Source organism: Trachurus trachurus, assembly GCF_905171665.1.
Source record: "Trachurus trachurus genome assembly, chromosome: 14".
NCBI classification, from domain to species: domain Eukaryota; kingdom Metazoa; phylum Chordata; class Actinopteri; order Carangiformes; family Carangidae; genus Trachurus; species Trachurus trachurus.
In genome coordinates, this window is record NC_139903.1 from 16,104,087 (window position 1) to 16,224,258 (window position 120,172).

The 120,172-nt window shown below is 40.9% G+C and overlaps 1 protein-coding gene across 1 annotated transcript; it reads left to right on the forward strand.

Annotated features, from left to right (window-relative positions):
* Nucleotides 1-31,114: 31,114 nt before the first annotated feature.
* Nucleotides 31,115-117,920, forward strand: nrxn2a (neurexin 2a; the record flags this gene model as incomplete). The annotated part of the gene is made up of 21 exons (XM_083987395.1): nucleotides 31,115-31,817; nucleotides 33,101-33,121; nucleotides 38,628-38,657; nucleotides 38,899-38,910; nucleotides 43,863-44,164; nucleotides 48,402-48,563; nucleotides 52,654-53,083; nucleotides 53,849-54,232; nucleotides 55,103-55,306; nucleotides 58,618-58,644; nucleotides 63,209-63,328; nucleotides 63,449-63,830; nucleotides 64,885-65,075; nucleotides 65,547-65,720; nucleotides 66,831-66,950; nucleotides 103,202-103,383; nucleotides 109,350-109,521; nucleotides 112,318-112,407; nucleotides 113,737-114,065; nucleotides 115,863-115,947; nucleotides 117,115-117,920. 21 exons carry the CDS (start codon nucleotides 31,115-31,117, stop codon nucleotides 117,918-117,920), a joined length of 4,926 nt encoding a protein of 1,641 aa, XP_083843521.1.
* Between the last annotated feature and the right edge of the window lie 2,252 nt (nucleotides 117,921-120,172).

The window sequence follows — 120,172 nt, forward strand, 5'->3', positions numbered from 1 at the left end:
AGTGGCACTGTAAATACCCGGTGATCCAGGGTCTGTGCTTAGATCACATTTGTTCAGGAGCCTGGAGCAACAACAGACACAAAATCAGCTGCAGCACAGCAATGTAAACCTACTCTATTTTCAGTTATCACTCTAGCGAGCCAAACTATCATGAAGTCTTGACCTTCTATAAATAGTAACGCTGACCCAGTCCCAAAGGCCATGATATTTGAAAGGCATATCTTGTTAATGTCAGCAAGAGCCGGCAGACAACACCAGTATTACTATGAATCGGACCACAGCATAAGGAGGGAGGCAGTGTTTGCTGAGTTGTTCTCAGTGGGAAGCGATCCTGCACTATTATTATTGTCTTGTTAAAACAAGACTTCTGCCTTCGGACTGAAATTGGTTAAAAGCTGGATGAGAGAGTGGATAGTGCTTTAGTGTCAAGATGGACTGGTTTGCAGTACACTTTGAATAAATGTTGACAGGGAAGCATTAGGAGTAAAATTAGCATGTCTTTATAACCATTTGCCACTCAACAGCATGATTGGATGAGATGCAAAAAGGAAAAAAAAAAAAAAAAGCAAAACAAAAGATGCTGCTGTCAAACGCCACAACAGTTGGACGGCAGCTTAATAAGATTCAAATTGCAGGTGGTAGCTGAAGTGGTTGGCAGTGCTTCAAGGCCATTTCTGCATCACTGGAAGAATTTTTAGAACTTACACGGTATATAAATGATGTCTACGCCATTTCCTGTTATGCTCCTTTTAATGCTCCTGCATGCTAAATGACCCCCAGAACAGAGGAACCATCACACAACAGATGACAGAGATTGAAGCTGGCATGCCCCTGATTTGTCCATTATGATGAGCAAATTATGTTCTTACATGTCTACTGGCTGTTCTGTCAAATGGTACATCAAGCATTTCAAGACCACAGCGAACCAACGGACCGCCCGATGGAATCTGTAGACCAAGCAAAAAAAAGGAAAAGAAAATCATTATTTGTGAAGGCAAATTTTCAACAACAAATGAAATTGTTACGACAGCCAATCCGCTGAACCAATGAGTTCAATGTGAGCAGGTTGTTTTTTTCTTATTATTGTTATGTAACCTCTTCATCTTCCGTCGACAGCAGCTGCCAGTTTGACTGACTGACTGTCTTTTCACCTAACATAGTTAACGTATGATCTCTCTATCATGCAATCAGGAAGACGCATAAAAGTTTAATTAATTTTTATTTTAATTCAACTCCCAGGAGAAGATTAAGTCAATTAACTCTGATGTTAATGAAGGACCTGATTGGCCAACAGCAACTGCAGTTATTAAAGGGTCTGTGTTGTCTGGCTGGTGCAACTGGCAATACAAATTTCACAGTTTTTCCCTTGTCTTTATGCACGCTGCTGTTTCATCAGGCTCCTTATTCTGTCAAACTACAATGAATAAATGGAAAAGATGGGAAGCAAATTAGGGACTTGATCAACAGTATATATGCAGAGCAGACAGAAAATGGGAAAGGAAAAACACATTTTATGTTGATAACTCTGTGAGTTCGCAAATACTAATATTCCATATATATTCCAAATATCATTTCAGGCATTTTAAAATAAAAAAAACAGAATATAAATACAGACATTAAAGACACGTCTTTGGTAAAGTTATTTCACTATCCTGATTTTGTTGGTAATATATATACTGTAAATGCCTGTTTAAAAAACATTTTTTAATAGTTTTTTGGGTATATATGATCTATTGCTGAAGTCAGTGTTTTTGCTTTTACTTGGTCAGAGCTCCAGTAGTCAGCAACAGAAGAAACCCCTTGAAGATTTCCGTTATTTTTCATCCTTCACTCTTCAAAATACGAAGCTGACATTACAATGAAACCTCCCTTCCCCCAAGTCCTAAATGTATCTGAAAGCTGTCACACAGAATAATGTGTTACATCTGCAGGTGCAAGCTATGTCTCACACCTCCATATCCTAAACACCACGTTGCTCTGCATCATTTTCATACGCATTCGATTTTTTTTCTTTTTTCCCATTGCTTCTTTTTTTTCCCTTTTAGTTTCTTGGTGTTCTTGCCTTTGGCGAGCCGCTGGATTCAGCTCTTTCCAGGTGAAGGAGAGAATTAATTTTTTATTTCCATCATGTCAGGATGCAGGAGTCATGGGATTGGATCCAGAGGAAGCAAAGCATGAAAAAACAGAAATGAGACTTGTCAGAATTTGAAAGGAGAAAAAAAAAAGAAGTCGACATGGGTGAGTTCTCCAAGGTTTCATTAGTTGAGTACAATCAGATGTAGTAATAACCAAATATGTGGCACAGGGCAATTGATTTAACCTGCTGGTAACATACTGAATAAGAGATGAATAATATTCAACCTAAAGTAGTACTGTAAATGTAACATTTATGACCTGCAGCTGACCAAACACATTCCCTATAGCAGCTTAGCAGCCACATATTCACGCTCTATCCCAAAACCTTAAGTTGATCAGGCTGCAATTGTCTTTTACTCGCTCTCTTGCATCACACATGCACATTAAAAGTTGAGGTATTACACCTGCACATTAATTTCTGCACGACGCTGCAGCGAGCAATGCCAACTAGGCGTTAGTGTTTTCTGATTGTTAATGGATTCAATTAAGATACACATTTTAAAATATGTTTAATCTAGACTGTAAAATCTGTGCTCGTTCAATTAATCTTCATGCACCGTGAAATAATTTACCTCCAGCTTCACTGCAATGTTTTATTGTGTTTTTTTTTTCTTCTCAATCTCTAAAGGTGGAAACAGGACGTTCAATTGCAGCCAGACTCTATGTTTCTGTTGTGGGGAGTTAAAGTAGTGTTTTCAGAAAAGTAGTCATCTGATCCGCAGCATTGCAATGAATCACAAGAGAGTGGCTTCATGAGGGAGCTGTTCAGTCGCAGTGCTCCCCCCAGGTCAAATGATTTCTTTTGTCTGTCTGTGGATCTGTCAACATGGGGCCAACGCAGGAGGAATACTGGCACCTGGTGGTAAATCTGGTGTTGTCACATTGAAAAACAAGCAGGTTTGTTTTATGGTAAGGAGGAGACGGCATGAGAGAGAACAATCAGTACTAGCGCCTGCACCTATGAGTCATGAGCATTATCCAATTCACTCAAGGAGATAAATCAGCTGATTAAAGGGACACTCCACCAATTTCACACATGACATTCGGTTTACTCATCACAAGGAGCACTTCTAAGTGTGTGAGAACAGGTCTCTCCTGTTTTCTTCGGCAGTGCCTCTGGAGGATCTGAAGGATCTTGATCATATCTTATGAAAGACAACTGAACTGTAATATGGGAATTGTAGGAGCCAGTGTTTTTTTCTGGACTAAAAGTCAGTATGTCTCAGACTCTGCTGCTTTGATTTAAACTGTCTTTTCTTTAATCTTTCTCTTGCGAATCCTCCGATGTTCCGATGTTGCAATATAGCACAGAATCAGTCATTTCTGGTCTATGTCTTCAATAGGAAAAAGAAAGCCTATTTATCTTCTGTTATCATGGAAGGTTTTAGACACTTTAGATGCGTAGAATCTCATCCATGCAGCGCACTGGAGAGGCGTCTGATTGTTTCCATATTAATTCTGCGGCATGAAAATGACTCCAAACATACAGCCAGAGTCATAAAGAACTATCTTCAGCAACAAGGAAAAAAAAGAAGTCCTGCAACAGATGGTCTGGCTCCACAGAGTCCTGATCTCAACATCACTGAGTCAGTCTGGAATTGAAAAGACAGAACAGTGAGACAATGAGGCAGCCTCAATCCACAGAAGAACTGAGGCGAGCTCTCAAAAACACTGAAAACAACCTGCCTGCTTACTGCTGCTGCTGCTGTGAAGACACCAAATAAATGACTGAATGATAACAATTATTCAGGGAATTATTTTTTCTCCTTTCACCTAGCTTCACTTTGCATTATGTGTAACTTTTGCAAAAATCTTTGGACCTAATGCAATGCCAGTATTGTGGTTTAAAACAAACCACAACTACTGCAACAATAAGCAGATATTATACAGCCTACTGTAGATAGATATATCCCAGCAATTTACATCTATTTAAAACTTTATCTGCTAAACAAAATCCAACACTGACACGAGTGACTGTTGACTCATCAGCATTTCATCCATGTTCACCCATTAATCAAATTACACACAACTGCAAAGCAATTTAGATAGTTTAGCTTTTAGTCAGTTGGCTACTCTCAGGCTTGTTTATTTGCACAGCACTTATGCTGAATAGCTTGTTTTGAATGTGAACTGCTTAATTGTACTGAACAAACTGCTTGAGCTGCATAACCGAGTGTATCACAAAAAGAAGAGCTGCACTAGCCACGGAAATGTTGTTGGCTTGTGGACTTGTTTATCAGATAAAAAGAGAAATAACCTGCCGTTTGCTACAAAATCCCACAAAGCAGATCCAGTGACATGCATGCTTTACTTAAGTCCTGAGGGCTTTCTCATAATACGGATGTTGCTCAATATTTTATTGCAATTCTGGATATCTATCTCTCTGCACAACAGGCGACCGCCTCTATTTCTTCATCCAGGCCACAGAGCTTCTCTCTGCTCTCGACCAGAACAAAAATCAATAATTGCCTTAGACAGGTCACTAAAACACACATACAGTCTTTGGTATGGTGTTTGGGGGGCAGGAGTACCGCAGATGTTCACAATAAAAGCATGGGTCAGGGTATGATTGTGCCCCAGAGGTAGAGACAAAAAGATAACAGATGGGTGACTTAACATAATTCAGATTTAGTGCATTGCGATACTGTAAAACACACTTTTCTTTCTATTTGTATTCACTTTACATTTGTTGATGCTTCGTTGAACATTTCTGCTTGGGAGGGTTTAGTTAAAAACAAATCACAAATTTCCTAGTGCAAAAGACCTTATGACACAACAAGATTAAGTCTACAACCACGTTACGCTCCGTGAGGCTGCATTTCAGTGGTGCTTTGAGCTGAATGCTAACACCAGGAAGCTAACTATCATGCAGTGACATGCTGAGATTTATGTTGAGCCTCTTCAATCCCTCAGTTTAGCTTGTTACCTTGATTTGTGAGAAAATAAACATATTTGCCACATTTCATGGAAATCCTCCAATAGATGCTGAGATGCTTTGCTGTAGAAAAAAAAGTGAGCTTGCTGGTGACGTTAGAGGAAAATGCCAGGGGAGCATCAAAGTCAGGCAGGTTCATCCTCTGGGAACCACAAATGTCTAGTACAAAACATCATGGTTACAAAATCAACAGTGCACCAACCTGTGCTAAGACACAAGCGCTACCAAGGAGCTCTGTTTCCACAGCGACTGGTTTCATCATGTCAACTTTCTGTTTACTTGCAGTGCCAGCCTGGATGCTTCGTTTCTCGCCATTGGAAATAATGGGTTTCGGGGCACAGCGGTGCCATTACAGCTTTCTTTCTAGAAGTCGCGTGAGATTGCCTCACTTTTAAATGAAAAGAATTCTTCGCAAAGACATTTTACTGTTCCCAGACCTTCTGTGCGATTTGAATTAGCCTACAATTTGCTTAACAAATTAACAAAACGAAGCAGAGACAATAGGTGTATGATGTATGCAAAGTCACATTTGCTTCTGAAATACACGCAACACAGGATGTCTGTCTGCTTCTTGCTCAATGCCTTGACCACAATTGTATTTGGCATTTGATGATTAAAATGTTATTGCCACAAAATCACTGACAGATTAACACTGTTTGGAAATTCATACAGTTAGGCACAAAATATTCATTCATCTTAAAAATGAAATATATTCTGTGTAAATATATACAGTACAGTGAGATAATGACGTCCTGGGTGGAGACACACCCTGTATTAAAAAAAAAAATCGGAGCTGCTCTCTGCAGGGCGCGTGCGTGTTGGGGCACGTGAGCCCCTCCCCACATTAGAAACACAGTCGGTTACAGGTGAGATTGCTGAGAAAAAAACAACCTTTTACAGTTGAGACAAGGAGTTAACAGCAGGGCATGGGTGGACTTACTGCACTGTGCACGATGACTGCTGCAGTCCTGGCTCCATCCATGAGTGGCGGACGTCGTTAAAACATCCGTAAAGTTTTGACCAGCTCGATCTTTGAATTTACCGGCGGCTCCTCCATTCATGCTACAAAATCCAGCGGATAAACCCGGAGGTTGAATCTCTCTCCCAGTCAGATGGTGGAGGCATCAGGCTACTGGTCTGGCTTTCCCTGTGAGCAGCTGAAGGGCTTTTCGGGCTTTTCTTCACCTCCATTTGTAAGTAACTTGATAACTACATAATGTTACAAGTGTTAGGTTTGATAAGCGAACCTGCATATAACACAAAAAGATGCTGTGCTAACTATTAGCATTGGTGTGGCGCAGTAATCGCGGCAATGACTTGTGTAGGCGAGTTGTGTTTATATCGTCTCTTGTTGTTGGCTGGTGGTCGCTTTTACCGGGCTTTTCTATGAGCCCAGGTGGAGGTGACGTACGTACGTATGGCTGGCCGCTCTACGTCAAAATCGCCGCCATATTGGTACCGGAAGAGACTGCAGTTATGAGATTTTCTGGTAGTCTGGATAAAAAACATGATAGCCTAATACATCCATGATAAAAACAAACTATGCTCATGTTCTGCAAACGATTTCAACAAGTCCTTTAATAGATAGGCTACATTAACTTACCTTTGTGGCAGGCTAGGGAATAGTTCAGTGATAAGGAATGACAGAAATAAAATTTGATTAACAATTAAAACACTAGGCTAATTAAAAAAGTAGCCTAGTGTGCAAAATTAACATAGCTCTAAATGCATTTATATACGGCTTAATTGATCCAAACGTGTCAGTCAGATGTCACAGGAGGCAAAAAATTACATTGTAGGCTTTGGTTGAATAAATGAATTAAATCAAATGTAATATAAAGCAAGAACCCTGCAGCAAAAAACAACAGTGCAGTAGCCTACCACAGAATATCATATTTTTTATATTCCATGCATACAGCAAGGTTCAACATGAATTTTTAATTTTTCTGGTAGGCCTATCTGCATAATATTGGCATAGTAGCTAATAGCAAACAGTACAAATAAGGGTTTTATGTAGCCTAAATACAAAAATACGAGCGTTTCTTATGATAGAGAATTGAATTCACAATCTAAGTTACTGAGTTTATTTTAAACCTTCACATCCCCCTATCTGGAAAATGGTGATTATAAGTAATTGGAGCCAATGCTTCTTCTTTTTCGTCAAGTAAAACTGTTGCTTCCCCACTGACTTGCATTTATTTACAGTTTTTGCATTTTTCAATATGGTGGTAATGTTGATGTAAGAAGCAGCGAACAGGTGGCATCTGTCTATGTCTGTGAAGACAGAGGCTGTGAGAAGACAAAATATCTGTTTGTTTGGTCTGAGGTGCTGGTGTCCTTGTACAACATCCAGTGGCAGGGTTGATAGTTTAGAGAAAACATTTGAGATAGCTACTAAAGTTATAGACGTAGAACTTAAGAGTCTATACATTAACCTCAACAAAGTCTCTTTTAGTCCAGTCTTGCACTCTGCACTGACAAATAGCAATACCAAGCCAATAGTCACAGCTGACCCATCGCACCGATATTGAAATTCAAATGGCCGAAGAGGGAGGCAGAAGGTAAGATTAAATGATGGCAAGACAGGAAATTCATAACCACTTGACCCCTCTTATAAGTAGCAGCAGAAAACCATCAACCAACATTTAACCTCTAAAATGTGTGTGAACTTTGTTCTTGAGAGAAGGGTTTAAAATCAATCAGCTCTCCAATGAGGACATTGTTTGGATTACAGTGTACTGTCCCTGCTATGTGACTAGCGAGCAAAGGAAATCTCATTATTTGTGGACATTTCTTTACTTAAGAAACTGTTTTTGGATTTATTTCATTGTTTAGCATGCAAATAAGCTACTGTTTATTTCTGTTTTTGGATGACCATAAAAGCTTGTACTGTATTAACCTTCTGGTATTCTCAGACACAAACTGCAAAATATTGCTGAAATACTAGTACACGTTGACAAAAATCTACACAAAGCTTAATTTTCTATCATATAGAGATGAAAATATATTTCTAAATTCCCATAAGTGTTAATTTATAAACACTAGTGTTGAATTTTAGCAGTGAGGATTTTGATATGTAGCTGCAAAAGTATTCAACCCCATTTACTCACTCAGGCTGAATTGTTTCGCAGGCAAAAACATTTCTGAACATTCATTATTCATACGTCATCCTCAGATTCAAGATTACTTTGATTTTATCTGCCTTGCAAGGAAGGCTTAGGCCCGTACAGTCTGAGGCTTTTAGAGATTCATGGGTGAGTCAACTGTCTCTGATAAGTGAAATTTTCTACACTGACATCACTGCATACCCTGCACACCAGAATACCTTTAACGCATATAGGAGAGTGAGTGTAAAATATGAGTTTTCAAAAGAAGTAATGTAATACATCTCCGGGTGGTCTGAGGACATCTGGTAACAGCTATAATACACACAGCTGGCAGAATCATCCAGAAAAGTACAATTTTCTTCAACATGGCAGGGTTAAAATGTTCATGCTCGTAAGCACTAGACTTAATCCAACTTGTGTTTACATTCTGATCTTCCTTCTGCTTGTTTTTCAATGTTTTCATCGTTCATTTACAAACCTGTTTCTCTTTCCCTTTTTTGTGTGTTTTGACTGAATGAATGACTTATTTTATCATTTTGCCCATTATGTAAAGCCTTACAGTATGAATTGCTTTTTTGAGTGACTTTTTCTACATTGAGTGAATCAATGTTTCTAAAGCCCACACTAGTTTATATTCATATAATAATTTCTGATCTCTGAAAACTCCTGGTTCCTAAATTTACATTTTCACTCCACTTGATAAACTGCTTTTCATATAATTTCAAAACAAAACTTCAGGATATAAATAAAATCTAACTCTAAATCCCATTATTACTTTAACATCACCTGAGAGGATGGGATTTCTAAAGGTCTGGCTCTAGTAGCCATTACAAATAGCAGATTTGACAACTGCATTTTATGTGTTGGAACTGAAGAAAGAAATTCACTTTGCACCAGTTTCACCTGGTGATCTAGTTTCACTGCTGGAACAAAATATAAATCGTTGCCCCACAGCAAAGAGAGTTTTCCATGATAAAACTGTTAATGGACAAACTGGATATGGTAAACCGTTGTTACTGTGGGAACGTTGCACTGTTGAGTTTAATAGAAATGAAAAGAAGCTCTGCATCATGGAGACACACCTACTGGAACAGGTGCATGCAGGATAAAAACAAGCAGGTCAATTTTTAATTTTAACCTGTTTCAGCTCAGTTAAAATGTCACAGTAGATTAAGCCATTAAAGAATAGAATAATATATTTGATTAAGCTTTTAAACAGCATCCCTGCAGCTGGTGAACCTTTCCCTGTGTGCCTTGCTCAAGGACACGTGGGCAGCATAAAGAGGTGGGGATGGGATGGGGGGAGGGCAGCCGCACTGCATGCTTGCTGCTTTTAAATGAGATGCTACTCACATGTTAAGATGCAGTTTGTAGGAGAGAAAAAAAAATCCATACATGGGATGGAAATTAAAAACTGTACCTGCTTGACCGGCCCTACCACAGGTTAGTGGTTAAGCGCCATTTAATCCTCCATGGCAACGCTGCTGTAAGTTTGATGGGGAGCAGGATTGGTCAACAGCAGCTGACCGCGCCCTCAACCCATATAAGCTACCTACCAAACTATTACCATCAAGTGTCGGGGGAATGACGGCTCTGCTGCTGCCGCTGCTGCTGCTGCTGCTGCTGCTTTCTGTGCGGCGGGGGAGAGAGAGCATCTTTGTCTGTTCAGAGGAGCTGTGGGCTTCCCTGCCAGCCTGCCTCCATCGACACAGCAACATCTAAAGATAAGAAGACTATTCTCTCTGAAGGCAAAGGTCGCGCAATCATCTACCGCATTCATCTCTGCTCGGTTTTTTAGGATTTTTTTTTCTCTTCTCCTCCCTCCCTCTCTCTCTCTTTTGCGGTTGTGTTTGCCTGGCTGGAATAATCAAACCTCGCTGTAGCTATCCATGTGTCGGATCGCTGGATGATGCACAGGTAAATGACACCGCACACCTCCTACACGCAAACGACCTTATGGAAGGCGGTAATTAGCTTTACAGCGTGCTGCGGTAAGAAAAGCAAGATAAGCCGTTGCTCTATCAGTGTCTATGTGTGTTTTTCAATGTCAGTGGTCCGGAATTGTTTGTTTTTCCCATTCGGGGATATTGAGCCGCTGCTGCTCACCAATTATTGACACTTCTCTTGAGGTGTGTTTTGGAGATGTCACTTAATGTGGCCGTAGACGGTCAGTTTTCAAAGCAACCTTCTTTGTTACCAGTGTTTACAGTCAGTTGAGGTGGGTGGAGGAGAGGTATGCTTTCCAAATTCAACACGGTTGCGGATGAGGTCGCTTAATTGCGTGCCGGAAGACATGCCCTGTGGTTGGGCTACAGCAGTGGTGGCTTTTCCTTTGAATAAAGGCTGCAGCCCCGGCGGAAATATGGAAACGAGCTACATAACCTATTGTTAGTGTTATTTGATTCACCAGATGGCACATGTCGGGTTGGCTTTGTATTAATTATATAGGATATAGATACATTCTATAGGCTATGTTTGTGTGTGTGTGTGTGTGTGAATGTGAATATGAATACAGTAACATACTACTAGATATGTCTGTTTTTTGTGTGCATGTATGTACACTGTGTATGTCTTTCTATATATATGTATATAGGCAGCACACACTAACATATATATACGCATATATTTATTTATAGATCATATAAAGTGTAGTTAAGGTGTTTTTTGAGTCATGCAGCATTCAGGACCCTTGTCTGTGAGATGCTTGAGGTAGCATATTCATTATTGAGAGGGATTTCATGTTCTGTGCCAAAGGACTGGCCGGTTTAAAGATGGGAAGGAGAGAGGCAGACAGGGAAGGAAGCTGTAGTTGAGTCAAGAATCTGCCACATCATCTGCAACAAAAGCAACTTCCACCACCATCGTCTCTTAATATCACCCATTAAATCAGAGGAAAGTTGTGAGCATAAAGGAAAAGGTTTTCTCACCTGTGTGATGAGATGTTTCTTAAAACCTGCAGCTTCAATCCCCACGCCCCCATAGGAGGCTGCTGCTGCTGCCTCCATACTGGCAGCAGTTCAGGAGGGTCGACCACTGAGGAGGTGGTGTAGTTCAAATTAAACCAAAGCTTTGGGCTCCAAAATGTAAAATTTACAAAAAAGAAAAGAACAAATTTCAGTCAATCCTCCACACTAATTTACTGCACTGCATATTACAGACTAAGTGGATGAATATGAATGAACAGAGAGGCAGTTTACTTAATCATTGTCTATTGTTCATTGGATTGCATGAATTGGTACAGTGTGGAATTTTAATATAATTTTATTCCACACAGTGTGTTTATTTCATTTTATGACTGACTCCAGTGTTATTGCTTCAAATGGCAAGGTCTAGGAGCCCACAAACCATGATGATTTGATTAATTTATCACACAAAAAGGCAGAGGTGAGGTGGCCAAGATACAGAGCACAGCTTGCATACGTGCTGCTGCAAACCTATTTGCTTTGCAAATTATACCCACAACAGTAACGCAACACCATTTGTTGCTGAGTTTTCAGACTGGAGAATCTGAAATCTATTACCTTCACAGACTAGCTCAGATTACCAGTTGAGCTGAATTGGGTGACCACCTCTGCTTGGCTGCTGCACGCATATCTTTTCAGCACCTCACTTGTGGACAGCACACAAGTGTTGCGTCTCAGATCCGTTGCACATTCTCTCATTAACACTTGCTGTTTGGCTGCACTCTTAAATCCCTGCTGGTTGAGCTGACAGTCTCATTTAAATGCTATTGCTTTCTTCGGTAAGCCACTTGGTTTCCTAAATGAGAGTCACGCTGACAACATGGAAGTCTTGGTTTGCAGCGCTCCAAACGTGAACGATGAACTTGGGCAATGCTGAGTATGACTTTTTGTGCATATAGTGCTGTTGTTATGGAGATATTTTTAGACGGAAATACAACAACAGGGTGTGTCACAGTCACAGGATTTTTTGCTTTCTATTTGTTATCCTGCGTTTTATTTTCCCTCGGTCATGCTTCATTTATATTTGCAGCTCGGTACAATTTTCATGTTTATTTTTGTTTCTTATCAGCTCTATTTTGAAACAGGATGTGCTGTTGCCAAGATTTTACTCACCACACAGTATTCCTTGTGCCTTCAGTGCCATCTTTGCCACACTTGTGTTGCTATGATCTGACTCATAAGACATCGTCGTCTCCAATGAGATTTAAGGGTTTGGGTAGCGCTTGCAATTTAAAAAAAGAAAATGGTGTCACAGCTGCTACAACAACTAACTCAATACTACTAGTAGTAGTAGTGAAATGAATATTATGGCCTTTAATAGAATTAAACTGCATGGCACATCATGCTACTTAATATTTAAACTTCTTTAAGTTATTAGCTCTTAAAGCTGCACTTATATGACTTTTACATTAGCATGGCAGCTGCTGAGTATGAAAGGGAGCTAATGTTTGGAATTAAGATATTTCTCACAAAGCTCCACCCAATATGCAAAGAGAGATGGATGACTGGATGACATGAAGGAGGAGACTGCCTGAAACAACGACAGGGCAGAGTTGACATGGTGTGTGTGTGTGTGCGCGCGTGTAGCCTATGTGTGTCACAGCTCAATAGCTTCAGTATGCGTACTGGGGAAGTGGAAGGTTACAGATATTGTGTGGCATTGCGAATTGTGTCGCTTCCTCTCTATCATACCCCATCAAGGTCATATCCACAGACTGAAAGTGGTGGCCCTGGCCTTTTCCACTCCTGGCTCTGGCAGAGGAATGGGGCCCGCGGACCACTGCTGCTTCTAATCAGGGCTGACGCGTGACTCAGTTGCATGCCAGCTGCACAGCCAAACAGGGATTATGTCCCTGGATGGTGAAGACAAAAAAAAAAAAAGGTCACTGTTGAGATCTTTGTCTCTCTACACCTTTGGCAAGTTTGCGATATTGTATTATTTTTTGCGTTATTTTGAATAAACTTTGCTCAAGTGACAGAGACAGAATACTTTAATAAAATAAAGCGCTCCACACGAGGACGTATGTATAGCTGGGAGCTTATAGTTGGAGCCATCACAGCTGCACTGCACTGTTGGTTAAGTTACAATTTGGGTCATTGTGCCACTTGTTTTCAGGAGCAGCTATGTGTTAAAACAGTAATCAGACCATGATATGGACACTGAAATATAGAAATATATGTTCAGATGCTGGCCGCTGATTTTGAAAGCTTGATTGTTGATTTATCCATGAAATAATAGTCGGTGGAATTGCCAGTTATTTTCACCACAGGTGGTACAGTAGGTGGAAAGGACTGGATGGTGAGCTATGATTTTCTGTAAGCAGAATGCTAATATTCTTTTTTTCCTTTTTTTAAAAGCTCTGCTGTGGTTGACAAAATATGTGCACGACAAAAACCTACTAGATCAAATTTTTAGTTTAAGACACTGCAGCCATTTTGAAGAATGAATGATATTTCTTTTGTATTCAGTTCATGCTGTGAGCAGCTATGCATTATTAAGGAACAGTACAGTATCACTCAATTTGAAATATCCTGTGTGTTATTTCAGGACAGGAACTGCTCAGGAGGTAGTACGAGGAAAACGCAAACCTTTGAGATGATCAATTATGTAGTAAAAACCTGACTCGCATACAGTATAATGACATTGAGACCACCAACTGATAGTGTTGCTATAAAAGTACATTCACTGTAGGTACAGTAGAGGTACACTGTAGAGCTGACACAGCTTTTGTAACTGGTGGCCTTCCTAAAGTTAGTTTTGATGAAAAGGCTAATGTAAACCAGTAAGAACAACAAGGAATTGCACAGTTCTATTAATTCAACCAAAATAGCTCACAGAATAATGAGCTCTTAGAGTGCAGATAAAAGCCCCTGAAGGTGATATTTATAATAAGCACTCACTATTTAACTTAAGAGACATGGCCCAGTACGGTAGCTGCAGGAAGCGGCTCTCACTGCCTGTCCCATTCAGGTGTCTCTTGCACATTCAGAAGTGTTGCATTACGTTGCAAATGTAAGTATTTCAGCTCATCTGTCGTTGTTACCGTGTGACAGCACGAGAAAAGGAAGCTGAAACTGCACCGTTAACCAAAATGTGCCCAGGCAGCATAATGAGTGCCCTTAGAGATATAAAACACAATATCACCCTGTCAGGATATACATTATGCAGTTACAGTGCTCAGAAGACGGCAACGCAACAAGGCCCAAATCTGCTACACAGCACTGATATGGAGAGTCTAGAGGTGGTAAAGAATAACAACTACTCTGCGTGCTCTAGTTACTGTATCATTCTGAATCTGCATTATAGCTTCAATATTAGTAGAGCTTGGTTGCCCATAGATACTGTCTGTCATTTTGGTCCTAAACATGATAAACTTAGTGTCTTTTCCACAGCTGAAAAGCTAAATTGCAGATAAGTTGCCCAAATTGTTGAGCTTAGCTGACTGTGAAGGCATCAGTCTTTCCTTCCGTATCATCACGTTACTGTCTATTGATGTACTGCTCCACAATATGATGGTGTTGGATTAAGAATGCTGTGATATTTGGGTTTGTCGAGTTTCATATTGGTTTTGCAATCCAGAAAATGCAAATTACACTTCAGTAATAAATGTCAGCGACGACAGACTGGATCAATATTACACTATTGATGACAGGAGTACAGTTAGCTTCCTTTACGGTACATTGTTGTCACCTTTTAACAAATCGTGGGCACAAGCCAATTTTTTCTTTCTGCTAAAAACCCCCACGACACGAGGAAGGTCAAACATCCAACCTTGGCCGACTGTCTGTCTGATAATGCGCTTTATCTACATCGCCTCTTCAGAGATGAGCATCTAGACGGTGAACGTGATAATGTAACATTGTAAAATGAGTAAAGAAATAAATAAAAGATGCCGATGACATTTTCGGCCGGTGAAATGTTTTGATTGAACTTGCATCAGATCTGTTACCAGAGAGTTCTGACGGGGCTGCCGAGGTCTTACACTATCTTAGCTGCTGATCGCTCAATGAATCTTTCTCTTTCATTCCAGACGTCGCTCTCGACGGCGCAGGCATTCATCTTTTTTGAAGAAATATCCACATGACTCTCGCATGGGAGCCGTGTGAGAGTGCACGATGAAAGGTATAGCTTGTGTGCAGAGGGAAAATAGGAATAGAAAGAAAATCACCTGGTCAGCTATTGTAGATTGGATTATAAGAGTCGAGGTGAAAAGGTTTTTTTTTTTTTTGCTCTCTCTCCTTCCTTATCATGTCACATTACAACGCATGGCAGATTTACGTGGATGCAATTGATCAGTGAGTGGCATATCGGGCTGGGCGTGAATCAAGAGATTTTTAGCAGCTGCCTGGCCGTCGATCCATCACCCTGATCTGTGCTGTGCCTGAACCGGGCCTGTCACACTTAGATGGCCAACTGACTGCAGCATGGGGGGATGGTGTGGTAAACATTGAGACAGTCATTTATTTCAATTCACTCTGTGTCTGCAAGCATCTCTCATGGGGAACAGATTCATGCTAATTCGTTACAGTGTGCATAGGAAATCTCATCTAATGCTGCATTGCAAAATCAATCTTATCCTTGCCCGAGGCGGCTTCATCTATAAAGGCGTTTGTCTCGTGTGTCCTACCTGTGTGAGGAGGCTCCATGCCGTATCAATGTCAGCATTCATTGGGTCTTAGTGGAGCTGTCTGATCCTGGCCAAGAAGCTGTTACCCAAGATTAACCCAGGCTGTTCTGTTGCATAGCCGCTGAAGAGCAGATGTGTATGTGTGTAGTTGTGTGCCTGTGCGTGTGCGAAAAGAAAAGAATCAGAGAGTAGGATGCTTGCTCGCTTGCTTTCTCCCACTCTCCCGTTTTGTCTGGTGGCATCCTCCTCAGGATGAAATGTGACAGCGCTGGATGATCTAATCATGGATGTCATGGCATAGCTGCTTATTAACTGAGATTTCAAGGGCAAACATTTCCATCATTAGTAAGATACTGTATAAATGGGCGCGCTATATGAGGAGGTGAAGTGGTGAATGATGGCTCCTGGTACCGTCACTGAAGCGCAGGAGGGACCGGTTGTCTTCATTTTTTTTTTTTTTTGTCTTTATGAGGAAGCAATTTATAGAGCACACAATGATAAATAATGTTCTACTAGAGGACGAAATCTCAGTGGCAATTTAAGACTTCCTTGAGAGTTGAGAGGGAAGGAACTGTCATTTATAGTAAAAATCACTTGGGTTACTTTCATGATGGTTATGTTATGTTCTGGGGTATTTGCATATCCAGAGTCCTGAAGAGAGACTCTGAAAGATGTGCAAATTTATGAAGTTTCACAGTACCAGAAGATTTCATTGATCTTCGATATCTGCACTGTAAATGTTAAGTCCCTGACAGTGTATTTTCTCTTCATTGCTTTGGGATCAGTGTATGTTTTGACAGTTTGGGTTTAAGAAAAAAAAAAAAAAAAAACATCTTAGCCATACGGCTTTTAGACTCTCTCTCTGTGTGTGTGAGAGTGTGTGGTGTGTTTTGTGTGTGGGTCTAGATGCCCAAGTTATTTTAGAAGTTTCAGGGATTTCCCCACAGTGAGCTACAGCACACAGGTGTTAATAAACACTGTCAATATTTAGATTTCATTTTCTGATATTTCTGGTTGTTTACTGTCTTGTAACAATTAGAAACCATCTATGAAACAGAATAGACCATAATTATTTTTATAATGATGATTAATAGACACTCAGTAGCTGTCCTTTTTCACCCATGCTGATGTGGTGGCTTTATAGAAATGAGAATTGGTTAATAAATCATTATGGAATATGATCTTGAATAATAATGAATTGTTTAATTCATTAATTGATTTTTTTTAAACAGTGGCCAAAAGTGCTTTGAATTTCTGGATCGTTTGTCGGTCGGGGCTGCTGGCTTTTTTTCATTAAGATAGTTTTCACAAAGTGGACCAACCATGAACATTAGGCTGTGTTTAGACCCACTTTGGCTCTGTGTGAAAGAAAATGTAGCCATCTCATTCATTTCAATGAGATCCGTCTGGTAGCATTCCTGTAAAGCAGAGCTGATTTCAGTCTGAACACCCACTTAGGCAGGAGGCGTTTTCATACAATATCAGCACAGCGAGATATGACTGTATCATTAGAATATCAAATGCATTCATGAGGCTAAAGGATTTTCCCACTCCTTCCTACTTTGGCTTACCTGTGTGAGATTGACAGTGTCTCACTAAATGGCGCTCCACACCATCCTCTGCTTGTCCACACACATCACTCATGTCATTATATGCCGAAACAGGGTAGAGTGGGCGGCGAACAGAACAGTCTTTTCATTCAATGTTTTCAAAAATATAGCTGAGACTGTTCAGTGACAATCATGGTCTGCATGTCATCTTTTTTCCTCAAGCTCTAAGATATGAGAGAATAAATGTTAGGAGAAGATAGGCCACGGCTAAATTCTGACTAATGATGTTAAACTTTCTATATCAGCTGAGCCCCCGATAGCCACGACCCAACCTGCAGCCCTGAGTATGATAAGGGCGGTTCTCTGATCGTGCAGGATTGGATGGAGATGGTAATTATAGAAGGTTCATTTTGCAGCATGCAAACATATGAGCTGGATGTTGCCTGCTGTCTTCTCATTTAAATATTTTTTTTATGTTGTTGTTTTGGGAACACAACCAAATTGCATCTCTGAGGAAAGCATTTCAAATGGCATTACACTTATAGCTATATAGCAAGCAGATGTGCATGCATTTTATCCTTTCTTACGCCTACAGTACATTTACATTTACTTAATGAGGGTACTGTGCACAGTACTATGTTTATGCTTGTAGCTAGTATTACGTAGTTAGCTACCTAATTACCTGGCTTGCTGGTTTGTGAAAATGTCAGCTGCTACAGCCTCCTGTGCTGCTGAGAAAATGGAAACTCCTGTTCTGTTGACATGCACTCACTATATGGCCTGTATATTGTATCAGCGACTAGACAGACACTTTAAATTGGTTGTTCGGGGGTTCAGCCTGAGCGTAGTTCACACCAGAGCACCATATTGGCTCATATTTATCACACTTAAATGAACGGGAGCAGTAAGAACACAGTTTTTCTTTGTGTGCCTGTATCTGTAACAGCTCTCCCAGCAAGACAAATTGGCAGTTTAAGAAGAAAAATAATACAGACACACACACCAGCAGCATGACCATCTCAATTAACAGTCTAGTGGCATGTGCAGTTGTTGACAATTGACAATTAAAATCCATGTTTTCAAAATGACTACTTTCATGTCATTGACAAAAAACAAAAACAAAAAGTGCAGTGATGTTAGAAGAGAGCGCAGGTACAAACGTCTCATTTTCAGCACTACAGATGTTGGAGGGGTTGTACGTCGCTGTGTAAATTATGCGATGTATAAATCATCAGGATAACAGTCGACTCAGAGATGTGAGTCAAGAAGAGGGTCAAGTGGATGATGAGGATGAGGATAATGATGGCTGCGTTGATGATGAAGACTACATATACGCCTGATGGCGAGGATGGGGGGGGGGGGGGGGGGTCATGATTCTGCTGATGCAGATGTTGATGAGAGACAGTGATTATATCTCCTGAGCTTGCAGCTGAGGCAAGAAGCCCCACACATCTGTGAAAATAATATGCAGAGAAAATCCCATCTGAAAGCAAATCTTTATAGCTGGATATGGTTTGAACTTTATAGTATTTCTGCGACACATTTATGTATCAACTTGATACCAAAACCTTAAGATACAGCAGAGCACGGTTTTAAAAACAGCCCCATACCTTCAGCCATCACAGCACTAAATCAGTAGGGATTCAGCACTATGTGAATTGACATCTGATTGCCATGTTTTTTAATCTGTAATTGTTAATGTGAATACTATGTGTTTATGAATGCACTTCATAGTAATGTTCTCCTGTGGTGTGTCTTGTTTTCAAATGTCTAGCAGCTGCTGCAACAACATTTGCCCGTTTCGGGACAATAAAGAAATTTACTTCCTTACTTAGAGAACCTGTGACGATGAATTTCCCAAAAGGGACAATAAACTAACTTAACTAAAATGATATACATTTGTCAATATAAGTTTTTTTGTTTTCATTTACAAAATTCTATTTCATTGAATGTGATGTAATCAACAAAAATCTTATAAATTATATTTAACAGTGGATATTTGTTTGGATATTTACAGTAGTTGTCTGGCAGCCAGTAGAGTTTCCAGGTCCTCACCATGAAATAGTCAATTTCCTCTCATCTCCAGTTTATACTTTACACCAACTTAGCCGCCTACGAGCTGTAGTTTCATATTTACCATACAGACCTGAGAGGCATCTCCTCTAAATCCCAGCAAGAACAGGAAACCTCTGACTCCTCCTGTAAACGTTATACGGCTGTACAAGAGCTTTCCATCAATAAAATACCCTCTAAAATGAAACATTGATCAAGAGACAGGCAAGAATGTCAGCCAACTATCAATACTTGACAGTTTTAAGGTTCAATATCAAGCCTTGAAATTCTCAATGTCTGAAAAATATTAGACTATGTTTTTCTCCTGTGAAAAATGATTGAATGAATCCTGGTCATGAGGCAGGATCTCATCAGGGGGGCATCATTTTTATCGTCTCTCTTTTATTAATCAATTTTTTTCTTCTTTCAATGTTATAAAAATCTTTGTGGCGTGTGTTCTCAAACCAAACAACATAGTAACTCTTCCAATCCCTTCTTTCCCCAATATTCTCTAACCAAAATAGTCCAAAGAATATATTTAGTCCTGTGGATTCCTCTTATGATACTCCGCTACAAAGCAAATTAAATACATTGCTGTTGTGCTGATAATGATAGAGAAGAACTGTCCGTCAATAATACAATCTAGAGTAAGACAGCAGGGTATTAAGATATCAAATGACAGGTGGAAGTTATTCGTCTAAAATTGAAATCCATGAAATGTTTGATTCTCTAGTCTGTGGCCAGGTGCTGAAACTCACACTGGACCACTGACACACAAGAGTAACACACAAAATGACAAATCCATCACCTCTGATGGGAGAGCGACTAAGCTTAAGGCTCTCTCACACCAAAGGAGACACATCCTCAGCAAAAAGAATAAATACTTAAATGTCATCTATGAGTAAAGTTTCTGGTCTCACTTCAGCCTGTATAGATGAGAGCATGCCCATCATAAAAGATTGAGGCATTGCAATGAAGTCGCCTCCATAAAAAGACCGAGGACTGAAGAAGAAGAAGAAATCAAATGTAAGATTCATAGAGCAGAAGAGAAGAAGAGAGAGTGTTGTTTGCAACATGACACACATTTGAAGTTAGGACATTGTCATGCACTGTGGAAAATATGGAGTGTCGCTGCATGCACCGAGAGCCGGGAAGCACAACACAGATGCCCACAGGAAGCATGAAACAACATCAGTATGTTCCAATTATGACTTCTGCCAAATAATCATGCTTTCCGACATGTCAGGGGAAAGGCGCGGAGCGAAGTGTTTACTAACTGCATCACAGCAGACAACAGAAGCTAGGAAGACAACAGGCGCAGCGACACACGTGAAGAGAAAAAGCATCACCTTTGTGTTGCTTGCGTGAGCCGGTGGGAGGAAAACTGAATCCTCACAGCCCCAAATTAAAAGCTGGTTTTTACACTTGTAGGAAAAATGAGTTCCCCTCGAGCATGTGACCATTTAAATGCCTATATAAATATGCTTATTAGCTCTCTGGGCGATAGTTAGGTGAAAGGATTGATACCACTCAAATACGTGCATGAAATATAAATCCATAAGTTGTTACATGAAGACCGAGAGAAGGTAAAACCGCTAAGGTTGCCCTGTCCACTATCAAAGGAGGACAATGCAAATAATGTCCCGCAACTGAGGAGGATGAAAGGAGTGAAGACGATAGACAAATCTTTGAATTTAAACCACACGACAAGACTAAAATAGAAGTGACAGGATGCGGTGGATGCTGTTATCTCATATTACATTTAACTGCAATTTAGTATTATCACGCTCCTCTTCTTCAGCCTTAAAAACACACAGTATTTTGGATGTTTAGCATTCAAGCTGTGCTTCAAACAAACCGCCAAATCGTCATACAGATACTTTCAGACAGCTGACTTTTACAGTAAGAAAAGATGTAGACATCTCAACAGATCTCGGAACGTGTAACTGCGAGGGAGAAGAAAAGGAAAGAAATGGGTCAGCAAACAACACCCTGTCAAAGGACTGCTCGGCATAAACCGCAAATAACCTGGACTGACTTTTTGAAAACAAAATCACGCAAATAGCTTTAAACTGTCCTTAAACTGACGGTTCGTTTCTCTACACAACAGTGATGTTTCCCTCCTTAGACCCACTTTCAGTGCAAACCTGTTCGATTTCTAGTATCACACAGGGAAAATAGTTCAACAAAATTACTTAGAGAGTAGCTTGCGCTGGATGTTGTGTCCTCCAAATTCAGCCAAAAAAAAAAAAAAAAAAAGGCCACATATTTTTTTTTGGCCCCATTTGGAGAAATCTTGAGAATGAGACAGCCTGGTGGATGTGTTGTGACGTATTCTGCCTTTGATATCCAGGCTCTAAAAGAGGAGATGGGACACAGCTTGTAATACTGTAACAGACAGCTCAGTCAAATGAATTTTATCGGTATTGTGTGGATGAGACTAGATGCTAGATTTAATTAACACAAAACAAATCACAGCTCCTTACACATGTGCGGAGACGACAGTACACCGCATTAGACACAAGAACCCATTATAAAACTAAGAATAATGTGTGAAGAGATTTGCCGGATGTGATGCCTAATAGTGAAAAGCAGTACATTTCATTTTATCTTGCGCATTTCTGTCATTTTGTGACACACATTCATGGCGGAAAACATAATTTTCTCTACTAGAGATAGAGATTTGGGCCATATCGCCCGTCTCAATTTTTAAATAACAGAGCTTCAGCTGTAATTCCAGTATTTTTTTTACTTTTCTGTCCTTCACAGGCTATATTTTTATTTTAGCCAAATGAGTGGTTGAAGCAGGTCTTCAATATCCTGTCTTACGTTCAAGAAAACCCTCCTTCCAGAGCGGTACAGATTCACAGAGGGGGATTGCTGGCATGGCGAACACAGACAGAATTTATTCCAACCCAAAACCCGGCAACAACGGCTCACTGAGGCCGCTTTTATAGGCGCCTAGTAAACAGTGTAAGAAGCTTCAGCTGGGCCAGACTGAGGTAGCAGCTTGTTAGAGTGATCCCACACAGCTGAGCAGCCTTCTGTGGCTTCGTCCTGCGTGCTGCAGGGTGGAGGGCGGGTTCTGTCCTTGTAACTGTGCTCCAGGTCCCCAAGGCGGTATCGGCGCATGAGTGACAACCCCCTGCTGCCTTTTGCTTGCTTATATTTGCATGCATATCCTATTTATATGCTGTACTTTCAATGCAGCAGAATTCAGGCTTCAATTTTTTTTTTCAACTGACCAGAACCCCCTTGAGCTTATATATAATGTTAAATAGATTCATTATTGTTCCCCCAAAAAAGTCATTACAGTCTTATATTTGTTTTATAAATACTTTCAGCTTAACTATGGCATTTTCATTGTACAGGCACACTTCTGTGTGTATCCGCATAAATTTGTATTTCCAAATTTTGTATTTCTCTGAGGATAAGTAGTGTTGTGATAATAATTTCTATAATTATAATTCAGCAGATGATTATTTTCTCATTTTGTCTATAAAATGCCAGAAGCAAAAACAACCATCACTGTCTCCTATTGCCGATGTTTTCAAAATAATGTGTTTATATGTTAAGTTTAATACCACATAAGACAGTGACCTGCCTTTAAAATGACTTTATAGATTATCAAACAAGTTGCAGAGATCAACTTTCTATTAGTTTAATTGATTAATTGTCTTGCACCTACTTACACTTACAACATTATTTTTAACTCGGCTCCTTCATATTCTCATCATTGTGTCAAATGCAGACTCCTGCTGGCTGTGTGACTTGGTGTGATGGCTGATTATGGTGTAACAGAATGACAGTGAGGTGGAGAGGAGTGAATCCCAGGGCCTGTTCAGTGCTATCTCTATCTTCATCTGTCTGTCTGTACTCTGGGTGTGAACCAGTGGCCCAGAGGAGACCTGATTTAGTGATGAGGTTGTACTTTTGATTAGTAAAATTATATATTCACAAGATGAACACATACAATAAAAGATGATGAAAAATAATGCTCTGTCACTCTGTTAGAGGTGGCTGTAAAAAAATATATAAGTTATTAGCATTCTTGGAAAGTCTGAGCTATGCAAATCTTTAATAAAAACGGACAGTTTTTCTTTCGGAAGCCAAAACGCTGACATGCAGTGGACTCGGCGGAGCATTGAAAATCTCCTGGTCATTCTCTTTGTCTGCTATGCATCAGTAGTTCATGGTGTGCTGACCCCAGCTGTCTCCTGTTGTCCCTCTGGACGAGAACAACCTGAAGACACCCAAGCGATTACAGAGTTACTCCACTCAATTCATGAAAATGACATTAGGTCTGTTTTTTTTTTTAAAGATTCATGACTAACATGTCTTTGTACTTGATGTCCATTAAGCAAAATGGGTAACCAACTATTTATGTCTTTTAAATATAAATATGGTCTTCTGCAGAACCCCGATTAAAAATGAAAAGGTACATTAATTAACAGCTTCAGTTTTTGGATAACAGGATCCAGAAGTAATAGCGAACCTGTCGACTCTCAGTTATCAGCAAACTCTGAATTATACATGTCCCCACACTTTATCCTCTGGAAAAAAAAGCATGTATGTTTGTGCCTCAGATTCATTTGAAGAAATCAATTCCCAGTTACTCTCTGTAATTACTAATACATGCAGATGCGTCAATGATTCATTATGAGACAGCAAACAAAGCATAACATTTCTTTTGTCTCTCGTCAGCCCTACCATTCAGGAAAGCTAATGCTAAAGAAAAAAAGATGTAGAAGTAAAAAACAACAACAACTGTAATTAGCAAAAACAATCTGACGTGTTCCAGGGCAGCATCTTTTTTGGATCACGTCTTTATCTCTAATCCAGAAGAAGAATGACCCATTGTATTTAGGTCAAACCAGGCTTTGTTCCCTAACAGGCCAAATTAGATTTGATTTTCAAATTGCTTAATAATAATAATAATAATTATTATTATTATTGCAGTCATTGTTTCTGCCTGTGATTAATAGTAATAATTCTCGCAGCTCGATTCTTGTTTGACATGAAATGCTTTACAACAGACTGCTCCATTTGTCTGTGATGTCTCATTTGGAAGACACTTGTGCTCTGTATCTTAATTTAAATCATTCAAAGAGCTGTGAACTTGAGAAGCTTAGAGGAGAAACAGAATAATGTGAGCGCAAGTATTTCTCCAAACATTTATTAATTTAATATTTCCAGACACTTGGCGGATGTTTGCCGCTAACTTAGACATGCAACCAAGATCGCTGATGGGTGTATTCAACTAAACTGGGCCTAAATAAATAATCCAATAATCTCCTGCATCTATCATTATTTACTTACATGGGAAACAAATGACTTTTGATTGGTTCAACAGAAACAACCAACTACGGCAACTACCCAGTTTATTGAGCGATTCTACTAATATACAGTAGCTTCACTGATGATAATACACAGATTGTACCCTGACATGACATTGACAGTCATGCCGTGCCTTCTTTGGTTTTGGGAGAACTAGATGAAGTTCACAATGTAAACTTGAGGGAAATGATGAGATCATTCATAACAAGAGCAGAGCTGGGATTCCTCCGCCTCAGCCTGTGATAAAATCTCAGCAGACTCGTGGTTACAGCTGATGTAGTCCTAAAAGAAACACAAGCCTGGCTGAGAGTTACTCATGAGTTGTTGTGTCTCACCCCGCCAGAGAATAGAGGTTATTTCTCCGACGGCCTTGGCACAGGCAAAGGGAAGCATATGCACACACAAGTGCTTTGCCAAAATGCTATGGATAATTCATTAGATATTTGTATTTTGCCTTGTCAAGTAATGTCCCTAGACATATCTCAGTTTGCTCTAAGCATCACTCAGACTGGAAGGCTTCAGGTGGAGGGGGGTAACAGATTACAGACGTCATTACTCGCCGCGCAACTTATTCGATGCACAAACCCATGACGGACTCATGCTCCTCGAAGATTGGACGTGCATATTGAGCGTTGTTTTCCTTGCATTCACTCCTATAGGCCTACTGCAATTCAACCTCTGCGAGTCCTCTAATACGAAACCTGACCATAAAAAGAATAGAGCTAAACAGCTGGAGAATAATAACCATGTGGTGCATTGGGGACAAATACTGCATTTCCTCCAAACTTCGTAGTGCAGACAGGATGGAGAAGGCTCTGCTATTCGTTTAAACATTAAACATGGAGTGGAAACATACAGCATACTGTCTTATCATGCTTGTCTGCCTTTTTCAAACAGTGACCCCCACATATGGGTAAATCCAACACACCCAGACACCACTACTTAAACAGTGGTGTCTCAGCACACGGCACATTAACTGCCGCATCTCTGATGTGGAAATAGTTACAATTGTCAGATTTGTTAAGCATACTTGTGGCGATTATGTGAGTTTGTCTCGCTACAAGCACACCCCCTGTCGTACTCCCCCCCCTGTTTGAGCAATTGGTTCTTCAGAGGAACACTTTAGGATCAGCCATGTGTTCACTGAAATGGTGTATCAGACAACAAACCCTGTTGTTCAGCGTCAGCCATGGAGCCAGAGAAAAATGTTTTAGTCCCATTCCCTGTGGCACTGAGTCTGTGTGATATCTGCACATGCACAGCCAGTAACTGTTGAATCTCCTGCCACCTTTGTCCTCTTCCCGGTGTGGCTGGCTCACTCTTAGTAGCAGAATCTCTTCACCACTGTATTGCCACTCCTAACGGACCGATCCTGAAGATGTCCCACTGATGGTATTATATTGATTGAGCAAAGAAAGTTGTATAGATGAAATTGTATTATGTGGAGAGCACTCCACTCTCGATTTTTTTTCAGAGGCCAGCCTTGAAAGTTTCACATATTTGACTGTTAGTGCTCTGCTTCCCCTTGGGGAGCTGTATGAGAAGCCACTGTATCTTGTAGAAGAGCAGTATCTCTTCAATCATCTCAATCAGTTCCTTAGCTGTACAGTGAGGACGGATCGCATAGCAAAGGTATTGAAAGTTCATTCATCAGGGTTAATGTAACAAGTACAACTTCCACATTGCCATTTTCAATAATATTTCAATTTGTATGGACGTGACTTGGTAGCAAACCTGTTTAGAGGGTTGGATATTAATACCGGCAAAATACGTGTATGTCAATGTTTAGAAACTTTGGAAAACCAAACACTGTTGTAGACGGCAGAAACACACACACAAACACACTGCATCACATTTATATTAGGTTACTTTGGCCTGCACTGTGTCTACAGTATAGCAGGCAGGTTGTCAGGTGGGCTTTGCACTGAGGGTCATTTGGGCACTCATTGTTTGATTGATGAGATCAAGTGTTTTATTTGGAAATATAGAAGATGGCTGAAAGATTTGTACATTTGCAAATATATTGTTTACGGGTGAAAATGTTTTGAAGTGGTTATATTCCTCTAGTAGGTGAATCAATGTGTGCACATCCAGTGACGTAGCAGAGTAAAGTGAAACAGTACTGTCATTTGTACAATATGTACTGTATAGTGGCCTTGCAGTGTATCAGAAAGTTGAATTAATATGCCTTTCTTGGGTTATGCGATATGTTTAATAGGAGGTGTGTGTATATTACTGCTATGAACTTGAACTGAGAGGAATATGATATTTGAAATGTATGAATATTGTATTTTGAGTTAGATGCAGATTGGACGACAGATCACTTGTCTTCATTGCTGCTGCATTTGATCGGTTTCTACAGAATGATTCATACTTTGTCACATTGCATACCAAAGTCTGGGACCCAGAACAAACAGACTAAGTTAAGCTGTGTGTTTGGCCAAGTGTGACACGTCGTGTATTGACCAACATGTCTGATCAACTTGCACCTCTCTCAAGATGTAAAGGGACATGTTTGGTACAACAGCCAACAATGATCACATCATCCATCATCAATCAATTCACACTGAATTCCCAGTCGCAACATCTGCCCATACATCACAGCACGATGCTTTTTGCATAGTGTGTAGCTATATACTAGCTATATGGTATAAGAAGAAACCACCACTATTGCATTGTACCACTACCAACATGGATTATATGAAGCAATCCTGTGATTCTATGGGGATGGTATTTTCTGTTGTGCGTGCAATTTTACAATATAAGTGTAGTTCCTGATTTACTAGTATCTTTGCTACTTTAAAAGATACACAGGGACACCGGCTGTTATAATTATATATGATGGTAAGAAAATGCACTGTGGTGCAGCTGTGTCCATAAGCATGTTTGCAGTGGCTTTAGTAATTGGATGAATCAGAGACTCCACAGACTGTAGGCCCCCAAAATTGCTATAATAGGTTAAGTACTCTATCTGTGCAATTTATATGCTATTAACATGGCACTTGGTGTTGTTTGTTGTGGTATCTATAACAAAAGAATGACCTGAAAAAAAGGCAGAATGAAAACAGCTCTGAATTCTGCAGTATATGTGGGACAGGTGAAAAAATGAGCCGCTGTATTTTGCAGAGTGAAGACCAACAGACCAGATGAAATACGTAATTCTAGGTATCAGTCTTTCTCAGTAGTGGGGAATGGACACAGAATTGTGTATCTGGGTGGCCTATCGGAGTTGGCACCAGCCTTCACTGAAATGAGATTAATTGGCCACCTCTGGTGTCCCTGCACCAGATCATGATGGGAAATTGGCCTGTTGTTGCCCCGTGAGAAAATCCATTAAATGTAGAGGAGGCAATGTTACTTACAAGCTTAACTGTGAACGCTTTACTTACAAGTTGATGTATTGTTACTGTGTGATCCGATGGGTCCTATACGTGAACAGGGGAGCAGTTGACACTCAGCCATTTATTTCATTAGTTTGTTGTTGTTGCCTTTTTTAGGGCTATACCATGGTCATCAGTACGACTAGTTAACATCCCCGTTACAGCCAGCAAACATCAAAAATGTTGTAGACCGAGCAACTTTTTTTTTTTTAAAGAACCCATTTTCTTACAAAAATCCCATGATAAGAATTCAGATGTGCTGAATCATCCTGAAAGTTTTTTTTTTATTATTATTGCAGGTGCAGAGAAATGATATTGCCAGACTAGCGTCACAAAGCCCCACTGAGAAATAGGCCTTTGTATGTTTCCGCTGCCCCGTGTGTTATATTTTGAGCGTTGGTGAAATTGATGTGAGCAAAGGGAGTGGGTGATCACTAAAGGAAAAATACGGGATGTCAAAGGTACAGATGCAGAAGGATATAAAAGATACAAACAAAACACTTCCATTGGAGTTATTGTCAGCACGGCCCGTGGTTATATAAATGTTTTTAATCTTTCCTTTAGAATAATTCTCTCTTTCCCTCTGCTTCCGTATCATGATGCATTTATACAAATTTCAATGGCTTCGCCTTCTTGAAACACAATTTGCTCTTAATCAGCGTGATTGAGAGTTTCTGAAACACAATTATCTCGGGGCAAGACCATAAAGCTAAAATGTCTCCTCTTTTTTCTATGTGCAAAAGTACTAATGTGTTTTTCCAAATGAGAGCCAGCTGAAGTTGACTACGTACTATATCCAGGTGCAACAGGCTCTAGGAAGCATTTCACACACTATGCCTGACCCAGGCAAATTGCAATTCATCCTGCGAGGAGGGTGTCAGTTTTTATGACCTTCCAGGATACAGCTATTACCATGATAAACCCGTCTATCGGAGGGGTTTTCTCCGAGCCAGGAGCCTTCTGATACTTTGGGTTGAAACAGCGACCAGAGCTGTGAATTTGCTCTGATGCATTCTCTGTTATGACGTGTACCTTTAGCAAAATAAACTCAGTGGCACTCCCTCATCAGCAAGAGACCCAATGGAGGCTGTAATTCCCTGCAGACCTGAACACATATTATATTTCTCTCTGTGGCAGAGATGAAATTGGGCCATACTTACATGAAATGCTTCTGCTCCTGCTGAGAAACGTCTGTAAACGAGACTTCTATTCTCAATTTTTCTTGCTCTCAGACAAATAAGCTCATTCTGTGCTATGACTTGAATATTTTTTCCCTCTGTAGTCGGTATTTATTGTAGACTAATCAATTGAATCAACACCTTGTGTATAAACGGCTCCAGTGTCTGCATGCCTTTCTCTTCCTGGGGAGACAGTGTGATCTTGGAGCATTTTTGTGCATGTTGAGATCAGACGGCTCAACAGTCACTGTATAAGCTTCTTTCTAAATCAAGCATATTCTCAGTTTGATCTTATGCATGATGCTTTGCATGCAATACATACTGTACCACAGATATCCTTGAAGTCTGCAATGTTGTTCCACTCTGTTGTGCAGACTGCTTGTAATAGATTGTAGTATCTGATTTTGGTTTTAATCACTTAATTAGATCACACAACGGTATTGCTCTTTTTATGTGTTTTTAATAGGTTTTGTACAGCAGTGAGTTCTTTGGCACAGAGGCGTAAGCTAAATTTGTGACTACACAGACAATACTTGTCTGTAGGATACATTTATTATTGGCTTTGTTCTCTGTAGGGACATTGTTGTTAATAATAAAAAGGCAAATAAACGCTACCCTCATCCGTTAAATACAAATTTTCATCCTGCAGAATGTGTGCAGCTTCCCCAGACGCAGGATGATTGGACACCAGCCGTAGCTCTCAGCCTGAATGGTTCCCACTTCAGCCAGAGACTGGTGCCCAACTTTGTTTGTGTCCCTAGGCCTGGGAGGCAGACCTCCTTTTGTTATCACAAAATATTGATTTTTTTTTTGTTTGTTTGTTTGTTTGTTTTCTAAGACGGACCTCTCTTCCTTTTGCATCCCTCCAAGCCTTTGGCCGGCATGTGTTGTTTAGCTGTAGCGTCTTAGCTGGAGCACGGGGAGCGCAGACGGCTTAGGGGGCTCAACATCGCTGAAGTTATTGCACCTAAACTCTGTGGGAGCGTTTACCAAACAGACATTTCCCACCGCCTTGATGCAAATCAACACAGGTCCTACTGTAATAAGCTAATGATGAGACCCTCTATTTCCCCCCGCTGCCTCCCTCGTTTAAGGTATGAGGTGGGTCGCCACCGAAAGCATCGTGAAATCTCTAGGCCGTTCATGATAACCACAACAAGTTGTTGGAAATGGCTTGAAAAATGTGAACCACAGCTGAATGCCAAATTCCTCCGAACAATCAAGCCTTCCTATCACTTTCATCTCCATGTTTACCTCTCTGCAATTTTTAATGATTTGTTAGACTTTGTAGTTAATTTGCCATGCCGCTCGTAATGACTGCAGATTATTTATCTTTTTCTTGTACAATAGATTGTTAGGAATCTTTCCAGCTATTCATTACATGTTCTTCTTTTATGTCTTAGGATGTTGAGAGGCTGAGGAGAATGGAGGCTGTACCTAGGCTGCGTGCCTAGCTAACCCATGGAGAACTGACAGGAACAGCGCTGGATGGAGGCCAAGACACTGGATGGCGAAGAAGAGGAAGCACGCAGTATTGTGGATCGCTTGTGTTGTTTGTTCTCTTTCTCAACTGATCCAAAGTAGATGCAAAGTGTTCTGCAATGAGCCTCATTTGTTCGCTCCGTCACGTGTTACGCATGGAGAGATGGCAAAAAGAATCAGGATAGACACTGAAGGCTAAAGAAACTCGTCTACTGCATGTGGGAGTTGCGGTGATAGTTCAGCAAATTCTAGGGTGTTAACAAAAGACGTGTAGACGGTAGATAACATTTCCTCCTCACAGCTGTGTGCTCGATACATAGGAATTAGAGACCACAAGGGAGGCGGTAGTTGTAGATAGTAATCATCATGGGCAGGTGTGAGGGCAAGGCTTCCTTCTTACTGTTGTTAGCTGCGTTGGTGCTAACAGGAATAGCTTTGGAGTACGAGGGCGTTCCTGGTCAGTGGACGCGCTATGGCCAGTGGGACGCCAAGACAACGGGTGAGCTCAGCTTCATCCTGAAAACCAACAGCAGCAAAGCCCTGGTGCTTTATCTGGACGACGGCGGGAACTGCGACTTCCTGGAGCTTCTAATCGCAGAAGGGAGGCTCCAGATGCGTTTCACCATCCACTGCGCCGAGCCGGCGACCCTGCACACGGAGACGCGCATCGACGACCAGCGCTGGCACAGAGTCCTCCTCTCCCGAAACTACAGAGAGACCCGGCTGGTGGTGGACAACGAGGAGAAAGTGGCCGAGGTGAAGTCCAAGAGGAAAGAGATGGTGGTGGTCAGCGACCTCTACGTGGGCGGGATCTCGCCCGACGTGCGTCTCTCCGCCCTGACGTCCAGCACGGTCAAATACGAGCCGCCGTTCGAGGGCTTTATCGCCAACTTGAAACTGGGGGAGGCGCTACCGGTGCTGCTGGACGGTCAAGCCGTTCATAGCGATTTGGAGTACATATGTGCCACACACTCTCCCTGCAGCAACACGGGCCTGTGCTCCGTCAGCCAAGGAGAAGTCCTCTGTGATTGTATAAATACCAGCTACAGGGGAAGGTACTGCCACGAAGGTAAGAAAAATGCCATCCCTTTGTTTGTAGTTTCAACATTAGTGTTCCAGTTATTTGGGTGTTTGTTTTGATTTTTTTTCATGAGCTGGGCACAAACAGGCTTTATTTTTTACTGTAAAGGGTCACAGGCAACAGAAAAACAATGCATTCATATTACCAGTATATGTGATTAAAACATTCTTTTTTAATGCCATTGTTGGCTACATAAATGATTCAGCGTATACATAGTTAAAATATCTTATCAGTATCTCATGTCTACATCCTCACTGAGCTTCAGAGAATAATAGATAATGGCCATGTAAAAGCAATTCAGGTAAAATGATGCTATAGCAGCCAGCAACACAAAAGCTGATTGTGGTGTGTGAGTCCAGATCTGCTAGTAATTATCCGCAGAAGTCGTGGAGGATAACAGCTTCCTAATGTGACAGCTGTTTGCATGTTTTCAACACGGGGACATTTTAACAGGCTTCCAAATGGATGAATTCTTTTCTTGTTTTGGTAAGTCAACAAAGCAGGAAGAAAAGAACTTCTCATTTCAAAGCAAGCTGATGTTTTGATTTTACACAGTAAATTGTAGTCCGCCATTAATACATGTCTGGCTTTGAAGCTCTGCAGTCTTCTTGGCCGAGGTCAGGGGTCACGGGTGGAGATCCTCCCGGTTAGAGAGATGAAGCAGAATCCTGGCAGGGGTCTCTTCATTTAAACAGTGGACTCACAAAGCTGCTGCTGGCCAAAAGTTATTTTCACTGCATTCATTTTAACAGCTTATTGATCCGTCCTCCATTATGTCAGCCACTGATTCAGGCTTTAATGACAACCTGCATTTTTTTTCAGTCTGTCTCATTTAACTGACCCGATAATACTGCAGTGAATAGCGAAGTAAATAGAGGATATAGCTTTTAAATATCACAATACCTGAGATTGTTCTGCCAAATGTGCAGTTCTTATAAAAGCCTATTCATTAACAAGCTCCTGAAAGACTTCACATTCACACTGCACTGTGACCCTGCCTGTGATTATACATCACAGATAAGACTATTTATGGCATCCAAAGCCACTTTTTTGTCAGTATTGTTCATTCTACAACTATACTCAGAGAGGAAATGGCCAGACTCTGTTGATAACATGTGTCAGTCAGGTAACATTTTGCAGGAAGTGTGAACAAGACACAAGTTGCTCATTATCTGTGTTAGTTTTGATGTAGACTGTGGGTTTGTGGTGTTTATACTAAAATATCCTTCTGTGAACATTAAATACTTCTGGTTTTCTTTATTCTCCTGCAGCTGTCCAGAGAGAAGTAGAAGGTAAGACAATGCATTATATAATGAGCGCAATGATGAGCATAATTTGTTTTCCCTGGTGTTCTTACTTGCAAAGGCTGTTACCACAGCCAAAGTGTGTGAGCGTGTGTTTGGTTATTATCAGGTTGTTATTGTCAGTTTGGACTGCAGTTCTGACATCCAACAAATTAAGCTAAAAGGAGATATACTATCAATGGTCACAAGGTCACTAAGGAAAAAACGCTTAATGCGCTGAATATATTGTGTGTATATAATCAGTGTGCTCAAGGTGACTGGGGAGGTCTGCAGAGTATGTGGGTGTCTGAGTATGGGGAGCATTCATGTACAAAGTAAGTGACGGTACAGAGATACTTTGTTTTATTATTTATAACTTCTGTATTTTTCTTCTCTCTTCAGTGCATATTTTCCTTACGTCAATTACTGTTTACTGCTAGGATTTACTCAGTCTTATGCTCCAAGGTCAGGATGTGGATTAAACCCGTAGATCCTCTGGTATACCAGCTGAACTCTGAGGCCTTGACATTCATAAAATTGCAATAATATTTGCGTGTAGAATTATTTTCCTAAGGAGAAAGAATCTTCCTTGGCAGGAAAAGAGACATTTCTCTAACCATTGGCAACACCTTAACTGACCACAATTAAACAGGGCTGTTTTTTCCCGATGAGCTGCGTATACCAACACGAAATGAAGATTGAAAGTGAGGAGGGAGATTTGTTTAGCTGGCATCGGAGCGAGACATCCATCTCCCCAGTAAGGACTGCTGGTTGTGGTGAAAGGGCAGCCAACAGGCTCAGGAGACCGGCACAAGGTGCACTGAACCACTGCACATTATAAATCACTGTTACTGACTCAAAATGCACAGAGCTGTGCACACCTGCTCTCCGAAATCTTCCTTCAGACACTTATTTGCTGTGTAGTAGCAAAAATCTTTCTGTCTTTCTGTAGCAGAGTACAGGTTCATAAGTGTAGAATGGATTTAATGACAACACATAGCCTACTTATTGGTGTACAAAATATTAGATGCAATCAATGTGTTAAAGATGATGCTCCTTTTGGGACAGATTCTACATGCTGATGCTGCATCAGAGACGCCACATAACCAACACTTAGTGACTGTGGTATATGGTCGTATGCTTCACTAACAGTTAATAGGTCTCATCCTTGCACTATTTCCAAAAACAAGCATTAATCATTCTTAATTATGCACAAAGATGGTATGGCTCTGCTCACAGCAGAAAGGCAGGCATTATTAAATGACATGCTGCAAAGAGAGCACATCAGAATGTTTATTGGATTAAAGCTTGACACGGAGACAATTCCCAATGCCGAATGCATGAAAACAACAATGACAACAGCAAAATCACACTCGCCAGTTTCCACCAGTTTTTTTTTGCTATCCTTCAAACCACTCCATGAGCCATTCGGCAGCAAGTCTTTGTTGTCCTTGCTTTTGACTGAAATAGACGAAATGTATGCATTAGCTAAACCGCCCCCCCCCCCCCTCTGAGATGGCTAAGATGGTAACCCATATGCTATATTTGGTGCTTGGCTGTGGGTTTTAAGTGGTGCAGGAATTATCTGTATTTGTCTGAGGAACTGCTTTAACGCATTGAAAACCTTTTGGCACAGCAGGTGAGTCTTCTAAGTTGTTCATCTACAGCGTGCAGCACGTGGGTTCCCGTCGATCTGTGCGGACAAAGGCCATGGTGGGGGCATGCTCTAATGCTACCAGAGTGCAGCCTCCTCTGATGTTTTGTGAGAAAGGAAAAAAAAAAACAGGTCTGTGAATGAGAGATAAGGGCAGCCACCTCACATGGCAGACACACAAAACAGCAAAATCTCTCAAATGTATAGGAGAACCTCACACGACACAGACACACCAAGTGCAACCACATGTCCATTGTTTTATATGAAAGCACCAAGTAAGGACACAGTAAGACTAAGAACTACACAAGCATAGAAATCTTCGAAAGAAAGGAAAAAAGAACGATGGTCCTGGTGGGCTGGCATCTTTCAGCAGCAGTGACCTTGGTCTAATCCCTCATTACAACGGGCTCAATAATACGGCACTTTTCTTGCAAAAGCAAATATGGCAAATCTTAATCCTCGTGCAATGGCTCTTTCTTCTCAGATGCTCGCTAATTAATGTCACAATAATGACTGAGAGGTCCTTCAACATCTGCATTTGTATTTTCACGATATTTATTAATTACTGTAAACCCACTAAAATAGCAGTTGTTGTTTTTTTACTTTATTAGCCACACTGACATGACTTTAATCCCTACCTTATTTTATTCATGAAAAATGTCAAACTTGTCTATCTGTTGTAGATAATTGTAAAAGGTTTACTGTATAACACAAAAAACACAAAGAAAAACTTTCACCTGAGAATAAAAATCTGTCAAATCAAAAAAGGGGGAGTCTAGGAGCTTGAGAGGTTAACAACATAACACAAAGAAACCTTGATACTTGAAACGTTACAGCTATAGCAAATTTAATACATTTTATACCAACGTGGCAGCAGATTATTGTCATTCCACCCATTGTATCTGTCCTTCCCCTCTCTAACGTAAAACCCACACTGAATCACAACGATGGACAGAAAACACCATATGCGTTCAAACCTCCATCGTTCAGTTTTCAAACCAGCTCTAAGTGAGATGTGGCCAGAGGTGCAAACTTACCCGTCAGTGTGAAAACGCAAAGCATCAATAAGCAGCAGCGTGTGGAATTCATGTATTTATTTATTAGTGATTTATTATGGATTTTCTCAAGGTCAGCAGATGTAGATGAGTAAGTGAAAGCATAGCTATGAAATGGTTGCTGTTCACAATCCCTTATGGGGTTCCATGATGAAATTGTCAATAACATCGTATTTGCTAAATAAATCAGCCACATATTCAAGCTGAGGAGGGCAGTCAGTGTTTTATTATAAAAAAAAACTGAAATATTTTTAAATCATGAGGCCACGTTAAAAGGATCCCCCCCAAAAAACGTACAAAATTTTAATAAAAAGGTAATTATGTTTACCCAGAAACTCGTCTTACACCGTTAAAAATAGAAAACTAGTAGATTACTGGCAGGAGAGGTGGTGTATTTTCATGCAGGATTGCCTCGCTAATAGGATTCTACAGGTATCCCTTGCGCTTTCATACGGACTCAATCATGTAGGTTGAGCACATTGAATGGATCACTGCTCCAATACAAAGACACCACTCCTCATCCACTTCTCTGTAACTACACAGTCAAAGTCAAAGATGAGTTTGTTGGCTGAGACACTTGCTAAGTGCTGCCCTGCCCTGTCCCGACCTGCTGTGGTCACCAGCATCAGTGTCCATTAGTCAGAGACGCATTAGTCAGGGGGTTGCAGGACAGTCGCCCTCGCCCCAGCGCTCCACTCAAATCTGAAGAGTGTGGAGTCGTCATAGCTGCGGGATCTTTGGGTCACAGCTCCCACACAGAACCAGCAGGGTGAAGGTTTGGCCCGGAGCATTGCCCACTCGACTAAGCAGAGGCTTCTGTGTTTTCTGACTGGCTCTGGTTTTTTCGTTGGACGGTGGTGGACAACCCGCTCCTCTGTCCAGCCACCTGTGTAGAAGACAAATGGAATGAGATGTTATCTGACATCCCTCTTGCCACCTCGGCCTTTCATAGCATAAGGTTGAGTAGAGTATACACACAGCATGAGCAGAGGGTGCTTGAGCTCGAGTGCAGGCAGATGTTAGTATATCTGAGATCACCTGAACGGCGAAGAGGGCGAAGAGGAGGAGGCATAATTTATGCTTTCTATAAAAATAAGTTGGCTTGTCGTGTTGAAGGCACAGACACAGTGGGGGTACACACAGCGGCTCTTTGTTTGCTGTGTCGAGGGTTGTGGGTGAATCCTGTCTGAGCAGAGGCTCAGTCAATGGCTTTGCAATGGTACAACTATAACAACAGCCTACATGTTGGCAGGTGAGGATTGTCCCAGGGGTAATCATGTCCATCCCACACCTCCAGATGCATCCTGACCAGCCTTGTTTAAGGCAACGTGCGGAGGAGATTTGTGCAACAGCGAAATGCCCCCACAAGTTTTCTTTTTTTACCTAATGACTGAACAGAGATGCAAACTGTGGGAGAGGGACTCACTGCATGCGAATCTTCGAGTGCTGATACACTAATGAGAGCTGTTTGTGTTGGCTGGCACAGTGGGACTCATGTGCTCGGCAGAGGTGTTGCATTGTGTCATCCTCATCTCGTTCCTTGGCAAGAGGAGCAGGTGAGGTTTGTCTGTATTTATCTGTGTTTGTGCCTCGTACAGAACATAGGTGTGACAGACTTAGGCCGGTGGTGCACACACACATCTAAATCAAATTGGGCTTTTTTTTTATCAGCGCAGTGGGTGCAGGCTCGGACCAGCTTGGCTTTTATACGCTGTCACCTTCAGCTGCTCAGGAATATCGTGATGAATAGGTTACACCATGTTTTCAATTTACCTCCATAGATTTGTGGTAGCTTTACTGTAGCTTTATAGAGTGCCATGTTACATTTAGTCTGGAGTATACTGTCTCTCTTAAGGCTTACTACATTGAGTCCTGTATATGCTGACCTATGCTTGTGTCCAGCACAGCGGCCTCCTCTGTGTTCTGCTTGACAGAATATACAGGTTGAATGTGGATGTTTTGTTTTTTGTTTTTCATTTCTTGGCTGGCCTGATGTGTGATGATTCACAGTCAGTGAGGCTTTAACACAGTGCTGTGTTACATTTCAGCTGCCTGAAATGCTTTCTTCTTTCTAACATTACAGGGTTCAGGTGTGGCGGGTCATTGCAGGCTGACCTGTTGGTTTTTATGTATTATTGTATAGCAGGGGCGTTGGCCTCGCATCCCTACCCCTCCAGAAACCAAGCTCTATTAGGTGGTAAATCCTCTGTGAAAAAACTGTGATAGCTGCTAAAGATTTAGTGGATAAGGAATGGTGTCGCTTATGCCCTTTCATAAAATGCCGCCACGTAGAAGCTTAAATTGGCTCATCGTGATCGGTCGAGCTCTTACATACAAAAATACCTGTGTGTAGAGAAGCAGAGACTAAGAACTGAGCCTGTAGAGCGCCGTTAAAGATCAGAGATCGTAGAACTACCGTCACCATGTGTAACTTTTTTTTTTTTTTGAAACATTAAGGGTAAGCAGGTTTTATGTATATCTGATACATCTCAAACACTGTCTGCATCAAGTAAACATATAGTATGTGTTCCATTTAGAAAAAAGCATCTGTGTGAGCAACTACCTATGAGGGTTGCACCTATCAAGATGTTTTTTTCTTTCCTTGCCTTCCCTCTCCTCCCTTGAGATGTTTGTCTGTTTTTGGTTTGATTTCCCCTTTATCTTTTAGTTTGAACTTTGACATCCGTACCTACCCCAGGATGTCTGTCACAAACTGCAGTCCAACATTGTGACAATGCTTTTGTTCTCCCGAACCTCTTTATGAACTTCCTGTTTTCGTATCCTTTTTTCTGTTCTTTCCCTCAAGGTCTGGCGCACCTGATGTTAAACCGCCAAGGTATGGGGTCTATTGGTTTGCTTTTCCTTCCCAGCCACCTGATCACAACATTTCCCTTCCCCTGAAATCATTTTAGTTAACTGTGCTGCACTAATATTTCCTCTCCTCTTTTCTCATATACTTGCCTATTCGTTTTTTGCTTCCTGTCATGTTATGATCACTACTCACTCAATTTTTGTCCGTCAAACCCTTGTCCTGACCACTGACTGAGCTACTGGAACATCACCTTTGACCTCTGCAGTTTTTCGCCAAGGTAATGCATCTATGCACATAGCATCTCTTCGGTGTGGTTTCATGGTGTTTTCAAAGGAAATAAACAGGTGTCAGTAATAAAAAACACAGGGGGTTTCATGCCAAAGATGTCTCGCACGTCCGCTCAAAAAAAATCCTGTTAAAACAATCAGAAGTATACACAAACATATCATCAGGAGAGTTTTTTTTAATTTTTTTTATTTTTTTGCATTTATGAGGCTGTTGTAGATAATTTTAATACAGTTAGTGCTGATTTCTCAGATGTGTGATCATTGGTTTGTTTATGATTGTTGATAAGTGGGTTGTAAATAATTCATTTCTTTCAAATGATTTCTTCATTGCAGTAGTCGTCCTAATGTGCTGAATATCCGTATAATCACAGACTGAAGAAGAGTGCTGTTAAATGACTTGGTGGAAGAGATATTTGCACATAACAGGGGATTTGCCAGTAAACAGTCAAGAAATACACCATTGTGAAAGCAAGGCTAAAGTATTTTGTTTTAACTCAAGTGTCAAAAAACATCTGAATTACTGTAGAGATAAAGCGCTGCAGTTTTAAAACAGTCATCCAGTGCTTTGTAGGCAATATATTTGGACATTTGCAGAAAAAAGGGTATTTTAACTGCATTATATATGGCCCTGGTCTGCATGAAGTCGACTGTATTTATGTTTTATGTTTCCTGCCACATGTCGGGGAACTGAGATAAAAGTCACCGTCTGTCTCCATGGCAATCAGCGTTGTCCTTAAACAGAGAATTGGCTCGAATAGCTTTTCTACAAATCTCATATTTCCTTTGATTAACGTTACTCCTCCTCTGTGTGTGTGTGACTTTTCTTTAACAGGTTCAACTGAAACTAGATTCATTCATGGGCAGATTCTGTTTTTATTTTGTAAACTGGCCGTCCCCACTCTCATTTAAACACAAACATGTGAAGATGAGGGAAAAAAGAAAACGGTGTGTGGCAGTACCCTGGGTGTTCTCGTGTATATTTTCTGTTGAGGAGCTGATTAATACTAATACTGAGGTCATTTACAGTAGATGAAAAGGCGAATACTTCACAGTAGGGTATGATTACACCAGTTTTTCACTCACTATAAATGGTGTAGCTTTAGGCTGTACATGACTGTGACGTTATAGATTAAGGTCTCGATTCTTCGGTTACCCGCTTTGGGACAAATTCGTTCGTGTTCAGAAAAAGTAATCAGTCTTTCCAGGGCCAAAAGATAATGTTTGATTTAAGCTCCTGCCTTAATTGATGGGGATGCTGACAGAGCAATGCAGTCAAATGCACTGGATCCTTCCACTGCCTCAACTGCACAATGATTAACATTTCTGTCTTAGAATAACACTGCTATATAAAATATTTAGTAAGTCATACGGCAGCTGTGTCCTAAAGGCCAACCACATTGTGATTTGTCGTGAAATGAGGCCTAAATGTAATTGCTCCATTTCATGCATCAATAATAATAAGAGGTTAGTAATTGATTGTGGAATGACGATTTACAGAAATAACCCTTCAAGCCATACCCATAGCATAGCATAGCTTTAGTACATCTGACTTCATGGCGTATACATGAGACATCACCCATTTAATGTTGTAACAGACGCTACTTATGAATTTTGACAATCTTCCTTTAGCCCGAGGAGATACTCAAGAGCGTATTCTGGTTTGATCTGTATTTGGCCACAAATAATTTCAAATTAAATATGCAACAGACTTGTGCCGCTCTGGAAAGAGTCCTACAGTTTATAAATGAATTAAAAAGCTTTTTGCAGACTCCAGGAAAGTCAGAAGTGGCTGCTCGTGTATGTCCCAGAATACTTTGCCCGTGTGAGACATACAGACACACTGATCCTTCAGACACAGACTACTTTGCTCGTGGGCCACACAGTGGTGTCTGCAAACCAGAAAGAAAAAGTATCTGCCCCACCGCTTCCATGTGCCTCCACTGCCTGACTTAGGTTTCGATGTAACTGGGGGGAAAAAAAGGCTCCCCGCCCCTGTCACCAACAGCCACCTGAACGCAGACTGACACAGGTGGGAAACTAGCAAGCAGGAGCAGATAACGTATTCCCTCCTCATGGCAAAACACTTTATTTTACAGTGTTTGATGTGCCCCACTCTGTGACAGCAGCTAATGTATGGCTCTGGGCTCTACCTTCACAGATAATCCTTTTTGAACATGACCATAGCAGCAGCATCGACTGCCATTAACTATTTGAAATTTAACTTGTCCGATACACAATCTTGACACCCAAGATGCTTTAGCTCCCCTCGTGTTTTGTAGCTGTGCATTTAATTGAATTGGCCCAGAGCAACTCCCTGCTATAGGGGCTCGCTAGTATTTGTCTTCTGAATTTTGAAGGGGCCGCGGGGTGCGAGGAGATAAAAGATTGGACGATGTAACACAGAGACAAGCTGCTGGAACTGCCATCATATTCTGCTGAGCCGTCTTTTTCTGCACATATAGGCATCCATTTGCATGTAGCGATGGTTCAGTGCAATGATCTTAAACCGTAGCTGCAGCCGAGGTAGAAGGTTGATGCCTCTGCCCCCACAGTCTGCTGCAGCATGCATAAAGTGCTAAACTGCTCCAGCAGCAGCTCTCGGCTCAAAACTCACTGCAGCCGGTGTCTGTGACTGCATTTCCTTGGAGTAAGTGCCAAAGTCTGTCTGGTGTCAGAGCAAACACACTCAGAATTGCCTTCTTTTTTTTTTTAATGCAAGCCGGTAAACATTGTTGCTGCAGTAATGAGCGACCTCCCAGGTAAACAGAAAAATTAGATATACGACTTGCTGCCTTCCCAGGCTCTGAAAGCATTTTCAGAGATCCCTTGAAGACCTTCAAGAGGACTTCAGGGTCATCTTTTTGTGATGTCTTCACTATATGAAGCTGGGAATGAGTCCACAGGATGTACGCAGGTTATAATAAAAATCCTCTACTTATATGAAGTAAATCCTTAAGATATTAGGTCAAGTTATGAATGTTCCTCCGAGGTTGAGATAATAAGGCCCTCTGGTGTCCCATAAGCATTTTTTCTCAACCACTTCTGGCTGCCTTCGCTGTACTGACTCCGCACCTACTTAGGTTTTTCCTACAGAATCAGACAAATGTGCAGCGTCACTTTTAGGATGAACAACAATGGCTTAGCAAGTTGCTGTCTGCTTAAAAGTTGTGTAACTACGCTGCCCAAACAATAGAGACTAATGGGACCACTGATCCTGCTGGCTTAAATTGGCCCCTGAGTTCAGAAGCCGACATTTACTGTACAAACAAACATTGGCTTAACAGACAGCTTATCCCTCTAACAACTTGCTCAGTAGCTTGGAGGCTGCATCGCAATAAACAAGCGAAGGAGAGGTGAACAAAGAAGGGGCGTCTATACTGACTTGAAACAGCCCACTCATGAGTTCAAGAACTGTGTTATACAATCGTTAACATTATTCATGTGGTTCAATGTAAAATAATAGTTTAATGTCAAAAGTAATGCAGCTGGAAGTGAGAGTTTTACTGTGGATTTCAATATTGTGAGGATTAAGAGTGGGTGTCAGAATGTGTTAATGTACTGTATGCGTGTGCAAGGCCTTAGTGAATTACAAAGCTGAATAAAGAGCAGTGTGTTTCATCCTTTACAATAGGACAGAGGCAAAGCCCACAGGGCTGGTTGGCACAATCACAGTAAAACATTGTCATAGTTGTATGACCACTTGATACTGTGGTGTCAAGTCCAGCATCTTTATCTATCTATCTATCTATCTATCTATCTATCTATCTATCTATCTATCTATCTATCTATCTATCTATCTATCTATCTATCTATCTATCTATCTATCTATCTATCTATCTATCTATCTATCTATCTATCTATCTATCTATCTATCTATCTATCTATCTATCTACTGTATCTATCTATCTCAAAAAGCATTAACTTATTTAGGGTGTAGTCATAAGACATACTGTACATGTACTGTAATATATAATGAAAGATGATTTCATATGTTGTGAAAGGATGTCTGATTGGGTTGTTAGTGCAGTTTGTGAAAAGCTGGATACTAAGAAACATTGAGGCAGACAAGCTCAACGTCAAACTGTTTTCAGTAGAACTGCTGGGGAAATGGTTCTAGCCATCAGATTTTACTGGACATTTAACATATGCTATTTGAGTTTTATTTGTAATATTGGCCTGAATTAGAATATTTTCTGAAGCCAAACACATTTATATTGCTGTTTTTAAAATGCCACTCTTGATAAAAGGATGAGGCTGGTATTATTTTATATTTTCTGTGTTGTTCACAAAACACCAGAGCCAGTAAAGTGTTAGCTGATGTTAGGCCTTTACTTCTGCCACATTTTTGGCACTCAACTCTAATTCCATCTGTCCAGGAAGTCTTTTCATGTTTTTAAAAAGGCCATGTGATTTCTTCAAACAGCTGTGCACCTGAAGGTTTTAGCTAACTCGACTCAAGTCGGAGTAAATAAAGTGAGATTTACTTCACCGGGACAGTGCATGTGGGATTGATTCAAAGTAAACTTCACTGCCTATGTTCACTGTAATAAAACCCAGAGGGAAACTGGGATGGAGGTCTAAGACGCAGTGGAATAAGATACATTTGGCCTTATCAGTATTTGTTGGTTTTGGTCTCTTCGTTGCTTTGTTGACAATAAGAAAATATAGTATTAGTCAACAACAGTTAAACATACAGACTGTTGCCTCCCCGTAGTAGTGTGTTGGTCCATCACAATCTACACTGTAACATATGTGAGTAGCTCCACAAATACATCTGTTCAAATTATTATTATTATTGGACAAATATTTCACTCTCAACAACACAATGCTGTTGCTTTCCTGTTCATTATAGCCTTGTTTACCTGTCTCTGCTGTGCAGTAGATCAAGCTTAAGCCCGATGTCTTCAAGAGTTACCTAAGATGTTTCTCCTCCCCCCCTCAGGGCAGGAGGAGTCAGTGGCCACCTTCAAAGGCAATGAGTTCTTCAGCTACAACCTGTCCCAGACCCCCATTCAGAGCAGTTTGGATGAGATCACGCTGTCCTTCCGCACCCTGCAGAGGAACGGCCTGCTGCTTCACACAGGGAAGTCGGCCGACTATGTCAATCTGTCCCTGAGGAACGGAGCTCTGTGGCTGGTCATCAACCTCGGCTCCGGCGCGTTCGAGGCCCTGGTGGAGCCTGCCAGTGGGAAGTTTAATGACAACGTCTGGCATGATGTTCGAGTGACACGCAACCTTCGCCAGGTGTGTACACATCCATTTCCTCTGACATCTGTGCTTGTTACCTGTAAGAATGAGAAACTCAGACTTTTTGTGAACAATACAAAATGACAGATGGATTTTGTTGGACCCTGGCAGAAAGGATCTAAAATCATGTTCATCAGAAAATAGTCACAGTATACTGTGAATGAGCACTTGATAATGTGTACAGTAATTATCTTTAATATTTGGCTCAAACCCAAGGTAATACAGGTCCTTTCCTACACTATCAGTGTAAATACTAACAAATACTGAGTTGGTTTCTTTTCAGTGTTTAATATTTCTGCTCTGCTGGACTCCCAGCCTCCTATTTTCCACGTTGTGATAGATATTACAAGCTCATATTAGGTCATTGCCCTCTTTCTCGTGAAGTAGATTGCTTTGGTGGGTCCTTTTATAATCAGAAACTTGTTTTTTTCTCTATAACCACAAGATTGCTGTGAAGGTCTTTTTACCTTATTAAAAGAAAAAAACTCTCAACTCTCACAGCAATAGCCATCATTTTCATGCGTCCTGCATTAGCGTTGGGATCTCAGGAGCCTGGTCATTTTCTTATATTTACAGAGCAATGATTGTCAGAAAGATAGTTTTCAGACGTTCAACAAACTCGACTGAAACAACAAGCCAAAAACACTTTTTTTTGTGGTCGTAGGCAGCTGTGTCACAGAGGTCATGCAAGAAAAAGTGAAGCTTATATAATGACTACAGCCATTGCATGTATGTCTGACATTGCACCGCTGTACCTACTGTACTCAGCCAAGTACAACTCGGCCCTAAGGTTTCATATTCATTATCGTTGTCCAGTGGACAGGACACAGACCTGAATTCCTAAACTAATTGACTCCCGAGATGTGTGTGTGTGTGTCATATTAAATGTTACCCTGCTGGCACTCTACAATTAGTCCCATCACACCGTACCTTAAAGCTCCACTGATCAATGCTTTTTTTTCTTTATATTAACACAGTTTTAATGACGCGGTTGCAGTAACAAACCCACGGACAATTACCCATTTCTGTAGGTCTACGGAGCGCGTGAGCTTGCAAATTTACGGCACGGTTCAGCACTCTCATCAGTCGTGTTTCTGGTAACAGTGGTCGACAAGCAGCAAACGAGTTTTGACACATGGAGTTATTTGCCCAGCACCAAAGTGCAGACAGACGGTACGAAGAAAAGCTGAAGACCTGGATGTTTTTCTGGTGAAGACCACACAGGAAAAAAAATGACAGAGGACTGACACAAGTCTGAATGTTAAAGTTGCTCTTTTTTTAATATACAGTATTAAATAGAAGTGAAGCTCCAGCAGCCACAGAGTCTCATTTGCGGTCACCTGGTGAATATTCACTCTCCTTGAGCTTGTTGTTGGTTTCTGCAAACACCTGAGGGAAATATCTGGCACTGTAGCAGCTCCACTCTGCTGTGTGAGCAGGAAGTACAGAGTGTGTTTTAAACAGGATTTTGACCACTGATGTCAGCTCCGGAAAAATGTGCAGCCACTCATAGTCAGTTCTGTCTTTTTAAGCTCAGCTAATGTATTCTAACGTATTCTCTTAGCTTATTCGTCAGACTCTCCTGGTGACACAGATGTCAAAACGCCATAGCTGGGATTAATAAATGTTTTTGGAGCATTAACTCAGTGTGGACATTTTTTTTTGGAACCACTTAATATGCCTCAGTCTGCCAATGCACTTGGCACAAATTGGTAAATGTGTACAATATGTTGAGGCACACAAATTATATCAGCACAAGCAGAGCCCCTTTGAGCTGAAGTGTGATGCAATGCTCTTACCTTAAAACTGTATTTAAAAATTTGGCTTCCGATCACTTACTGTTGTAAATTTCCATGAACCACGACTAAACCAACCACATCTCTCTACAATGAGCTCTGCCATGCGCAATGCATTTAAATGTTGGATTTTCTTTGCAGAAGAAGAGCTCGTTCTGTATCTAACTATCTCATCATTACCAATATATTCTGCACTTGTCATATTAACCTGCATATAAACTTGCATCTTCCCCCACATCTATTTCCTTACCATGGCTTCCAGAAGAGCGGCAATCCAATGCTTACAACCTCACTTATGCTTTCAGCCATGCATTTGATCCCTGTGTAAATTGCTTTCCCCTCAGATAAGTTACCTCACTGACATGTAGATAGGGGGAACTGTAACTCCCAAGAGAGTGCTGGTGGAAACATTTTATTAGATCCGGTGCTGCTTTTCAGGCTAGAATTCCTCCCATTACTATCTCTCCTTCCATCTGTTTTTTTTTTCTTTCACTGTCATGGCTGAACTGATGTGTTCATTCTCTCTTTTTCTGATCCTTATTAATGATGCATCCACCTATTCATGGGCGGGTGCTGTAACGCATGCGCTCCACTAACAGTCACTATGTTACCCTTTAATCAGCTCTCTCTAACTGGATGCATATAAATACTGTAAAAATTGCAGATAAAAGGTCAGTTTTAAAGTGTTACAGCCTGGACTGGAGTCTGAATATTATCCTAATGCCTGCGTCTAATTAATGACACTTTTGCCTAATTCAGTAATTACCTTCGAACGCATTCATCCCTCACTTTTGATTTTCAAATGCCAGGAAATTAACTGTCTGGAGTGCCAGGATATGGTTTAATACCCACTATTAGACATTGGTCATGCTTTTCTAGGCATTGTAGAGTGAAAGAAAAAGCAACATCAATCAGTTTTAAGACACTTTTTTACTTTCTGAAGTTTCTGTGCAGTATCATCCACCCACATTCGAGCCATGCCAGTGTCCAATGCCCAAGCCAAAGATACTCAAGTCTTCAGCACTAGATGGACAGAAATCAATATCTGCCAGTCCCAGAGAATGGTCGGGCAGGACCTCATTTTAGAGACCTGACACCTGAAGGTACCTTGTCGGGTCATTCTTTCGTCTCTTATCCTCTTTGCTTTTAACAAACCGGTGATTTTCACAGAATGGACACCACAGATTTTTACAAAGTTAAGCCATTCTCCAGACACACTTTTAGGACTTTTACTGCTCACGGCGCTCGATAGCGAGTCCCAACATTTTCAATGTGTTTTTGTCTGCTTATTGAAGCCTGACTAGGTGATAATGAGCAATCTCTTCTGAGCGACTGCACCACTTTGCTATTAATGTACACTCAAGTTCTGTGCTCATGTGTAGAAATGTAGCTTACGGCCTCCGTTGTTCTTCGGCCTTCATTGTTGCAATCATTCTCTTTTAATGGAAATAAACTCAGTTCTTAACTTTAATGATTATTGTTCCATAAACATGTTATATTGAAATCTAATTTTAGCAAAATTACATACTAAATTAAAAACAAGGAATTCAAATCAGACTCTAAAAATAATTAAACATGTGTACACTGTGTTCAGTGAAGGGGCTCAGGCTGTTTACCTGACAGTTTTTGGAGCTTTTTTCTCTTTCTTCCATATGTACTGGCCTGATTTTAACAAAGAGTTTTATGAATGACATCTTTCCACTCCAGCCCTGCTTTTCTAAAAGATGATTGTGAATGGCCTGAGACCAATTAACTGAATATTTGAACAGCTCTGTTGGAGCTGTCATTTTTCCATCTCTTCACCTGAAATGCAATTTACCGAAGGCAGTACAATGTGGAAAAGGACCATTGGCTTGTAACACAGTTTTTAACGCTTTCTGAAAACCTAAATCACCGTTCCCCACGCCCCAAAAACGACGAACATAATTGTTTTCACTCATCATCTCAAACTGGGAGCTGTTATATTTGTTCAGTAATACATGCTAACTGTAGGCTTATTGTCATGACAACAGGCATATCATTTTTTTCCCCGCACAGCCCTATTGAGTCATTCATTTCCATTGTCTCAATGTTCTGATGAGACAGATATGAGAATAATCTTGTTTTGTTGCAGCAAATATTGCCGTCTCTTTAATCTCGAATTAATTGAGTATACTGTGGCATGCATATTGCTTTGGAGCAAAATATCATTGGAAAGAAAATTTATGGTATATTGACTCCACTGCAATCCTCCTAATATATCAGAAACAGGGATCAGCAGAGATTAGTGAACCCTTCAAAGCTGTTCTTGTAATTGCCTTCTAGATCCGACCAGCTCAACCAGAATCAAGAAAACGAAGCATGAAATAATTAGGCCAGTTCTTTCTGTTTGACTTAAAATCTCTCTGTGTCTTGTCGTTTATTTTCCTCACGCTCTCCACATGGATCCTTCTACGTAGGTGACGATACTCGTGGACGGGATACTCACCACCACTGGCTACACTCAGGAGGACTACACCATGCTGGGCTCTGATGATCTCTTCTACATAGGGGGCAGCCTAAACACAGCTGACCTGCCCGGCTCCCCGGTTAGCAACAACTTCCTGGGCTGTCTGAAAGATGTGAGTACAGCCTGACCTCGGTCTCGGCAGAGGACTGGAAATACTATCCTACCCTCTCTGTACGGTAGATAGCACTAACCCTCCTATATGCAGAGCATGTTCTGCGTATAGAAAATCACCCCTCACATTTATATTGATTTTCCCGTTGTAGGGTGTTTGAAGGAGGAACATTTAGCTGAGAGGCTGCACAGTGCAGAGCGTATGCATTTATAGATCCCTGTGGGAATCCCTTTGAGAATGTTGCACCTAATATACAGAAGAAACAGATGCATTTGCCCATGTTCGTTCCTGAAACACACCTTTTTGAAGCCTTTTAACTCTGGCCTGTACCTGTCACATTGATTATCTTGAGCAAGCAAGTTCAGATCGTGTACTTAGCATTAAAATGAGTATAGGCAAAGCAGTGAATTATGGGTTAATGTCCAATTTCAGCCCCGGTCTCACAAATTTTTAATGAAGTGAGCAATCTCATAAAAAGCAAGTGATGTGCTCTGTGCATTAAAAGTAAAAGGAATGCTTTCCCCTGGCAAGGAGGGATTAGGAGGAGACATGACTAAAACAGGCAGTAGTTTGATGTTTTAGCGAGGTGGGAGGTAATAGCATTGCCGTCATGGTGGCATGTAGGTGTATACGTATTTTTTTGGCATCAATATGCATCTCAGATAAATGAGTTTTCTTCTCCTAGAGACAGTTGCGTCAAAGGACATAAGACTGTTTATTCCATAAATGCTTATAAACTGTTATTAGGCTGTGCTCTTGATCCCCATTAAATCCAGCTGCATGGGATTCAACAGGGAGTACAAAGCACCAAGGACAGAACAGACACATCACTTAGAAATGGGATACACAAAATGCACAAGGCGAGAAGAGAAGAAATAACAAGACGAAGCTGGTAACAGCTTGAGCAGGTTGGAGCAAAGCAAACAAGCAGCAGCTTCATAATGTGCAGGAGTGAGAACCTGGCAGACAGTATTGTCTTGTTAAAAGGAGATTGATGGCTTATTTAAACACTGTTGGAGACTCTGCACTATCATAAAAATTATTTATCTCTCAGTTTTAAATGTTTCCTATTGGTGGTTATCCACAACGTCTATTCTGTGTTTCCACGCTCAGCCCCATGGCACTTTAACAGATACATTACTGACAGACAGATGCTCTGCATTTATGATTTTTACTTTTGCAGTGTCGGTCAGTTTGTTGGTCTGTGGTCCTGATCTTTAGCTCAGACTGAAATTTCTCAGCAACTGCTGGACGAATTGCCATAAAATGTGTTACTGATATTATTCTAATAACTTTTTTCCCACCTTAACCATATCATATTAAAATTTCAGTTTGCCTAGTGCTGAGGTTCACAACCAAATACCTGGAAAATGGTGTGTTAAGTGCTTATTATTAATGTATATAAGCATGCATTGCTTATAGGTGAAACTAAGATGGTGGAACTGGCGAATATTACCTGCTGAACATGAGCAAATGAGCATTACCATTATGCAGCTCTGTAATTGTGTCCATTAAACTCTCCAGCACAGACACATTTAAAATGAATGTGTATACGTTATAATATTAGCAGTATTTGTTAATCAAGCACATAACATCAACATCTGAGTGCACTCAGGCGTTTGCTGAATGATTTTAAATGGAGAGTCTGCATAATTACTCTGCAGTGTGAATACACTGAAATGAAAATGAGATGTTATTTATGGACAGGTTTGTCCCAGCAACGCTGCCAATGCTGCAACCTCCGCTCTGTGGGCGGTGTGACTGGTGGTGCAGTTGAGACCTACTACAACTGTGCGTAGATGCACAGATGTGCTGTAGGCATGCAGGGAAGAGTATGACGGGATAAAGAGTCATGACTATGGGATGACAAACCTGAGAAGTCCTGGTGAGCAGTGGCAGTGGCAGAGGCAGAGCTGATCAGATGGTATCAGCCCCGCCAAAAAAAAAATCCCAGAAGCCGGGTTCAAAGACGGGTCACTCTGAGCCGGAGCGCTGGATTTGATGATGACCTAGAGGAGCAAAACTCTCACACATACATATTCATTTTGGGAAAGAGAAGTGAGAAGAGTCTAAAATATTTATTGCATGTGCAGTGGATCTATTCAGGGGGATATCCGTCTTATTATATTGAATGTAGAGAGCTTGGGCCATGACTAATCTCTCCAGACATTACAGGATAATAGATGCGAATGCTGCTGTGTAGAGGCCATCAGGTTCATCAGGTACACAGAGAATAATGGCCACTTTCAGATTAATGTCACGACCATAACAACGAGCAGGTAGAGACAAAGTTGTCTTTGAAGTCCCCGTCTTATTGTTCTGCAGTATGAGGACACACATGTTATCCCATACCACATCATTAGGTTCTTCTACTTATATTCCTCAAAGATCGTATCCAATTTGGTTATGAGGAGTGTGTTAACACAGCAGAGAAGATCCTCATCCTCTGCTTGTTGTTTTTCTCTGCTACTTGGGCATAAAAGATATGAGGACTTTGTCATCTGCCCTGTGTTGTCCTTTGGCTTACATAATAGCCTTGCAGAGGTCGCAGCTTGTGTTTTTTTTTGTAGCCATCTATGGGTTTTTAGATGCTGCGTTCCCAGTGGAAAACAATCTCTGTACATAATTGCTAATGTGCTGTTCGCACTTTGTTTAAGTGACGGTCTCTCCATTTAAAAATTGCCTGTTACACTAATTTCTCGATGGTCAGTTTCACCATCTGATTTCACTGCTTAATTAGTCACACCGAGGCAGTGTGAAGTGTGATATTGGCTCAAATTGCCTCTCAGCTCTGCTGTTAGTCCTCTGTGCAGTGTGGTGTGTCACCTCGGGCAGCGACTGGTCACAGAGTGATGTGGCCGATAACAATGGGCTGGGGGTGACTTACCATCGATAGAAAATGAGACAAGGGTTGTCGTCTCCCGCTGTGCATATTGATGAACCCCTGAATCAAAGCAGAAAATAATACAACAGCAGCCCAGAGAAGCCCACACAGGCACCCTATTGACGTATGCTCTCAGTTTAAACAAGGTATTGTGTATCTTTTTATTGTAAGTACCTACCCTTTTAAAAAAACGGCTTGTGTTTCACTTTGTTTCCTGTGATTGATCTAAAATATCAAATCAATAGCCAGATACTGCTCAAAGGCAGAGAGCGGTCTTGCACGTTCACTGCTGTTTTATTTGTCTCTGTTGCTGCCTCTGCATTTAGAGCCTAGAAATAAAAAGGGGCACATCAAAATGAAAGTTAATCCCTTTTTTTCATTCACTCAATTTACCTCTTTAAATAATAAAGTGTGTGTGTGTGTTGAGCTTGTAATGGATGGAGTCCACCTCTCTGCCACCCACCTCTCCTGTTTGGACTTGATCGGTTCCAGTTTACTTGGTGCAAACACAGATAACCGTTTGTCATTGTGTGGGTGCTACGTCTGTGATTCCTCTGCTCCGAATTTAAGATTTTTTTCCATTGTCAGGCTCATTGCGCGCGTTCCTAAGTGATTCAGCTAAATGTTTAAAATGTAAATGTTTGGATTTGCATCTAAATCTAAATGCACTCCCGAATTTCAGCAGCTTTTCAGCTCCGGCTTCCCTCTTGTTTTTCTTGTGACAGTTGTTGTAGTTAATGAATAAATTGTGGGGTAAACCTGAAAACATCCACGTTCAGACAAGCAGACGGGTTCTTAGTGCAGTGAAGAAGAAGGGCGTCTGGTTGAAGCTTTTGACTTTGACTGCTTTGTGAAATAGTTCTGTATGATTCCTCTGACTAGTCTACACAGTATGACACAGGAATGAGCTCAGTGAGATGAAATGCGGCTGATTTCTTTCTTATTAATGCATCAAGCGCGTCTGCATCCGTATAATTAAAGGCACCAGTTTATTTGACACAAGGCTGGAAATGAAACCATCAGGACATTTTCTATCTCAGCTCCGAGTTCAGGGATGATTCACCGCATCTTCTGCCGCGTGTCCTCGCGTGTTGCTGTGTCATATCGATTCTAGTGCTTATTAATGAGTAATATTCAACCTTTGCACCGAATGTATTGCTCTCTCCGTCTTGACACCTTCGCCATGACATCTCTCTCATTTATTAGGTGGTCTACAAGAACAATGAGTTTAGACTGGAGCTGTCACGGCTGGCTGAACAGCGAGACCCTAAGATCAGTATCCATGGTGACCTGATATTCAGCTGCGAGAATGTGGAAGCCCTGGAGCCGGTCACCTTCGACACGCCATCTGCCTACTTGACATTGCCCCGGTGGAACACAAAGAAGACAGGCGCCATATCTTTCGACTTCCGCACCACGGAGCCCAGCGGCCTGTTGCTGTACAGCCACGGCAGCCTGCAGGGAGCGCAGCCCGACAGGAAGCCCAGGGCCGACTTCTTCGCCATAGAGCTGCTGGATGGGTTTCTCTACCTGGTCATGGACATGGGCTCCGGCAGCATCAAGATGAAAGCGAGTAACGTGAGGCTCAACGACGGCGAGTGGTGCCACGTGGACTTCCAGAGGAACGGACGCAGTGGTAAGATAATATAAGTCGGTGTGTTTGTGAAGGCAGGAGGGGGGAGGGGCTACCGTCTGCTCGTGTTACTCTGCCTCTGCCGGGGTTTTAGCTGCAGAGTGGAAAAGGTTGCAAGCTGTGAAACTGCAATATGCCAGCATGGATACAGTCACATCAGCACAAAATGTTTGTTTTTTTAAATTTCTTTTTGCCTTTTTATTCACAGCAGTGAAACATGCATGGATGTTAGGTTTTAATTACAACAATATTTTAGTTGCTATAATATATGTATGACATTTTGAAATCTGTGTTAACCTATTTCACAAGTGGCCAATTATACAGTCATCCACTTCAAATTAGGAAATGTCTGCCTTATTAGTACAATCCAAATGTCTGCCCTATTAGCAGCCAAAAAAACACATTCACACATTCACACATACACACACTGCTTTCTACTCCTTCCGTCTCATTTCTATAAATAATTTTTCATCCGTTCCTAAACAGGGTAAAATCACGATGTGGATTTGTCATTCGTATTTCTTCACTTTTCCCGAGCAAGTTTAAGTTTCTGCTTTTGTTCACAAAATCAGTGCCTAAGAGCTGGCAGTGCAGTTTCTTTATCCACACTTTACAACAAGCCCAGACTGCTGCCCATTTCTTCCTCAATCTCACACCTTTTTCTCACTTTCACTCGGCACAACCCACACACACCTGTCTTCATTTTCTGCAACACAAAAAAACACTGTATAAGTCCAAGTTGACTCACTGCTACTGTCTTCCCTCCAGGCTTTATCTCTGTGAACAGCCAGAGCGTCCCCTTCTCTGCTAATGAAGGCAGCGAGATCCTCGACCTAGATGGCGACATGTATCTCGGGGGTTTACCCGAGGACCGCCTGGCCCTCATGCTCCCCCCCGAGGTGTGGACGGCCTCCCTCGGCCTCGGCTACGTCGGCTGCGTGAGGGACCTCTTCATCGACGGGCAGAGCCGCAACCTGTGGAGGCTGGCGGAGGATCAGGGCGTCACAGGTGTCAGCAGCCTCTGCACCAGAGAGACTCACGTCAGGTGTACCAGAGACACATGCGCCAACGGCGGACACTGCAAAGAGGGCTGGAACCGCCACATTTGTGACTGCAACGGCACCGGCTACCTCGGTCGCAGCTGTGAGAAGGGTGAGAGTTTCTGAGAGGGGATGGTGGTGGATGGTGGAGGATAAGTGATTTCAAATTGCTGCTGCAAAGCTTTTAACACACTTTGGCCAGTATTTTATTTATCAACCTGGCTCTATGGTAGCTTTAAAGTGCCTGTGTCGATGAAGGGGGGAAAAAAACAGTCGATACAAAGAAAATTCATTAGCATGCCTTAATGTTGAAGCCTCCAAACAATAATAACTTCATTTGGAAGCGCGGCGTGATCATCTACATACTGTATAATATCGATTTGTAGAGAATCAGCTCAGGATAACCTGCCATGTCCACCAAAGCAGCCGAGGTGCTGACGAAGGGACAATAGAAAATTCACTTGTTTTTCATTTAAGCCATTCAAAAGTAAATTACAGTATTTTCCCGCAGGATAGTGATTCATTAATGAAGTGTCAGTATCATGAGGTTGCCAGTGCTATGTGTGTGTCATTAGAGATGCTGTGCTGCTTCGGCAGAGTGATTCGGCCTGAATCACTCTGCATTTACCATGCAGATGGTTTTCTCACAGAGAGGCCAAATTACGCAGATCCATTGGCAGCTAATAGTATGAGGGATATATGAAAATCCCTCTTGTATTGCCCCATGATGGGTATAAATCCTTCAGAAATTTGATTGCCGCTGCAGTCTCACCGCTGCCTTCATATGCTCCAGGCTGTTTCTGCCATCTGCTGCGACTGATGGAAACTGCAATCTAAAATAATATCATGGTGTACCTGAATTAAGCTCAAACAGGATCCAGGTCTCATTCCGTGAATGCACACTTTTGCGTTTTTAATTTAGTGTTGTGATTCCCTGCGGGATTCATTGTCTGATAAGCCTTCGTGTTCCTGAAATCCACAGAGGCTACGATGGTGAGCTACGACGGCAGCATGTATCTCAAGGTGCTGCTGCCAAGGACGCTGCACACAGAGGCCGAGGATGTGTCCCTGCGCTTCATGTCCCAGAGGGCCTTTGGGCTGCTGATGGCCACCACCTCTCAGCAGTCAGCCGACACCCTTCGCTTGGAGCTGGACGGAGGCAGAGTGAAACTCACTGTGAACCTGGGTAATGCTGCTGCAGCAAATGCGAGCAGATAATACCACTTGACCTTTCAGGACATGTCACCCAGCCAGACTACTCATAATATCAGTTAGTCTCAGTCTCTCCCATACCCATCCACATATACAATAACTGCAGTTGCTTAAAAAAAAAGAAAAAAAAGTTCAAGCCTCTTCTCTTTTGCATGAGGCTGTAATTATTTTATTTATCTAATGCAGACATGCAGTGGTTGTGCCAAATTTATCCTATTGAGATCTTTGCAATTGGAAATAAACAAATTAAATAATGAATGGCCGATTTAAAATGAAAGGGATAAGTCATTGATTAATGATGCATTTTAACAGTTGTTTTCCACCTACACTTAAGTTTGTTCATGTCAGAAATTAAAAACCATTACATGTTTTTTAGCAAACTTATATTCTGCCCTGAATTTGTGCTCTAACACCAACCTTTAATGTGTTTCCCATTCCCAACATTAACGCAGCATCAATGTTAATTTCATTTCATATCAATTCAGATATTAATTTCACCAAAAAAAATCAACTCAAAAAAAAATTTGACCTTTAAAGTGACTGTTTCATTCATCATATCAGATGGATTTCAGAGAAATGTCACTTTGAGTTTAATAATGGTTTATAGATGTGATTTAAAGAAATAGTTTGACCTACAGTACACTTATCAGCTGTCTGGCAGAGAGATAGAAAAGAAGACTCATATCTGTGGCCGATATGTGAAACAGCCAGTCAGTATACGAGTCAGTATTTAAAATCTGTTACTGATCTATTTTGCGCTTAAGGGACAGATAACCGTTTTAGACCATAGACAGTGACTTTCTGGATTCTCCACTGGTTGCCTTGCAGAGAAATGGTCCAATATACAACACTGTTGAATTGTTGAAGTGTATATGTTATAACATGCCCACTGCGGGGGGTACCAAGTTATTGATCTGAAAATAAATAATAGTGTAGAACCATTTAATCCAAATCCAAATGAATATGCCCCTTGCATATCAAATTACAGGCCTCCTGTGGAGAACATGTTTCTGTTACTCACCAAAGCGTGTTAAAGCCTAACAAACATGCTAAATGCGTTCCCCTTTAACATTATTCAACAAGACAGAAATATTGATATAGTATTTTTGACAATATTACCCAACTCTGTGTGTTGTCTTCGTCTGACAGCCAATGCATCGTAACCACTAAACCACCAGGACGACACCTGACAGCACAGTTTTATTTTAGGTTGGACAGAAAAGCTGAAGGAAGAAGAGATCAAATGTTTTTTTAGCTTTTGTCTTTGTGCTGTCACATTTCCAAACACAACAAAACATGTCAAAACAGAGGCAGACAGCAGATATACATGGACAGGACAGGAGTACAGTATGACATGCAGCAAAGGTCTCAGAAGCCACAATTCAATCATAAACCTTGATGATTATACAGTAACCTCGTGTGTATTTTTACACACCAGTGAGAGAAATATCACCTGTTCCCATGGAAAAACATAATGTATTGTAAAAAAAAAAAAAAAAAACTCATCCACTGGTAAAAGACATCAAGAGTGCTCTATCGAAAATAGAAAATCAAAAATCTATCTCCAAGACCCATTTGAGTACATTTTTTTCAAGCAACTGTAGGTGTGTGTATATTCTCTCTCTCTCTCTCCCTCTCCCTCCCTTGCTCTCTCTCTCTCTCTCTCTCTCTCTCTCTCTCTCTCAGTTCATCCAGTGGTCAGGTCCCATCTGACCGTCTCGGCTCTTTCAGCCCTTCAATGGCTTGTCTGCAGTTCAAGGAGAAGGCAGTCAGAGACCAGAACCGTCATTATGCTGAGATATTACCACTCAGGCTGCTCACGCCACAGACGTGACCATTGTCGTTCCCGCCCCGCACATTTAGTGGCCTGTCCAGTTTAGAGTTGCTTCGCTGAGCACAGGGTGCCAGGGATAAACGGACACACACATCCACACACACACTCACACACATGCACATGCACACATACTTGCAGCACAAAAGTTACTCTGGTCTCTGGCTGTCTGTATCCACTGCTCTGTGATGGTTGACAGCTTGAGAGCACCCCTCAGCCACATGACTTACACCAGTACGTTCATGTCCAGTTGGCTAAATTGGTTTCATTATTCGGGACATGGAAGCGATGAGCAGGTGAATCCCATTTCTTTAGCCCAGACATTTAAATGCTGCAGGTGGACTTTGGAGATATTAGCTGTTGTAGACATGAGAAAATGTTAGCAGTGCATCACATTTGTGCTGTTGTCATTTCTTTCCTGGTGTAAGCTTTCATTGTGGCTGCAGGTTGTGCAAATCGCCCTTTTCCTCTGTATTTAACATGGAAAATATATCACTGTCAGGCCTGCAGAACAAGCAGCAGACTGCATCGCTTCACTTAACAGCTGCCGAGGTTTAAGAGTGAAGATCAAGGTTTGGACGTTTGAGTAGAGGTTCATTGGTGCACTGGTGTCAAATTTTCCAAACAGTTAAAATTTCCTAAATCACACGTTCATAAACTTCAATATAGATTTCTGTTAAATTCATGAGTTTTATAATGTCTGTATGACTAATGAATGCAACGAGGCTACTCTCATAAATAGAATATGAAAAGCCACAAAACACCTGAAATGATTAGATCCATTAGGAAACTGGCCATTCATTGCAAATTGTATATAATTCTAGTAATTGCTTAATTGCAGTTGTTCAGACACATGAATCATTGTGCTGCTTTGGTTGATTAGCTTTAAGATTTTTTGTTTTTTATTTTCCCACTTACAATGTTAAAAGTTTTATCATGAGCGACAGTCAGATGTAGAACAAGTTACATTTTTCATTTAGCTTCAGTCACGTTTCCTCGCCACAGCAGAGCGTGCTCGCTACTGTAAATCACCCCCGAGCGCATTGTCAGTAAAACAAAATCAGCGGTGACATCTGTAACAGTCAAATTTGTTTGTCGATGCTGAATGTTAGTGGCCCGATACCCTCTGCTAAAAATAATACCAATGCACCTCTACTTTTATGGTCAATAAAACTCTTATTGATCCCCAACTTTGATCTGGTCTATTGTCCCTCCAGCAGAGCCAGACACACGCTGAGGTTTCCCTTTCACTCGGCGCTCATTTCTTTTCTAATGTTATGTTCACTACAGGGAGGAAAGTGGCGGTTTAGACTCTCAAGGCTGTCCCCGGATGGTGGGCTCTGAAAAGCACTGAACTGTCTGCAGAATGTACCTTGAAGGATGTGAAATATTCTCCTCTTTTGTGCTGTTCTTTTTTTCTTTTAATCTCACCATCTCACTCTCTCTCTCACCAGATTGTATCAGGATAGACTGTAATCTCAGTAAGTGTCTCCTATGATTATTTACTGTAACATGATTTAGAGTACGTACATGCACTGTGGTATGATCATGTGCCTCTCCCTCTATTCCCTCATGAAACACACAGCGTAATTCATTTATTCTGCCACACAATTCTCCTTGTTTACTGTCGCTGCTCACGAGCACCATTACAAAGATAAGAACGTGACTGAGACTCCACGGTGGCAAACAGTTGTACGCTTCAATAGAGTTGCATCCTTTTGCTGTGCAGCACTCATGAAATTCACACTTTAGTAACAGTTTAAATGACACGTTGTCCCATTAGGGCAAATTAATAGTGCTCCATTTAAAAGCAGCTAAATCTGACATGCAACAGTCTGCTGTTGTGCTGCCAATAATTCTGCCATTAATTTGCCTGTGACTGATTAACAGAGCTTGTTAATTGGTTAGAGTTCAATCAGCAATTATCTATAGGGAGAAGCGCAGTGCTCGGTCTCAGTTTGGAGAAAATGCTGATTTTGTTACTGGGTAATCACACTGCAGCTGCAAGACTGAGAGGAAACTTAATCAATAGATGAAGATGAGGCAAGGCTGTCAGCTATCAGAGAGACTGTTTGCTTAAATGATGAAAGGTGTGTGAGATAGTACAGTCTGTTGCAGCCAATTCTTCCTATTTTAGGAGAGAAACTGAGGTAGAATATATCCTCTTAAAGAAAATTTAATCACCAGACATCAGTTTTTCAGCTTCTATTTGCACACCACATATTCCCGCTATTTAAGGCATCCTAGAGCAGACTAGAATATAAAATGCCAATTGGATAAGTTGTATGAATGTATAAAATGTCTTAAATCCCCTGAAAGGAGTTCATCCAAACACTCTGACTGGTAACTCCTAAACTCCTCTGAAGTGGAGTGGTACTTTACATTGTGGTGTGATGATGTTGGAAGTTATGATGTAGATTATTGCTCTCGCCTGATAGTGAGAGACAGGCAATTTAAGTTTGGGTCAGAGTAGAGTGAGAAATAGATAAACGCTGTTCGCCAGTGGAGAGGTGAACGTCTCTCTGATACTGATCATCCAATACAGAGGAGGCTTATGAATGCTCCTAAGCGTTATCACTGCAGTCGAGTGCTGCCTGAAAGCTCATTTCAACCCCTCACGTATGAATTATTCCTGGCTCCTGTAAAATAAATCATCAAACAGTTAATTTTCAATTTTTCAGTGATTTAGAAAGATGCCTGAACATTAGTCATTACATAGTATTTATAATAACCTGACATGAAGGGAACCATGGCAACATCAGTTTATGTACTGTACTTTCAAACACATTTTGATATTACGCATGCATAATAGAAAAATCAATACCTCAGTCCGTTATGTCATTTTGTCTCATGTTAATCTATTGATCGGAGCGCCAGATATAAAGGCTGCAGAGTAAAAAGGGACAGTTTAACTGTCACAACTGATTTACGACACACGTTTGAGCCTAAGCAACAGTTCATTATACTTGGAGGGGGGAGGTGGAGGGCAGTGGCACAACGGTACAGTGGGTTGTCCACCGAGTGCAAAGTTGGTGGTTTTATCTCTTTCTGAGCAAACGCTGAGGTGAAACAACTACTTCACTTGACTAAAATGAAATAAGTAAACTGAAAATGCAGTGTAAATTAATAGATGACAATGTTTTAATGAAGGTGAGTAGCATGTGTGTGTTTGTGTGCGTGTGTGTGGACAGTACCGTCTCTGTAAACCAGAATATCCCAACAGCAGGAGAGCAAGAGCAGCTATTTTTAGAAGGTCCATTTAAAAGTAAAATAGACAGATACATCATGATGCAGATCACAATAAGAGGGAAATAAACTGAACATCGATTAACAAAGAAAGCCTGTACTCTTATGTTCTATATGTACTCGTATATCTGCTCAACACATTGCCTTGTCTGCCACTAGATGGCATTGTACCATCATGCACAGTTCCCAGAAAGCTGTGTACAGTCGTGTCTGTGTCAAAATTAATCATCCTCCCGATCAATTATATTATATATGTATGCTACACCAGTGACCTCTGAAGAGCTTTGTGCTGCAGATGTGATGATGAATGGCTTCTAAATAGATTTTGCGCTTGATAATAGAAAATGGAGCCAAATTTTAAATTGCACAATTATCTGCCTAAATGATTTAGGCAACCACAGTTCAGTGGATGCCATCAGTGGGGAGAATCGCAGTCCGCACCACAGACTGATTGTGAATTTTAGGATTAGCCAGAAAAACCCGATAATGAGACCGAGAATTGAGATTTCTTAGGTGAGGCGTTCATGTGAGTGTAGTTGTTTTCTGAAGGAATCAAAGAGACAGCCCGTCTGCAGCAGCTGCTTGGAAGCTGTCCACAACTGGATCCACTGTGGGAGGGTAATAGCTAGTAAGAACAAATGTTGCTGCAGTGCTCTTGAGTAATTCTCTCCGATGGGGGAATAATGCTACACTGCACACTTTTGAAATGAGGCATTTGTTCTGCAAAATTACAGAATTACCATAACATGCTTTGATTAATGCGCACATCCTGCATTCAAAAGCCTCAGCTCACCCATAATGCTGACCTGTATAACCGCACCGTGCCTTTGAAGTTATCCTTGTTTGAAAATATTAATCGAATTCAATTTTAACTGAGGATCAAACTGGAGAAAATAGACTCTTTACATGTGCGCCTCGCTCTCGAGCCTCTGGAAGCTGAGCCCGTGAAGCAAAGGTACTTAGGATGGAGCACACATTTCAAAGGGTTTACAGTCAGATGTCTGTGTGAATACATATTATATTCCACCATTTTACCAGCCTCTGCAGTGTTAGAGATAGATCACAATGTAGTGTCATGTTTACCTCGGGTGCTTTATTTGTATTTACTCTCCAGAGAATAATACTAATTATACTATGTCTGCTACAGCTGTTAGATTCTACAAATAACTATTAAGCGTCTCGATTAAAGGAATGCAGCCTGCGCTGTTACTGTAGGACATTGTTTTATAATGATTCAAATCAGTGCAGCTGTATCAGCTATCTGTCATTTTTAATTCCACACATTCTTCCTACATTACCCACAATGCTTTGTGAGAGCTGGTGGTGAATTTACTGTAGAGACATACTACTAGCAGCTAGCGTAGCCTGGAGCCACCGTCTACAGAGGTTCAGTGGCTTACTTCTTTTTAATGCCACACCCGCTGAGTTTCTCTTTTCATTTCAAGACTCGTAGTCTTCACCCCCAGCTGAGGCCGACTCAAGTGACATCACTCGAAGCAATTTACCAAATTCTGCTGCTCAGCTCCCACAGGAGTCGCAAAAAAGCCTTGAAACAACTTTGTTTTGTTTTTGTTTTTTTCCACATATGCGGTAGTGTAGCTCCACAAGACCTGTAAACAGAGTTTGATGTGTAAAATTGCTGGAATTCCCTTTTAATGAGTATACGAGTATCAAAGAGATACATGTTTATATATAATTCATACAACAAAAACAAGAACATCCCTCACTTTCCTCACAAGAGCTCTCACAGCTTTTCTACATCAGTGGGTTATTATAAAGTTTGGGTTTAGTCCATGACATGAGGCAGGGATTCCTCCCTACAGATAAGATGAACTGCAGCATCCCAACATCTCCTGTTTCATTAGAGTAAACCTTGTCCACGCCTCTTTTTCTGATGGACATTTACAAGGCAAACACTTTTTTTTTTTTCTGGACATTATACCAGCGAGTGGCTTGTTTTCCATTATCCAAGTAAATCCATCAGATACAGAGGGAGCAGGATTTGATGGGATTGATCTGTCTGGCGCGCGCAGTCAATATTCAGCAGGTGGATGGTGGTATCATGCGGTGCTCAGAAAAGACACTTGATATGCAGACCTGGACAAAGTCTCCAGTCGCAGTATTATTTCCCCGAGGATGAAACAGTGATGTGCTCGGAAACCCGTTGATGTTTTCCATTTATTGCCCTCTGTACGTCCCCTGTAATTCTCCTGCACCCTGAGCTCAATTAGACAGACAAACCCCTAAAGGCGCAGTCAGCTTAGGCATGGCCAATTAGTTTCCCAAGCGATGTCAGAACTCCTTTGAACTGCCGTGTCGGCCTGTTGCATAGGCACTGATTCAGGATGACGGTGCTGCAGTGGCAAGCTTCTGCACTGTGACCTATTTTGAAACCAGCGAAAAGGCAGAGGGATAGTGAAGAAATGCTGAAACTTAAAGCTGTGTGTTTGAGCCAAGCCTTTAGATAATACCTAACATAATTCCCAGGCAGACATCAATCAAACGCCACTATAAAGAGCAGTATGCGTCATGCTATCTCAGTAGAGAATTCATTTTACATAGTCAGTCTCTCAGAACAGGAGCTCCTATTGTCACTTATTTCTCTCATTTCTCCTTTTAGCAAATGCAAATGATCAGTAGCAGGTAAGCGTTGAGGGCCGTATGTGTGTGAGTGAGTCTGAAAGGGAATTAGCGTATGCACCCTGAGGAGAGAGTGCTTCTCATGTTGAGAGCCTCGTGTGGAAAAAGTGTACCGAGCTGATTTGGTGTGATTATCACTTGATGCGTTTCTCCTCTTAGGCAAGGGACCAGAGATACTCCTGGTAGGCGAGAAGATGAATGACAATGAGTGGCACACGGTGAAGGTGGTGCGACGGGGGAAGAACCTGCAGCTCTCTGTGGACAATGTGACTGTGGAAGGTACATGAGGACTGAAGGAGCTGCAGTGTCACAGCCACAGATATTCTGAGATATTTGCATTTCAAACTGCATTGCTGTTTTTTTTTTCCTTTTTTTGTTTGTGTTTTTTTTGCTCTACAGGCCACATGACGGGCGCCCACACCCGGCTGGAATTCAACAACATTGAGACAGGGATCATGACAGAGCGACGTTTCATCTCCGTGATGCCCTCCAACTTCATCGGCCACTTGCAAGCTCTCTCCTTCAATGGGATGCTGTATCTAGACCAGTGCAAGAACGGAGACATCTCCTACTGCGAGCTGAATGCTCGGTTTGGCATGAGGCACATCGTGGCCAATCCTGTAACTTTTATAACTCAAGCCAGCTACTTGGCCTTCTCTACTTTACAGGCCTACGCCTCCATGCACCTTTTCTTCCAGTTCAAGACCACCAGTCCCGACGGCCTGATACTTTACAACTCAGGGGATGGTAGTGACTTCATCGTAGTGGAGCTGGTGAAAGGGTAAGTGCTTGGGTGTTTATATAATGCATTCGGGCCTGAGCTGTGGGAAGATAGCAGGGGGTCTTTGGAAGAAGAACAACTTGTTCAGTCTACAGCCAGTGCAAAGAATATTTCTGTTGTGAATCTCAGACCATGTGAATAGGAGCGTTTGTTATCTTTTGGCCCAAAATCACCTTATCATAATTCACATCTTAAATCCATCAGGCTGCAGCGCCGAGGAGAGACACAAATAGCTTTAAAAACATTTGCTCATCATGACTTATTTTTGTTAAAGGGAGAAACACAGTGAGTGGAAACAGAGTGCAAAAACAATAGCTGCTGTTACCAGTGAACAAGTGTCATTCTCATGCTCAGACCTGCTCAAGCACATTTAGCAGCTTGACTCAGTCACAAATGTTTTATTCATGTAAAAACACATTTTTTTTACAGAGAGAATTGCAGAAAAAATTTGTCAAAACAGAGCAAGCAAAGCAAGAATTGCAGCGCCCCACTGTCAAACTGTGCACAGGCTTTCTCCCAGTAATTAGGCAGCAGCAGCAGCAGCAGCAGCATGCCTTGTTCAGCTCCGCAGCCTGCAGCAGAAGCTCTCACAGACAACACAGGCACAAAAAAATGGCTTCCAACACTCCTGTCAAAGTTTTTCTGGCTGCTCAGTTTTATCTGTGAAGTGAAGCAGCTTTGTCATGGATGCTGCTTAACTTTGATTCAGAGAAGATTTAGTTTTTGACAGTGCACTCTGAGATTTAATATCATGATGCTACGCCTAAGGCCTAGCTGTGGGTATTTACTTTGATTCACTGTTTATTTATTTGAACAACAACAAAGCACTTAAAAATCTCTGCCTTTGGTAAAGAACAGTTCACAACTGTCACCAGAATCAGGTGAAAGATCATGTAAACACGTAACAACGCAACACATCTAACTCGTGATTTTTTTGAGTTTTTTTTTAAATAAATCTGAAGCTTGTAAATGTCTTGTGTGTAAAAAACAAACAAACAAAAAAACCAAGATAAGACAAAGTGAGTGTGTGCATCTGCATTGTCCTGTCCTGTAGGTACATTCACTATGTTTTTGACCTGGGAAACGGGCCGTCGCTCATGAAGGGAAACTCTGACAAACCGCTCAACGACAACCTGTGGCACAACGTGGTGATCTCCCGTGACAACAACAACATGCACATCCTCAAGATCGATACCCGCACCGTCACCCAACACACCAATGGAGCCCGCAACCTGGATTTAAAAGGTAACTGGTATTAGATTACAATTACATTTATTCTGTAATTGAACTTTATAATTATAATGAAGAGTACATCAGCTTAGAAACATCCTGCAGTCAGTCCCTTGAATAAGAGGCGAAACATCTTCCTAGACAAATACAAGTCCAGTTGCCTTCGATTCAATTGTTGCCCAGAGATAACAATGACCTGGTTGAATGAAAATATCCACAGACATACAGTATAATTAAAATAACACATCTATGAAATAAAAGGCAGAACAGTTGCATTAATTTGTACAATTGTATCTAATAAAGTGGCTACTCAGGGATTATTCTTGGATTTTCACAATACTCGCATACACCTTCAGTTTAGTCACTTGCTAATTTCTATCTTTTCCTGTGAGCATTAGCTGCACATTCAGTCTGTGTTTTAGGGCATGCACCAACGTAGTTTTGCAAAAGAGATCCTTCTTCTGAACCGACTCCTGTTCCTTACAGGGGAGCTGTACATTGGTGGTCTTGGGAAAAGCATGTACGGCAGCCTGCCCAGATTAATAGCATCCCGGGAAGGATACAAGGGCTGTCTAGCATCTATGGACTTGAATGGAAGACTCCCTGAACTGCTGGCAGACGCCCTCTACAAGGTGGGGGAGGTGGAGCGAGGCTGCGGAGGTGAGGGAGCATGAATCACTCTGTGTATCATCCCTACAGTCAGATTTCCTCATGACAGGTTGGAGATAAATCAGAGTCTAAAACAACCGACTCTCTCAACACCACATTTGTCAGGCTAACAGGTTGGTCAGATACTCCATTGTGACCGGCTTAGCAAACACAGTTTCAGGTTTCAATAGTTCTGATTACACACACTAACAATTAGTACTAATATCACTGCAGTCAAGAAATCCAGCTGCTTTTGTCAAGCTCTAATCAAACAAGAAAGCTCTCGGTGGAGCATGGCGTTCTGTCGAGGCTTAATCATCTCCCCAGGTAGCCATTACCTTAACAGGAAACATTGCACTGATTATGGCAGAATTGTTACATAAGTGAACCCAAATTTTTTGCCTGAGGGTGACACTTTGGTAAAGGTCATGGAGTCTCAGAAATCAAAAGGCGTCTTCCCCTTTGTAACATGAGTGAGCAAATTTGCTTTTACGGCGGCACGACGAATCGGTGAGGAGATTTGATGGTTAGTGATTGTGGCTCCATAGTGGCATCTCCAGCATGAACTGGAAATTCATAATGACTGTGATTGTTTTTTTTTAAAGACCATTTATTTATTTAACCTTTATTCTAGCAGGCAAGACTTAAAGGGATAGTAGCATTTTTTTAAGTGGGGTTGTATGATCTACAAATAGCCCCTAAGTACTTTAATTGCAGTAGAAGACTCTCTGCACTCCTCCCGTTAGCAACGCCAGCCCATAGCCCTGCCCAGAGATTTACAACATACAGTGTTGTGAACAGACCGAAAGAAACTTTTCGCAGCCTAAAAGAGGTTTTACCTGAAAAAAGAATGGGCTGATGTTGCTACCGGGAGGAGTGCAGAGAGTCTTCTACTGCAATTAAAGTACTTCGGGGCTATTTGTAGATCATACAACCCCACTTAAAAAAAATACTACTATCCCTTTAACAACAAGCTTAATCTGAAAGGTTTATTTTGAGACTAAAATGTATTATAGTTATAAGATACAATTGTAGTAGTAATAATCATAATATAGTGGTGAAGATGAATAATTATGGCACAGAGAGAAGGCAGCTGATAAATCTGCTGTCACTGCCCTGCAGGTCCCAGCACCACCTGCACAGAGGACTCCTGCCACCACCAGGGTGTGTGTCTGCAGCTGTGGGAGGGTTTCTCCTGTGACTGCACCATGACCACCTATGGGGGGCCGTTCTGCAGTGACCGTAAGTACAGATGTTTTACTCCTGAGTGGGTGCAACTGTGGGGGGGTTTTTCAATCAAAAACTAGATACAATAGCGATAATGATCAGACCCCAACACTGAATAAATAATCACCAGTTTAAAAAAAAAAAAGTCAATTGCCTTTAGAAAAAACAATTGGAGAGACACACTGTTGGTTTTAAGGTTGTAACAATGCATCGTGACAGATGTCTTCACAGATTAGATTAAAGTGTGGCCTTTCAGAGCCACTAACAGTGGGCGTCAGGGCGGCCTGGTGTTAACTGGTTGGCCAGTTTGTCACGACTGTTGAGGAAAACACTGTAACCAAAACTTGAGCTGTTCAGGAGATACTGTAAGACAAAAGGTTTGGCTTTATCTTAGACCCCTTAACCCATTTTTGGCTTGTGGAGCCTTAAAGTTAATAATGATAATAATTATGATAATAATAATGAAATATCTACCTGTGTTCTCGCTTGTCAGTAAAAAAAAAAAAAATAGATGTTTGTCCTCTTGGATTGTTTCCTTTGAAGGATTTCAGAGCTCCAAAGAGGTAACAGTATGTGGTATTACACAAACAAAAGGAGAAAAACACAAAGACGGTTTTGTATATCTGAAATATTTTGTTTTCTTTCTCATTCCTTTAATCCTCTGTTGGCCTAAAGTGTTTGATTGCTTTTGCTTGAACAAGCCGCAAACCTTCAAGATCAATCTGCTCTCACGACTGCACAACCACACAAAAAGTGACATAACTGAGACACCATTCAGGGGAGACTTGATCTCCGCTGTGATTGATCGCTCGTTGTTTGCAAATGAATTGAAACCAGTTGCTGCCTCAAAGGTAGAAAATCAATCAATCTGAAGACTCTTTGGATAATAATCCAAATCATTCAATAGTGGCCACTGGATAAAGCTTTTAAAAGCTTTTAAAGTATTTCAAACATTACACAGTCCTTGGTGAAAATGAGGCTTTTCTTTTTCCAACAATAACTTACACAGCTTAAGTGATACTGTTGCTCTCTGTTTTTTTTTTCTTTCCTTTTACATGGTCTCACACTCACAAGGAAAAGTAATGTGACGGGAAACATGTCTCCATGTCGTGGTCTTACACTCTCAACCACCAACATTAACTATTTAACAGATGCATTTGAGTACATGTTTGTTAACTGTATTCCTCGCTGAAGGAAGGGGGGTTCACACTAATTGCACATGACACTTTGATAGCTCCGTTTTTGAAAAACCTCTTGTCTGATTGCTTATAAAGAGGCCTCAGTGTCCAAAATAATAGAGCCAGACTTTTACCAGAAGCTTTTCATACTTATAATGGCAAGAGATTAAGCTCATTGGTCCGGTGGTCATGGCAAGTTAAGCTTCATTTGCTGCAGAATCGTTTAGAATAACTGCATTAATTGTGTCTTAGTGGTAATCATTATCGAAACGTGCTGTTCTGTGGTATTGCTTTAAAAGAGGAAAGGAACATTACACACAGACACGTTACTGTGATAACCACGGTGACAGAGCCAAATTTACAGGAAGTGGATATGCTGTACAACAGCAGAGCCATTTCCAACACCGTTGACGACTCCTGGAGAAGCTAAGGCACTAAATAATGTACCTGCTGGAGCAGATGCACAGCACAGTCATCTGCTTGGCCTCATCAACAACCTGCTCTCCTCCTCCATCTGCTTGCGTTTCATTGTTACAGGCCTAACCTGCAGCCAAATCAGCTTTCTGCTCTAATTTATCGATTCAACGTGCAAATCAATAGTTTGTCCTCAATACTGTACATCCTGCCCTTGTCAAGGCTGTCGTGCTGCTGTCTGCGTGACCGAGAGGGCAACATGGCGGATGGACAGCAGAGCTGCCTGAGCTCACACCTCTTGTCTTTCTCCGCTCTGTTAAAACCTTTAGAGCTGCACCTCAGATAGGAACTAATACAGTTCAGTCTGTGAAAAATAACTCAGCACTGGGGCAATAAAAGACCTCAACATGCTGCTGTTTACTATTATTCCTGTATAACACATTGGATCATCATAGAAAATAATAGTTTGTCAAGGCAAGTAGAGTAAAAGACTCTTCTTTTTCAGCATTTTCCTATGACCGCATGACTTCACTCTGTTGACCTTTTTTCTTTTTACTAACAATTATCGATACTAAGCTTTTTTGATACCTTTCATGTCTATTTCACTGTTGTTGGCAGCTGTGAAAGCAAAATAAATATAAAAAACATGTTCACCTTAATTTAACTTGATAAAGATTCCCATTGAGACAGATTACATGTTGATTTCCAGTTGATCAACATTCAGTCATACACTCGAAGGCCACTTCGTATTTACAGTTCCCAGCATTTTGTGAAAACCATCTTGATATTTCCCTTTGGATTTTTATATTTTGTGTAACTGTAGACAGATTCATGCACATCACATCATCTTAGAGAGAATTTCAAATGGCTGCCTGAGGCTAAACCTTCACAACACAAGTGATTCAGACGTAAATGCATTTACAGCAGTGTTTGTTACCAGAGATGGAGGCGATATCTGACTTTCTGAAGGATATTGAATACAGACCTTGTCAATTTTAAGTGACATACTATATGAACACAGCTCCGTCAATATGTTTATGCCTTGTAGATCCCAACTTTTTGCAGTTTTCTTACTGCAAACAGTAAATATTTTAAATCTTTGATTTTTATATCCCTAAAATTTCCATGTTCAGTCTCTATTTCCTCCTGACATGTTTTTCTTTCTGCAAAAGAGACACAGACTTTCACATCAGGGGCCTGAGGCGCAACCTGAGAACAATTGATCTCAAAGTCCAGTTGGTTTGATTATTGAACACTTTGCACTGCACAGTTCATTGATCCACATACAAATCCACATGAAAAGCTGATCTCAGGTACAGTTTGTGTCAGGTGCGATTATTACTGTCAGCAATACTCTTCTTTGCATTTCTTGGAAGTATATTAGCCGACAGGGTGCGTACTGCCACCTGCTGTATCAGAGAGTGCACAAATACAGTGCTACTCGACTATGGAACAAAAGCGGAGTAGCGGGGCGGTGGAGAGGGGCGGTACGGCGACTGGACTTGATGTGAAAACGCTCTCAGATTACGGGCTTAAAAACAGCATGAACTCCACCGGTGCATTTACAGCAGGAACTCAAAGGAAATACTCCTGCATTTGCAAGATTATTATTGAGCAATTGAGGGTAAATATTTGATTATCAGGAAAAATACAGGTCATTGCAGCATTTTGAGTTTTCAGCTAGAGACTCTCAATCACGGTAAATGGCATGGCTGCCCAGTATCAAAGGTCAAACCAATGCATCAGTCCAACGCAGAGGAAATAACAGGTCTCATGCTTCATATTGAGCCATCACTCAAGTCATTAAAGCAGATGGAAAATTTCACAATAATGTGAAAACACAAACAAATATCCAGGCAGGACAAGGGTTTTATAACCATCAGTATTCACTATAAAGCCTGTCTCATCCTTGCCACAATTCGCTGCTTTGTTTATCTCGCCAGCGTAAGAGCCTCGAAAATAATCCACCCCTCCCACCTTAGTTTTCTTTCACGTCTGTGTAACACTCAAGAAGGTGCATCCCCACAGAAAACAGCATTAAAACGGAAAACAGCATTAAAAAGAAAGAAGGAGGTTTTTTTTTTTTCATTTTTTCTTTTAAACTAAGATTCACCTGTCAGACGATCGCCAGAATTATATCATGCTAAAGAACAAAGCAGAAAAACGCTACTCAGCTGGTTTGTGCTTCATTACATCTATATTCATATAGAGAAAGCAATTTAACAACTATGCCATACAGACATCTGTGCTAATTTCCTCTAGGTCATCGTTTCATCACTAAAGTCACCAACATATATAATGATGTTCAATTTTCAGCGCTTCTTCTAGTAAACATATGGAGAGTGTAATTACTGGTTAACCTCTGCAGTTATAGATGATTGTTTTGGCATATTCATTACCAGCCTTTGTGTGTGTGTGTGTGTGTGTGTGTGTGTGTGTGTGTGTGTGTGTGTGTGTGTGTGTGTGTGTGTGTGTGTGTGTGTGCGTGCAAATGTGCATAATAGTGTATCTATTCATGCATATACTTTTTTGAATGAGTCGCAATCTGCTCCCACCAACTCAAATGCAGAATTATTATTTAACTTAAATGCCATTGGCTAGTACATTTAAAAAACAAAACAGCTATTGTATGTAATATTTAATTTCCCATGAGGTTAAAAGGGCAACCAGTGACTTTAGCCAAATTAAACTGTTCTTCCGTCTTCTCGTCTAATCATGACATGTGCTGTGTCCTCCCACGCCCATCGCAACCAAGTGAGCCCACATTCAATATGCACCCCACACATTTGATAAACACATGACGTTCCACCTGACATGGCTTTACGTAACCGCAGCGCCAGCACCCGTCAGCTATCCGCAGAGTGGAACCCACCTTCACTATTCATTTGTAAGTCTACATTTCCTTTGAATTGTTTAATTCCCATGGAAGAAAGGCAGACTTGAGCCTGTAGCCTCCAGGCACGCAGGCAAGGTACAGTAACGTGGCACAGACAGCAGCTGTCTTCCTTTTCTATTTCATGTGCCAGTTAGCAAGCACAGCATCTAGCCTTAATTTTATTTGTGTCAGAGCTATAATGGTTTTCCATTTCCTCAAAAGAGCTGGCTGAGGTTTGAATTATCCTGCAGAAGTTGTAATTATCAAAGGATTCTCACTGTGGGACATAAGACAGGGTTTATGTGAATCTGTGTAGAGAGTATGTTAGCTGAGAGAAACTGTCATTCAGGTCTCTACACTTTATTACAATTTTTTTTGTTGACAATTTAAAACGTGTGGTTACAGTGAGTAAAAATGAGCATGCACTGCATTGAAACCTACTGTAAAGTACGACAAAAGTACGTAATATGAGGGGTGTAAGTGCTCCATCCAATCCCATTTTGGCTTTGACCTTCATGTCAGGTGGAGTCATTCATGATTAGGACTGTGTCCCAAAGGCCACAAGGATAATCCAGGATAGAGGTTCAGGCTTAATCTCGTGCCCCGGGACCGAGGCTCAAGAAAACATATTGCTGCTCATAACATGGTGACCTACCCGAAATAGACTTGGGAGACACTTGTGAGTCTGAGCCATATAGAGTAAATGGTCTGGACTGGAGAAGCTGGGATCAGACAGATGTGTATTAAAGAGCCTTTGCATATTGAACCATTTGTAATAAAGCCGATAATCACTATATGATAGTGATACAGTATAACCCTCTGTCATATTTGGTATATCAATATAAGTATTTTTTAAATTGCGTTTGTATAATTATATTTGCTAAAAAATGTAACTCCTCCTGTGGATTATCACAGAGAGGCAGTTGTAAAAAATAAATAATTAATGACATTTAAGTTACGCACAGTTGTAATGATGAGAGAGGAGAAGTTAGAGGAGTTAAAAATACATTACCGCTACAATATAGCCAGTTAAAAACATTTTGTTGCATATTTAAATACTTATTTTAAATGATACATGGCAGGACTTGTAATAAAATGATACAGTGTGGCAATATGGCACCAAAAAACCAACATTGCCCTCTTTGTGTGAGACTCAACTTATTCAACAGACTGTAGTTTAAACCAACACAGCTCATATGCTTGTTGTGTCACACACCTTCATTTATTCGTAGTTTTAAAACTGACACTGCAGACTTGCTGTTAACAGAAAAAAGATAAATAAAGGGATATATTCCACATTTTTGAAGAATTTCTGATAATTGATGTGATCAACGGTGCAATGTGTACGTTTTCTTTGGCACCCAGTGTAGCTTGGGTGGGTGGCGGTGGTGGTGACGGTGATGGTCACTTGCCAAGAGCTTCAGCGATTGTTGCATTTGCAAGACAAGAAGTTAGTATACACTCATCCATCCAATAATTGACGTTGGTGTTGCTTTTCACCACTGGGGACTTGTTTTGTTGAGTGAAGACTGGAAGACACTTACATAAGGCACCCTTAAGAGATATTACATTTACTACTAATTCTAAATAAACACACTGAACAAAAATATAACTTTTTTTGCTCCCATTTTTCATGAGCTGAACTCAAAGATCTAAAACTTTTTCTATGTACGCAAAAGGTCTGTTTCTCTTAAATATTCTTCATGAACCTGGCTAAATCTGTGTTAGTGAGCACTTCTCCTTTGCTGAGATAATCCATCCACCTCACAGGTATGTCATATCAAGATGCTGATTAGACAGCATGAATATTGCACAGGTGTTCCTTAGAAAACCAGTCGGTATCTGGTGTGACCACCATTTGCCTCACGCAGTGCAACACATCTTCGCATAGAGTTGATCAGGCTGTTGATTGAGGCCTGTGGCGTGTTGGTCCACTCCTCTTCAATGGCTGTGCGAAGTTGCTGGATATTGGCAGGAACTGGAACACGTTGTCGTATACGCCGAACCAGGGCATCCCAAAGATGCTCAGTGGGTGACGTGTCCGGTGAGTATGCTGTCCATGCAAACCTGGAATGTTTTCAGCTTCCAGGAATTGTTTACAGATCCTTGCGACGTGGAGCCGTGCAATATCATGCTGCAACATGAGGTGATGGTCGTGGATGAATCTGGCACAACAATGGGCCTCAGGATCTCGTCACGGTATCTACTGTAATTCAAAGTGCCATCAATAAAACGCACCTGTGTTCGTTGTCCATAGCATACGCCTGCCCATACCGTAACCCCACTGCCACTATGGGCCACTCGATCCACAACGTTGACATCAGCAAACCGCTCACCCACACAACGCCATACTGTACACTGCCATCTGCCCTGTACAGTGAAAACCGTGATTCATCTGTGAAGAGAACACCTCTCCAAAGTGCCAGAAGCCACCGAATGTGAGCATTTTGCCCACTCAAGTCAGTTACGACGACAAGCTGCAGTCAGGTCGAGACCCAGACACCAAGATGAGCTTCCCTGAGACGGTTTCTGACAGTTTGTGCATAAATTCTTTGGTTATGCAAACCGGTTGTTGCAGCAGCTGTCCGGGTGGCCTCATGTTGGATGAGGAGGTCCTGGGCTGGTGCGGTGGCTACACGTGGTCTGCGGTTGTGAGGCCGGTTGGATGTACTGCCAAATTCTCTGAAATGCCTTTGAAGACGGCTAATGGTAGAGAAATGAACATTCAATTCACAGGCAACAGCTCTGGTGGACATTCCTGCAGTCAGCATGCCAATCGCATGCTCCCTCAAAACTTGCAACATCTGTGGCATTGTGCTGTGTGATAAGAGTGGCCTTTTATTGTGGTCACACCTGTGCAATATTCATGCTGTCTAATCAGCATCTTGATATGCCACACCTGTGAGGTGGATGGATTATCTCAGCAAAGGAGAAGTGCTCACTAACACAGATCTAGACAGATTTGTGAACAATATTTGAGAGAAATAGACCTTTTGTGTACATAGAAAACATGTTAGATCTTTGAGTTCTGCTCATAAAAAATGAGAGCAAAAACGAAAGTTTTGCATTTATATTTTTGTTCAGTGTAGTTAGGACTGAGTTTCTTGGGTATATTGCCCCTGCAGGTCAGACCTTATATAGACCGTTTCAGAGAGTATAAACAAATACAGGTGTTACCAAGGATACTAATTAAGGCTCCATTCCATTTAGTGTACCAGAGCGTTTTCTAATGAGCCACACCTGTCTTTGTTTATACTCTCTGAAAGGGTCTATATTTACTCCATGAATGGTCGCTCTTATCATGAAATAGGGTTCAACTCTCCATTGATTTTCTACAGCTACCTTGAGACGGTCAAGGCCTGGCTGAACGCTGCCTTCTGCTTTGTTAATAACACATGATACTGAAACATTATCCCAGTGTGCAGATACTTTCCCTTTTTTTTTTACACTTAATATCACATAATGAAATCCCACCCACCATTAAACAAGACCCTACATTTACCTGCTGTGTGTGGACTAGAATTGAATCATCAGCCACATAAGGAAGTCTATGTTAAATTATTATTAACGGGTCCTAACTTCCACTTCCATGGTCCAGTTCACACTATTAACACTCGCTCTGAGGTGACTACACCTTCTGCATCATGTACCGTGTCTGTGTCTGAACGCCATAACACCATAACACCATCCAAATACGTATGTTGTGTCCACCAGCTGCAGATCTGCACCAGTTGGTCCTTTTTGTTTCATGTAACTTCATGTAAGACACAACTTTCCTCCTAGGGAAGCAAATAGCAAGTTAAGCTCAGAGTTATCTTTTGTTCACAGTGCTGGTATTGTGATATATCAGTATTGTCAATAACCATACAATTAACAGCAGATAATTGTGTTAATAATAATATTGTGGAAGCAGATGTCTGGTTGCGTTGTTTATCAGTTCATCTTGTTGCCTTTTCACTTTCCATTAAGTGAAACTGTTGTTTGTGCTCTTTTGTACAGTTGTGGTTACAGACTCTCTCTACACTTTCCTATACTAGTATGCATTATTTAAATGTAATGCATTTGCTTAAAAAAGAGACAAAACACACCAGAATTTAACATGAATTTGAGCGCTGGCATTAGTGATACATCATTGCTCTTTAATTCGTCTACAGATATACCACTGTTGTCTCTAATTCATCTGTGTGATTTAGGTGAACATGGTTGCACCTCTAACTGTAAATGAATTTGCCCACATATTTAATTTGATTGATTAGCTTGGAATTCAAACACTGAACAACCTTCATCCAACGTCTTTTTCTATTGCCAGTTTTTTGGCAGCTTATCTGACTTAATGAGCTTGGTGAGATTTCTATATTTTACGGGCATACAAATCCATGTAACTCGTGGCAGCTGATCGCTGTGTGCTGGGGTATGCTTTAGCCGTATGGATGGATAACTCGTGATAACAAGCTGATTTTCTATTCAAGTAAACACACACGATTAATTATCCATACAGAAATTTAACAAGCACAAGCACAATTTTCCACTCACAAAGTAAGATCTTTGGATTTTTCTATCATCGTCGTCTTAGCAGCCTGGATTTGTCAGCTTTGTTCAACACAGAGACAGTGTGTCCCCATAAATGATCATCTCTGCCAAATCTCTGTCCTGTGTGAGTAATATGGATACCCTGAGTCCAAGGCTGCTGGCACAGCTCCCCACAGCTACATTACGGAGGCAGGGTAGCTTGAGCATTGTGAAACTGACTGGCAGCTCTCAGGGTTATAAAGGTGAACCTGTGACTTAGAGGTAGCTTTAATGCCTTATTTTTTCTAGTTCTTTGTGGAAATAAAAATCAAGCAAATTTGTCCTACGGTAAATTCCACCACAGGTCAATGTCTAACCACTCAGAGCATTATTACAGCTTTTTAGCATTTCAGGCATGAGTGAAAATCTTTTGACACTAACACAAATGTGAGGGGAAGTCAAGCACCTTGAGGGGATAATGCCACATTTGGCTCATTTGTGTTTCTCTGTCCTTGCAGTTTCTCACATTAAAAACATCTTTGTTGTCTTATGTGTTGTATTTCAAGAGTTTATCCTCTAAAGGGCATCGCTGTGTCCTAAAAGTTACTGTTCAGACGCCCCCAAAAAACACAAACTCAAACACTATTCTCAAAATGTTCTGTTGCAATTTATCAAGATGTTATGGGTTTTCAGAGAGGGGCCGGCAACTCAGATAAGTTTTTCAATCCATTCAGCAATGTTTGACAGGACAAGGACACGATGTTGGGAGCCTCATAGTGACACTAACACATTGACTCATACTGTTTATTAAGCTGTTAAGGAAATAATGTGGTTGCATGTGTGAAGAAGAAAAACTGAGGACAGTGATGATTCCATCGTAGATTTAAGGCCAACTGACCCAATTATATTTGATAAATCGCCAAAGTAATGTGAAATAAAAAATAAAAAAACAGAGCAAGGGATAAAAGAGATGGCTTTCTCCACCAATTTACTCAACTGCAATCATCAGTTTTGCTGCTATTTGATATTTAACAGAGCACAAATTAGCTAATTGTCTCAAGACAGGAGAGGTACAAAAGGCGGTAAATGAGATCTCACACTTTGGAGAATTCCTGACATTTAAAAGTCAGAGGATGGCAATAAAAGAAATGAAATATGACTAAATTAAACAATCATTACACGATTAAATAAAACACAGAGGAACTTCAAACCAAGAAAAGTAATTTGGCAGAACTAGTTTTCTATTTAGACCATGTAACCTGACGTCTGTTAATTTGCCATACAGGTAAGCAGCCAGGGAAATTTGTCTTTTTCTGCAGATATAATTTGTCTCCTTCCTTCCTCTGCGTAATTTCATTTAATGAGTTTTACTTCGTCAGAGCAAAATCAGTGATTCGGTAATCTCGGCCAGTCAAAGTTTTACAGTTTGGGAATAAATAAAAAATAAATAAATAGCATCTAATTAAATCAATCCTACTCCAAATTCTTGTGTTTATTTTTTTCAGTTCACATTCATCACAGTCTACATCACGTTGCATCACAGAGACTGACATTTTGTGAAATATTTGACTTAGGCCACACTTTCTTCAAATTTGATCTCAAAGCCTGCCGCTCAGTCAGGTCACAGTTGAGTAGTATTAGCAGTCGTGGGAGTAGTACTTTTTTTGTGAGCAGGTCTTTTTAAGACTTTGACATGTCAGACTTCAAACTTTCTTAATGTGCTGCTGAGGTGCAGTTATCTCCAGCAGCCTGCTCAGTGGGATGTGTGTACTTTTCCCTCTGCTGAAGCACTCGTCACAAACGGTGGTGAGATTCAAAACACTAACAGATTCGACGGGACGCCAAAGTCATCACGTTTCAGCCGCTACTTTTAGCACCGCTGACATAACGCAATGCTACAACAGAAAACCTCGGGGTACATGAAATACGTGATTTGCCTGTTTAAAAACCTGCGTGAGACGACTACAGAGATGCAATTACAGCCTTTCACACCACGTATTACTAACAGAGCACTTATGAAGTTACTCACAGTGTGAGCGCTGCAGTATAATCATCTTCTGTCTCCCCACTGATGTGTTTTGTCTTGATAGTAATAATCTTGGTTATTGCTGCACCTAAGGCATTCAAAATGGACGACTGTGACTGAATGGATTTAACATTCCTCCTGGTTGGGATAATATTCAGATACATGTTTGCACATGTTACTTAAACATATTATTTTAATGTTATGTAACACACGATACACTGTTTGGACCAGTTTAGCATCAATGCAATAGAGAGTAATGTTACATCACATCCTGTAGTGTGCAGCAAGTTATCTTGTATCCAAGATAAGAGCAGAGGAAAGATCTTCACTCTCTATTGTAAGTGTTTTTTTTAAAAAACCTCTCTGGGGGGTTAAAGTAGTGCAGCACTTTTCGTCAGAGTGCTGATCTGTGAAGAGTGTGCGACGGCTGCAAACAGGGGTGTTAATTCACAGTGGTGTCAACAGTGTTAGTAATCCTCTGACATTACTGTAAGTGATTTGATTCAGCTGTACTGCGTGTACAAAAGTGTTTCAAGATGGAGCCTTAGGTACGACAGAGATACACAGATTTATCTATTTACCAGTGGATTCGTAGCCAGTTAAGCAGCTACGAAGATCCACTTTTAATATTTCACAACATATTTAAATAAAGTCAAAATAAGAATCCTTTCACTAGAGTTATTTGCATTTCTTTCTTTCTTAATTAAGAGTCATCTTATTCCTGTTGTGTTTCACTTTTTAGTAATTTTGTTTTCTCTGTCTGCTACTAGCCATTAGCAAACATCATGCTGTGCATTTGTTTTTTAGTGTTTCTTTTCAATTTCTATTTTTAGCAATATTTGTCAGTCCACCACTTTGGTACATCTTGGACTATCTTATCTGCAGAAACTATATAACTTTTATATTACAGAGGTTACTGTTTACAGACAGCCATGCCTGTTTGTCCAGTACATCTTGGTAACAATTCAGTTTTCATTACAAGGAACATTACACAGCAGCTAGTTTGTCTGTGGGATTATTTTCAGGGTTCAGATTGAAGTAGTGTTTCTCAGTGTAAGTACCCAGAGCCTTGATGCTCTCATTAGCCTCAAGAATTTACATTATCGGCAATCAGTAATTCGCACTTCGCAAATAAACCTGTTCATTATTTAAAGCCACTAGACAGTGCTTCCCCTGACCTCTCGCAACCTTTGGGTAAAGTGTCACGTAGCAGGATAATTTAATGCGTGCTGATAGCTCATTAGGATGCAAACAGACACGGGTTGTGCTAAGCTATGTTTAACAGATTGGAAAATACAAGCACACAGTGCCAGTTTCACTCAGATATGCGACAGGTTATTTCATGATTAGTCATGGTCTCTTATGACTCACACTGCAAACACTGACTGCTGGAGAGGGAGTTCAATCTCCTGCCAATGTCACACCGACTAACTAAGTTAGAAGAAATATCCAAACCTCCATGATACACACTCCGCTCGCTCCGTCCACCACTGTCACATTGTCTAAGACGGGAAGTTACCGGATGCAATTGAACATCACACTGCAGCCATTTTGTGAGTTCCACATCAGGCAGGCTGATCTTCTTTATGTTACACAGTCGAGTGAATAGATGTGTCAGGTGTCTGTTTAGGGCAAAATAGATTATGACGTGAAATATTATTACAAGTATTGCAGAACAACAACCATAGCTTTTTGTGTCTGAGCTGATTTGGGCTTTCTGTGTATTTATCTAACACATCCTCCTTCTTTATAGCAAAGATTATGTTAGGATGAGGAACAACGCACAATGTAATTTTAGAGGTGCTGGCGATGGATAAAGTTAAGAAAAAGAAGAACGCCGCACACTCAGCTCCAGTTATGAGACTTTGAGATTTATTTGACAAATAAATCTCTAAGTCTCGTAACTGGAGCTGAGTGTGCGACGTTCTTCTTTTTTTCATAGCGAAAATTATGAACAACTGAACAACTGAAAGACAATATTTCAATGTCCAATTTCCACTCAAAGTCATTCAAGAATAACCTGATAACGTATTGAATTATCCAATCAAAAGAATTGGAAACGGGTAGTTTCTGTTTTTCATTTCCCTGTTTCTAAATGTTTTTCTGATTTTTAAAATGAAAATTCACCAGCTGCCACCTACACTGAACTGAACTGAAGTCCATCAATGAATAGTCATTGATTTTTATCATTATTATCGACATCCAGATTCATAAATAATGTGATAAATACAGAAGATTTCACTTCCTGACTCACTGGAATGACTGCATCAGTATTCATGCACAGATACATGTGTTTGTTGAAATAATTCAGTCCTCGTCCTTGTCCAGTTGTGCCTCGTATGCAGTTGACTCATTGAGGAGAACTCGGTTTTCTATGTTTTATGGCCATGAATACACACTGAGTGAGAACACTCTGTCATATACACACACAGTGTCTTTAAACGTCTGTATTGTTAAAGCTCACTCCATTCTGCTTTGAAAACTGTGTTATTCTCAACAGAAAGACCCACTTTCTCATAGAGAAGTGCCAGTTACTGCAAGAACTGGTGCATTTAAATCCATCTTCCTGAGAAGGATTAACACATGTAAAACCATCAGTATTGTGCTTTAAATGGGTTACTGGGAGAGCAGCTCCATAGTCGCCAAGGGAACAATACTCATCAATTATAATGTAACACTGAATTTGATGCGTGCTGTCTTCTCTGAGCACCTCCAGATAAATTTATGATACTCCTAAGTAATTGTAATTATATGTTAAAATATGAATGTTAAAAGTAACAGTGTTGGGTTTGAAGAGACATCAAGTGCATCACCATGGGTGCGAATCACTTAAGAAGAAGAAGTGAAAAAGCTCTGTCTAAATTAATTTTGTAATTTGAGAAGAAAAAAAATGCAAGCAACAGCAAGTTCATAACAAGGCTCGATAATTTAGGCTACCGGCTCCGAGATGCCCCAGAAAAGATGTGCGTCTGGTTGGAAAGCAATTTCCACTATTTCCTAGCTGAGATTATGTGAATTAATAATGTAGAACTTGATTACTGTTTTATGACACAGTTACATCAAGTCTTTGTTAGCATAGCCTATACAGTTATGTATACCATATTTATTTATTCCATATTTGTACTTTAGGTGTTTGTAATATCTCATCTCTCTATCTTTTGGTCTATTAATCCATTGGTGCATCCATTCAAGTAATTCATTTGACTTGTTGGAACATATATCTGAAAGCAACTTTAGTTTTTTCCTTTAGAAATAGAAAAGCGTACGTCAATATATTGTCTCAGCTTTATCTGGCTGTGTGTGTGTGTCAGTGTTGGACTGAGGATGACGTCTTCCGGCGCCATGAGCAAACAATAAAACTGAGAGATTCTCCTAAAAGACCAACCAGGACGGCTGTATATCAGCCTCCGACGGCCTTGGTGTGATGAACGATTTAAACATAGGAAGTTTCAGACTCCATAATAACAAAGATAAGAGCCAGTCAGGAGGCTGCACCTGCAGCTGGAACAGAGCGTTGTATCATAGCGGAGCCATTTGTATCACACAGAAGAGTTTATTTTTATAATAGGAGGCAATTTGTTAAAGAGGGTATTTTAAAATAATAATCACACAAAGGCTATTTATTGAAAGGCTGCTTTTTCAAAATTGCTTTGTTACTAGCCAATGAAGTAACAGCGATCATAATATACCTGCAGGTGAAGTAACCAAGAGCACATATAATTACAGCAATAAATGTTGTAGAAGTGGGGTCAGAGGCTCGCCAAGAGTCTCGCTGCTGCTGCTGCTGCTGCTGCTGCTCACAATAGTGCTGTGGGTGTGTAGAGATACAAGATAAAATGTCTCACAGTGGCAGTTAGCGCCTCTGTTCATTCTCCAGTTTTCCAGGGTGTCAATCTCCAAAGCTGCTCCGCTGTCTGTCCAGCTTTTGGCAGTAACATCGTGCAAGGTTTGATTAGCAAGTGGACAGTCCCGGTCCCACTCTGACTGTCCCTCTGTGCCTCGCTCTGCATGGGAACATGGTGGGTTTCACTTGACACCCAGACCACGCAGCAGCTGAGGCTCAGATGAATACAAGTCTCTGCTGGCTCCCGGGTGGGGGCGGCAGAGGGGTGGGGGCGGAGGGGGGGGGGCTCCCAGTCCCTACTGCAGGGGCTGTGTGAGAGGAGAAAGGTTACATTCAGTTTACATCATAAAGGCTACAGACACAGAGGCCCTCAGATTCAGAGTCTGCCTCTCTCCAGCTTCGTTTAATTCTCTCTGTCACTCTCCCTAACCCTCCCAACACAGTGACACACTCACTAATACATCATTCACTCGCTGCTCCGCTCACAGAGTCGGAGCTCTCACTCCGTTTGGTCGGCAGTGAAATTATAAACCATTGTAATGAAGAATTTAGGACGGGGGAGTGGCTGCAGAGCGGCCATCACATCAGCAACTTGTAAATATTTAAGTACATTCATTGACATCTTTACTGTTTAGATTGAGTGAGGACTTCACCTGCAAAATGGAACAGAGGCGGGTCGTATCAAATGAAATGTGGTTTTGAACATCTGTCACTCAACTTTTCCAGGTTGTCAAAGCAACACTACAGGACTTACAGCTCCTTAAATCCAGAGCATATGTGCTATGTGTTTGCAGTTGCATTAAAACTGCAATTGTTTTAAGGTATCGCCAAGAAAATGTGGTGGCGCCGCGTCACAAACATAGATCATGTTGAATGTCCAGCACATATGACGGACGGATATTCAGCCCTCTGTGGCTGTGTTTGTATGATGATTAAAGTCCCTCTATTATGTTGTCATGTAATTAAGGAAGATCGTAATGGGAATTGCACAGTGTGTGATGATACATGGTGCATTGAGTGCCATAATGTTTTTTTTTTCTGGTGCATCCAAAGAGACGTCACCTTGGATTATCACCCCACATACTGACTCTAATGGTGCTAGAAAACACTCAGCTGCAGACTATACATCCCTCTTTATATACTTCTCAACATAAGATGGATTTCTACACTTGAGGTCACAACTGTCGACTTTTCTCTTCAGCCACGGCAACTGGCGGCTGTCTTCAGCTGCCGGAGCTGTCTCTGTGGCCTGATAAAAAGCCCATGTACTAATCCTTCACTTTCCCCAGCCCTCTTCTGTAACCTATTAAAACTCACGATCCATATAAAATTGGCATTCAGCAGATTAGTTTATGGAAACAGCTCATAACAAGGCAGTCGTACTGTACAGCTGCAATGATCTGTGTAGCAGTAATAGGCAAAGCCATTGTAAGTAACCCATGTAATTAGAAGACTTGTAGATAAACAGAGGGTTTGACATGCATGTCAAATTTTTGTGGCGACGCGAGGAGCCCACCTTAAGGAACAAGTCATTTGGTTTTCCTCGCCACAGGCACTGATCTTCACCGAGTCCTTCACATTGCCAGAGTTGTAAATATAATGTTGTTTGTTGATGAGATACTTTACACGCTATTTAATTATCTGCTAATTCATTCGAAAGATCAAGTGTTGAGCTTAAACTCACAAGAGACACAGTTCTATTTATGTCAACAAATTCAATAAATTCATTTCAAGTGTACACAAATGCCTCATACTACCATTTATTTGTAACTATTACTTATTATTGCAACACAAGTCTAAAAAAAAAAGACAGAAATGCAAGATTCAGTAGAGTTACTGTGGACTATTTTCATTACCCTGCAGTTTGTACATGTTGAAACATGCAGTGCCCACGAGGGCTCCGTCATCGAGGACTCGCACCCCCACTAAAAGAAACGTATCTGCACGTCCTTAAGCTGGATTTATATATGTGCGCTGCATCATATTCAGTGGCAGGTCACATAAACCAGGCTTTGCATTTGATACATATGTCCTGCAAATGCACTGGTGATCTCTCTCCCTCTGCGCTCAAACAAACAAACCCTCCACTCTGAGCCTTTTTATTTCTCTCTATCTCCTCCTTCTCTTTGTCACCTCGTCTTTATTCCTGGCTCACTCTTCGGTCATTGTACAACAAATCGCCAGTCTCTGCATGCTCAGCAAAAGAAAACCTTTGCGTTTTCTTCTTTGCTCCCAATTCATTTTGATAGATTGTTCACTCACTTTCCACTATGTTCAATGAATAATAAAAAGATTTCCTGCGCCTCCTTCCTATGGCGGTGTAAAGAAACTGTCCCTTATATATTTTACCTCAGATTCAACTCTAATGCAGGTGATGATATATTCATGACACACATGAATTTCTCATCTAACTCCATTCTCTTTACAGTCTTCGGTCCACAGTGGGAACTATACTGTTGTTTAGGCACTGATGTGGTACAATACAACCTCTCCCAAGGCCATTTGGGTCAATAAAACATATTGATTGCAGCCTTTATTTGGCGCTATCTTCAGCCCCATCCAACAAACACTTTACAGCAAGATGTAAAATTATTTTTGCGTTTTCCCTCATGTTGAACTGCATACTTCTCTATTGAATCTCTATTCAATAACTAGGCTGGATGCCCACATGGCACACTTTATATAGGCCACAGGATTGAGCTGTTTTGATGACTATATAATGGTTTTCGACCGCTTGCTATGAGAATCATTAGGAACTGCTGCTGTTGGACACCTGAAGCACTAACATGCATCGTTCACACTCCTAACACGGCAGCACAACAGTATGCTTATCTGTGCCCTTTGCAATGAGAGGCAACTCACACCAGGCTGTCTCTCATCTTTATAGCTGTCAAACGACACACTTGTTTGTAATTTTACATTAGTCTGAGTTGCTGACTCGCTATTACTCATACATATATATAAACATATAAAATATATATAGCCATGCATGATTCACCCCTCAAAGAGTCAATTATATGATCTCGACTGATCCTTCTGAGTTCTGAACACGTGCAGGGCATCCTAACTGTGTGATAGAAAACCAGTGGAAGTGTGATTATGACATGTGATAAATAATGATTGACAGACTTTCACATCCCAACTTGAAGACTGCGTCCACGCCAGCAGGTTAAATGTGCAGCACACATCTGTCATCAGTCAAAATCATTTAATGATATTAAAAACGGTATAATTCTCACTGTGCATCTGGATCCAGGTCGGCATCAGAACATTGTTTCAAGGTGGTCGCTCTGGTGTTGTGAGATTTATAGTTGGGAGTCTTTACAGGTGTAGGTTTGGAGCCGCTCTTCATTGAAACAAACACACATACAAACATATCGGTGAGTGAATCGGTTGAGGGATGAGACTGAGTCAGACAAGACACTGAAAGTTTCAGCACCACTGAGGAGAGAGACAACAGTGACAGAGCATCATTTATCTTCCCCCTTTGCACTTAAAAAAACATATCATTTTATATATACCATTATTGAAGACACTTGAATTAACCTGGTGATCACACATTGCTATCATTGACTCACAGTAACTGCAGTGCAGACAGTGATTTTCTTGAGTCATTGCTGCAAAGTGAATTTTGTCTAGTCTGCAGATAATGTTGCTCTCACATCATATTGTTGACAATGAGCCGTCAAGTGGGAAGAACCACTCACATCATGATCGTTCACCAACGATACCGCCCTACTGATGTAAAGAACTACAGACATATCAACAAGCGGCCTCCAAATGCACCACCATTGGTAGTAACATCCAGATAAAGTCCAGTATTAACACTAATGCAACTGATTCAGCATTTTATTGGAGCCATACACTGTTTGTTGGTTATACCTAGTAATGAACAACTAAAAATACGTCATAGAGGGAAAACAGTTACAACAAACCTGTTTTCCTCCTACATGGAAAGACTTTTATTGGTCACATATGAAATAAACTGAAAGAGGATACATAAGTCATCATCATTATCATTATCATCATCATCATCATCATCATCATCATCATTATTATTATCACCCACCTTTACCACCACCTTGAAATGAATCACAATGAATAAATGATTTTCCCCCCCCCATTCTGCCAATATCACCTGAACGCAGCACAAAGGCAGGTTTGCTCCATTTTAAATCCACCCTGTGCCCCATCGTGTTCATTAAGTGGACGTTCACATGACGTATGGTGTTAAATAATATCAAATAGAAGGGCATGGCAGATGAATGGATATGTCACATATCCCCCCATATTTCCTTCCTATATGGCAACATTTTCACCCTCTATGATTTTATTTTTGGTCCAATATGTTTTTGTTTTGTTTTTTTTGTTCAGTGCAGCACATTTAATGGATAGAAATATATATAATTATTTGTTATTTTGTGGATAATGTAAGAAGGAACAAAGGACTCATTACAGACACGTTTTAGTTTAAATGTTATCGTAAGAAACAAGGAGACTTAAGATGTTTCCTGTGCTCCTTCGTAGATTTAATACAATAATTACAGACATAATCACCCAAGGCTGCATTTTCCAAGTGCTGTCTATTCTAAAGTCTTGAGATCTTGAGTTAAATTTAATTAGACCAGCAAAACACAAGCAAGGTCATTACAGAAATACACCAACAACACTCCATAAACTCTGTACCATATTTCAATTACATCTTTTCAGTAATTTTTCTGATATTCTGGTGGAAAGAAAAAATGTAACCTTGACAGAAATTATTATAATAAAATAATAAAAAAAGAAATATATTATATTTAAAGGGACAACAAGGAGTTTTGGAAAGTGAAGTGTTTTCACACTACATTTACCATGAGCCTCTGCGCGCACGGTGAAATTCTTGGACCGGCGCAAGGCGGATGTCGTGCCAAGAATGCTTTCATTCATCAAGAATGAAAGTCAGAGGTTCAAAGACGATCAGATGACGTCGTAGTTCGGACCATAAACGGCGATTCGGCGGCGTTATTCCCATGAACCACCGGACAGCATCCGAAAGTAAGGAAACGCTGGTTGGCTCGCCCAGCGTTTCCACCACTAATAATTAGACAAAACAATATAATTATCGAAAATGGAGCCATTAACAAGTGTGGGTAACGTAGATTCATCCACATTAATGTGAGACTTTTTTTTATAACCAAATACAAACTCCTCATTGTCCCTTTAACAAACACTAAATATCCATTCGGATGGTCATGATATGAGACTCAATAAGTTATGTATCTTATCGAAGAATAATACAAAGCAGGAGATCTGATCTTAGATACAAGTCTGATTAGTTTTTAACAAGAAATAGATTTTCTAATTATGACTGTGTGAAGGTAATACAGGTATAAATTAGTTCAGCCGACTCCTGCAATAACAAGTCGGTTCTTATCTTTGCCGTATTAATGGGAGGAGAGACATTTTGCAGTGATGGAAACAAACCTTTTCTCACACTTTTTCAACCGCCGGCTTCTCAGAACCACAGCTGACCCACTGATTTCTGGAATCTCTACTCTTAGAATATCACACAACTATTATTAATGAAGAGAATCATTCATGTTGGAGATACCATTGCATAGTAACTTGCAAGGAAACTAGATAGACATGAAAAAGGCGAGCGCTCGTTGCACAATATTCCACCAAATGGAACAGAAATGAAGCCAAGGTTTCCGCTCATGGAGAGGATGGTGGTGAACAAAGACACAAAAGTCCCTTTAGGAATTACTAAACCTACTTCTTAACTCAAAAAATCTACTCACATTAAATTACAAGGCTGGAAAAACTACAACACAAAGTATAGATGTAAAATCTAGGCCCTGAAAATGAGACAATTGCAGCCCATCTGTCATTTTCAATAACATAAAAGTGGTTGGACACTTCGCAAGCCTCCATCACACTTCGCAATCATGGCAACAGTAAAAAAAAAAATCCTTCATGCTGGTGCTTCTTTTTAATGTTTATATAATGAGCGATTCAAGTAGATAGACGCAGGCCAGTAACAGAGGCAACACTACCTCGATGACCAACTATCCTGCTGATGCTTTTTCAGGCTCATCATCAAAATTAGGCTCTAGAGTGAAGAGGACAAACAACTCAGCCAAGCAATAATTGTATCTTCCTCCATGGTGACAGCCGACTGCCTTCTCCCTGGCACTGTTTTTTTTTTTTTTTACTTCTGAAGGGCAAAGCTGAACCACGGATGGGGGAAGGGAGGTGGTTCAAGCAGCTCCTCTTGCACAACAATTAGCAGTCGTCAAGACATTTTATTTTATCCCTATGTTTTTTGGGGGGACTTTCTCTGTGTTACAGTGGCGGCGGCGGTGGCGGCTGCTCCTCCTCCTCTCCAGGAGACTTTGGTGAGGCCAGTAAGCTGAGCTAAACGAGTAAATGGAGTCTATTTTTGACAGCGCAATGTGCAGCCAACAACGTGCAAGCCACTGTCGTATGCGGTGTCATTTCGGTGGAGAGCGCACACAGTCTGCCAGGAAATCAAAGTGTGTTTAAAAAGAAAAAAAAATGCGGAAAAATCAAGTTAAATCGAGGTGATGTGTATCTAGAGGAGAAAATGTGTGAGTAAAAGCTTAATTTTCCAACTGCACAACTGAGAGCTCCATGAGTTTTTATAATCGTTATCAGCTATTAATTATAGAAACAAAAGAGCATCAGCGAGCGGTTCTGGTTCTGTTTTGTTCCTCCTGGTGTTGTTTGTGACTTATCTGATTATTTCTTTTATTTTCTTAAAGAAATTGCCCGACCACCTCCGTCCTCCCAGCTGCACAGTTTATACTATACTTGTGCATTTCAGTGCCCTACTATTTTTCCTCTTGCACCATCTACGCCAGGCTTATTTTAGGTGTTGTCGCTTTGAGCCTAATGAAATCAACCAAACATCACAACTGCAGGCCATGCCTTTCAGGGGATGCTCGCATTATGAGTAATTAATCTGAAAGTGCTATGATTAATCCTGCTACTTTACCCCTTGGGGCGAGACTGGATGTCTGTGAAAAATCTTCTCGCACAAATCCTCCTGAGAACAAACAGTGCACATTTAGGTTTCTTAAGTATTTAAAACGCTGTACACGTCCTCTCGCATCATGTCATTTGCAAGTTTGCAAAAACCTCCTGACTTGCCACGAAGAAATCTAAACATTATCTGTTTGTAGCTCATATGCTATGTATAATGACATATATGCAACAATAATGTGATTATGTAAATTCATAGAGATCTGCCAAAGTGGGCAAAAGGTTGTAAATAGCCTGTAGGAGAATAGAAAAATGCAAATCAAAGGTTTATAGCACTTGGAGCTGCAGGAAGAGCAGATGTAGGACAGTTGTTCCATTTTTAAAATCCAAATGAAGTCTATTGGAATCAATTAAAGCTCATCATAAGATATATCATCACACATCAAATACGTGTTTGATGTATATCCTGTGAAGTGCATCTAGGTGTGCGTTCCAAGGAAGAGCAGCGTGGTATGCTCATCTTATTAAATAACCAAGGACAACGCAAGGTTACAATCACCCAGCCTCCCTCCCTCTTGTTGTCCAGATAGCAACGGCTTTCATCAGGTAGAGCAAACCCTCGAGCACGTAAACTGATTAATACAAGTCTCTCATTTGTAGACGGCCCTCAACCAACACGTCAAGATATCCACCGCCGAGAAAAGATGCTCATACGCAGGAGGGCCTGACAGAGCAAGTCACTGGCTATAAATCATCCTGCTGCAACTTTCTCACACCCCGTCCTCACGGTTAATGCAAATGGAATAGACAGCTGGTGTCATTTGGACATGATTGTGTGCAATTTAGAGAAAGAATCTAATTAAAATTAGTCGTCATGTTTGTCTCTATTTTAGCTCGGACGCTGTGAGTAAAACAGGAAGCCATTGTGTGTCCCACACCAATTAGTCATTACTGTAAATGTGTGAAGACGACGCATGTGAAGGATTTAAATCTCTCCAGGACTCAGACTGAACAGATGTGGAGGCAAAAAAAATCTCGGTTCAGTTTATTTATGTCCGTAATAACAGCTGATTAATGCCTATACGTGTTGTTGGGGCACTCGCCGTTCCACAGTGTTGTGCACTCACACCTCCTCTTCTGTTCTTTTTGTTCAATCAGCCTCAACCCCCCACCACCATCACACACACACACACACACACACACGCCCCGCTCCCCCTCCCGCTTGAGTAATGGCCTGCGTCGACTTCTTGTCACTATGAGAGGTGGTGCTGCATGGCTCGCCTCTGTCCTCCTGTTTCCATGCGTGTCCTTTCAACCGACTAGGCAATCCCAGCTGATATCTCTATCGACCGTGATGTAGCTGATATAGCTGCAGTCTCTCTTCCTTCTTCTCCCTCTCCTTCTCTACGGCAACCTCTCTCTCTCTCTCTCTCCCCCTCTTCTCTCTCTCTTCTCTCTCTCTTCTCTCTCTGTCTCTGTTTCCCTCTGTATTTGGCTCCATCTCCTCTACCTCCGGTCCCTCCCCACTTTGTCTCTCCACAACATGCTCATCCGCTCATATGTCAATATATTCCAATTCATTTTATCATCACAACCCACCCACCCACCCCTTTCCCCAGAAAAACCCCACAACAGCTCTGAAACTGTCAGAATACCTCTGAACTGAGATCAGTCATAACTAGGAATAAGTTCTGCATGGTTAAGCAGCAGGAGAGCAGTGATCTGCAGGGCTCTCTTAACACAGGGGTGACTTGTTGTGCACAGATATAAGGTGAACACATCAGGCGAGGGGTGGGAGGCGGGAGGGGGGAGGTGAGAGCAAATTGATTTGGAGACTTAAAACAGCGAAGGTATGACAATGCAGAGTTCTGAGCCAGAGATGCTTCAGGATGAATCCTGATGCCAGTCCTTGATTTCCTCAAAATGGATTACACACCACAGCCTGTAGCTTCCCCAGCCTAAGGTAGTGAGCTGTATTATATTATTGTGACAGGTATTTGTGTTTCTGTCATTCATGCCTATTGTAGCTCTCGAGCCTTTATGTGAGCAGCACATCCATACCAATACCCCTGTGTTCGTTCTGTTACGGCTCTGACAGCTCACCTAAATCAGGCTCCTCCTCTGCAGTATGATTCCTACGTGTTACTGCCAGGACCTGCAACAAGCCAGTGCGCTGTGCATCTGTAGCATGTATTTATTCACACAACCCATTTTCTTGCCTCACTATTTCCCTGTGTGTTTGCGCCGTGGCTGCCTGTTTTCTCTCTCGCTGTCTCTTTTCTGTCTCTCCCGCCCTCCTGCTATCGCTCACCCACCCTTTCTCCTTTCTCTCTCCCCTCCTCCTTCCTCCACCTCCTCCTCCTCCTCCTCCTCCCCTCGCTCATTTGCTCACAGACTCTCCTTCTCAGACGCACACACACGCACACAAACACACACACACACACAGAGAGAGACAGAGGCACATGCTGTGCCTCGCTGGATCAGAGCCTCTGACTACAGTATGCATTTAGAGGAGCTCCTTAATCTCGCGTTCATTAGAGCACAACTCCAAGGCGAGGTTATTTCTGCTCCGGCTCCGGACTGTCCTGGAATTTCACTCATCCAGGATTCATTATGATACGACGGTGCTTTTTTTAATTAGCATAATCTTTGCTGCAGCAGTCCAAGCCAAGGCAACATCTCAAGTCTCTGGCATCCGAGCCGCCGTGTGTAGGCTATCATCTGCGGAGGATCACCTGCCCTCCACCTCCAGAGACAAAACACGCGCAGCTGTCACGTTAACCGTCCTCATTTTGTGGCAGTACAGCAGCTCTGGACGAGAGGATACAGGGGAGAAAGGAGCAGCAGCAGCAGCAGCAGCAGCAGCAGTGGAGGGGGATGCAGCAGCAGCAGCATCGGTCTTTTACTGTGCGAGACTCAACAGAGAAGGATCATACGTCCACTTGAAATAGAAACACTCGTGTTAAAGCTGCATTGTGGCGGATCCCCGCCTCGCCAGAGGTTACCGTCCGCTGGATTTGCTGCGCCTGCGAGAGAGTGAATGAGGAGCTGCTGAAGAAATTATTTATTTATTTTCTGGATTTTCTCCTTTACCGCGCTGCTGCAGATACTGCTCCCTCTCTCCCCCTTTTCCCTCTTTCTATCTCTCTCTCTCTCTCTGCCTCTCTCCCCCTCCTATCTCTGTTCTCTGGCTAAAGGGAAACAAAAGCGCTGGTTCCTGCATCACCTCCATCGCTGCATCTCTAACGGTGCTTTTTTTTTTTAATCTCCTCGTTCTTTTTTTCTTTTTTTTTCTTCTGCTTAATGAAATGATCCCGTTTCCCACAGAAGCGTGTGATGTCTTGTGCTGCGGTGGAGGGGCACTCTTCTTAGTGGGCAGGCTCAGCTGCCCTCCAGCTCTACCTGTGGGCGATGGAGACTCTTATCAGAATTCCTGTCACATGAAGCTCCGTCCTGCCACTTTTCACGCCTAAATATCATGGTTGAGCAGCATGCCTGTTTGAAATTGCGGGTGGATTTTTTCCCCAGTCTCCTTTTGGATGTGTATCTCAGTGAAGAATGTGCTCTGGGATGGTTTTAACACCGTTTTTTTTGTGCAGTAGACATTTTGTCGTGGCACAATGTTAACCAATAACAGATAGCCTAAGTTGGTTGCCCTCAGTTTCGCCCACAGCAATGTTAATTGGATTTTGACTGCTTTCTTGAAATCCACATTTTTGGTTATTTTTTTCTCAGAAACTCTTGAGGATATTTCTTCGTCGTCTTCTAACTCCCGAAACCGAATCGAAGGGGATTATGACAGAGATGGGCCCAGATTGTCACTGAGATGCCCTGTGGTCTTCAAGTTGAACTTTCAGAGGCCAAAGCTTGGCCAAGTTCTCTGTCCCCGGCCCACGTGGATCTAATATACATGGGTAGACTCTTTGCAGCCACCCCTGTGCTCAGACAGCGGAGCAGCTGGTCAAACTTGAGCTTAGGCATGGGCCTAAGTTACTGTTCGAGACTAGTCTTCTGGTTTGCCTTGCTTACTGTGCTCCCCATCCAGACTGGAACAGCACGTGTGTCTTCTAGTCTCAGCACCACACACCATGTCCACCATTTCCACAATAAGCATGGCACTGTTCCCATCGCCATCAACAGGATGCCTTTTCTTACCAGAGGGGGCCATGGTAAGACATTTCCTTCCCACACTCTCAGTTTGCTTGTTTGCTGCCTCACTTGTGCATCATTTGCCTCATTAAAGCATCTGATTGCACCAAAAGTGTCAAGGGTCAAGAATAACAAGAATTTTCACTGGTTGACCATTGCAGAGATAAATATAGGGTTTTGTTTTGTCCCTACATTAGTGGCTCTCTCGTGACACACAGTGGGATAATGGATCCTTCACCAGCTAAGGATGTGCTGCAGCCTGTGTGCATCATTAAGTCCCTTTATCTGCCCCACAGTATCAGTAGCAGTTGCCCTTTCCCCATGTTAGTTTTCAGGACGCCACAGCATCGACAGAGCTGCATTTGTTACATCTCAAATGCACATCAATGATGAATCATTGGTGCACATCTCTTTTTCATTCTCTCTATTCTCGTTTGTTAAACCGGCGTAACACATTCACTGTAAAGGAGCCTGATCTGTTTCAAAGGTGATTTCTACAGTATTCTATAATTAGTGGCACATGACGAGACAGAGAGCGCAGCTTCTCTTCACTGGTGCTTAAAATCCAGAGCGATCATCACAGGATTTAACGGCAATATCTTTTCCATCTTTATATGAAATCTGTCTTGTTAAACTGTTTCATATGAGGGGGCATACCCTGTATCCAATGGAGGGATATGAGGTATTGACCTATCCTCAATAGTCTACATCAAATTGGCTACGCTACTTAAATTGGCTCCTTCAAAGCACTGACACCAGAGTCATTGCTCCCTTTTATATCGCAATTTGAAATTTCTGTCCTAAGATTCACTTTTATGTCCCATAAAACAGAGACCCCGGTGGATTTGTAGTGTCTTTCTCACCGCAGCAGTTTTGTCAGTCGCAAAGGGGCTGAAAATGTGATGAATTACATCTGCGCTATTAAAGCCGTATCATTCTGGACCAGCCTTTTTACAGGCACAGCTCTGCCTGTGATCAAACAGGCTTATAAAAAAGACTTCAAAGAAACTCACTGATAAATTTTCAATTACCTCTATTGTAAATTTTGTACTGTAGGTTGTCCTGAAGTATGTTCTTCAGAGCGGGTAATTCAATTTACTGCAACATACAGTACTTATGATTTACAAGTCATTTCCACAATGCTAGGATGTACAGTGGACAATGCATAATATGCAGATATTGCTTCACATTGAACAGTGGGATATTGTTCACTTTAGTGCTTGGTTATATAACTGTTATCACAGATGCATGGACCTTTAAAGAGACACAACTTTGAATTTATAAACTGCCACAATAGCAACAAATAACAATACAATTTTCTACTACATTATAATTGTTTTGGCACTTGATTTAATCTAACAGATATGTGTGTGTGTTTGTGTTGAGGCTAGCCAAAGACTTCTGGAGGTCCCTAGGCTATGGCTATTTATAGGCCACCTACCCTGCTGCAATGCCTCACACTCCTCACTCTAAACACAGGTTATATTGCATGTATTGTCACAGCATGCTGGTTACAGTATGAAGTGAGCTCTGAAACAAATTAAAATGTCCATGAAAAGTAATCCAGGGCATAAAAAAAAGCATGAAATACCAAGTGAAATAACAGTAGAAGATACCAGTGAATTTGTATTTATTCAGAAAAAGATGTTAAAGAATTTAGGCCTGCAAACTATGATTATTGATTAATTGATGAAGTGATTCTTAGCCAAAATGCCAATCATTCTCTGGTTTTTAGCATATCTCAGTATTTTCTGATATTTTATACAGTAAACAACCAATTAATTATCAAGACATCAATGCAGTTTTACAATGAACTGCACTGCCTTTATATTTGTTCCATAGTTAGCAACGCACCACCTTACCCTGACTAGAAAAGGTTTTTAGATAGTATTCATGGTTTATATGTTGGTGGATAAGAATGTAGTGAATTGCTATTCAACACATTTGACATATATTTTGTAATAATCGCTTTTATAAGATTTCTGATGACACCCCATTTGCCTTGCTCAAAGGTTGTTTGACAGTTTGATGGAAAAGTAGCTCCAGTAACAACATACATCAAGATAATTACCCGAAAATTATACACTGATGCATTTTACCTCCTATTTCTGTTTTGGCTTTTGTTCAGCTGAACCTCAGATGAAGCCACAACAGAATCAGAACCAAACTCTGCTGTGTTTCGTGTTTTCATGAGTTTAAATGTTAGTCCATACAATTTATCCACTGTATCTGGGCTGTTATGAATAAGATATGATGTCTCTGTGTGCCAAACAAAACACCCGGCATCAGTGCACCAGATATTAACACGACATAATTAACATTGTTAACGAACTGACTGAAGGATTTCTCATATCAGGGAAAGCCAAATCCCAACTTGAGACATATTACGTAACTAATGTGCTTACTGTCTTCTACAGTTCATACTCTGACTCTGCAGTGCCACAATAATTCAGTGAGCTTTTTTTTTTTTTTAAATGTAGCCTATGTGCAACCATGCTTAATTAGTTGTAGACACGCTTCTTATACACAATGTTGTTTCATTTTGTTTTCTTTTTAAAATAACCCCGAACCACGACACTGCAGGAGAACAAGCTGTAGTACCACCGTTGCCAAAGACCTTGTATGCTCTCAACTGCAAAGGAAAAGATGGCACTGTAGCTGACCCCTCGTCATGCTCTCCACACACCCGTATGTTCAACACACTCAGTGAAAATCTGCTGCACTTCATCCTCCAGGGCCCCATGTTGGTGTAAGAACTGTCTGGTTGTGGTGAGGCAAAGAGCAGCTAATGCTTCCAGAGACATGTCTCAAGTGGATGAAATGGTTTAGTGAGCTTCTTTCAATGATAATACCTTTGTTCGAAGACTGAATTTTAAGAGAAAATCGTGTTATCCTTGGATCAAAACCCTTTAGCATGAAGAAAAAATGTATTGTGCCTCACTGCAGTTCAACACAGTGTTTATTTTACACTACAATAGCAGTGGGCAGGGAAATAAAAGGGACAGGGGCATCAGAGGGTCCATCAGAGAGGGCTGAATTTCTTCTAGGTCACATATTACATTACCCTCAAGCATGATAGTGAGCCAAGATTACATACACAGACACACAAGTGATAAAAACGAGACATTTATTACTGATATAATTAGTATTAAATCAACATCACTGCTGCTATGAATCTTAATACCAATTTGCTGATAACACATTTTTTTGAAGAGGTGCTGTGGGTGAAACAAGTGGGCAAATCAGCAGAAATCAGAGACCACCACTTACCACTGCTCTGCTCCAGATCTGCAGCAAAGCAGAACAAACACGAGAAAGGAAACGTGAACGGAGGAGAAGAAGAAGGCATTTGGTGTAATAGATAAAGTGAGTCATAAAAGAAATGCAGGGGCTACATTCACACAGGCTCCATTTATATGTATATGTACGAATTGCTATGTACTGTCAATGCAATTGCAGGGTGTAAGAGGTCTTTTCTGCTGGGGGTGGGAATGATAATGGCATTCAGACAAAGATGAGATGGTGAAATGTTAAAAGTAAGGATATGATGTGCAGGCTGCACCTGTAAATTGAAACCCAACAAGATCAAAGGAAACAGAGGACAGACATCAGCAATCACTTCACATGTTCACTTGGGATGTGAAGTTTCCATTTGCTTTGTGCTTCTTAAGGCCTGAAAACCTCCTCCATCTGAACTATTTTGGACAGGCATGATCAGACTACACAACATCTCAGCCAAAGAAAGTGACTCATGAATGGACTCACTGATTTGTTAACATTTATCACTCATCATTCATTTTTAACTCATAAAATTATCATCATCAAGCAAAAAAATTTCCCTTAGGAAAAATTAGACTCAACCTATGAGCATCCACTTGAAGGCAATCTTCAAATCCAATGAAATGATCAGAAACAGGTGGACTCGAGGGTTATTGCGTAAGAAACCTCGACACCAACAGTGATGAGATACCACGTCTATTTGAAGAAATGCAGGCATGTTACAGGGATTCAGAGAGTACATTATAGATTGGTCTGCTTTATATCGACATGTAAACCTCTGCTTCCTTGTCAGACATCTTGATGTTGGAGATTTTGCTGTGAAAGAACATGGTGCTGCATAAAAAATACAAATTAAGATACTGCACCATTTTAACACTGTACTCCTGATAGATAGTTTAAAAGGAGCTATTACTTAAGTTTGTTTTTGATGTGATTGCAATTATATCTAGACATAACAATTTGGAGGTAACATTATCTACGTAGCCGCAGCTAAATATACAAAATTCGCCCTTAAAGAAAACTGGAGTTGTCGTCTTTATACCACATCTTCTTCCCTGTCAAAACCATGGTGCCTCTGGGTGTTGTATGCTAGCAATGGCTAATGTAACATGGAGCCTCCAGCAGAGATGAGGGGTGGACTACACACGTCTGGTAAACTCACTTCTTTCCCCATGTTTGTTTGTTTTTTATTTGTTTTTTTCAGGCTTGTAGTTTTGAGCCCAAACCCACCACTTGTCAGATTTCACACAGCTCCCTCTGGAGCCACAAAATGCTTTATACAACTCTTCTCACATTTGCAGTTGTACTCCCCAAGTCCTATAAACACACTTTGATGCCAGTTCCCCTTTAATACAGATCTGATGCAGCTTTAGAGAGTGAACAGTAAACAGCCGGGCTGATTTCAATAAGAGAAAATTACACTGGATCACATGCACATTTCCTCTGAATTCCCTGCGTGTGTGAAAGCAATTCAAACACAGAAGATGCCACAGCCAATGGAACTTGTTATGAATTATCTATCTATCTATCTATCTATCTATCTATCTATCTATCTATCTATCTATCTATCTATCTATCTATCTATCTATCTATCTATCTATCTATCTATCTATCTATCTATCTATCTATCTATCTATCTATCTATCTATCGCAATATTCAAGTAATAATGCATTTTATGAAAAGCTGTGAAACTAGGCCACAGGTAAAATGTCTGAGAACACTTGTGTGTGTTTGTGCTCAAAACAGTTTCACTGTGACCCAATTCACCTGTAAGTTCAGTGCAAGAATCTACAAACATTATTATAGAAGAAGAAAAAGAGGAAGGTCGTTTGAGGCGCTCTGAGTGGCAGACATTTAATTTGAAAATTAGCAGTCTAGACATATGTTGCAGACTGGAGCTGAAAAAGGCAATTCAACCTTAATAAAGCTGGAGTCAGGTGACGGCTGTATGAACAGTATTTACACGTAAGATTCAGATGGATTTCTGATATCTCTTCTAATTGATCGAATTCAACTGATTTGATTCCTCAAATCTTTGTTCACAGTATGATACTTCATCACTAGACCTGGAACATATATTTTAAAAAATCATATTGCAATGGAAGATAAAGTGACTATAATGAATCACAGTTTTAGTGAGAATGGCCATTTCTGCATTTAAATATCATTGGAGAAAAATATAAAAATTAGGATCATATGGCAGTCGTACTAAACAAGCATGTTCCTTTACATCCGGAAATGAATTGTAGGCGTCACAATGCTTCTATATATGTTCTGACACAATGTCCTTTTGTAAAAAGAAAAATGCAGCTCCTGTGACTTGGATATTGCGTCATCATGCAATTTCAATAATAATTCAAACAATTGTTCAGCCTATTTCTAACCAAAACCATACGTCCTCCTTGTCAGACTGAGAGCTGGACCATTCATTTTCATCATTTCACTGAGCTGTATTTAATAGACCATGGAAGAAGTGAGCCTCAGATGAAATAAGTCAGACGGCAAATTCAAACTTAATGTCCCTCCATAACTCTCTATTCCTGAAAAACCGCTCACACTTTAGAGATTTATGCAAGTTTAGATTCTTAATCAATCAACGTTGTTTTCCCACTTGTTGCCCGACACAAACAGTTTGAGCCTAATGCCTCCATAGCATATTGTAAACTGTCCTGCACTTAAAACACACTCCTTTCATTTTGCCCCACTGACAGGTCATTCAGAGATATTTATTGCCTTTGGATATCTACGTCCATACCCGTCCACACTGCTGATGCACACACAGTTTACTCTGCCAGTGGGATTCATAGCCACCAGAAAAGCTGTAAATGGCTATAAGACTATGAGTAATTCTCCATTTCCACTGCTTTGTATTAATCATGTCACAGCTGACACTTGTTGCCATTTCTATGATTCATGCTTATTTTTCAGCCTCTTAAAAGTCACGATTAGTAATATTATGAGAGGTAATTCTCATTCACTCAGTCAGCTTCCCGGTTCTTCCCAACAGTGAGCTCACGGGAGGCGTTTTAAACCTTTTTCACATCTCAACAGTGTGATGCAAATTATCACCAGCGCCTCGGTATACTTTGCAAGTCCTATGAGCATGTTGTAGTCTCGTCTCTCGAGTCTTCAGCTGGCTGAGAGCGCAAATGAAAAGGACAGGATGTTTGAGTGGGTAGCGAGCGTCTTGGCACAAACAAACAATCCATACTGTTGCATTTGTTGTGCAGGGATCCATTAGGACGTGACGACCAATCAACCGATTTAGGAGCTGCACCATTTCATCACCCGTTAAAAACAGATTAATTAAAAGTATCAGTCGACGATATCAACAGAGGGGTGTTACGATTAAGTTTTTATTGTAGGTGTGCTATCACATATATAATATTCATAGATAATATGGGAGGCATCAGGAGTGTTACAGTGACAGTGCGCGGGATAATTAATTATCAAAGATCCCACTAATAAAGACGTGATATAGAGCACGCATGCTGCAGTTGGGGAACTCTGAGGGGAGGCCTGGTATTTGAGCACAGATGCATTGTAGAGCCACGAGAGAAGAAGTGAGCGCTCCCGTGAGATAAGTCTGCTGAGACAGAGGAGAGCTGATAAGAGAGAGAGAGAGAGAGAGAGAGAACAGTGATGTGTTTATAGTCATAATCTTAATAAGAAAGGTTTACAGGCTGCTTCATTTGATGCTGATGTACCACACAGAGAAGAGGAGAAATAGGAGAAGACAGAACAGGGCGGTGGAGAGGTATAATGAAAAGCTTTACCATTACAGTATGACTAATGCAGGAGTTACTGCTGTCTCTAGACAGATGCTTCCGTGTTTTCCTGCAAGTGCATTAGTATCCCATATTTCATGGTGCACACACTGTGTCTGTGTGCATGTTATTCACCATTTACTTCTCACATTGTCAGCTCACGTTCTCCCAGGACTTCATACAACACTGCAGTCCCTATATGTTCATTAGCTGCTGGTAGTGATGTAAAATATGTTACATTTCACATGTAAAATAACTGCAGCATCTTTATGTCTCTAGATTTGATGTCTTCATATAGTGTTACCGTTATTATAGATTCCAGCTTATTAATGGTGTTCATGGCAACATCATCATCATGACAGGGTGACAAGTCTGAGTTTAATGCAAAGTCTCTGGCCAGTAATAAAATGCTTAAATATTTCACATCAGCCACAGATCCTTGTTTAATGCAATTGAACCCAAATTCAGTGGCGTCAATGCACAGTATTTTTATCATCATCTCTACAGTCCCACATTATTATTTCTTGATAACATGAATGCTCAATCAAAGATGTTAACATGAGAATCCGTTCCCTTTCATTTCACACCAATCAAGCCGATGTTTTTGTGAATTTGTCACAAAAACCTAAATATGTCGCATGTGTGATGTCATCACATGTGAAGCATTTTTCTTTCCACGTGTGATAATTGTTTCCCATGTTGTGAAATCTCACTGGCTTTTTTTTTCTGTCAATAGTTTCTTCAAAACGATCCAGTTTTTTTTTTTCTAATAGTCACATTTTGACTCAATACAATGCTGAATGTAATGTGTGTGTGATGATCTACCAAGACCAGTTTTTAGTCATCTGAAATTGGGTTCATGAGGTTTGAGCCTCCTGAGAATCCAGTTAAATTGGTGTTGGAGAATATATTGCACAGTGAAATTTGAAAGCAGACCCCAATGTGAAACTGGGTCTCAGAGTGTGTTGATTGGCCACGTCTTGGTTTACCCGCCTGTTTGGTTTGTTTCACAAGACTAAACAAGGCTTAAGCTGAAGGGTTGAACAGTCTAATTAAAATTCAGTAGTATATTCACATAGTTTGCCGTGTTACTGCATGTGGTTTATTGAATTTGAAGACAAGTGGTCTTTACTATTATTTCCTTAAACAGAACGAGAAGTGATTTCATTCAGCAGAAATGAGGACAGACTTTAAGTGGCCAGATGCAGATAACATTCAATAAAAGGGAGAAAGCAATAAAAGCCACTCATCGTTGAGACTCTTTGATGTAACTAATGTCAGTGAATCACATTTGACTCCAAATCCCAGACATTAATTAAGATTGCCTTAGTAAGAAAAAAAATTGTTTGAAACAAACACTGTCATAGAAAGCCGCCCTTTTACGTGATTAAATTCAAAGTCAGTGCAAAGTGTTGTTTTTTTTAGGCCTTTGGAGACGGCATCCAACTAGCGGTTAGTTCCTGTCAATAACCAACCTGTGTGGTGAGTGCCCATTACGCCAAGCAGAAGAGTCCTCCACTCTTCGAACACGTCTGAAATTGAGGCTACAATTTAGTTTCAAGTGTTTCTCTGTGGCTCAATCACAAGATTTGAGCATTGAGAAATATAAAAACAACACTCAGTTTCAGGTGTTAAATCAAGACCAGAAGATCGTACTGTATCTGTGATATACTCTCAAAGATGAGAGTCTTTCCCATACCTATAACGTAAAGACACTTCTCTGTTCTCTGACCTGTTCACCTAAAACACTTGGATTTGACTGTTGAATTGCATGAATCATACAAAATGGATTATAGTTCTAACTTTAATGATCTCACACAAATGACAGAGTGTTTAAAAGGTGTATTTAATGAACAATCTGAGCTGTCTTGAGAGGTTAGAAATAAATCATGTCGTATCATGAAAAGGTGTCTGATTTGCCAGCTAATCAGCAAATGGATTTTAGCACAAGCCGGCGCGGCTTTTCTCAGGTGTTTCAGCGATTTCAGCAAGACTTGTAAATTATAAATCAACACCAATATGCTTCATTCATCTCAAGGAGACAGGAGTCTTTTTGAGTGCAGATGAATAACTTGCATGTTAAAAAATTTAACCAGACACTATACTGCTTTGCACCTGCTAGATTCTGTATGAGCGGGCGGATGAATTTTTATTTGGTTTAAATTAGCGGGGGGGGGGGGGTTTCACATTATTCACTTTCTTGTTCATATTTCATACTAAGTCGAATTGGACAGAAAAAGCTTAACATTATTATGCATGTAGGCATAATATATACTGTATAAATACAAAGAAAAAAGATCATAAATAGAATATAACCAGACAAGCGTGTGCATGTATCAGCAGTGCAGGGTCAAAACGTATAAACAAGTCTGGGCAGATGTTTGAAATAACTTCCTGTAAGAGCTGTAGATGATATCTGATGTAGAGATAAGATAAATCAGATGAATAGGCCACGCAAAAGACGATGAAAGCAAATAATCAATTTTTCATGTTCCAAAATATATATTAAATATATCTAAAAAGTCTGGGCTTGTCTCAGCTCTGAAAAACAGGTGACCGCCAAAGGTACAAAGTTTACGTTTACGATAAGAAAATCACTGGTGCTGCTCATGATGGATCATAATGTGAAGCCTGGATTTAAGTGAAATCATTGCTTGGCTGATCGATGGGAATTTTTATTGGTAATCCATACATCCATAGTGTTTGCAGTTGTGTGAGAGCCGCGTGGAGTCATGAACGTTGCAGATGCACCGCCATTAGTTTTCATCTGTGCATGTAAAGCTTCATCAAACTTTGTAAATTAGGCTGTTTAACTGTGATTTATGAGTGAAACAAACCTCTTTAATAAATCTTTCCTCCTTCTCTCCTGGTTTGAACCTCTCTCTATTTGCCATGTGTTTTTGAAAAATGAAAGATGGTGTGTTTGCGTGCGTGCGTGTGTGCAGAGCAGTGTGTTGTTGGAGGGGGTTGGGCTGGCTGTGGGTTGGTGAGAGGAGCAATCAAAAGCTCATCTTCATACTTGAGATGTCACTTTAAAAACTAAAAATAACAAATAATGGTAGATGTCCTTGAACACTGCAGTATCTCTAACTGAACACCAAATTATTACTTTAACACAAAAGACACGTTTAATCAGAAAATCACTGGAGCAAAGCTATGCAACGTTGTTTTTTTTTGTTTGTTTTCACCCTCAAGTGTCTGTCTCCTCATGTTTCTGCTCTCTGTCTCTGTTTTTAGCCGGGACCACTTACATCTTTGGGAAAGGAGGGGCTCTCATCACTTTCACCTGGGCCCCCAATGAGCGGCCAAGCACCCGAGCCGACCGGTTAGCCGTGGGCTTCAGCACCCAGCAGACGGACGCCATCTTGGTGCGAGTGGAAAGCACCCATGGGCTCGGAGACTATCTTCAGCTGCACATAGTAAGGACGGGAGAATAAGGCACAGATTATCTGAAACAGCACAAAGAGTGTTTCTTCTTATTGTGTTATTTGACGTAGTAACATGGAGCTGAAGAAGCATCAACAGTATGAGATTAAAAAAAGCAAAAATAAAGATAAGATTTTATAAAAGATCTCCTGGAAATCAGGACAGTGTGAAGTGGGCAGCTAACTGCAGCAGTGGAAATTAGTCCACTGTGTCTGGGAACACAAGATAACAAACTTGTAAATTATTTCTATTGTCTACATAAAGCCTAAGGAAATCAGTGAGCAACATTAATGAGTGATATTTTCCAGTGTTTGGAAGCAAGCTTCTAGTGGCTGACACTGAAACTTTGTTTTTTAGTTGTTTAAAAAGAAGGCGCACAACATCAAATCAAAAAGAGACACACATTTCTTCAACCGATATCTGGATGTCTGTACAGCAGGGGTTATTGTAATTGAAGCCATGGTGTCACACAAACATTGAAGTCGATGTTATATATCTGGATAAAACCGTTTGATCCAAAACAAGGAGAACAAGCGACATTTCTTTCTGCATATTTTATATTTATGAAGGCGCAAGCAAACAAGATCTTATTAGCAAAGAAAACACGTCTTGCTGCTATCGTGATTAAATGAAATGAAACAAAAGAGAAATAGATTATTATTGTCATCGTTTTTTTTTATGATTTACTGGCAATTGGCATATTAGCCAAAATCCTGACATAAAATAGGAATAAATAAATGATGGCTTAAGTATAAAATATTGATTTGTGTTTCTGTCAGTGGAGTCAAGTGACTCCTCGGCAGCTGCCAGCAACTGTGTGTTTTTCTGGAGGGAAATCAGCCTTTTTAGCATGTAGCCACAGGACAGATGTGCTGCGATGGAAACCAGAGGGGAGAGCTGTCAAACGTCTGCGAACGGTGTAATAATTAAAACCGCACCTGTTGTCAAAGCACAGGGGGGAAAAGGAATCGCGACTGCAGTTAGACTCTTATTAGGTTGCAACCTGCTACAAATGCCAGATTCGTCCTTCAAAGCGAATAATTTGAAGCTGTAAGATTGCAACAGGCCTGATTTTGAATTTTTCTGATCTACCGCTCTGATCTATCTCTAAATGTGTTTTGGGTAAATCTACTGAGAGGTATTGATGATTTATAATGAACCATGGATACTAATATCCAGAAATTACGTTCAAACAAAAAGCTAAGAAATATATAGGTGTGTTATCTAATATATAACAACCTGCCTGTGTTGAGCGTTTGACGATACTATACTGCACAGATCAGTCTCTCGATACGTTGGCCACCTGAAATCTTCTCCTGGACATATTTCAAAACTCATTTAAATAGTGTTTCCGTTTTTTTAAAGTGTGAAACTGACCTTGCCAGCCGTGGACTATTTCTAGTAAATGCAAAGAGTGCTGTCTGCGTGCGGAGCCAGCTGAAAAGATTTTTTTGCAGCCAAGTCCTTGTACCCTGACAGATTGCTTACTTTGACACCTTATTACTGCTCAGCGGAGGGGAATCAAACAGAGTTCACAGGGTGTTGAGGGTGTCTCTGTTTTTTTTTTTTTCCTATCTCTGTCTTTGCTTCATAATATCATACATTCTTGTTTTAGAGGGACCTTGGTCGCCAGTTCTTGTTATTTATTCATGTACATTATTAATTTCACATACAGTATTATCGCATTCTTTTTCCTTCCTCTGCTCGCCCGTTGAAGAAGAGGAAGACTGAGAAAACTAGGTGAAGACAGAGAGAAGCAGCACTCTGGTCAAAATAACACTGGCCACAGGGGATACTTGAAAATAGTAAAGGATATATGAGTTATATATGAGTTTTATGTGCTTCGGGGATTTGGGGGTTTTCAGATGAGGTGCCTTAGAACAGAATTCACCTCCTATAATCTTTCTTGGTGGTGACACTTTCTTTCCAGAACTACAATTTGATGAACAGTTTAAATTATGAAACGAAGGGGTCGAAACTCTTCCATAAGAAACACCTTAAAAGCCACAATAACTGTGGTATTAACAAAGCACTTCTGGAGCGTACATACACACATACACATATGACAGTTAGAGCAATCAAGATGTGACATTAGTCCACCACTAGATTTTGATCCACTGGTAATTTAGGAAAGATTAAAAGTGTTCACGTCTGCAAATGTAGCATTTGATTGTCAGAGCTTAAAACGCCTCATTAAAACAGCCATTTCTCCACACCCAGCTCCGTGCTGCATTAGAAGTGGTGACATGGTTAACTGAAACTGTACGGTTAAGTGAGGATCGTGCATCCACAAGCTTCAAAGACCAATTACCCCGTACAAAAGAAGCAAACCATATTCACGAGAGGGTACATTAGGGAGGCTAATGCTACTTTCAGATGGTCGTGTTTTTAATGAGTGACTAAGAGATGAAACAAAAACAGGAGACTCATTGTGCAAAATGATGACAATTAGAAAAGCTTAAGAAGTTCCTTGCTCCAAACCTAAGGATGTGAAGCTCTGAATTTGAACCTGAGTGAGTCCATAAGTTGATTTCTTATGCATTTTGATCATACACCAGCCGGGCCATTGATCTTAGATATGATGGACTCTTCAAATTGTTAAATGCGGTACAAACCTGATGATGTGTGTATGTGTGTGTGCACTTTTGTGACTAAATTTATTATAAAAGCTAATTAAAAAAGATGCCACAGAATGAGCTTTCACTGCAACAACAGGATATTTTTAGATGGAAAACATGCTGAGTTTGATGACAAGTCGAGATGCTCCTCATTCACATGGGAGTACAGGGATGATAAATGTCAGAATTCCCATAATGCTCGCTGCTGCCTCGCCGCCACAAAGGCTTCGGTCCAGAGGTATCCAACCGCCACAGACGGAGACAGTCGGCTGGTAACAAACAGAGACAGACAGACATGCAGGTCCTCTTAAAAGAATAATGATGTGTCCACTCTAAAGCTCTGTTTAAAAATGCATCCGGTGGCGTCTTATCATGGAAGAACTATCCAAGCTCAGGCCTTACGGGTTTTCTTTTTCACCCCATCAAAGATAACTCCTTACAGCAATAATATGTCTTTATAACAGTCAATCCCTTCCCTCTCAAATGAATTAGAGCGGGCAGCAGCTGAGATGACAATTGAGATCCCCCAGTGGGAACAGGGACTACAAGGACAGCAAGGTGGGGGACAGCGCAGCTTTCCATGATGCTCCGCCTGATTAGCTTTACATCCAAACATACAGACAGCCAGCTTCCTCTCACAATGAAAAAAACAAGGGAAAGAGCAAACTGGAAAGGCCAAGCTTTTGTTTACTAAAACTGTGGTGTAGCAGTGCTGCTTTGCCAGCTGTCACAAGGTGCTTCGGGGTTGTTTTGTAATTATGCTTGAAGACTGAGTTAGCAAAATAGCAGCAGCGCTTTTAGTTGAAGCTGTGTGAAGCCTCTGGCAGACTCTTCTGGCCTTGGAGATTTTAATTGTTGTCCAGAGGGCATGGACTGAATGTGACCTGAGGCCGCAGTGCCCTGTCGTTTCCGAATGAATACTCACCATTTTGCTTCTTGGGAAACACAATTAACCCATGGACCCCCGAACAGCTCTGCATCTAAGAAGGAATGTAAGAGATATTTCATACAGAGAATGTAAGCAATATAAATGATACACTGCCCGTCCAAAAAAAAAAAGTCACACATACTAATATTTCGTTGGACCAGCCTTTAGCTGTGGCATCATTTCGATAAACTTCTGCAATGTCATGACATTTATTTCCGTCCAGAGCTGCATTAATTTTTCAAGGATTCTCAACGGGGTTCAGGTCTGGACTCTGTGGTCACATTGGACCACATTTCTTCCTTGAAGATGATGGTTCCCCACTATCCTTTCAGTTTTTAATAATGCGTTGGACAGTTCTTAACCCAACTTTAGTAGTCTCAGCAATCTCCTTAGATGTTTTATTTGCTTGATGCATGCCAACAATTTGACCCTTCTGAAACAGATTAATATCTTTTCCACGACAACAGGATATGTCTTCCATTTAATAAATTAGACTGCATCAGTTAGGGTTAGATAAGTTGTTGCCAGCTGAAACATAGTAATCCATGCATTAATTATCCAATGGGAGGCTCTTACCTATTAGCTTAGTTAAATCCAAGGCAGTGTATATACCACTGTGATTATTTTTTTATAATAAATTGAAACGTAACTTGCTAGATCTCTAGCAACAAGGTCTGACACCCCGCTGGTTCCTACAACCTGCAGTACAACTGACTTTCATTAGCTCGGGCTCACAGCAAGCGAACTCTGTGAGTGAGTAGGTCTTTGTCATGAAGCAGTTTCATCTTCTTTTTGTCTTGTGTGAATTTGATTATCCAGCTGTACTTCATGCTGCATAAATGGGCCTCAAACAGTTTCCTTCTCCTGGGTTCATGACACCATTTAAGTGATTTGAATTAGGAAAGATAACAATCGGCCGAGCCACACACCTGCTGCTGACCTTCAACATGAAGCCTCTGTTTGGAGATAGAGCTATTTTACATGAAGGAAGTTGAAAGTTGATTTCACAAGCTTAAAATTATATTATTAATGGGACAGGGTCTCTGAGGACACTTAACGCTTCAGTATTTAACAAAACCATGTCAGCATGAATAATTATTTCAAATTCAAAAGGTTTCAAGAAGGATTTTACATATGATTAAAGGGTGAGAGCAAAGCTCTGAGACAGGTTTTTCATTACACAATAGCAGCCTCCATCAGGGCAAGAAAAGAAATATTTTTGTCTACACATTTGAATTTCTGTGAGTCAGTAAAGCAATACTGGTGATATGAGGAAAAATGGAGTGTAAGTATTATTACATGGCGCATGTGAAGGAGTGAGCTGTGGAGGCAGTGATGACAGTAAAGCCGAGAGAATCCAAATGCAGCGCAGGACCCAGTGTGAATAGATGTTTACATCGTGTCTGCAGGCCAGGCCAGTAAATACTGTGCGCGACGTGTGCCATGCAGGACCCGCAGTCTGCAGGATGTGATTTCAGTAAAACACCACACTACAGCCAGTTTCACTGTTTGCTTCCTCTCTGCGCTGGTCGGTGGCGTGATGCAGTCAACCAGCCGGTGGAGTTTGAAGCCGTTTGAATAAAAGCCAGTCAACTCTTCATGGTCAGAGACAAATGATATGAGAAGCTGCACAGCCTGAAAGCCTCTTATCGTCATCTTTATTATTATAATGGTAATGAAATTCTGTGTGTGTGCACATGCTCTTGCATCCTATACAACAGGTACATGCTGATTAATAATTTATCTGCCAGTTAAATGAGAACCAAAAAATGACATTGTAATCTGCTTTGCCACCCTTACTACACATACTGCTATGTTTTATATCTGCTGTCATAATTACTGACTACCTATTATTTGTTATTCATCACAGTTACAAAGGTTAGTGCAATATTAAAAGTAAAGTGTGAAATGCAGTCACTCCTGCGGAGTCATGTGCTGTTTCTCACAAACCGTTCTTATAACCACCACATTAGCATTTTGACCTTGTGTTGAGTTCATAATGAAGGCAGCAAATGTACAAAGGCCAGACAGGCACAGAGACCTCACCCCACACAGTTTGTTCGCGGCGTTTCTTATTAGTGCCACCCAAAGGCAGGCTTCAGAAGCAGCTTGGACCTTTGAGGGAGGTTGGCAGGAGCGAGAAAAAGCCGGCAGAGAGAAAAGTTGGTCAACCAAAACAGAAGCAGCAGGATTCTGTCAAGACTGATTCACATCAGGAAACCTTTTCCGGTTGTGAGTGGGGAGCGGTGATGGACCCTGAAGAAAGAACTAAACATACAGTACTGTCCCCATGTCACTAAAGATGTGTTTTTACCGGTTAAACAACGGCTCTGGCTCAACAACCCTTGAGATCGATGGAGATTCATTTTGTCCGCACGACAAATAATCATCTTTCATTGTCTTTCATCCACAGGATCAAGGAAAGATTGGTGTCATCTTCAATGTGGGCACAGATGACATCACCATCGACGAGCCCGCTGTCATAGTAAATGATGGCAAGTACCATGTTGTCCGCTTCACACGCAGCGGTGGCAATGCCACTCTCCAGGTGGACAACCATCCAGTCATTGAGCGTTATCCACCAGGTAAGACTGATGAGACAATGATTACTAGAGAGATGGCATGGAGCTTCTGCATTAGCTAGGGAGAATTTGCATGTCTGCCCATCAACTAAATCTTCAAATGTGCAGTTGTGAAAATGTACTATTTGCACACACACAAAAAAACACGAATCAGCTTGCCAGCTTAGTTGTTTCATCATTCTACATCCACACACACACACACACACAACTGGATATACTAAATAGCAAAAAAGCATATAATTATCCCAACTATATGCATTTGCCTCAAGCTGCAGAGGATATTAACAATGAAGTAATTTTCATCAGCCGTAGTTGTTTTTGTCGTCAGTTTGACAGACAGGACGGAAGGAAGATAATTTATCTTAACGTACCACTGCATCCATATATTTATATATAATTCATAATGAATAAACATTTAGATGTAATAATATAAATGTATATGACATCATTATTTATTCGTTGTTAATCTACCAACCTGTGGTCCAGGTCTACAGAGAGTGTTTGACTGACCAGGGGGAACATGTTGTTATTAACTGAGCTGATATATTTCTGTTGACATTAGTAATCCTACATACATTTACATTAATCCTCCCATTGGTGAACACCAACAGCACCATGTAAAGGTCAGCGTTTTTACAACAGATGGATGGATTTGGCAGCTAAATGATCTAATGCTCTATTATAACCACATGTGTGTGCTTTACATTTTAATTTGATGTCATAGTTTAGAATACTAAACATGCACATATAAACATTAATAACTGCACCATCTGCCCATCATTCCTCATCATTTGTTATTGTATTAACAATATATAGAGTTATCTATTTCATAACTGGAAGTTGTGCCATAGTTTTGGGGTTTTCTTTTTTTGGAAAATTCAAATACATTATTTTCATATTACATCCACGTCAGAGCAAAGACAAACAGACAAAAAGAAAAATCTACAAATCCACAGGGACAAGATGTGTCTTGCTATTTCAGAGAAAGTCTGTGAAAGTTTTAAAGCTCCACAGCCTATATGTAGCCTACAGTACATTTTCTATACTTATCCACTGAGTATTATAAAAAAGATGAAAAGAGAGAGCAGAGCCATACATAATGTGATCATGACATGCTGTACTTTAACCTGTTGTGAACCAGTCAACCAATTAACCTCGCTGAGAGCAGGTGCACCAGCTGCCACAGCAGGATGAAACCAGGACCTCTGTCTGTCTCCAGCTGCTGCTTGTAGCACACACACACACACACACACACACACACACACACACACACACACACACACACACACACACACACACACACACACACACACACACACACACACACACACACACACACACACACACACACACACACACACACTATAGTTGTACACAAGTAAAAGTAGTGTAATGGGGCGTCATATAGAAGTTGGTCTATGATGAAATAACTGATTGTCTGGCTTAAAAAAAAAGAAAAACAACAAACGACATAATGAATTGAGTCATAATATGCAGTACATTAGGTCTACTATTTGTGTTAAGTAAAAAGCTCTTCTAAGGCTCAATGAATATGAAGCTTCACTTATTCTTAAAACCTGCTGAATATTCAAGCTTACAGTAAAAACATAGTCAAGGTAAGCTTCACTTTAACTGTCAGGCTCTGTCGTGTACTGTGCCGCCTTTTCCATGTTGTGTGCTGTAATTTTAATCCTTTTTATTCATTCACACTATCCCATGTCCACATACATGGTTGATTTCAAACTCTCATTTACATTTTTATTCACATGTGCAGTAAACATGTCTATACCCAACACATGCAGTGGTTTATAGATAATGTCAACATGAATTTAAGAATTTAAACCCTTGTGGCTGATGATTGATGGATCAGTGTTAGACTGAATGAATGAAGAGTTTTCATGGCACTGATATTTACTGGCGTCTGCTATCCTCCAGAGACTGACAGTGTATGCTGTTGAAGTTTGTATCATGTACTTCCTGTTGTACTTTTCATTGGATAAATGACTCCTCTGTGTTTGCATGTGTTAAATAATGAGCTGAAGTCCTGTCCCACTTGAGAGCAGCTTTTGTCCTATTAGCCCTGATTCCACAATGTAGTTTTGCATGAAAAGATTTATTCATGCATTTTTCCAAAAACACAAATATACCATATTAACACAAATATTTGTGTAAGAGCTACGAACATAACAATGTTTTTAATTCAACAACTGCAGCTCCCATTACTCTTTGATATGAACCTGTTGTTAATATCTCATAGGAGTTGTAGTAAAAACACACGACATACAGTACAGTAGCCTATCATGCAGTCAATAACCTACAGTACATTGTGGAACAGATGTGTGTTAAGACACCAGCTGCTGCTTTAACTAAAATACATGTACAACTGTCTAAATGCAATGATTATTTTCCTCATTGTTTGTGTTGCAGTGCCTATGTTTTTGTGTGTTTTTCTTTTAAATATTTACCTGAATTAACCTGTTTTATCTAGTACATAAAATTATTTTACATTTTACTGTAATTGGTATTTAAGGGATGATTATGCTTTGCTTAAAAATAGCTAAATAACTCTAACTAGTGTAGCAGATTATAAATAGCCTAAACGTTACTCTAATTAGTATTAACGCTGTTACTCGTAATAACTAGATAACACTACATAAAGCACAAGTTTCTTTTAACTCAAAAGTGGGTTAAAATTGATAACTTGTTAAACCTGTTAGCCTTTATAACTCTGTTTCTAACCATGTGATCTTTCAGCTTGCAGACTTTAACCTTTAATCTGTCTCTCCAAATTCTTTGAAGGACACTATGATAATGAACGACTGGCTATTGCTAGACAAAGAATCCCATACAGACTTGGTCGGGTAGTTGACGAGTGGCTACTCGATAAAGGTAAAAATTAATTAATTGATTAATTAACCCTTGAAATAACTAGTAAATAACCTTCCCCCCCTGAGAGGTGCAGTGCCAGAAGACAAGGGTGACAAGGATCAAGTTACCCAGATGTATACCTATAACTATTTTAATTGGAACTTCTATTGGCTGAAGTGAATTTTGATGACCACAATTTAAGTTTCAAGTGGACTTCAAAATAAGTGTCAAAGCAAAGGGGTATACCATATTCCCATTCAATCTTTGTCATCCTTACCCCTTGTGGAAAAGCTGCACCTTAACAAAGATTTTAAACCGATTTACTAAAAACACATAACCTTTGTCTAACCCTCTATCGTCCCTCTTAACCACTGTGTGTAATTAGATGCTGTGTGTAATTATTTCTCATAAAACGATCATTAAAATGCTGTGTAACGTTAATTTAACACCAGTGAAACTAACCTGTGCCATAAGTTCTCGCTCCTCCTAAACTGAATATTTTTAACCCCAATACCTTGTTGTTCCCTGTTACCTTGCATTGCCCTACCTTGTTGCTCCACAACAACCACATCAGACGCCCAAGCTGAAAGTTTTCTGCTGTGACAAAACAGCCCTGACAGGCTGTTTAAGTGGATCACTGTTTGCATCCATTAACTTTGCTAATAAGTATTCTCCCGAGATGGGCCCATTACTGCAGTCCTCCTCCTCTGATGTAACACTGCTTATCAGTGAAGCTGTTGACAATAGCGCTGTTGGATATCATTGCCCCTTTAAGGAGGGTGAAACAATAAGACTAGGGGGAACCTGGAGCAGAGCATGTTTTAATGACCTAATGGCTGATAACGTCAGAGGAGAGAGAGAGTGGGCTGTTTAGCTTTTATCGTCCTGTAGCTATACACAGTCTGAAGTATAGGTTAAGACTGCCATTTTAATAATTTGCCCATCTCTGTAAAAAAAAGAAGTTATAAGATACGCATCCTTGCACCATCTAGTCAGAGATAAATAAAAACATCTGGCACTTTTTCCCCACAGACTTGGTGATAATTCAAAATGACTGTATCTGTCCTCTCAAAACATTTAAATAGGCACTTAAATAGACTCTAAGCCTCCTCTGATGATTGTAACCTGCATGTGTAAAGTCGAAATTATAAACTTGCTGCTAATTAACATTGCCTTTCTAAAGCTAACATCTAAATCGAGTTTTTAAATAAATTATCAACGACTAATCACTAAAGTCCACCTGGTTCAAATGATGATCCTGTGTCCTGCCGTGTGACTTCTCTGCGTCTGCTCCATCACTCTCTCCCTTTTTCCGCCTTCCTCTTTCTCCATGTCTCTGTCTGACTTCAGGGAGACAGTTGACCATCTTTAACAGCCAGGCAGCCATTAAAATTGGCGGTCAGGACAAGGGTCGGCCGTTCCAGGGTCAGATCTCGGGGCTGTATTACAACGGTCTCCAGGTGCTCAAACTGGCGGCGGAAAACGATCCCAGCGTGCAGGTGGAGGGGAACCTGCGCCTGGTCGGGGACTCGCTCTCCGTCCTGACCACGGACACCACCTCCGCCACCCCGCTGGCAGTGTCCGACATGTCCACCACCATCATGGAGACCACCACCACTATGGCCACCACCACCACCCGCAGGCAGCGCTCGCCCAGCCTGAGGGAGAGCATCTCAAAGGTCAGAGGACGGGAAACAGGTTGTTAATGCGTTTGTAGAGAGAGAACGGCTTCACAGTACAGAGAGTTAAAGAGACTCATGTGCTTCTTTATAGATGCAAATATGGGTAATGATGAATAATAAGAGAGAGAATTAAGAATAAGGAGCATTTTTCACAGAAATACATCTACACTGCATTTTATTAAGTGGTGTTCCATTAAATGACATGCATTTATTCTTATTTACAGCAGTTTATTGCAGTGTACACTGATTGCGTGTTTATGATGGTCTCAAGCGATATTCATCTTTTATTTATGAGTTCATGCATCATTCTCCTCAAACATCCAAAATTGTGATTAGCCTACTGAATCAAAACTGAATGCTGCCTGCGTTCAAAATTTTTTATGTGTAACGTACGTGTGATTTATTTCAACCCTGGGACTGAGCAAAGGAGGAGACTGAAAGTGGTGGGTTAGGGTACACATTTTTCTGTGCAGGTGTAAAACATGTGGCACAACGTCCTACTGTGTAAATAAGGAAACACAATCACATCTGGTTCCTTAGCTCTTTACATGGCACTTAAATTTTGTGAAATCAAACCCTATAGGTCTCTCATTGAAATAACAAAAACACTTGAATTGGCTTCTTTCTCTGCTTTTGAATATTTTTCAGACTTGACGAGCAGAGTCTCAAAGGACGATGAGCTGTGTATGTGGTGCAGGGGTTGAACAAACACTATTTTATTGATAATGAAGACAGAAGTTGGTGTTAAAGTTTGAAATAAAAATGCACCATGAATCTCAAGCAGTAAAAAATAAATAAAAAATAAAAAACACACACACACACACACACTGGGTATGAAACAGCAGTCTACATGACACACCGACTGTATAGAAGAAACTGAGAGTCACAGGAGACTGAGAGGATTTGGTCGTGTTCACGGTGTGTTACCTCTGGTTTGGTCCCACACGTGTGATTTTGAATTCGTGACTGAATTCATTTTTGGATGCAATAGGATTCCTAGCTACCTCTGAAGTAGCACAGCTGTGGGGGGAAAAAAAGATGGGTTTTTTTACTGGAGAAGAGATTTTTACTCAGAGCCGTCACAATATGTACTGCATTCATCCAGACTGGTGAGCTTTACCAACCACCATTATATGTGAGGTGATTTTAATCCAAATGCAGCAAACCTGCCAAATTGGAAGGATTTCAGCAGTACTCTGAGTCCCGAGGTTTCAAAGAAAAGCCCTGCCTTTCCTAATGAAAATACAGAGAGCATTTTTCATTACATCCCTCTTGTCCAGATTCCCTGAAATTGGCTTCTCTGTATTTTCAATTTAACCAAGTAGACCATTAGTTTACCGTCTACTCTTCTCTTCACTAAGGTATTTTGAGTCACTATGCCTGATGTTGCATGTCAGAATTGTTTTGTTTTTTTTACACAATTCTACGATTTAATATAAAAGAATTGGGTAAAAAGTACCGTAGGTTATATAGCATTACATATAAACATGAACACCATTAGGCCACTGAGGATTTACTGCTCCGACTTTGTCTTTAACCACATAAAGTGAGCCACAGGGATAAACGATGAAAAAAAAAACCTGCATATAGGCACATTTTGGATTTGTAGTCTGTTGCCCCGAGCCAAAACACTAAAGTCATGACAGTGCTGCAGCTTTTCCTCAAATGGCAGACACACAGTCAGCCAGCAAATGTTCATGAAAAGAAAAGAGAAGAAAAGTGAGACCAAATTGAGATGATGGGAAAGTGTTCCCTGTCATTAAAAACAACACATTTTCTCTATTTTCCTTTCAGCCGCAGAACTCTGATGATATTTTGGTGGCGTCGGCTGAGTGTCCGAGCGACGACGAGGACCTGGAAGAGTGTGAACCGGGGACAGGTGGGTGAGCCAGGGCAAAGAGGAACAAATACAGCTCTTATCCAACCACTGCTAATGATACTCTTAACTCAAAATTGTCGATATAAACGCTCTGACTTCAGGCAGCCGTCATTGTTGTGACAATTCCTTTCTCAATTCTCCATTTCCAGTTTTATGTTACCTACTGCAGCTGTCACACACTCATTTATTCTGGGGCTCCGTCAAACAGCTGTCCCTTATTTGGATGGTTGTTACAGACTCTGCTAAGTGTCAATTCAACCTGTATGAGCCTCTGAGTCATGTCTGTAACTCACCAAATTGGATGGGAGAAAATCTTAATGAAGTGCAGTGTGGTCATTAAGAGCGGATGACAGGAGACAGCGGATCAGACAAGCTGTGGACCTTAAGAAGGAGGCTGCCCTTATTATGGGCGCCTCAATTATTAATACGACCTTATCAGAATGGCTTGTTGTTGACTGACCATGGCAAAGTGTGTCTCAAATAATGATGGAAGTCAACCTAATGGATATAAATAACCTAACTCTGTAGGCTGAGATATTTTTCTATAACAAGGAGACCTTCTCACCTCAGAGTCTGATCAAAGTAAAGGATCAGTGCATCAGTGCAGAGCTGAGATAAAATAAATAAAAAGGCTTATTTGGTGAGGAATCTATGTCCAAGCGGTAATTAGACACACTGGTTTCTTTCAGAGAGCTCAATTTTCCATGTTTGATTCTTAAATTAAATAACCTGCCTGTGATCTCTCTTGTCACCCCTGAACCCCTGCCTACAGATGTGCATGGCAATTTAATTTACTGTTCTTTTGTGTGTTATGTGCTCTGTCTTTTATACTGTATATGCTCTTCATTCAGCTGCCGCCTTTCATGGGTCACCTTGTGTGTTTGTGTCTACATGTGAGCTCTTCTATGTTTTTTGGGTTATTATTTTTTTCGCTTTATCTTATTATATTTTTATTAAATGACGACTTCAAATCTTCACAATGTAAATAAGCTGGCATTGAAGTAATCATTATACAATGTGCGATCACTATTAGTTGAATTCCTCGTTTATAACCTATATAATGAGCAGATTGTGGCTTCAGTTTAATGAGCACAACTGCTCAGCTACAACTTTAGTTTTTACGCTGTTCTAATTTAGGATCCCCTACCTTTTCTGTTTCCTTTCTAGGAGGTGAATTAGTGTTGCCTATTATAACAGTGGATTCCCTTGAGCCCCCATCCATCGCCACCCGTTACCCCGTCATCCCTCCTCCTCCCACCCTCCTATCCCCACTCGAAACCACCAAAGAGTCCCTAATACTCCCCCCTCACCCTTCCTGCCCCCCGGACCAGGAGGACTGTGGTGACCCTGTGGAGGTCTCGGCCTTCGGCTCTGGGGAGATGACGGAATCGGATGACGAGGACTTTTACAATAAAAACTCCCCCATGGTCACTGACAGGACAGTCCTTCCTCCACCTCCCGCTGCTGCTGGTGATGGTGGAGTCCAGAAACCCCGCCCCCTACCTCCTTATGTTCCCACCACCAACCCTGACCAGCTCCACATCCCCGCAGGCAAAATGAACACCCGTGACCAGGTGCTTCTGCCCCCTGCTCCTCCATCCTCCCGAAACACACCAGGACTAACTTACCCCCCCAATTTTCCCCATGTGCCCACAGCCAACCCCACAGCCTCTGATGAAAAGAGCCAACCCGGCGCCGTGGAGGTGATCAGGGAGTCCAGCAGCACCACGGGGATGGTGGTTGGTATCGTGGCTGCTGCTGCTCTCTGCATTCTTATCCTCCTCTATGCCATGTACAAGTACCGCAACCGGGACGAGGGCTCCTACCAGACAGACCAGAGCCACAGTTTTGCCAACAATTCCACTGTGGAGGGCAACGGAGCAGTGGTCAAAGACAAAAGCACAGCAACGGCCTCTGTGGCCAAGGCAATCACAAAGGGCAAAAAGAACAAAGACAAAGAATACTACGTCTGAGGACGCAGAGGGAGAGTAGGCGAGTTCGGACTGAGACAAGAGGATGAGAGAGAGAATGCTTTCGTTTCGCTCCCTATTTTGTCAGGTCGACCATCAGTGAAATTTCACAGGCCACAGAAAACAACTGCACAGAGCAACTGTATCTTTCTTTTGACAGGTGCATTTTTCAAGTCAAGTCAAGGTCGCCCAGCTCCTATTAGTGATGAAATCTTCATCTATATGACACAAGATCTGACTCATCCTCTGTGTCACAACGTGCGCTGCATTCACCGATTCTTTGTTAGTGTATCGCTTTTTTTTAAATGTTTTTAAGAAGCTGGAGGAAACATATCCACTTTGGCTTTGTATATAGCATGGATATGGTACAGTGAAGAAAGTGCTGAGAACATCCGGACAGATCTGCCTAAATGTTTTCTTTGTACTTCTTTGTAATGCTCTATCTCAAGTCTCAATGTCCCCATCATGATATATGAGCCAGAACAGGCCAGTTATTGAATTTTTACGGTAGATGAGCAGAGAGCACCCCAGTAATTCTGACTGCAGTCAAAACGAAAGCCTTTATTTGGGTAAGACATCATCTCTGCGGCGTCCATGTTATGTTATGTGGTTTTAAAACTCCCCAGTCACTCTGCCTGGAGTGCATGAGAGATGGTATTATGTTGCTGGTGCAGTGTCATAAATGAAACATTATGTTTTGCTCTCTGGTGAAAAATAAATCAAATTTAAAGTGGTTATTAAATCACTCGACATATTCCTGCCAGTGAACCTTATAGTATGATGAATCAGAAGACACATTATTTATGTGAGACATCACATTCAGTGTGCCATGCCATTCCAAGTAGGAATAATTGTGAACAAGTCAGTCTACTCCAGTGAAGGTATTTCTCTGTAAACATTGCTTGTATGTACATATAGAGGTTAGCAGATCGAAAAAGCCTTGTGTCCACAAGGGAACGGGGATAAAGAAGATTCAACGCCTGAGACGCTCGCCCCCCGCCCCGCCCCCCTTCTGCCAGCTTTCACAACAACGTCCAAACCACTACAACCCAAACGTCACAGGAATCACATTTGAGGAAGTTTCTCTGATTCCTTCTTGGAAAAAGGGAGAATCAACCCAAAACTGTCATGGGATAATTCAAAAGCACACAGAAAATGTAAACATATCTTTGAGACATAAATATTCCTTGTAAAGCAGCCAAACATGTATTGTTTTTTTTTATCAGTTACTAAAAGACTATTCTATGAGATGACTAATTGAAGGTTTGTGAATTGTATTGATATTTCTCTGATATTTCGATGTATCTTGTTGCCACTCCTCTTAACACATTACATTTTAGATTGCCTTTTACTTCAATCCAGAGAAAAAGCACACTTTCCTCTGATAGCTGCAAATATCATTTGTTTTTTTCTTTTGATTTTTTTGTTAGTTTATTTTTGTTGCATTATTTACAGTTCAGATTATGCAGAGAAAACACAAGAATGGAACAAACAAATGTTTTGTTGCATTGTGCATTTTATATGTGCTGAATCTGTTACTCAATGGATCTGATAATATAAAGCCATTTTCTCTGTTGAGTTACGTCTACATTTACTTATTCATGCTGTGATTTCCAGGTTTTTTTTTTATGAAAGTGCCATTCAACGTGAGCTGCTCAGCACTCAGAAAATATTCCATTCCTCACTCATTGCTATTGTATAGTGTTCATGTGAAATGGATCTTAATATGTGTACAGAACGTGGATAAAGATGAAAATACACTTGATTATATACTTTGTACACACCTGTGTTGTGCGTTGCTTTTTGTAGATTCATAAACAAAATGCGCTTTTTATGAATGGACATTATGTTTCTGTGTTAGGCAAATTCAGACTGATGTGAATTAGCTAACAATTATGGCATAAATCAGGTTATATTATGTGAAACACAAGTGACCCTCTCCTAGCTACAAATGTTCAAACATTAATGTAGTGTACTGACTGTATTAACCCGTCTACTGGTGGGAGTTGTGAATCTGTTGGGATCAAAGAAACACAGTGAATTCGCAATGATGTAATTTTACAAAGGTCACATTTTGCTAACAAGATAAGCTAACACGTTTAATGTGAAGAAGCAGCATTTCATACAAATTGCAGGTCATGGTATGTTTTAAAAATGTGTCTTACACTTGAGTTTCATCATCTACACGCTCTCTCTCTCTCACTCTCTCTCTCTATTGGGCATTGCACAGGCCTGGTGTGTTAGTAATGCCTGGA